The sequence below is a fragment of the Cervus canadensis genome, chromosome 33 (assembly GCF_019320065.1).
Source record: "Cervus canadensis isolate Bull #8, Minnesota chromosome 33, ASM1932006v1, whole genome shotgun sequence".
Lineage (NCBI taxonomy): Eukaryota > Metazoa > Chordata > Mammalia > Artiodactyla > Cervidae > Cervus > Cervus canadensis.
Window position 1 is genome coordinate 21519267 of NC_057418.1, and position 116208 is coordinate 21635474.

General features: G+C 39.5%; 3 protein-coding genes across 4 annotated transcripts; 1 reads left to right on the plus strand and 2 right to left on the minus strand.

Annotated features, from left to right (window-relative positions):
• Window positions 1–6898: 6898 nt before the first annotated feature.
• On the minus strand, window positions 6899–43126 carry PPIL4 (peptidylprolyl isomerase like 4). Its single transcript, XM_043457115.1, has 13 exons — window positions 42979–43126; window positions 38464–38531; window positions 38314–38378; window positions 37912–38029; window positions 37106–37248; window positions 36228–36324; window positions 35351–35467; window positions 30253–30377; window positions 28743–28809; window positions 27177–27288; window positions 21160–21256; window positions 15876–16023; window positions 6899–10567 (listed from the first exon to the last, which is right to left on the minus strand). Exons 1-13 carry the CDS (start codon window positions 43046–43048, stop codon window positions 10316–10318), a joined length of 1479 nt encoding a protein of 492 aa, XP_043313050.1. The 5' UTR covers window positions 43049–43126; the 3' UTR covers window positions 6899–10315.
• Window positions 43127–57388: 14262 nt separating this feature from the next.
• On the plus strand, window positions 57389–76042 carry GINM1 (glycoprotein integral membrane 1). Of its 2 annotated transcripts, XM_043457170.1 has the most exons (9): window positions 57401–57578; window positions 63219–63275; window positions 63435–63531; window positions 64717–64764; window positions 70997–71148; window positions 71681–71837; window positions 72336–72466; window positions 74161–74324; window positions 75331–76042. In XM_043457170.1, exons 1-9 carry the CDS (start codon window positions 57459–57461, stop codon window positions 75440–75442), a joined length of 1038 nt encoding a protein of 345 aa, XP_043313105.1. In that variant the 5' UTR covers window positions 57401–57458; the 3' UTR covers window positions 75443–76042. The 2 variants fall into 2 exon arrangements, with proteins under 2 accessions (XP_043313106.1, XP_043313105.1); XM_043457171.1 differs by lacking the exon at window positions 64717–64764 and having other exon boundaries at window positions 57389–57578.
• A 1661-nt stretch (window positions 76043–77703) lies between these two features.
• On the minus strand, window positions 77704–109763 carry KATNA1 (katanin catalytic subunit A1). Its single transcript, XM_043457245.1, has 11 exons — window positions 109474–109763; window positions 101666–101840; window positions 99588–99745; window positions 93353–93533; window positions 90215–90336; window positions 88753–88858; window positions 87386–87544; window positions 81297–81423; window positions 80665–80799; window positions 79797–79923; window positions 77704–78051 (listed from the first exon to the last, which is right to left on the minus strand). Exons 2-11 carry the CDS (start codon window positions 101825–101827, stop codon window positions 77853–77855), a joined length of 1476 nt encoding a protein of 491 aa, XP_043313180.1. The 5' UTR covers window positions 101828–101840; window positions 109474–109763; the 3' UTR covers window positions 77704–77852.
• Between the last annotated feature and the right edge of the window lie 6445 nt (window positions 109764–116208).

Genomic DNA, 116208 nt, shown 5'->3' on the forward strand with positions numbered 1-116208 from the left:
GTTGACTTTGGAGAACCCACTTTTTCTGGAGTCTGTAGTTCTCTCACAAAAAGCCTTGAGGGAATTATGAGATGGTCTAACACACTAGTCATTGTGAGGAAGAGAGACCATGAACCAACAGGTGTGAAGTTAATGGGAAACAGGTAGAGAAACCCAGGTTAAGGGCACAGGACTGATGATAGCTCTGTTCAGATCAGGTATTTCTCCAGGGCTAATGACAGCAGATTGTAAGTGGTCACATTTGAACACTTGCAACACATTCTACATCTAGAAACTTGCTCTCTAGGGCTCAGCTCCATATCCTCGCAACAGCATCTTTGTTGGCCTCTGGCCAAAGTGCTGCAGAGGCTTTTCTTGAATGTGCTAAATACCTCACCCCTTGTAGTGGGTTGAAACGATATGTTCCAAAAGATAATGTTCAAATGTCCTAACCTCCAGTATCTGTGAACGTGACTTTATTTGGACATAGGGTCTCTGCAGATGTAACCAAGCTGATTTACTATCAGACTGAATTAGGGTGGCCACGGCATCCTAGTGTCTTTATAAGAGAAAAGGTTAGCCTTGAGAGACCCAGAAGAGCCACAAGGAAGAAGGCCAGGTGAAGAGAAGCAGAGATAGGCGTGATGCAGCTGTGAGTCAAGGCCCACACCTGAAGCTAGGAATAGGCGAGCAAAGATTCTTCCCTACAGCCTTCAGAGGGAACACGGCCCTGCTGATCCTTTGCCTCTTGACTTCAGGCCTCCAGATCTGTAAGAATCAACACCAGTTGTTTTGTTTTGTTTTTTTTTTAATTTTTTGTAATTATTTTTAATTGAAGGAAAAATGACTGTTGTTTTAAGCCACTCAGCTGGTGATACCGTGTGATGGCAGCCCTAGGAAATGAATAACCCCCGCAACGCCTTCCCTCAGAGCCTTCAGCCGAGGTCACCATGGACTCCGCTAAGCTCCCCGCTCCTATGCAGCGGGAAGACAGGAAGGGGCCAGAGGGAGCCCCTGGGCCCAGGGGCTGGCGGCCGACTGAGGAGCTGCTGTCTGCACCTACTTCTGCCCAGCCTGCTCCTACACACGCCCGGGGTGTGCCGCGGGAGGACAGCTGAGAGAAGCCCGGAGATCAAGCAGGGAAGCCCGTCACATCCTTTCCCATAAGCATACACTTGGGGAAGAGGCCACGAGTGTGTGTCTCTGGTTTATTTTCAGAGAATGAGTAGTAGATAATTATCCACATAATAATGAAACACCACTTATGATAAAGTTACAAATACATACCGCCATCAGCTGAGATGGAGGAATCTGTGGGGCCCGTCTCCTTCTGAGGTGATGCACTCTCCTGTGTGTCAGACGTGCAAAGACGAATCTGGACAATTCCAGGCTAGCCCTCGGCACACATCCCACCAACACAGTACAAAGTGAGCACCCCAAAACCGGGCCGGTGCGGTGGGGAGGGGTTGGTCTCCATTCCAGCCCTCACCAGATCAAACTTCCATTCAAAGCATGTCGAGCTCCCACCATGCCAAAGATATCTGAAGTGTGTTCTGTAATGTCCAATGAGTGATTATGTCGCTAAGATGGTATGACTTTCACAATTGTTATTGTGTGGCCCATTCGACATCCTAGCACTGCACCAACCTGGATATCAAACACAGAAGGTGTCACGTTATACATCGTCTCCTCTGGGAAGCCCGCTTTGATGTAAATCTGGATTGGGGGCTGTGTGTCGATAGATGGCAAATGAGTCGCATGCAAGGCCATCTGAGGAATTTGGTGTCAACCCTTGGGTAACTATACACAACAGCCAGAGTGACTTTTTCAAAAGTCCAATTGACTTTTTCAACTACCTTTGTTAGACATATATTCTGCTTTTCCTCTGTCTGGAAAATCAAGTCCCAGTTTTGCATTCAGCTCACTCCTTCTCTCGCCTTTCCATGCTCTCTACTATGTGGTCCTCCTCTTCAGCCAGACCACCATATTACTCTCCCTCTTGCCTTTCTGTTTTATTTATTTTTTTGGCTGCAGCAGTTCTTAGTTGTGACAGGCGGAACCTTTAGCTATGGCACGTGGGATCTAGTTCCCCGGCCCGGGCCCCCTGCTTTGCCAGTGTGGAGTCTTAGCTACTGGACCACGGGGGAAGTCCCCCTTTCGCCTTTTGAGTCATTTTCTGACTTGGAATCCCAAAGTTCTCTTCTCTAGATCACACTGCCTGGAGGAAACAAAATTAAACAAAAAATTTTCTCTCTTTCAGGAACCAGAGGTCATTGTGGTCTTGTTCCAGATTCACAACAACAAAACAGCACTTTTCTAATTTCTCATTTTATCCAAGTCCTCTTGCTCATAAGTTACCATATTTTAGATCTTTTAGGTATTTTGAGCATCCCGGTGTCCTAGGTAAAAATAAATGATAGCAATACAACCTTGTAATTGCACATAAAACATCTCTCCAAAACTCTGCCCAGCCACCCCTTCAACGTGTAAGGAGAGGAAGCAAAGATAAAATTAAACCTAATTAGCAGTTCTGGGTAAGTAAGATAGGGTAAGAAGAAAGAGTGTCTGTCCCATTATAAAGAATAATTGAGGTTAGTTGCTTTTAAAAAAGGGCAATTTTGAAAATTAAGGGGATCTCCATATTCTATCATTTAACAACAGGAAGCACAAACTTCTCTAAAATTTCCCATCAAAACATGGTTTCATAGCAACAGCCACTGAAAGGTAAGTCTTCTGTGATTTCGATTTTACTATCTGTAATATATTCTTTGTGACTCAGTCTTGATGCAAGGAAGAAATGTCAAACTTGAGACTGAAAATTTTTTATGATGAGTGGAAAACATAGGTATGAAATATATCTTTCAGTAACTAAAAAGCAACTAACACATTAAGAGACATTTGTGAAAGTATGGACCTACTTAAAGTTTCTCTTCTGTTAGCCTTTGATAGTTCTATTCAAAATCTTTGAAAATTCAACTGGTAAGGGAGATCAAATCTGAAACTTTACAGCAAAGTTATAAGGAATGAGCAATTTTAGTCTCATAATGGCTATTTTTTCCCTCTGAAAGATAAAAATATATACCTATAGCTACTTTTTTTAAAGAAAAGTAAGATATTACTGGAGGCTGGCTTTAAGAGTTCACCTAAAACCTAGAGAAGCAAAACAGAAACAGGAAACAAAGTCACTTTATCCTAGATGTTAGTAGTAGTAACATAGCACAATGATAGCCTTGTATCTAGTCAAGGAGACTTGATGGACATTATATCTAGAGGTCACCACCATTAAAAACAGTTTCTGATTAATAGGACTTAGTGTTTCCAAACACACATCTTTGCTAAGACTAGAGTCTTTCATACCTAAAATGTCATCTATGGCAATTAAGGATAGCTTTTCCTTGAAACAATAGGTTCAGAAATTTTTACTACTTCTATTTTTCCCACTGAACCTACTGAATTCAAATTTCAGTTGTCAGTTATTTCTTCTCAAGACTCCTACCACAGTCAACCATCATTTCTTTCTTGCTCATTCATTCTTTCAGAACAAATTTAGAATCTTCTGCATTTAGAATCTTCTGTATTTATCTTCTGTAATTTAGAATCTTACCTTTCTATATTCAAAATGATAGTTTTTTTATGCAATATCTATACAGCTTTCTTCTATTGATGCCTAAGAATTACATATGCGACCAGAGAGACACCGGCTCTTAGCAGTATAGTTGTCTGGATATTCTGAACTGTAACACCTCCATTCCCTTCTCGCTACTCTCTATAAAACATCCACATGCCAGATAAATCAAGATAAGTTACAGCAATCATACTTTAAGTGCACTGGTGAGACTGTAAGACAGTTGGGGAATTTCCTCAAGACCAAAAATATATGAACAAGATGATAAGTAAACCACCAGCCATGAAAGTAGAGCTTTGGGGACTAAGGGCCTCAGGCCACAGTGTTGAAAGACGTTGATGAAGACTAATCTTTAGGATGGATGGAAAGTTGGAAAACGGAATCTAAGATTTTCACATGAAGCCAGGAGAACAGAAGGGCTCTCCATCAGAGAAGGACTAGGCCAGGGGGGAAAAAAAATCTGCAAACATCTTCCCAGCTCTGCAAGGATGGAAATGGGGATAGGTCATAATAACAGATTTATTTCCCGTGACATTCTGTATAATCTGTTTTATGGTTCAAAATTATACTATGTATGCACATGGAAATGGTAAGCCAAGAAATTAAAGTGGCCCTAGGTGACAGCATCACCTGAAGTCTAAAAAACAAATGTAAATCTTCTTTAGAGAAAAGCCTCCTCAGTTTAGATACCTTAAGAGTCACAAATTATGTTTAAAAAAAAAAAAAACAGAAACACATAAAAAAGAAGCCACTATACATGAGTTAGCAGAAGAAAACTAAAGATTCAAATTCTCAAAAAATTTAAATGGGAAGCTATATATCAGCAGCTAATTTGTTTTTATGGCCAGTTTCCCAGGTGGCACTGGTGGTAACCCGCCTGCCAATGCAGGAGATAAAAGAGAGGCAAGTTTTGATCTCTGGGTCAGGAAGTTCCCCTGAAGAAGGAAATGACAACCCACTCCAGTATTCTTGCCTGGGAAGTCCCATGGACAAAGGAGCCTGGTGGGCTACAGTCCATATGGCCGCAAAGAGTCAGACACGACTGAGGTGACTTAGCATGCACACACAAGGAAATATCAAAAGTTGTGCTTCAGAAAAATGAAAAATGATACTAGGTGGAAGATCTGAGATGCAAGAGGAATGGAGGGTAAAAGAAACGTTTAACACATGCGTAAATCTAACAGTTACCTGTATAAAAAAGGTAATAACAATACAGACTAATTTCTAAGGTTAAAAATCACAAGCTAAGACTAAAACACTGGAGGATTATGGCACAAAATTAGAAAAGCGGTAATTTAAACTTTAAAGATGTCTAATATCTTCAGTTAGAAAGGAAGGTGAAAATATCACCTTACATTTTAAGTATGGATGGGAAATTCAAAGGCAATTCCCCAGGACAAAGATGAGGGAGAAGAGGGCAAAATATTTTTTTTTGTTGTTGTTTTGTTTTTTTTTTTTGGCAGAATATTTTTTAATGTTTTAAATTAATCCAAAAGAAAATGAAAACAAAAACCCAAAAAAAGCACAAAATAAGGTGGTAGGAATAAATCCAAATACATTAGTAAATAATCAGGACTAAACTCATCAGTTATGATCAGATTAAACATAACCTATTTTGCTATATGTGCTGTTTCTGAGACACTAAAACATTACGACCAAGTAAGACAAAATTAAAAGGGCAGTAAAAAAAACCAACTAGGTGTACTGCAAATATCTTCACATAAATTGAAAACATCAATGAACAAAAAATTTACAGAAAGACAAAGTAACAAAAATGAATAAACTCTTTGAGAGTAACAGAAAAACTAAGAATTCTATAATCACTGAAATTTAATCATTAGTTAAATTTTCTCACTAAAGAAATGCTAAGGTCAGACGATTCTGTAGGCACCGCCTGTCCAACATTCAAGGAAGAGATATTTCAATCTTTCTCTTCTAATAGAAAAAAAAGAGAACAGTCACAAACTTACTCTATAATGTGGACATCAAATCCAGATTAAGAATAACACACAAAAGGAAGATTATAGGAAAGTTTTATCACAGTACTAGAAATTTTAGCCAGCAAGCACTATACGAATACCACCGTCACTTATTGTCCACATAAAAGACCCAAGAAAACCATACAAATTCTAAATATAAGACTTTTAGCAAAATGGCTAGATATTTCAGAGATATTTAATCAAAAATCTAACTTCTTTGGTCAAGAAACAGAAAAAAATCATTTGTAAGATATCATTTATAATAGAACATAAATGATAAACTAGCAGTAAATCTAACAAAAGATGTTCAAAAGCTTTCAAAAGAAAATTCTAAGAATTAAATGGAGGGTTTCGCTATCTTTGGGCCTCTCGGGTGGTGCAGGGGTAAAGAATCTGCTGCCAATGCAGGAGAAGCAGAGACTCAGGTTTGATCCTGGGATGGGGAAGATCCCCTGGAAAAGGAAATGGCAACCCACTCCAGGATTCTTGCCTGGGAAATCCCATGGACAGAGGAGCCTGGTGGGCTACAGTCCATGGGATCACAAAGTGTTGGACACGACTAAACACATGCATGCATACACACACACACATGCAGCCTGAATGAATAGGAAGATACATGAAGATATTGTTGCCACAAAGTGATCTACTATTTGAATATAAATACAGTTGAAGTCACAACAGAATCCTTTGGGAAACCTAACAAGTTGGTTCCAAATACACAGAAAAAATTGCCACAGCATTGCTAGTGAAACAGATGGTGGGGGGTGGGGGGCAGGTGTGGGCGGGGAGGAAGGTGTTGCTTAAATATCAAGACTTCTTTAGAGCCATAGAAATATAGATATTTGGTATTTGTGTTGGAACAAACAATAAACCAATGGAACAGACAGCCCATGAAACAAAACCCACACACAAATCTATAGAAACTTATATGACAGATCAATGGGAAATAGATGAACCATTCCTAACAGGTTTTTAAAAAGCACTATTTCCCTCGTGGCTCACTCAGCTGGTAAAGAATCTGCCAGCAATGTGGGAGACCCCGGTTCAAATCCTAGGTTGGGAAGATCCCCTGGAGAAGGGAAAGGCTACCCACTCCAGTATTCTGGCCTGGAGAATTCCATGGACTGTAGAGTCCATGGGGTCGCAAAGAGTCAGACACAACTGAGCAACTTTCACTTCATAATAGATTTTGGACAACTGATTAGAGCCATATGTGGGGGGGAGGGGGGGCAGTGAATTTAAATCCCTCTTACCACACCATACACATAACACACAAACAATTCAATATGGACTGAATGTAAAAAATAAAACTTTATACTTTTGGAATATAGCAGAATATCTTTATTAAGGATTTCTTCAACAAAATACAAAAAGCACAAAACATACAGGGAAATGTTAATAAATTTGACACTAAACTTAAAAATTTGTCTAAAATGCATAACCTCATTTTAATCAAATATCTAGACTTAACTCACAGCTTATAAAAAGTAGAAAGGATGGAGGACATCATGAAGATATCATCAAATCATTTCAGAATGTGGAATACTCTACAAAGCAACTGGCCTGAATTCTTCAATGTCATTTAAAAATTTAAAAAAAAAAGAAAGTGGTTGAGGTGGAAGGATGGCAGGAAACTCTTTTAGATCAAGAGAATAAAATGACAACGACAAGCACTACATGAAGCATGGTTGAGACTGGGTTTAAAAACAAATCAACATCAAAAAATGACATCCCTGGGACAATGGGAGAAATCTGAGTATGTGTTAAATAATATGAGATAGTTGTTTGTTTTCAGTGTGACAATACTATCGTGGTTATAGAGGACACTTTTTAGAAAATGCATGGTGAAATACTGAAAGGTGAAATATGTTTTCAATTTACTTTAAAATTATTCAACCACAAAATGTTACTGTTTAATCTGGATGGAATATATATATGGAGGTTTGTTATGTTTTTGTGTTTCTACACATGTATGAAACCTTTCATATTAAAAAGTTCAGGGGAGAAAGGTGGGGGGAGGTGGAATTTACAACTTGTGCTCTTCCAAAGGCATCAATAGGTGAAAATGTAACCATTAACGGTGAGAAATGTTTACAACATTTAGTAGTAAAAAAGGACTAGTATCCACAATCTGTTTAATTCCTTAAGGAAACATAAAATAAAAAGGCAATAACATAATATAAAATGCACAAAAGACATGAAATAAGCTTTTCACTGAGAGCATTCAGGAAATGAATATACGTGAAAAGAAGCTCAACCTTATTAGCATTTAGGAAATGCACATTCAAACAATAAGACTTCCACTCTGGCCAAAATGGAGTAACAGGGCCAGGATTTCCCTTCTTCATGTTAACCAATGCAACACCTGTACAAAATATATACAACAGGCTTTTTCGGACACTGGACAACTGTGCACGACAGTGACTCTTGAGAGGACAAACAGGAAAGTCCTACCATTGCCTGGACTAGCTGCAGGGAGAGCCCGGGCGTTCCCCTAGCGGAGCATTTGGGACACCAAGGTAAAATCTGTAGGGCAGAGTACTGGAAATGGCAACCCACTCCAGATTCTTGCCTGGGAAATCCCATGGACAGAGAAGCCTGGCAGGCCCCAGTCCATGGGGTCCCAGAGTCGGACACGACTTGAGCGACTCATACATACATACACAGAGCACGGGAGAGAGGAGCGGGCTACAAAGGGAGAATTCTGCAGAGTTCCCCTGAGGCTTCAGCTAAACAGTGTATACACTTGAGAAGACTACCCAAAGGTGGGGAAGAACCACCAGAAAGGAGTAAGTGGTAAAATTCAAGTTCATACAGGGCTCAGAATAGTTCTCATTCTCCATAGCCAGCGTGGAGAAAGCTCATTATAAACCAGGCAGAAGGATTATTCAGAAGGGTTATTACCTCAGCAGTGAGCCCAACTAGCTCTAGGTTAAAGGCTGTTCTGGTCCTAGATCATTAAGTCTAAAGGCAAGCTATGAAAGGATCAAGCTGTTTCTAAATAACTATCTCCCAGAACAAAGCTCAACATATTTAAAGGAATAAGCTCTAGCACCCAACAATGTAAAATCCAAAAATTATCAGGCATGCAAAGAAGGAAATTACAACCTAATAAAGAGAGGGGAAAAAATCAATAGAAACAGACAAGAAATGGTAGATGATAGAAAGGTCAAAATAGTAATTACAAATACATGTCAGATGTCCAAAACAAAAAACAAAAAAAGAGGAAAGCAGGAGTCTGGAAGGAGAGACATGGAAGATACCAGACAGACCCACATGTAACTTCTGAAGATTAAAAATATAATATATGAGGTGAAAAATACACTGGATGGGATTAACAAGAAATTAGATACTTCAGGAGAAAAGGCTAATGAACTTGAGGACATGCGACTGAAACCCATCTGGAAGACAGAGGGAAAAAAGGACAGAAAACAAAACGGAGCACAAGAGCGCTTGCTGCAACAGTTTCAAGTGGTCTAACACACAATGAAGAGGCCCAGAGGGAAGAAATGAAGGACAGAGACAAAGAAAATGTCATGAAAAAGCCCCCCAAATTCCAAATTTGATGAAAACCATAAACCTACAGATAAACAGTCCCAGCAGAAGAAACATGAAGGGGAAAACAAACAAACAAAAACTGTACCAAGCGCATCATAATCAAAGTGCTCAACAGCAGTGATCAAGAGAAACCTTTAAAGCAACCAGAGAAAAAGAATAAAAAAAATTTTATATAGAAGAACAAATGTAAGAAAAATAGTAGTGTTCTTGCTGGAAACTAATAATATACCACTCAACAGCCACTGGATTGACAAAATTATAAAGTCTGAAATTAGCAAGTACTAGATGTGAAATATGGTATGAAATATTATCAGGTGAAACAAAGGTAATTCAAATAGTGCCTAGGGGTATGAACTGGTACAGCCACTGCAGAATATAATTTGGCATTATCTTATACAGAGGAAAATATCCATATCACATAACCAAGTAAATTATTCCTAGATAAAGAATGTTTATAGCAGCACTGTGTACAACAGCAAAAAAAAAAAAACAAAAAAAAAACCAAAACCCCAAACATCCATCAACAGAAGAATGGATAAATTACAACTTGTCATATAATACAGTATAGCAATAAAAGTGGATGACTTTGAGAAGACACTAAGGTGAAAAAAGCCAGTCACAGAAGTAAACACACATTATACTATTTATATAAAATTCAAAAAAATACAAAACTTAGTACTTCATTTAGGGATACTTACATATGTTGTAAAACTGTAATAAGCAAGAGAATGACAAACACAACATTCAAAATAATAATTATTTGAGGAGAGGGCACTTTTAAAATGCCAGCAATATTCATTTCCTAAATTGGCTGATTGGTACACAGACATTTATTATTCTTTATACCTTATATATACATGATTGTGTATTTTTGCAGGTATGAAATACTTCATTAAAAATAAGGACTGAAAATATGAAAGACTTTAAAAATGAAAACTACTGATTTATGTATAACAATAAAATTAGTGTAAAAAAGTATACAAAGAAAATGTTCAATTCTTCATTGTCTTTCAGCGCCCTACACAATCAGTATTAATCTAAAAGGGCCATAATCCTACTGTGAAAAAAAATAACAAGCAGAGTCTTTAACTGCTCTGACACGAAATCTGAACATCTGGTACTCCAAGTTATACAAGAGTAAATATATTAGCACTCATGTCTGATTGATCCACTTTCATCTGTACTTGGATTTTTCTTTATCTTTGGATTTCCTGGGACTCCTGCTTCGGTCTCTCTTTTTACTCCTTTCTCTTTCATAGGGATCTGCCTGGTATTTGGATTTGTGACTGTTACTATAGTGGCCATCCCTTTCTCGAGATCGGCTACGACTTCGGTCCTGAGGTCGGTCCCTCTTTTCACTCTTCTGCTTCTCCCAACAACTTTCTTCTTCTTCATAGTGACCAAAGCCCATTTCCCTGTAGATATCCTATCAAAGGAAGAAAGAGAGAGGTATAAGTGAATCAGTAAAATAATCATTTTGTAGGACTATCAATTCACAAAACTTAAGACATATCCCCCATTAGCAAGCAGTTTTAACAGGTCAAATTTGAACACTACCACTAACGCCAAGAATCCTGCAAATTAAAAAGCAAAACTAATTCAGAAAAAGACTGAACCATTTTCTGACTGATCTCACTGCTTTGTACCTACTCTTTCAGCTGAACTGAAAGACCACATCTAAAAACAAGCAACTGAAATAGCCCAGTTGAAATAAGTCTTTGGGAGAAATTGCAATACCAAGAAATCTGGTTATGCACAGCCATTGTTCCACTCTCCCCTTCCCCACTCCCCCAAAATGTAGTTCCATCACCGATCCACAATGAAACTACTAAAATCCCCATTAAGAATGCTATAAAGACGACATCATTTAAATAACATATTCAAAGGAGATTTGAGACAGGTCAACCAGTCTAAAGAGGAGAGAAAATAGATTCTGAATACTTGGGTCTGAGCAATTCTTTTTTAAAGTACTTTTTTTTTATAACAGCTCCTCTCTAAATCTTTAAAGTTTCTTGTTTAGACTAAATGTTTTCTATTAGACTCATTAACATAGCCGATAAAGGTTTTACTACAACCATTACTGACTGACACAGTCCTTTAATAAAGAACTCACTGCCCCAAAGACCACAAAGCAGTGCATTCACTTCTGTTCTCAGTAACTGAGCAGCAGGGCCCATGGGATTCTCCAGGCAAGGACACTGGAGTGGGTGGCCATCCTCTTCTCCAGCAGATCTCCCTGACCCAGGCTCTGAACCCAGGTCTCCAGGACTGCAGGTGGCTGCTTTACCGTCTCTACCATCTGAGGCAACAGAGAAGCCCTTGAAGGAGCAGAAGTACCTCCCATACAGAAAAGGGCTGGTTACAGCACCCCTCTGCCTCTGCTCATGTCTTATCCCTGATCAAAACAAGTACCTCAGCAAGTGGCTGAAATCTAAAGATATCAGAGCCAATGCTCTTTCAAGAATAACTGATAAAATTCAACTTTCTTAAAAGATTTCTCAAAACAAAGGGGAAATTCTGAGGACTGAACTCCCAAGTGCCCAACTCTATTACCTTAGACATTATTACAGTAGATGTAAATGTCAAAGTTTAAAATCCAAGTGATGAATACCCACGGTTATGGCCTGGGTTTTAAGGAAATGATTCACAAGTATTCCATATAATGTCTAGATACCATACTATGCTTATTACAGGGATTGCAGTATGGGAAAACAGACCTAACAAGACTGTTACATGCCACAACATTTGTGGAAGACCTCCTATAAACTGATTCGTTATTTCCCACAATACCAATAGTTCCTATCATTCTGTAAGAGTCCCAGAGGTAGAAAATGAGTAGGTGTTTCAACTTAAACTTTTACCAACTATTTTTGAGCAAAATGTGACATCCCTAGGAAAAAGACTTTTTTTGTTCTTCCTGTAACATATACAAAATGTAAATATGTATGTACTATTCTGACTGTACAGCAAGTTCTGGTTGAGGCAATAAACTTCTCAAATGGAGACTGTTCTAACTGATGGATAATCCTATAAAGTCTTCAGCACATTATTATACCAACAAGCACTTAAATGCTTTGAGTGTTTAAAATAAGAAAGAGAAAAAAATAAAATAAAATAAGAAAGAGAGATTACATAGTACTTAATTCTTTGAAAAAAGTTGAGGAAGCTGAAAACCTGAAATGGACTGAAATCTTAAAGCCTCTCCTACTTGGCTTAGTTTTCAAAGCTACACAAGCTTTGAAGTCATGCAGTTCTACGTTGAAATGGTCTTTGCCATTTAGGAAAGGTGTCAAACAAATCCTCTTGAGGTTAGATTTATCAGTGAAGGTTCACAGAGGAGCTAAAAAGGACTGGAGCCTCAAAAGATGAGTGAGTTAGGGCTTGGACTGGCTGCAATAAGGCTAATGCAAGAAGTGTATGTGAAAACTGAAAGCAAGGAAGACAGTACTATATGCATGAAGGAGAAAAGTTCAGGTGAAGCCAGATTAGGACAGATCTAAGTATGTGTTTGCACAGTGTTCAGTGCTCGTGGAGTATGCTATCCTCATTCTAGATATAAGGAAACAGACTCTTATTTAACTGATCAGTAACTTTACAAATAAAACTTAAAAGGGGGCAGTAATGAAAAAATAATACCATATCTGACTGAATTTTTTTAAAACATTAAAGTTTCAGTCCTCCTACTAAACTATAAGGTCCATGTGGGGTCAGGATTTTCTTATCTAAGGTAAGGGAAACAACTTAGATAAGCTCTAAGTCATTTCCAGTATGAACTTTTAGAAATCCTACTCATTTTATAGATTTAAGAAATAAGACACGATGATTAAACAAGCATACAGCTAAAAAAAAACGAAAGAATACCATAAAATGGCCAGTTTAAGGCAATCAACTTAAATGAGCCAATGACTTCACGTTTAGCAGTCAAAAAATTAAAAAATCAACCTTTGATGAGGTCTCCAGCAGTAAACTGGAGATTCAGTCACATCTAAATCACTAAAATAATATTAAATGATTAAAATGACAAAAACAGAGCTCCAGAGTATAAGAATACTGAACACCCATGAAAGCCACAGAGGAGGACAGGCAAGCAGCCTGATATTTCTCAGACAGGCAGCCCACGGCGGAGTACTCATTTCCTGTAACCCCAGTAAAACTCAAACTTTAAGAACACAGTAACCATCTCTGGATTTAAGACACGAGGTGGAAAAATTATAAACAGATTTCGAATTGAACAGTAAGGCTGTTGGTCAATAAAAAACAAAGCACTTGAAGAAATAAAGCATTCTTAGGAAACTAAGCTCACCAAGCAAAAAGACCAAGAAATAGGAAAATTTGAGCTGTACCTGAAAATTACCTAGCACTGAAAATTTCCTTTAATGATTATGTAATACTTTTGAGATTAAAATCAAAAGGATAAAAAGCAGAATAATAGAAAAAAATTGGGCCCACTGAAATCTTAAATATGGATGCTATTTTATTAGAAGGAAAAGAAAATCAGTGCAGCTATATTATTAAATCAAAGTATATAACCAAAAACAACTGCTTTAATACACTTCAAGGGAAGGGATAAAGTTAGAATATTATTGCCAAAAGAGAAGGACATTTACTGCTGTTACTGTCAAGTCTTAAGTAATCAAACAGCAAGACAAATGAAGAGTCACAAAAAGGCAGGGGTGCAAAGATGGGAACCACAGACTTGAAATGCAGCCCATCTTCGGATTTTTTTAAGACTACTGATTATCTCAAACACATCACTGTGTATTTCAGGCCTAAATTCATCACGGATTCCGTGTACAAGTGTAAGAGGAGGAGCTGTGGCAACACATGGGAGTTGGCATGATTATAGAGTTTTAGTGGAAAACATGCTAAATATTCATAGAAATGTAACATAGCTACCATTAAAAAAGATGTTGAGATGATCGTTGGCTAAATTAATAAGAGTATAAAAATTAATAGGGAGATGTTCCTATTAGATGACACTGGAATATTATACTACGGGACAAGCTACATGAATCCCCAATTGGATTTAGGAAAGAAAACTGCTGACAGGAATATATCTCAGGGAAGGAGATTTGTGAAAGAATTTGACAGGAATACATTCCAGGTAAGAGGAACAGCAGTAGGGATACAGGTCCAGATTTACACTGTGGTTCTACTACTTACTAGCTGCATTAAGACCACTGGCAAGTAGCTTAACCTTTTTATCTTTTACTTTCTTGTGAATAGAGACAATAGCATCCACCTTGCATTACAAGGACGCAAGAGATGTTACTATTACTGATTCATGTGAGGATTACTGGAGGGATTGACAAGGGTGTAACTTAAAAACAGAGAGCAGGGTATGAATAAAGGGCAATTGAAAGAAGAGAGATTAGATCCTTGCTGGATGACAGCAAGGAGTAGGGAGATATACTGTCTAGAGAACAGGGTGCTAATACAGATAAAACATGCATTTGCTGTCATTTTTTAAAAAGAAGAAAAAACCATGAAACACATAAAATGGTTGCCTTTGGGGAAAGAGGAAAAAGGGGAGAGGACAGGGATAGCAGCTAGGTGCCCTATGTGTACCACTCTGTAGACTTTACTTTGGAACCACACAATTTTTCAAACTACAACAGAAAATATTTTAAGTGATTTGTAAACATCAAAAGGAAAAAACTGAAATGTGAATCCAGTTAATGGCCTTACCACAGAGAGAAATGATTCCAAGTGATTTAAAACATATTGACTGTAAAAATAATATTTACAGCCAATGTAGAAAATGTTTGCACACACACTTTTTGTTTCCACTTACAACGTGCCTGGGAGACAAGTATTATCTCAGTTTCACAGAGGAGGAAACCATGGCTCAAGAAAGCGAAGTCATGTGATGAAGTCACATCAACGACCAGCAATGTAGAAATCTGGGCTCCCCTGTGGCTCAGCTGGTAAAGAATCCAAACCTAGCTCCTCTGACAGACAAACCCTTTACTCTGCCAGTCACACTGCATCTCTATCTTTGTGTCTTTGCTTGACATTCCCACTGCCGTGAGCCCCCGCAACCTCCCTGCCAACTGAATGCCTCCTCATCTACCAGGCCCAGTTTAAAGGTCCTCATGTGGTAAAAACCAGAGCAAGGGGCCGTAATGTAATCTGCTTTTCAATTAACTCAGAGCCAAACTGCAGGTTGGAAATGATTTCTTCTCTTTAATTTACTTTCTTTGGGGAATTTTTATTATCATTGTCTTAGAAAATTTACTGTTCAGGAAAGCTTTGGGGATGTTCAAGATAACTATTTATTTAATGTGGCTTTTATTTCATATATACCATATGTGAGGGCATAAATGTTTTTTTCAGGTTCTAAAACCTCAAGAGCTATAAGTGCTGTACATAACACCTGGTAGTAAGTTAACATGATAAATTAGAAGGATTTCTTTTCTTTAAACATAACCACACTTGTTTTTGATAGGAATGAGTAAGTGTTCATAGAGATGAAAATCACTCCTGCTTCACAGTGTGGAACTATATGACATGTTAAGTTATTCTGAAAACAATCTTTTATAATCTGTTATATATATTCTTCAAAATTAAAGTTTCATTACCCAAGTAAAACCGTTCTACATCTTAAGAATTAAGAATGCATCCCTCCCTGTTCAGAAGCATACCTTTATTCCTAAATTACGTCATTATGATGTAATTGACAGATGGATGAAATATGTGTTTCTCTACAGCGGAGTCTGAACAGCAGTACGTACCTGGTTGGTACTTTTGATTGGCATGTAGTCCTCATCTTCTTTTTCTTCAGAGCAGTGGCGGGTCTTCTTCTTGTGTTTCTTACTTGTGTGTGAGTGACTCGCCTTCGCGTCTTCTGCCTGCTCATCCAGTACAAGTTCATATTTGGCGCTGGGGCAGCTCGTTAAGGACAAATGTGAGAAGTGACCCGGATAACACATCAAAACATGAGAGTCCGGTCAACAAGGAGGCCATCAGGCTGAAGACAACTTTTTAAAGCAAAAAGCATCTCAGAGCATAGAATATACTTCTAAAACATAACTAATTCATATTTTACTTCATTACACAGGCAGGAAAAATGGAAAGAACTCTTGTTTCAAATAAACAGTTTACAATGGGTAAGTGGGCAAAAAACACAGGGTAAAAATTGATTTCATAAATGAAAAATATAAGTAGCATTAAAAAAATAAGGAAACCTATTTGTCAATAATGAAAACATTTAAACTTAAAAAATGAGGCACATATTTAACTTGAAAATATTAAGATATTATAAACCCCAATGCCAGAGAAGCTATGTAAGATGAAAATACACTCACGTGACTCTTCTTTTGAGTCTAAGTTCAGTACTACAGGAGAAAATTTAGCAAGGCATATCAACAGTTATCATGTTGAAATTCAAATAAGAATTCATAAAAAATTGAAATGACAGTAAGTTAAATGAATAACGGCACAGCTGTCCCTCACTATCCACAGAGGTTGGTTCCAGGACCTCCTGGGGAGACCAAATGCCACAGATGTTCACGTCCCTTATATAAACAGCATAGTGTTTGCCTATAACCTACACACATGCTCCCTTACACTTCAAATCACCTCTAGATTACTTATAAAACCTACCGCAATATAAATGTGATATAAATAGTTGTAAATACAATGTAAATGCTACATAAATACATAGCTGCCTCCACAGCAAATTGAAGTTTTGCTTTTTGGGACTTTCTGGTATATTTTTCCAGAATATTTTCCATCTACAGTTAGAGATCCACGAATGCAGACCCTGAAGATGCAGAGGGCCAACTGCATACATAATAGGGTTTATCTTAAATAAGAGAAACAGAACAATAAGCAGCCTAGTAACAAAGATATACATAAACACATCAGAGTACTGCAACATGGAATTATAGAGGAAGTTATTAACAATGACAAATGAATGCTGTTAAATAACCTGGCATGGTGTTTACAAAAAATTGTAAGTTAAAACAGCTTGAAGCAAAAATTGTATATAACTTCATAAAACTTCATAAAAGATCAAGATCTGAAAGGAACAAGGAAAAATAAAACATATCCTTTGCCTAAATGGTAGACCTGTGAGTGAATATTTTTTAATCTCACATAAATATATTATCAAAATTATAATAATATATGCTTTAATTTAGAAATAACTGTTTCATAAACTTCAGTATCTGAGAATGAGAAAAAATGTAAAACTATTAGGACCTCTCTAACAATAATCTTAAACCCTAAACAGGCAAGACTAGAATAGTGGTTTTCAAAAAAAGGATTAGGAAGAAGCCCCAAACACAGAACCATTTTAGTGGTGTGCGGCACTAGAGGCAAAGCAGACACACTTCCCTCAGGACTGGAGTTTCAGGTCTGTTTTCACCAGGCCACAGCTCGATGCCCCTCAGGGATGTCTCGTGCAGTAAGCAAACACTGCACCCTCTGGCCTGTCACAAGATGGCTAATGCCAGCGAGTCAGCCTGTACCATCCTATCATTACCCCACTTTCTCCAGCTTCTTTCTTCCTTTAGTCCGTGTAACAAGAGTTTCCACGGTACCTTGGATACAAATCCAGTAGCCCTTGCCTATGATTTCACCTCAGTGTTTGCTCTACACATGCTGCTCTGTTCAAAGTGCGGCAGAGCTCCTGAGTATTTCTAATTGCTACTCAACAGGGTATAAAATCCATTTAGTGGGTCACTGAAAGCCAGCATTTAAAAATAACATAAGACTAGAAAACAGAGTACCTGGAATCTAATAAAAATATTATTTTACAAACTTGTCTTTCAATTCTGCGTGTATGTGTATGATTATACTTGGACTGTCCAAGGGGAAGATGTAAACTGTATTCCTTAAATAATGGACCAGAGTTAAAGAAAACAGTACCCCACCTCAGCCCTCATCTCCCCATATTCGTTGTAGCTTTAATGTCACTACTTACAGTATCATTTGAGGATCCATCCTCTGAACCCTCACCTCTACTATGAGTCCCATATCCCATGAGAAACGCTGGGCTAGAAGAAGCACAAGCTGGAATTAAGATTGCCAGGAGAAATATCAATAACCTTAGATATGCAGATGACACCACCCTTATGGCAGAAAGTGAAGAAGAACTAAAGAGCCTCTTGATGAAAGTGAAAAAGGAGAGTGAAAAACTTGGCTTAAAGCTCAACATTCAGAAAACTAAGATCACGGCATCCAGTCCCATCACTTCATGGCAAATAGATGTGGAAACAGTGGCTGACTATTTTTCTGGGCTCCAACATCACTGCAGATGGTGATTGCAGCCATGAAATTAAAAGATGCTTACTCCTTGGAAGGAAAGCTATGACCAACCTAGACAGCATATTAAAAAGCAGAGACATTACTTTGTCAACAAGTACTTCCTCCTAGTCAAGGCTACGGTTTTTCCAGTGTCATGTAAGGATGTGAGAGTTGGGCTACAAAGAAAGCTGATCGCTGAAGAATTGATGCTTTTGAACTGTGGTGTTGGAGAAGACTCTTGAGAATCCCTTGGACTGCAAGAAGATTCAATAAGTCCATCCTAAAGGAGATCAGTCCTGGGTATTCACTGGAAGGACTGACGTTCAAGCTGAAACTCCAGTATTTTGGCCACCTGACTTGAAGAGCTGACTCATTGGAAAAGACCCTGATGCTGGGAAAGATTGAGGGCAGGAGGAGAAGGGGATGACAGACAATGAGATGGTTGGATGGCATCACCAACTCAACGGACATGAGTTTGGGTAAACTCCAGGAGTCGGTGATGGACAGGGAGGCCTGGCATGCTGCGATTCATGGGATCGCAGAGTCAGACATGACTGAGTAACTGAACTGAACTGAACTATCCCACAGATGCACTTCTTTGCAACATTCTACACATATTTAATTAATGGTGATTATTTAATGTCTGTTCTTCCCCCAACTCCAAAATACAACACAAGGTCCATGTGGGCAGGGGCCATGTTTCATAGCTAAATTTCTCTGGGCATGTAACAGCCAAGTAAGTATTAGCTAATTACTAAGACACTCATTGTATCTCTTCCTTCCTAGCTCATCCACTATCTTCTACTCACTACTACTATCAAGACTTTTAGAAGATGTCAAATCTCTCCAAAGCCCTATTTCGTGATCCCCCTGACCTCTGCTCCAATTACTTACCAAGGTCTAGTCTAGCGAAGTTAAACTTCCATCTTCTACCTCCATTTTTGAATCTTATTAATAGTTCTATAGCAATTTCTCTCTCATGATCTATAAAGTACTTCCCATGTCTTTCTGACTTATCAGTACTTAGATAATCCTCATAATCCCCCTTGTTCACCACAGTAATAAAGTAATATATGTGAAAACATATATGAAAACATATGTCCTGTCCCTCTATTAATGTACCTAAAACAATAAATGTCTTGCTAAAACAAAACCTATCAATTACCAAAAACATAAAGATCATTCCACTAGGTCAGATTCATGAATTCCTTTCTCTTGTTCAATATTCTGTATCTGAACACGTGGTTTTCACCAGGACATGCCTGTCTTCTGTATCAACTTCAAAGGGTTAAAGCAACACTGTTCAATACTAGCTACCGGCAGTGGCTTAAATTTAGATTAATGAAAATCAAACAAGCTATAAAACCCTGTTCCTCATTCCACTTCAGACGCTCACGAACCACATGTGGTTAGTAGCCACACTGGACAGGGGAGGTACAGCACGCTTCCATCACTGCAGGAAGTCTCATTAGGCAGCACTGGGCTAGAGACTGCTTCTCAAATATGCCGAGTTTCTTTCTTAACTCATAGTAATCTACAACCTTGAATGTAAAACACTCTTATACCAGGTAGCCTTCCTTTTCAGCAGAAGATGCTCTTTCTACTTTATACTCCACGGTGACTTTCTTTTCATTTGTCCTATACACACCCCTCTTCCAGCTGCAGTTTCTAGTGATTTGCCTCAATTTAATTTCAAAGATTTGGTGAATAAACCTCAAGTGTATCTATCCATACCTTTTACGATTCTAAGATTTCAGTCAAACGCCCTCTAATGTTCATCTTCTCAGACCAATCTTAGTTTAGTGTTTGGTTTAGAGTCTGAATATGAAAGCTTCCCTCGTGTTGATTATGTCAGTACACTCCAGACATTATCCAGCTCTAACACCTTACAATGCTTTGTGCACTGCAGACAGCTAATACAATAAGAAACAAACACACAACAGGTCAACCTGATATTCATCTTTCCTTGATGAATTCTTTGGGAAAAAAATGTTTACACAGTATGGGGAAAGAGTATCCCTAAAACACCAATAGAAATTAGGAAACAAAGAAACCATTCACCAGAAAGAACTGCAAAAGAAATAACCACGTGCGGAGTGATAGGTTTATAATGAGAGTATCAATGAACAAATTAAAATGACATCATATGAAAAGTATGTTTCATTGCTTCTTTCTTGTCTCAACCTAAAACTTGGACAAACTTATAAAGCGTCAAGCCTTTGGATTTCTTTTTAATCCTACAGAAGTCAACTCTTGCACACAGTAGGAGTGCAATAAATGTGTGCTGCTAGACTGACAGTGTTTCCTGCAGAGAGAGGGGCCGGGAAGCCTGGCCACACTGCGGTCCACAGGGTCCCAGAGCCGGACACGACTCAGTGACTAACACCACCACCACAGAGGGTTTAGCTTAGCTGTAACAGAGAAATTTCTGACTGTGAGACATTTAAAACATTAAGATTATATATAGAAAATACAACTCTTACCTGCAGATCTTCTGAAAATAAGTGGTAACCTTAACCTAAGTGTAGGGAGGTAAAAGAATTAGTCTTAAAATTTCTCAACCCTAACTTTCTCCCCACAACAAAGAATATATTGAAAAAACAAAGTATACATATATAAAATGGTGAAAAGAGATAAACTGATTTCATCACAGAGCATCTGAATTCAGGTACCTTGTTTTCTATAGTCTTTTCATAAGATATGACATTGTACTCTCCAGAGTAGAAGGTCAACACATATGGGCCAACTAGTTCTTGTGAAGGATACTCCTGTTTGGGCTTTACTTTATCTTTCAAAACCAAATTAGATGGTTTATCCTGTTCTTTTTCATACTCCTTGAAATCACTCTTGGTGTATTTCCCACCTATTTAAAAAAGAAAAAGGAGCTTAGAAAAATCACCTGATTAAACAAGAATAACAATTGTAAGAGATATAATACATAAGAACTATTTTATAAGTGGCATATATATCGGGGGGGTGGGGGGCTTCCCTGGTATTCAGACGGTAAAGTATCTGCCTTCAATGCAGGAGACCCGGGGTTTGACCCCTGGGCTGGGAATATTCTCTGGAGAAGGGAATGGCTTCCCACTCCAGTACTCTTGCCTAGAGAATCCCATGAACAGAGGAGCCTGGTGGGCTACAGTCGATGGGGTTGCAGAGAGTCAGACACAACTGAGCAACTGAGCAATTTATCAGAGGATATAAAAGGCTGAGAAGAAAACAAAAGAATCATGGTAATTCATTCTTCACCACTATTTTAACTGAACTCAGAAATCCATTTAGTTAGGTAGTGATATGCTGCCCCCTAATGATATATGTGAATATTACAACACCAAATTTTCAAATCCTAAATTACACAAATACGACCACTGGAAAATAAGGCAGGGTTTAAGTAGAGCCGTTAAGTCTATGAGAACATTAGGCCCAAAGAAAATTGAGGGCTTAGGACTTGTTCCTGGGATCCGAGAGGCTTATACGTTTAGAAGAAATGAGAGTTTAAAGATCTCTGATTTGTCAAGACAGACTGCTCAAAATCTCAACAGAACACCAGGCAGATAGGGGATAGCAGGAAATGTACAGATTTTCACTAAAGAGATGTGAGAGGGAAAGGTTGAAGAGAGCACTAAAGATAAACTATCTCTGCTTTGAAATTCTTAAGAGCACCTTTACTGTTTCCAAGGGCCAAAAATGAAATCAACAATTCCTTCAGAAAAACAGGACTGTTAACTGGCCTACTGCAGCAGGGCATGAAAGGAGACAGCATCCCATGGAGCCTCTCTAATCTCAAACCTAGTCTCCATCAGATGAGGATCCCGCTCCTGTCTGTGTCCTAGACCTGCTGCCTAACCTGCCTGACCCACCCCCTCAACTACTGTGAGGAAAGGTTTCCAGAGGGGAAGGCCTGCTACACAAGAGTCCAAGATTGCATGTGCAAATAAAGCTGACTTGAGGTACTCAGGTGTTTTGATTGAAAAACCTATATACACCTTGACTGCCACCAGGGTATTTAAACAAAAGAGAAAAGTAAAAAGAGGGGTAAGCATCAAAGACAAGGTTAATCTATTTGGCAATTTCAGACACTCTGGAAACAAAAATAGCCAGTAGACAATGTTTCATATAAATGTGAAACAGCATAAAGAGTTAAAATAGTGGTAACTGTAGCAAATAGGCATGGTTTCATCACTGAAAAAGTGTCTGCCATGTGCTTGCCATTAGAAGTCTCACCATGGATGAAGTATAGAAGGAGCAACATATTACAGTGAGAAGTTCTGGATTCAAATTCTGACTCCAGTGAGAAGTCGTAGGTAAGAAACTTCAATTCTCTGAAACGCTCTTCATTTAGGAACTGAAAATAATATTAACATTTCAGAGAGCTGTTGGAATCACCTCATAAGGCTATAAGGAAAAGTACTCAGCACCATGAATGGTATAGAGGATGTGTGCTCAGTCGCTCAGTCATATCCAACTCTTTGTGACCCCATGGACTGTAGCCTGCCAGGCTCCTCTGTCCATGGGATTCTCCAGGCAAGAGTACTGGAGTGGGTTGCCATTTTCTCCTCCAGGGGATCTTTCCAACGCAGGGATCAAACCCAAGCCTCCTGCAGCTCCTGCAACGGCAGGCATTTTCTTTACCACTAAGCCACCTGGGAAGCCCAGGGCATAGGATACCACTCATTTTTTTAAATGTGAAAACATAATACATAAAATTATCACAACATGAACTGAGATTAACAACAAATTACATGTTTATGACAGCACACATGAAACTGAAGCATGTCTCTTATGACATTTTACTATAAATAAACTATACTGAAACTACTTAGGAAGGCAGTATTATTTCTAAAGTGGGTAGATGCGTTAGGAAGAAAAGAAAATTGAGAGAAAAAACTATTCAGATTCAGGAGTGGTTTAAATCTGGGTAAACCCAACCCTGGGTAAATCACTTCACAAGAAGCTGCCTCAAGTTCCCTCTCTGTAATGAGGAATTATAATAATATTTGTTTCATATGTATCCCAAATGACAAAATTAAATTAGCTTTCTAGGAAAAGAGCTCCACAGAAGAGCTACTTGGCAGTACCACGGGACCAGAACCATAATACATTAGGTCATTGTTTGTCTATATTTCCTGAATATACTTGATTCTTTTGACCATAAAGCTACAATTATATGTGGGGAGGGAAAAAATGTTCATAAGAACCATGAGAAATGGAGTGTTATATAGAAAAAGAAAATAATCCTAGAATTCCTAGTAAAATTTAGCATTACATGGTGAATAACTGCCAAAACACTGCATCAGTGATCAAAAAACCCGTATTATTTCAGTATACACAGATTCTACCTAAGTTTTGTATGCTACTACTAGCAGGAATTTATTTGACATATTTATGCATCTGTGGGGAATGTCAATATGTATAGGAATAGGACACAGTACACAGAAGAACAAAAGATTAGAAACTTGACTGTGCTTTAATAGGACTGGTTCAGTAAATTATACTACAGAATTCAATCAAACACTACACAGCCACTGAAAAGATAAACTGTTACTTCAGATACTGATACAACTATCTCTTAGATATATTGTTAAATGAAAAATGCAAAGTACAGAAACACTATGTATAGCCTGCAGTCATTTGCTTTCCTTTTCTAAAGGAGAAAACATACATATATGTGTGTTTCTTTTTTAAAGGAGAAAATTTTATGTACATATATATATATATATACATATACACACACACAGACACATACACACATATAATAATTATGTGGGAAAACATGAAATGAAATCCTAAACATCAAATAAGTGGCTCAGATGATAAAGAATCTGCCTGCAATGCGGGAGACCCAGATCAATCCCTGAGTCAGGAAAATCCCCTGGAGAAGGAAATGGCAACCCACTCCAGTATTCTTGCCTGGAGAATTCCATGGACAGAGAAGCCTGGTAGGCTATGGTCCACGGGGTGGCAAAGAGTCAGACAAGACTGAGTGACTAACAGTTATGCTTTCTTTTTTTACATATATATATTAATATGTATAATTAGATATATTCAAAGAATATATGTGGAAGGTTACAAAAGAAACAGGTAGCTGTGGTTAGTCAGTTCAGTTCAGTTCAGTTCAGTCACTCAGTCGTGTCCGACTCTTTGTGACCCCATGAATTGCAGCACGCCAGGCCTCCCTGTCCAACACCAACTCCTGGAATTTGCCCAAATTCATGTCCATCGAGTCGGTGATGCCATCCAGCCATCTCATCCTCTGTCGTCCCCTTCTCCTCCTGCCCTCAATCCCTCCCAGCATCAGGGTCTTTTCCAGTGAGTCAACTCTTCGCATGAAGTGGCCAAAGTATTGGAGTTTCAGCTTCAGCATCAGTCCTTCCAATGAACACCCAGGACCGAACTCCTTTAGGATGGACTGGTTGGATCTCCTTGCAGTCCAAGGGACTCTCAAGAGTCTTCTCCAACACCACAGTTCAAAAGCATCAATTCTTCGGCGCTCAGCTTTCTTCACAGTGCAACTCTCACATCCATACATGACTACTGGAAAAACCATAGTTTTGACTAGACGGACCTTTGTTGGCAAAGTAATGTCTCTGCTTTTTAATATGCTATCTAGGTTGGTCATAACTTTCCTTTCAAGGAGTAAGCATCTTTTAATTTCATGGCTGCAATCACCATCTGCAGTGATGTTGGAGCCCAAAAAAATAAAGTCTGACACTGTTTCCAACTGTTTCCCCATCTATTTCCCATGAAGTGATGGGACCAGATGCCATGATCTTAGTTTTCTGAATGTTGAGCTTTAAGCCAACTCTTTCACTCTCCTCTTTCACTTTCATCAAGAGGCTTTTCAGTTCCTCTTCACTTTCTGCCAGAAGGGTGGTGTCATCTGCATATCTGAGGTTATTGATATTTCTCCTGGCAATCTTGATTCCAGCTTGTGCTTCCTACAGCCCAGCGTTTCTCATGATGTACTCTGCATATAAGTTAAACAAGCAGGGTGACAATATAAAGCCTTGACGTACTCCTTTTCCTATTTGGAACCAGTCTCTTGTTCCATGTCCAGTTCTAACTGTTGCATACTGACCTGCATATAGGTTTCTCAAGAGGCAGGTCATGTGGTCTGGTATTCACATCTCTTCCAGAATTTTTCACAGTTTATTGGGATCCACACAGTTGAAGGCTTTGGCATAGTCAATAAAGCAGAAATAGATGTTTTTCTGGAACTCTCTTGCTTTTTCGATGATCCAACAGATGTTGGCAATTTGATCTCTGGTTCCTCTGCCTCTTCTAAAACCAGCTTGAGCATCTGGAAGTTCCCGGTTCACATATTGCTGAAGCCTGGCTTGGAGAATTTTGAGCGTTACTTTACTAGCGTGTGAGATGAGTGCAATTGTGCAGTAGTTTGAACATTCTTTGGCATTACCTTTCTTTGGGATTGGAATGAAAACTGACCTTCTCCAGTCCAGGGGCCACTGCTGAGTTTTCCAAATTTGCTGGCATATTAAGTGCAGCACTTTCACACCATCATCTTACAGGATTTGAAGTAGCTCAACTGGAATTCCATCACCTCCACTACGATTGTTCGTAGTGATGCTTCCTAAGGCCCACTTGACTTTGCATTCCAGGATGTCTGGCTTTAGGTGAGTGATCAAACCATCTTGATTATCTGGGTCGTGAAGATCTTTTTTGTACAGTTCTTCTGTGTATTCTTGTCACCTCTTCTTAGTATTTTCTGCTTCTGTTAGGTCCATACCATTTCTGTCCTTTATTGAGCCCATCTTTGCATGAAATGTTCCCTTGGTATCTCTAATTTTCTTGAAGAGATCTCTAGTCTTTCCCATTCTGTTGTTTTCCTATATTTCTTTGCATTGATAGCTGAGGAAGGCTTTATCTCTCCTGACTATTCTTTGTAACTCTGCATTCAAATGGGAATATGTTTCCTTTTCGCCTTTACTTTTCGCTTCTCTTCGTTTCACAGCTATTTGTAAGGCCTCCTCAGATAGCGGTTACCTCTGGTAAGGGAAATTGAATGGATGAGAGGCAGGAGTGGAAGAGACTTTGTTCTACCACCTTTTCATTGATCTTTTCAATTTTGCACCGTATGTGTGTGTTAGTCACTTAGTCCAACTTTCTGTGACCCCATGGACTATAGCCCACCAGGCTCCTCTGTCCATGGGATTATCCAGGCACGAATACTGGAGTGGATTGCCATTTCTTTCTCCAGGGGATCTTCCCAACCCACGGATCAAACCCAGGTTTCCTGCATTGTAGGCAGATTCTTTACCATCTGAGCTATATACATATAACAACTAAAACAAACAAACTTTAGAAGGAAGAATTAAGCGTTTGCATCATGGACTTCCCTGGCAGTACAGTGATTAAGACTCTGCTTCCACTGCAGAGGGCACAGGATCGATCCCTGGTCAGGGAACTAAGATCCTGCACACCGCACGGTGTGGCCAAAAGAAAGTTTTGCATCTAGAAGAGCCAAACCACCAAAGTCATAATAATTACTTTGGAAATATGTCATGTCTGCAATGGGTAATTATAAGTAATTTATAATACAGTCAAATGTAGAAAATATATTCATCATTAGTTTAAAATACACATCCCCACACCCACACCACACACCCACCCTACCCACCTTAGACGCTAGAAAGCAGCTACATAAAATCAAACAGCAGGAGTTACATCTCCGAACATTTCTAATTAACAGCACTGTCAAAGGAGAGACACACGCACACAAGAATGCAAAGCAGAACAGAAACAAATGAAGATGAACAACATACCTTTTCCTTTCCATTTAACCTTTGCAACAGACTGGCTAAAGTCCACATGTATTCTTCTGTCATCTATAAGCACATTGTCCATTTTGAAGAATGCTTTCTCACAATCTTCTTCCTGAGAGTAATCATAAAAACTCAAGCATAAATCTTTATGGAAAAGATTTCTGCAGCTAGAATAAATACTGAAAATATAAAAAGTTCCTTGTTACTAAAACTAAAACTTGAATACTTATGCACCAAATGCTTTGCATCTATTACCTCAATTAACTCTGATAACAACCCTATGAGAAAAACATTCATAGCAACAAAAGGTAGGCAAGATCTCCTTTCTGCTGACAGTGATGTGCCTTGTAAATATTATTTCTGGTACACTTGACACAGTGTCTAGGTATAATCTGTTATGTGTCTGTGTTCCTCAACCCTCCAGTATACATTTTGAACCGCTAGGGCCTATTGCAGTGCCTACTGCCTGAAACACAGAAGGTATATGACAAATACTTTGGAACAATTATAATTCAGAATGAGCTACTATTGGACATACATCAGTCCAAAGTTACAAAAAGAAATAACACAGCCTAGCTAAATGACCAAAAGTAGCAGGAACAGCACCAGACATATCTAAGTTCATATCCTAAGGGTAAGGAACAGCTTTTGTATTTATTTATCAGATGAAGAAAAGTGCAGAGAAGAACTAGAATACAAATATTTCTAGCCACTGTATAAGTCACATTTAAATTTGATGATTTTTTAAAAGAATTACACTAAATATATGAGTATTTACAATGCTTTGAATCTGAACAATTTTACAAATATGGGTGGTAGTTAATACTTGTAACAAAGAGTGTTAACTGAGTTATTAACTATTTCTTTGAAACTAAAACAGCAGAACAGAAGGCTATGACATTAACTAGGTGCACGATTTTAAACAAGTCATACTACCACTGTGTGTCCAAGTATACTTATTTAGAAAAGGAGGATAGTACCTATCTCAGAGTTATGAGACCTAAATGTGAGCATAACACTTGCTTAAAGAAAATTACTTGAGTAATATAAGCTATCATTCCTATTATAGATCTAGAAAGTACCATCTAATCCAAACCTCAAATTTTATTTATAAGAAAAATAATGCCTAGAAAAAAGAATTCTAAATAAACTGCCAAATATCAAAGAATAGTTGGTCAGTGACAGAGTTCAAATTAGTATCTAGATCATAATAACACTCAAACTGGTTTTCTTTCTACTACTCAATTGTTATATCTACCTAAATAGCACTGAAAACTTACTTATAGAATGTGAAGGACTTTACCTAAAACTTTAAAAAAGTTTTAGATACCTTCACACAGGTTGGTCTTGAACCCAATGTAAGTAAAAGTACATATACTAACGTTAACAGATATTAAACTTATCCTCTATTTGAATATAATTAAAGTTATTTTTCTTAGGTGCTAAAGAAAAGGCAAACTAACTTCCTAATCTTCCAGACTAGAAAAAGTTCTCTACATTTTCGCACTTTAACACCATAGAACAAAAAAAAAAATACAAATTTAAGATAGCTATACTATGACTTACTTTTTCAAATTCAATAAAAGCATAACACAGGGATTCTCCAGTCTTCCAATCCCGGATAACTTCACAACTTGAAAGTAAGTGTGGAAAAAGAAAGAAAGAAAGAGCATTCACTGTTACTTCTCAAAAGTAAAAAACAAAATAAGCCAATTATTAAAAGGCAAAGTTAAATTCACAGTTATATTCCTCCAAATATCTTCAATAATAATTATTTTTTTTAAAATAACTGACCTGTCTAGTAACTAAGTTTTTTAGATTCTACTATAAATGCCCTATACAGGCCTATAATCCTAAATTCCTAAAACACTGGAGAACAAAATAAAAACATTTAATTTTTCTTTAGCAAAGGGAAATTACTGCTAAAAATTCTTTTAAATCATAATTTATTTTTAGTCAAATATAATGAATTATAGATTATCTAATGTCACTACAGAATAATGCACACATATTCATATATATACACATGCTTATTAGTAAACTTATGATTGGATTTTTTTAAATTTTAATATAAACAAGGCTCAAATTTAATCCCGTCAGTACAGCTATTACATAGAACCAATCCATCTTAATAACCAAGTGAAATAGCCAGTAAGGTGGAATTTGACGCACTTGGTTTAACCCTTTTTGCTCATATATCTTAAGCCTCATTTTAAAAACATGATATGAAACAGGAATATAAAACATTGCGAGAGGAAAAAAAATTGTGAAAGGAAAAGCAATCACATTACAGCACATGGTTCAGCTGTTGCAATATTTAAGTACACATTAAAATGTAAATATTGAACAAAGACTTAACCAAAGTTATGATACAACCAAAGTAGCAGGCAGGGAGAACAAATGAGTATATAACGTCCAACTTAAAAATAAGATGTAACAGCATAAGAATTTTTTTTATAAAGATGATATACTATCAGTGAGTGGAAGAATAAAGTCAGGTAGTCTTTTAAAGAAAAATTTTTCTTTCAATAGGAATAATAAAGAATGGCTTCACAGAAGAAAAAACATGAAATAAAAGGAAATTCTAAACATAATACTTTTAATCAATTATAAAATACTTTCCTTTCTCAAAGAAATACTAGCTTCAAAACTTTTACATTAATAACACAGGCAAAATTAACCAAAAGAAAAATTTTAGAAAACTTAGATTAAAATTAATTTTGGAAGAGGTTGCTGGAAATTCTAGGGAAAATTTAAATGAGACAGACATTTAAAATATTAAAGAAGGTTTTTGAAAATACTACAGAACTACACTTAAACTGTTTCATTCACTTCCTGTTTTACAGTTGAAATGTATGTGTTGTAAGAAAATCACTCAATTTATAACACACACACACACACACACATATCTATACATAGGCATACATACGTGTTTTTCTTCCCTACTGTTCAACATATTCACCTGTAAAACTCACTAATATGAATTTCATCTATAGTTCAGAGACTCATCAAAAATGTCATTAGAAAACCACCAATACCTAGTTTCTCTAAATCTTTCACTAATTCTATAGACTACCTTCTTATTGGCCCAAATCTTGAGAATATTATCTCCAGATCTTCATCTGTGGTCACTGGATTCAATTTACAAACAAACAGCACATTTTCTGGAGGTTTAATATCTGCATCAGGTAGGTCTCCCACCTAAATGATAAACAAGAATATAAATTAACTCTTTTATTTAATTTCCATCATAAATACCATGAAGTTAGCTCCCATTGCTGATTCCCTAAAATATCTAAATTTACATTATTAACTGTGGGCTCTGGGAAAGAGATCTAAACAGATTTCAAAATTCAAAACTCCACTCTTCCTGGCAGTAACAGTAACAGGCATGGTATTCACACAAAGTGAACATTTACCAAGTCTACTGGCTTTAGACTCCCAGTTTCATCTCTATTTTTTCTTTTTTCAAGTACTTGATCTATTTTTTAAAGAATTTACAAAAAGTATATCTAAATTAAGTAGCATGAAAATAAAAAGACCCCATGGTGCCAACCAGCCTAAGAACTACCAGTAAAACGTTCCCTGATTCTTCCTCTCTCACCACAAATGAGCCTTCGATTTTCATTCCTAGCCATTCCCTTACAGATTTAGTTTTACCACATAGGTATATATCCCTAACATAGTGTTTAGTTTTGCTTCTTTTTAAACTTTTGAAATACTATTACATTGAATCTAGCCTTTTAAGTAAGTAATGCCCAATTAATTCTCTTCCACAGTATTGTGCAGTATGGAACACCAATTCCTGGATACAGTTTTGAGCTTTTTGACCTCACATTATCATCTTCTACTTCAGGCAAACCAAAGTCAACTTCATAGTCAATTACCACAATGAACCAAGCAAACCGCATTCTGCTGAAGAACTCGAGAGGGTGACAGTAAGATAAAACCATGATTTAATGATGGTGGTGTTTTCATTGTGAGAAAAATATATTTACCATGAGCCTTTAGATGGGGAAACAACATTCCTTCATACATATATTAAAAAATTCTCAGAGATGAGTTCAGACAACATTATCATGTGACGTTGTCTCCTCTTGGATAAACACATTTTTAAAAAGGTGGGGGGGGAGGGACTTCCCTCGTGGTCCAGTAGCTAAGACACCGTGCTCCCAACACAGTGGGTAAACGTTTGACCCTGGTCAGGGAAAATACTTGCCATGTTCAGTTCAGTCACTCAGTCGTGTCTGACTCTTAACAACCCCATGGACTATAGCACGCCAGGCTTCCCTGTCCTTCACCAACTCCTGCAGCTTGCTCAAACTCAAGTCCATTGAGCTATTGATGCCAGCCAACCAACTCATCCTGTCATCCCCTTCTCCTCGTGCCTTCAATCTTTCCCAGCATCAGGGTCTTTTCCAATGAGTCAGTTCTTCACATTAGGTGGCCAAACTATTGCAGCTTCAACATCAATCCTTCCAATTCAGAACTGATTTCCTTTAGGATTAACTGGTTTGATCTCCTTGCAACCCAAGGGATTCTTAAGAGTCTTCTCCAACACCACAACTCAAAAGCATCAATTCTCCAGCACTCAGCTTTCTTTATGGTTCAGCTCTCACATCCATACATGACTAATGAAAAAACCATAGCTTCAACTAGACAGACCTCTGTTGGCAAATTAATGTCTCTGCTTTTTTAATACGCTATCTAGGTTTGTCATAGATTTTCTTCCAAGGAGCAAGCATCTTTTAATTTCATTGCTACAGTCACCAACTGCAGTGATTTTGGAGCCCAAGAAAATTAAGTCTCTCACTGTTTCCATTGTTTCTCCATCTATTTGCCATGAAGTGATGCAGATGCCATAATCTTAATTTTTTGAATGCTGAGTTTTAAGCCAGCTTTTTCACTCTCCTCTTTCACTTTTATCAAGAGGCTCTTCAGTTCTTCACTTTCTCCCATAAGAGTGGTGTCATCTGCATATCTGAGTTTATTGATATTTCTCCCAGCAACCTTGATTGAAGCTTGTGCTTCACCCATTCTGGCATTTCACATGACATACTCTAAATATAAGTTAACTAAGCAAGGTGACAATATCCAGCCTTGACGAATTCCTTTCCCAATTTGGAACCAGTCCGTTGTTCCATGCCCAGTTCTAACTGTTGCTTCTTGACCTGCATACAGATTTCTCAGGAAATCCCATCTCTTGAAGAATTTTCCACAGTTTGTTGTGATCCACATAGTCAAAGGCTTTAGCATAGTCAATGAAGCAGATGTTTTTCTGGAACTCTCTTGCTTTTTTGATGATCCAACAGATGTTGGCAATTTGATCTCTGGTTCATCTGCCTTTTCTAAATCCAGCGTGAACATCTGGAAGTTCTCAGTTCACATGCTGTTGAAGCCTCACTTGGAGAATTTTGAGCATTACTCTGCTAGCATTGAGATGAGTGCAATTGTGTGGTAGTTTGAACATTCTTGGCATTGCCTTTCTTTGTGACTGGAATGAAAACTGACCTTTTCCAGTCCAGGGGCCACTGCCAAGTTTTCCAAATTTGCTGGCATATTGAGTGTAGCACTTTCACAGCATCATCTTTTAGGATTGGAAATAGCTCAACTGGAATTCCAGCACCTCCATTAGCTTTGTTCGCAGTGATGCTTCCTAAGGCCCACTTGACTTTGCATTCCAGGATGTCTGGCTCTAGGTGAGTGATCACACCATTGTGGTTATATGGGTCATGAAGATCTTTTTTGTATAGTTCTTCTGCGTATCCTTGCCACCTCTTCTTAATATCTTCTGCTTCTGTCAGGTCCATGCTATTTCTGTCCTTTCTTGTGCCCATCTTTGCATGAAATGTTCCCTTGTTATCTCTAATTTTCTTGAAGAGCTCTCTAGTCTTTCCCATTCTATTGTTTTCCTCTATCTCTTTGCATGGACCACTGAGGAAGGCTTTCTTATTTCTCCTTGCTATTCTTTGGAACTCTGCCTTCAAACAGATATATCTTTCCTTTTCACTTTGCCTTTCACTTCTCTTTTCTCAGTTATTTATAAGGCCTCCTCAGACAATTTAAGTCTGAATTTCGCAATAAGGAGTTTATGATCTGAGCCACAGTCGGTTCCCAGTCTTGTTTTCGCTGACTGTACATAGTTTCTCCATCTTTGGCTGCAAAGAAACAAACTGATTTCAGTATTGACCATCTAGTGATGTCCATGTGCAGAGTTGTCTCCTGTGTTGTTAGAAGAGGGTGTTTGCTCTGACCAGTGCGTTCTCTTGGCAAAACTGTGTTAGCCTTTGATCTCCTTCATGTTTTACTCCAAGGTCAAACTTGCCTGTTACTCCAGGTACCTCGAGTTCCTACTTTTGCATTCCAGTCCCCTATGATGAAAAGGACATCTTTTTTTGATGTTAGTTGTAGAAAGTCTTATAGGTCTTCATAGAACCGTTCAACTTCAGCTTCCTCGGCATTAGTGGTTGGGGCATAGACTTCGATTACTATGATAATGGTTTGCCTTGGAAATGAACAAGAGATCATTCTGTCGTTTTTGAGATTGCATCCAAGTACTGCATTTCGGACTCTTTTGTTGAATATGATGGCTACTCTATTTCTTCTAAGGGATTCTTGCCCACAGTAGTAGATACAATAGTCACCTGAATTAAATTTACCCATTCCCGTCCATTTCAGTTCACTGATTCCTAAAATATCAATGTTCATTCTTGCCATCCTGTTTGACCACTTTAAATTTACCTTGATTCACAGACCTAACATTCCAGGTTCCTAAGCAATATTGTTCTTTACAGCATCTGACTTGACTTCCTATCACCAGTCACATCCACCACTGGGCACTGTTTTTGCTTTGGCTCAGCCTCTTCATTCTTTCTAGAGCTATTTTTCCGCTCTTCTCCAGAAGCATACTGGGTACCTACTGACCTGAGAAGTTCATCTTTCAGTGTCGTATCTTTTTTCCTTTTCATACTGTTCATGGGATTCTCAAGGCAAGAATACTTAAGTGGTTTGCCATTCCCTTCTCCATTGGATGTTTTGTCAGAACTCTCCACCATGACCTGTCCATTTTGGCTGGCCCTACATGGCATGGCTCATAGCTTCACTTGCCATGTGGTGTGGCCAAAAAAAAGAAAAAAAGGATGAACCTGGGTAAAAGGTATATAGAAGTTCTCTGCATTATTTTTTTTCCCTGTAAATTTGAAATTCTCTGAAAATAAAAAAGTTTACGGAATATGTTAAACCCTTTAATTCTGGCATAAACTTTCTATTATTTGTTGCTGAACACTCTAATGATAATCTAATGTTCATTCCCTTTTAAGTCACTTACTCCTGCTGCCAGGTGTTCAAAAGATTTTTCTTTTAAGTCCATAATTTTCTTAGAGTTTGTCTTGGTGTTGACTGTTCTGGGTCAGAATTCTCAGGTAACACAGTATGTTCATTAAACTGTGCATTTTTAACTTTTTTAATTCAGTAAAGTTTTCTTGAATTATACTCTTTAATATTTGTTCCTTCAGACTAGTGATGCTAATAGAAATTTTAAAACAGATAATGAATCTGAAAGCTCTACTATATAAACTGACGTTAGTAATAAAAACTTAATTATTAGCTATCCATTCCAAAATTGATTATCTACTACATGAAAGGTATACCTATTCCACAAAAATAAGAAATGGGAAAAAAAAAGCCTAGTATGTGAAATAACCATGTACTGAATAACTGTTCCCCAAAAAATTTCATATTGCTAGTAAAAGAGAAAAGGAGTACATTTTAGAGTGTTCAATTTCTGCCCAGGTTTATTTTATCCTATAATTACTATCCTATTATTTCATCTCAATACTAGAGATATACAAAACATTATTCTCTATTATACTTAAAATTCAGTCCAAGAAACTCTTTAAAACTGAGATAAGTATAAGCAACTGAAATCCAATTAATATTTATAAACTAGATACCCATTTCCCATTTGCTTAAAATGCATTTGACACTACACTGACAGTAGAACCAAACTGCTTACTTTCATATGTGTTATTATGTCATATCAAATTTAACCCAGAAAAGAACTCTGAGCTAAATTTTTAATATTTTAATACTATCAATAAGTCAGGAATAAACTCACAATGAGTATGTACTGAACATACTGCTGAACAACTATTTGAACAAATTAATTACTTTACCATTTCTAGTAGAATAGCTTGAGTTTTGGCCTCTTTTTCAGCCTTTATTTCTTCTACTTCTTCAGCTGATCTCCCTTTGAAATCATCAATTTCTTCATCTGCTCCAATTCGACCACTCTGTAAGGCAGAAGTTACTCATATATATATACATATAAACGAAAAATCTAAGAAACATGAGACATTATGCTTTATTCTTAGTTTCATCAAATTTGTTAAAACATTTGTTTCACAAATGTGAAACAAACTTATAAACCTCTGAAAACTGATTTAAGCTAATTCATTAATATGGGCTAAACTAGGCTTCTAATTTATTTTTAAATCAAAATAAACATTTATATAAGAACTATCCGGTATCCAAGTAAGTGCTGAATACAGAAGATAAATGATCTTAGAAATTAAGGATTAAATCCTAACTATAGAGATAAACTCAGCTTTGAGGAAGTCTCATTAAGCAGAAATTTATACCTTAAAAGATCTGAGGGGAAGTCCCCACTAAGTCACAGAAATTTCTGCATTCCATCCTGGCTCAAAAGTGTCCCCAGTTGAAAAGTTCCCTCACAAGCTGACAACGTTAATTTAGTCTTAAAGCTATACTCTATCCAGAATTAAGAGGTAAGAGAAACATTTTATCAAGGTATTTGTATCCAGAGCTAAGACTGTTCTGGTAGAACAGAAACTGAAGAAAGAATACTAGGGAAAAGACAAGTAGAAAAATGAGTGTCTCCATGGAAGAGAAAAAGAACTGCACACTTTGCTTAGTATTACTGATCAAGCAAGATAATCATTCTGGAGAAATAAGTTTTAAAAAGGTTAAAAGCAAAATCTATGCAAAACATTAATATGTATGTACATTCAATCATAAGAAGACTCGACTCACATCTAGTTGTTCTCTTGTAGGTTCTGGTGATCGATCAGGAATTAATAAATCAGGAGGATCATCAAATGGATCATCTAAAATCACCGTATGATTTATCCTTATAAAATAAATCCAAGTCAAATGTTACATTCATATTATTTCAGAATCCATGTTTCATTTTTTATAAAAATTATAACAAATATCTTAAGTATCCCTAATGCCAAAAAAAAAAAAATCCGTAAGCTCTTAAATTTTATTGCACAGGGGTATTACTAGAATATACTTTGATAGTGTTATTGCTTTTGAGTGCTTGATATTATATATTAATTCTCTGCATTATGCTAAGATGTAATATGAATAGCTATATCTTAGTAATCTTGTCATCTCTCTCAATAATCTGAATTTTTAAAAAAAAACTAAAAAATTAGTAATTCCTCCCAACGTAAGCAATTATAATTAGTACAGTAATGGTCTTCTCTGTTATAAAGATTCTTGCTGCTAAGTCACCTTAGTTGTGTCCGTCTCTGTGCGACCCCATAGATGGCAGCCCACCAGGCTCCCCCGTCCCTGGGATTCTCCAGGCAAGAATACTGGAGTGGGTTGCCATTTCCTTCTCCAATGCATGAAAGTGAAACGTGAAAGTAAAGTCTCTCAGTCGTGTCCGACTCTTAGCGACCCCATGGACCGCAGCCTACCAGGCTCCTCCGTCCATGGAATTTTCCAGGCAAGAGTACTGGAGTGGGGTACCATTGCCTTCTCCAAAAGATTCTTATTGTCTCCAATTAATTCACATTTTAGAATTATCCAAAAACCAGTCCTATGTATGCCATCCCTATTATCTAGCAAACATCACATATGAAAACACTGTAGTCCATTCCAATAATAAATAGTAACCATACCTGATATCTTGATATGGTACAAAGTCCTTATCAACAAAGGTCTCATTAATTTTCTTAATTATGTCCATGCCTTCTGTCACTTCACCAAACACTGTATGAACGCCATCAAGGTAATCCAGATTCTCTCCTGTTGTAATAAGAAACTATATAAAAAGACATTTAATAAATACAAATATATACCTATATATATATATAATTCAAACTGGTATTAGTTACAAAAGACTCTACATTAACTGCATTTAGTACTCGCTACTAGTATTTCTCACCCACTTGGTACTAGTACTAAGTGAAAGGCACAAAGTTTAAATATAAAATATTAATAAATACACAGATGCTTGATTGTTTAAAAAATACTTGAACAAACCAAATCTCAAGTTTTTTCACAAGTAAACTCTGCGGAAAAAAAGCATCTACTCCAATGGGAACATTGTGACAGTGAATGAAACGTGCTCAACATGACCTGTTTTGAAATAAGTAATAAATACTGCAAGGACAGGCCTTTTTGTCTCTGAACAGTGATGATCTATGAATTGTGGGATTATAGGTAATGCTATTTTCTTCTTTGTACTTTCCGGTTTTTTTTTTTTTTTACAAGTTTCCAGTATTTTCTAAATTCCTCCCAAAGGATATGCCTTACATTCAAAAGAACAAAATAATAAGGATTTTTTTAAACATAGGAAAAAACAGTGTCATTTTTAAATTCTAACAAATATCTTTGGTTGAAATTCTCTCCTTACTAGATAGTTCAAAAAGATAATTTCATGGGTGCCCTCCAGCAAAACTCATGTCCTCACGCAGTTCCTAACCTGAGATCCATGCTGATCACTGCCATTGTTCACCATGGACACAGTGCCTTTCTTCTTGTGCTTAATTCTTGGCACTTTTTCAGCCTCGAAAAAGCTTGCTTGATCACCATACAGTTGACTAAAAATACATATAATAAGGTTATAAAATATAAGGACACTCAACATGAAATACAGACATACTAGGATTATAAATAAAGGGGACTAGAGTTAGCATATAAGGTTACCATTTCTTTATAGAAATGGCACCATTATTCAGAATATTCCTTTTTTTGCTATAGACATTTATGGAACTTGGGAAACATCTGTATTTGAACCATATTTAAAAATGCAGATTGAGATACACTACTTAACATTTTTAAGAGGAATTTCTATTTTTATCCATTTGAAAATAAAGAAACTTACCCAAAAACTGATTCTCCTCCACGTCCAGTCCCTGTAGGATCACCAGTCTGTATGATAAAATCCCTCTGTAATATATAGGAGACTTCGTTAATTCAGAGTTTGTTAGATGGTTCCAATAACAAAGAACATGACCAATATCTACCAACTCACCTGGACATTGTGAATAAGGCAATAATTGTAATATTTTATTTTGCACAACTTCAGGAAATTCAAGCAAGCTGAAAAAAAGTAAATACTAAATTTACCACAGCAGTTCACAAATACATTTTCAATCAAGTAAAGGCACAGTTAGTATAATTTAAGTTCTAAGCTACCATATAAAAACCTCCCCAAACGGTCAAACGTCCAAAGTCATTTTAAAAAGATAAGTAAGCTTCCCTCGTAGCTTAGTTGGTAAAGAATCAGCCTGCAATGCAGGAGATCGGGGTTCGATTCCTGGGTCAAGAAGATCCCCTGGCAAAGGAAATGGCAACCATTCCAGTATTCTCGCCTGGAGAATCCATGGACAAAGAAGCCTAGCAGACTACAGTCCATGACGTCATGAGTCAGACACGACTTAGCAACTAAACCACCACAGCAAGCCTAGAAAAATGCAATATATTTTAAGTTATCTTTTATTCTCATTTTCTTTGGGTTTTTTTGGCATCTGAGCTATACAGGAAACTAAAACTTATCTGGGATAAGCAATCATCTTTTTTTTTTCTATTTTGTAATTTATTTTTAATTGAAGGATAATTGCTTTACAATATTATGTTGGTTTCTGCCATATATCAGCATGAATCAGCCATAGGTGTACATATATCCCCTCCCTCTTGAAACTCCCTCCCACCGCCCAGCCCAACCCAGCCCTCTAGGTTGTCCCAGAGCACCAGCTCCCTGAGTTCATCTACTGATGAATCGATTTTGTTAAGAGAAAGAAGAAAAACTAAAGAGAGCACTGTAATGGGAAAGGATCTAGCAGAGTATCTGCAAATGGGTACAGCTTATGTACATTAGATAAAACAAAGTATCCGGGATCAACCTTTTTTTACAATGATTAAATACCCCTTCACTAAAATCCATACACTCACCATGTACCTCTGGAGAAGGGAATTGTTACCCTACTCCAGGGGATCTTCCCAACCCAGGATTGAATCCAGGTCTCCTGTACTGCATGCATATTCTTTACCGTCAGAGCCACGAGGGAAGCCCGAAGAATACCGGAGGGGGTAGCCATTCCCTTCACAAATATCCATACACTAATCATGTACCATCTTTTTAAAATAAGTTCACTCATTTATCCAATAAACACTGAGTATCTTCTAGGCACTTGGCACTCTGTAAGGTCAAATGCCAGTAAATCTCTGCTGTTAACAAGTTCATAGTCTAGGTGTAGAGTAACATTCTAGCAAGTTCTCAAGGCACTAAGCTAGAAACCAAACAGACAGAAAGATACATGAGGGATCCCTACCCCTCAAGGAGCTTACACTAAATGAGGGTCCTTACATCTGAACAGTTATAATACTGAGCATACCTGATAATACCATTGGTGCACTTAAATAGTATGGTTTTGTTAATAAATATGCCACAAGAGTTGAAAAAAGAGATTGTTTCTGCCTGGGGAAAAGAGAAGACTTCCTGGAGGCTGAAAATAAACACTAAAAGAACTGGACTGGCAGAGAGTAGAGAGGGGCCATTTCAAGGTGGGAAGACATTGTCAAACAGCCTGCCCTCCTCCAGGGGATCTTCCTGACCCAGGAATTGAACCTGTGTCTCTTGAGTCTCGTGCATTGAGGGCAGATTCTTTACCACTATGCCACCTGGGAAGCCCCATTTAAGAGCTGTACCAACCAATACAATACATGGTCTTTGTTTGGATCCCATTTCAAATGATGAAATATTCTTTTAAATGTTTATGAGACAACAGATAAACATGAACGATACTAAAGAATTATTGGGGCTCCCTGGTGGCTCAGTGGTAAAGAATCTGCCCGCAAATGTAGGAGACACGGGTTCAATATCTGAATTGGGAAGATCCCCTGGAGAAGGAAATGGCAACCCACTCCAGTATTCTTGCCTGGTAAATCCCATGGACAGAGGAGCCTGGCAGGCTTACAGCCCACTGGGTCACAAAAGAGTCGGACAGGACTGAGCAACTAAACAACAAAGAGGAATTATTGCTTATTTCTCTAGACGTGCCCATGGCTTATGGTTATGTTATCTTTTTTAAAAAATATCTTTTGTTGTTGTTCAGTTGCTTAGTCGCGTCCAACTCTTTGTGACCCCATGGACTGCAGTACGCCAGGCTTTCCTGTCCTTCACCATCTCCCAGAACTTGCTCAAACTCATGTCCATTGAGTCAGTGATGCCATCCAACCATCTCATCCTCTGTTGTTCCCTTCTCCTGCCTTCAATCTTTCCCAGCATCAGGGTCAGCTCTTCACATCAGCTGGCCAAGGTACTGGAGCTTCAGCTTCAGCATCAGTTTTTCCAATGAGTATACAGGGTTGACTTCCTTTAGGATGAAGTGGTTGGATGTCCTTGTAGTCCAGGGAACTCTAAAGAGTCTTTTCCAATACCACAGTTCAAAAGCATCAATTTTTCATTGCTCAACCTTCTTTATGGTCCAACTCTCACATCCATACATGACTACTGGAAAAACCATAGCTGTGACTATACAGACCTTTGTTGGCAAAGTAAAGAATTAAAAAGAGTTCTGCTTTTTAATACGCTGCTTAGGTTTGTGATAGCTTTTCTTCCAAGGAGCAAGCATCTTTTAATTAATTACAGATTAAATAAATGTCATGTGTTAGTCACTCAGTCATGTCCGACTCTTTGCCACCCCGTGGACTGTAGCCCGCCAGGTTCCTCTGTCCATGGAATTCTCCAGGCAAGAATACTGGAGTGGGTTGCCATTTCCTTCTGCAGGGGAATCTTCCCAACCCAGGGATGGAACCCAGGTCTCCCACATTGCAGGGAGATTCTTTACCAGCTGAGCCACAAGGGAAGCCCAAGAATACTGGAGTGGGTAGCCTATCCCTTCTCTAGCAGATCTTCTGGACCCAGGAATCGAACTGGGGTCTCCAGCACTGCATGCGGATTCTTTACCAACTGAGCTTTGAGGGAAGCCCAAAGCTTACACCAGTAACAAGACAATCCATTATTTTCTTTAAGGCAGTTTCAGCTGAGTTTCTATCACTTGAACAAAGAGTCTGAATACAACACATATTATCCATTACTTCCGTGTGCACCTTCAAAGTGTCAGGCACTGCACTAGGTGCTCAAGATACAGAGATAATTAAGGAATAGTCCCTGCTCTCTTAAAGTTTACATTCTTGAGAGGAGACCAAGACTTGAAAATAATTCCAGGCCAACAGGGAAATGTATAACAAAATATGTACTATGTGATTTATAAAAGACCTGAGGCAGAGCAAAAGAAACCAATCCTAACTCTGCTTAGGGACACAGGGAGCTTCACAGACGAGATCATGCTTGACCTGAGAACTGATTAACAAACAGGAAGTTTGCCAAAAGGACAATAGTGGGAGAAATGTGGGGCACAGGCATCAGTATAAGAAAGGAATAGATGTATGTTGAGAGTTGCTGGGATGGGGGTGATAACTCAGTGTGGGATAAAGCTTAGCACCTCTGCAGGCACTCATGGTACCATATTGTATAGCTTGTTTCATCTTTGACAAACTGCATTCCTTGGGGGCAGGACCCTGATTGTAACTAAACTCTCCTGTTTAGTTAGTTTCTCCAGTTTCTCCCCACTCTGAAACATTCTCCATATTGCTGCCTATTATCGTTCTAAAACAAGTTTGTTACGCCTCTCTCAATCCTGCTTTCAAACCCTTCAAAGATTATGGTTTTCAGTAGGGCACACAAGGCTATTCAGGACCAGACCTAACCCAAAAACCGTATATGACCAGACTCACGGTCTGCCATTTCACTGTCAAGCCACCCCGATCTACTTCCAGAAAATTCCAAGCAAACAAGAACACCCTCACTCCCACTCATTTTTAAAAGAGCGAGTTCAAGTGCTCAGCATTCTGCCTCTCCCCACCCCCAGCCAGGAAGAATTACTCCCTCCTCTGGTTTCCATGGCAACTTACACATTCTTCCACTACATCGCTTAAGAAATTAAATGGGTTGCGGCGCCTATTTCCCCCAATGGAAAATTAGACCTTGGAGGGCAAGACGCCCATCCCACGGCTTGGCACAAAGTCTCACGTAGTGTACGATCAACGAGTGTTTGCTAAGGCTGAGCGCACACCTCCGGACAGCCCTCCCTCTACCTAGAAGGGATGCCCACACTCACTGCTCCAAGCCCTTCGTCCTTGCTTTCATAAAGATTTACTGATTACACGCTATGTTCGTCTGACTAGTAAAAAGCAGTAAAGCCACAAGAGCTATAGGCACTGAATATGCAGCCTGCATTACACACACACAGGGATTTAATAATCACAAGCACCCGCCACCCGACTGGCCAGCACCAGAGGCGGAGAAGGGTTGCTCCTCAGAAACAAACTTTTCAACCAAGGCCCGCTGATAAAACTGCGCGGTCGCGGGCACCATCAGCCCAGAAGCTCCAGCCAGTCCACGCCGGGGACTGGGCAGAAAAGGCAAAGCGGGGGAAAAAAAAGAGCGCGGCCCGCCGAAAGGTGAGCAGGGCCGGGGCCTCACCGCGCGGCCGCTCCTCGGTGTACAGGTCGATGACGACGTCACCCAAAGTGGTCTCCAGCAGAACCGCCATGGCGCCCGCTCCTCCTCGCAACCAGCCCCTGGGGTGACAGGCGCAGCCTACGTCATCTACGCCACGCGTCACCCTCGACGCGACGCCTTTTACGTCATCCCTCCGGCGACACCGCCCTCTCTGGGGGAGGTTCCTTGGGCGGGTCTGATCGGTGGCAAGCCAAGCCGTCTGTGGGTTCCCTACCCTTGCGCGGCCGTTTTGAAAACTCTTCCAAAGCCCCTGGGGACTGGCGCGGAAGGCTGTCACTCAAAGTGGCTTCTGTGAAGGGTTTGTGTTCCATTTTGTGTTTATCTCAAAAATGACGCGGACCTTTCTTTAATGCTCCGTAGGCCCCCTGTTTCGTCGCTCGAAGGCGAATGTGGGGCGCCACCTTCCCCCGCCCTGTTGGGACAACTACGCCGAGTTACCTAGTCGGTCTCTTCTTATCGCCCCGAATCAGAAATTTTAGCCCTTAAAGGTAGGATTTGCTACTCGGAAAGACGGTTAACAGGTAGTTCTTTCCTGGCTAATTGTGTCAAGTGAAGCGAAGTAAAAGTCACTTAGTTGTGTCCGACTCTTTGCGACCCCATGGAATTCTCCAGGCCAGAATACTGGAATGGGTAGCCTTTCCGTTCTCCAGGGCATTTTCCCAAACCAGGGATCGAACCCAGGCCTCCCCCATTGCAGGAGGATTCTTTACCAGCTGAGCCACAAGGGAAGCTCAGTTGTGTCAAGGGCTGTACCTTTCACAGGTACAGCTGATGGTGGGTGCGTCCTTAGTGCAAGTAGCTAAAAATCGTAGGTTTCAGCTCATATCTCTACTGGTTTTATCAATACTCTTTTTTTTTTTTTTTTAATCAATACTCTTGATGAAATAAGAGAAAACTATTTTGAGGCAAGAGGACAATTTAAGCTGAAAAAGTTTTCTCTGCTCTTCGGCCTCCTCCCTTCCCTCTAATGTGCATTGTGCAGCTGTGTTGTGCATTACCCAGGCCTCCTCCCCAATGGGAGAAATACCTGCTCAAATCCTAAAGATCAGTTTTTCTCCTTCTGGTGACAACCATGTAACTCCTTAGAAGATAACATTGCTTTCTCAGTCCTGTAAGGGGTCCCCTTAAGGTTAAGGTGTGCAGACATCTGGTGAACTTTTATGTACAATGCAAGTGTATCATTTCCATCCGAGTTAATTTTAGGTACAGAACAGACTGGTAAGATGACCTGGGGAGATACTGGGTTGCATCTAAAGGAAGCTCTTAGCTTAAGTGCTTACTTAAGACCACATTAATGTGACTAGCTGTATTACTTGTGTTCTGCCTATTTTACAAGGTTATTGCACCTTGTATTACCAAATGTGTGACAGAGCCACCAATAAAAATTATGATGACTAGTCAACTTGAAGTGATTGACCAAATATATAGTGCTAGAAGATCAATGATTATAACGAGTAACTCTAGCTATGAGAAGCAGCAACAAGAGGGAACCATTTCCTGAACCATAATAGACTAGTAAGACAGGTGTTCTAGAGATTTAGGCTACTAGGCCAAATCTAGTAGATCTGGGCTTCTAGACCAAAAGTCACACTGGACTTTTGCTGTTCTTTAAACATTACTTGTGGAGGAAGGGTTCTGCCGCAGGGCCATCCCATCTTGTTGGAGCTCTTCTTTTCCAGTTATCACATGACTCTCTTTTTACCTCCTTTAGGTCTCTTCCTCATAGTCACCTCTCAGTGAGACCTTCCCTGACCATTACAGTTAAAGTTAACCCCACGAGCATACATGTCCATTTTTCTTCATAGTACTTTTTACAATCTAACATGCTATTTAGGAAATTTGTATGTTGTCACCAGAATGTCAGTTCTAGAGGGAAAGCCAGTTTGTCTGTTTTGTTTACTGCTGTATCCCTAGTGACTGACTGCCTGCCACATAATAAGTGAATATTTATTTGTTAAATGAATGAATATTGGCAATTAATTAAAGAAATGCAAATTAAAATAACAATGAAATTGTTAATGGGAAAGTAAAATAATACAGTCACTTTGGAAGACAGATTGGCAGTTTCTTCCTTGTACAAAGCTAAATATAATCTTACCTTGATATCAAGAAATCACACAGTTAGGTATTTACCCAAAGAAGCTGAGACAGGTCCATGTAAAAACCATCATACAAGGAACTTTTCTGGGGTCCAGTGGCTTAAGACGGTGCTCCCAATGCAGGGGGCCTGGGTTTGATCCCTGGTCAGGAAACTAAGGATCCCTGTGCAACTAAGATCTGGCACATCCAATAAATAAATAAATCTTTTAAAACAAAAACCTGTGCACAAATGTTTATAGCAGCTTAATTCACATTTGCCAAAATTTAGAAGCAACTGAGATGTTTTAAATAGGTTAATAAATATACAAACTGGTTTAACAAACTGGGATAAACATCCATGTAATAGAATATTATTTAAAGATCAAGAGAAATGAGTTAGCAGGCCATGAAAAGATATGGCAGACCTTAAATACATATAGGTAAGTGAAAGAAGCCAGACTGAAAAGGCTACATACTGTGTAATTTCAATCATATAACTTTTTGATAAAGGGAAATTATGTAGATAGTAGAAACATTGGTGGTTGCCAATTTTCTGGCAAATTGAGGGAGAAATGAATAGTTGAAGCACAGGGATTTTTAGGGCAGAGAAACTGCTTGTATGAGTGAAAGTGAAAGTAGCTCAGTCGTGTCTGCCTCTGTGACCGCATGGACTATATACAGTCCATGGAATTCTCCAGCCTGAATACTGGAGTGAGTAGCCGTTCCCTTTTCCAGCGGATCTTCCCAACCCAGGGATGGAACCAGGGCCTCCTGCATTGCAGGCCAACTCTTCACCAGCTGAACCCTCAGGGAAGCCCCCGTGGTTCTGTTTATTACCATGTGTGGGGCTTCTGCTCTCACTGTGTCTGCTCTAAACTACCACCATCCACAAGTCCCCGTAGGGGCAGGGCTGAGGTTTGAACCTGTGAGAGCTGACCATGGAGCCCATACAATTACCCACTGCACTACAGCTGGTGGGGCAAGCGAAAGTGAAAGTCGCTCAGTCATGTCCGACTCTTTGCAGCCCCATGGACTATGCAGTCCATGGACTTCTCCAGACCAGAATACTGAAGTGGGTAGCTTTTCCCTTCTCCAGGGGATCTTCCTGACCCAGGGATCAAACCCATGTCCCTTATGCGTCATCATATTTTGTATGAGGCTGTCCGTATTGGTGGGTTCCCAGGTGGCACTAGTGGTAAAGAACCCGCCTGCCAATGCAGGAGAGTTAAGAGATGCAGGTTTGACTCCTGGATCAGGAAGATCCCCTGAAGGAAGAATTGGCAACCCACTCCAGTATTCTTGCCTGGAGGAGCCTGGTGGGCTGTGGTCCCTAGGGTCCCAAAGACTCTGAAGGACTGAATCAACTTGACAGCAGTGTATTTGTGAATACATGACATTATGTATCAATATTTGCAGAACTTTGTAAAACTAGGACACAAAAAGTGAACCCTAACATAAACCTATGAGCTTTAGTTAATAATAGTGTACCAGTATTGGTTCATCAGTTGTAACAAATGCACCAGACTAATTCAATATGTTAATAATAGGGGAAACTGGGAGAGGGTGGAGAGATCCCAACCTCTGGGATCTAGTGTCTGATGACCTGAGGTGCAGCTGATATAATAATAAAAGAAATAAAATGCACAGAAAAGGTAATGTGTTTGAATCATACTGAAACCATCCCCCACCCCTCCAATCCGTGGAAAAATTTTCTTCCACAAAACCTGTCCCTAGTGCCAAAAAGGTTGGGGGGCCCTGGTATATAGGAACTCCTTGTACTTTACATTCAACTTAACTTTAAACCTTAAATTGCTCTAAAAAGCATGTATACAGAAAAAAGATTTACCAGTTTTCATCTTTTACCTTAAGTGATTCAGAAGATAAACAGTCCTAAATATTAAATTTAAATATATAACACTTAACATATTCTATGGCCTTATGGTTATATTTTCCATAATATAACCATAAACCTCTAAATATGGAGTCCCCAGAGATAGTAACCTTCCACTCCTCTCCAACCTCACTCATATAAAAATCTTAACCTTAGTGTAGCAGAATCTTTAAAATAAAAGAGATTTTATTTATTTTTTCTTTCCAAAATTTAGTGCTTTGCTACATTATACCAAATGATATTTTGCCAAAGATACCTGTGATGGTTAAATTTATGTCCACTTGACTGGGCTAATGGATACCCAGATAGTTAGTAAGGCATTGTTTTTGGTGTATCTGTGAAGCTATTTTTGGAAGAGACTGGCATTTTAATCAGCATACTGAGTAAAGAAGATTACAATCACCATTTTATTTGGGCATCATTCAATTCCTTGAGGACTAGACTAGAACAGGCAGAAAAGGCACACATTTGATCTCTCTGCTTGACCCAGGATATTCATCTTCTGCCCACGGACCATCAGCATAGCTGGTTCTTTGGCTTTCAGACTCAGACCAAGACTTAAGACATCATTGGCCTTCCAGTTCTCAGGGCTTCGGATTTGGACTAAATTACCTAAAAGGGGTAGTTCTTTGGACTTCCCTGGTGGCTCAGATGGTAAAGCGTCTGCCTACAATGTGGGAGACCCGGGTTCAATCCCTGGGTTGGGAAGATCTCCTGGAGAAGGAAATGGCAACCCACTACAGTATTCTTGCCTGGAAAATCCCATGGACGGAGAAGCCTGGTAGGCTACAGTCCATGGGGTAGCAAAGAGTCGGACACGACTGAGCGACTTCACTTTCACTTTCACTCCAGAGGCTTTCTTGGGTCCCACAGACAGAAGATCACAAGACTTCTTAGCTTCTATAAGCACACAAGCCAACTCCTATAATATCTATACCTATGCATGCATGCTAAGTCACTTCAGTCATGTCCAGTTCTTTGCAACGCTACGGACTGTAGCCCACCAGTCTCCTCTGTCCATGGGATTCTCCAGGCAAGAATACTGGAGTAGGTTGCCATGCCCTCCTCCAGAGGATCTTCCCAACCCAAGGATTGAACTTGTATCTCCTATGTCTCCTGTATTGACAGACAGGTTCTTTACCACTAGCACCACTTGGGAAGCCCATCTGTACCTATAAATACCTAATTGGTTGCATCCGATCTTAGTTGTGGCACACAGGGTCACAGGGTCATATGGGATCTTTCTTTGCTGTGCAGAGACTCTAATTGTGGCACAGTCTTATGTTAGTGGCTCCACAGCATGCAGGATCTTAGTTCTCCCACCAAGAATTGAACCCAAGTCCCCTTCATTGCAAGATAGATTCTTTTTTTTTTTTTTTGCAAGATAGATTTTTAATCACTGGACCCCTAGGGAAGTCCTCAGGAAGAAGTCTTTACTATGGTTTAGGGAGATGGGCGAGACACAAGTAGGTCTAGCATTGGCTGCTTTGAATAATTTCAGCGGGCTCTGGGGTACGGACGCTATCTCTAGTTGTCTGGTGCCTGCCCTAGGATGATTAGGGCAGAGAAATACTGCCTCTTGGAGTTTAGTAAAAGCCTGATGTTGTTTAGTCACTAAGTCATGTCCAACCATTTTGTAACACCATGGACTGTAGCCCACCAGGCTCCTCTGTCTATGGGACTTCCCAGGCAAGAATACTGGAGTGGGTTGCCATTTCCTCCTTCAGGGGATCTTCCCGACCCAGGGGTCAAACCCATGTCCTGTGCATTGCAGGCGGATTCTTTACTACTGAGCCACCAGGACCTAAAGGCGTGATAGTGGAGGTGATTTGGAGTACAGACACTGGATTGATTGGTTTACATATGAAAGGCAGGCTCACAGAGGAGAAGTTTACTCACTCTAGAAATTATCTCGAAGCTTCCCTGGTGGCTCAGTGGTAAAGAGTCAGACTTAGCAACTAAACAACAGCAACACAAATTAGCTCAGCCCTGGGAGTCTCTCTAGGGTCAGCCAGGCCCCAGACAACAAACATACAGAGAATGAGAAAATATAGTTAATACATAAAGATTATGAAGTTGCCCATCATTTTGGCATCAAATGAGGCAGAGGATGAGAAAGTGAGGCTCCTGTTTTCTAATGAATCGAATAAAGTGAAGCTTGACTCAAAAGAAGAAAACCCACTGCCAAATACTGGAAGCCCAATGAAGGCAGAGCAAAGAAATCTTGCAATCTGGCTTCTGCTTCCACATGGAGGCCCCTTCATTTCCTAAAAAATAGTCTTAAAAGGTCGAAAAAGACAAATAAAAATGGGGACTTACAGCAAAATAATACCTACTTATCTGTGTTACTAAATGTGAAATCATCCCTAAATAGACTCAAAAAGATTACTACCTCCACCATTGAATTTTTCTTGCAATATTTGTCACAGATGTCCTAATTTCAAAATTGGATAGTATTTTTAAATGTTTTGGATGTTTTTATGATCTTTAATCTCCAAAATTTTTGTCAGAGTACCAATCAAACACTCATTTACATCTCATTTAGCATCCTTGGATACAGATGTCTCTGCATGTGTTCACGTTGCTGGCATCAGTTAGCTCGGGGAGCAGACAGAAGAGCCGGTCTCTTGACTCTGGGGCCCCTCTGACTATAGTTGTGGTGGAGAAGGAGGCAAAGATCTCCCACACTTTCCTGTTTCTTTACTTCTCTCAACCCAGCTTATGTCCTTAGAAGGTCAGCTGAACAGAACATTTTGTAATCATCTCTATAAACATACAAAAACAAGTTAAAGTATGATTTTGTTTAAAATATTTTATGACCCAATAGAATGTATTCTATTCTTTTTCCCCTGGAGAAGGGAATGGCAACCCCCTTCAGTATTCTGGCCTGGATCCATGGGGTTGCAAAGAGTTGGACACGACTGAGCAACTTATGCTTCACTTCACTTCAGAATGTACTAATTCAGTACATCAAGGTTAAAAACCATAGCTCCATCACTTACTATCCTGTGCATGCATGCTAAGTCACTTCAGTCTGACTCTTTGCAATCCTATGGACTGTGTAGCCTACCAGGCTTCTCTGTCAATGGGATTCTTCAGGCAAAAATACTGGAGTGGGTTGCCATGCCTTACACCAGAGGATCTTCCAGACCCAGGGATCAAACCTAGGTTGCTTGCATTTTCTGCATTGGCAGGCAGATTCTTTACCACTATGCCACCTGGGAAGCCCTTATTATCCCATAACTCATGGCAAAAGTCTTCATCTCTATACACAGAAAAGGATGATACTGTAAAAGCAGTTTTAAAACATCTTAGGGGAAAAATAAGGTAAAATGTGTGAATGGTTTTGGAGATGTAAAAGGAAGATCTTCCTCTATTTCTTTTTTATCATCTCCTGGGGGTCGTCAAGAAGTTTGAAAATGTGTGGTTGTGTAACTCTGGAAAATAATGGAGTGGAACTGTGTTGCAATAGAAATGTAGTGACTCACTCTCTCCCAGAAATTGGAAACAGACATAGATTATGTCCCAGACTTCCCTTTGGTGCCAAGACTGCTTTTGGATTACAGAAAAAGCGGAATTCACGTTCTGATTGGGAGAAAAATAAAAATAATGGAATCAGTCATTGGAAAAGAAAACTTATTAAAGTTTGGAGTCAAAGAGTACTATCTTGCATGAGAATAAAGATGTATTTTTTTATACCTCATATGTAATTTGTTTTCTATGTATTAAATTTTTTATTTACTTGGCTGCTTGGGTCTTAGTGGGATCTTTGTGCCATGTGGGATCTTTAGTTGTGACATGCGGGATCTTTAGGTGCAACATGTGAACTCTTAGTTGAGTTGAGACATGGAAACTCTTATTTGCCATTTGCGAACTCTGGTTAGTTGCGACATGTGGGGTCTAGTTCCTTGACCAGAGATCGAACCCCATCCCCTTACATTGGGAGGGCAGAGACGTAGCCACTGGGTCACCAGGGAAGTCCCTGTATTAAATTTTTTCAAGGCTATCTTCTGCTATATGAAGGATTATCTTCAAGGAACATAAAGTGTCTAACATGCACAGAAATAGAATGGGTTTCTATCGGCAAATTTAACCCCTTTGGAGACAAATAAGTGAAAGAATAATGTCTGGTCAGGAAATGGGGTGGGCTCTGTTGGGAAATACAGACTATGTTGCTCACCTTCCCCAACTACTTTTTCTTTCAAATGTATTTTGGAAACTCATTATTTATTCAAATTACAGAAATCTACATACATCCTACGTCCTGATCATTAGGTTTGATTTGTTTTTAATCTCAGTGGTCTGAAACAGAGTGAAAAGGCCAGTGGTTGCCGTTGGACCCCTCCGGTGGGTGAGATATCACTGCAGAAACCATGTGCCAGGTAATATTGTTGTTGGGTATCTCACAGTCGGCAAGGAATTAGTTGAATGACTAGTTTACTCTACAACAATTTTGGCCAAAGATTTTGTTGTTTACCCTAGCTAAAAACATAGGCATGGGGGGAAGCGTTGATAAAAGAGGAAGAGGACTAAGAGAGAAACCTATTTCTTTTTTGTGTCAAAAGTTTTATTTTTAAAAAAAAGACTTTTTTTTACTCTGTCTGAATGACAACATCTCCAACTTCTTCTTAATCAATATACAATCTTGTTAACCTGAAAGACCTAAATTTCTTAGCATTTCTGTGTCAACCTTAAAAAATAAAACAGCCAGTTATTTTACCAGCAGAATGAGTTTATTCAGGAATAACAGAGGAACTGCAATAAGGGACATGCAAACAGAGTTTTGCCAAGAGAACACGCTAGTCATAGCAAACACCCTCTTCCAACAACACAAGAGAAGACTTTACACATGGACATCACCAGATGGTCAATACTGAAATCAGGTTGATTATATTCTTTGCAGCCAAAGATGTAGAAGCTCTATACAGTCAGCAAAAACAAGACTGGGAGCTGATGGTGGCTCAGATCATGAACTCCTTATTGCTACATTCAGACTTAAGTTGAAGAAAGTAGGGAAAACCACTAGATCATTCAGGTATGACCTAAATCAAATTCCTTATGATAATACAGTGAAAGTGACAAATAGATTCAAGGGATTAGATCTGATAGACAAGAGTGCCTGAAGAACTATGGATGGAGATTCGTGACATTGTACAGGAGGCAGGGATCAAGAACATCCCCAAGAAAAAGAAATGCAAAAAGGCAAAATGGTTGTCTGAAGAGGGCTTACAAATAGCTGAGAAAAGAAGAGAAGCAAAAAGCAAAGGAGAAAAGGAAAGATATATCTATTTGAAGGCAGAGTTCCAAAGAATAGCAAGGAGAGATAAGAAAGCCTTCCTCAGTGATCAGTGCAAAGACATAGAAGAAAACAATAGAATGGGAAAGACTAGAAATCTCCAGAAAATCAGAGATACCAAGGGAACATTTCATGCAAAGGCGAGCACAATAAAGGACAGAAATGGTCCTAAGAGAAGCAGAAGATATTAAGAGGTGGGAAGAATACACAGAAGAACTATACAAGAAAGATCTTCATGACCCAGATAACCATGATGGTGTGGTCATTCACCTAGAGCCAGACATCCTGGCAAAGTTGAGTGGGCCTTAGGAAACATCACTATGAGCAAAGTTAGTGGAGGTGATGGAATTCCAGTTGAGCTATTTCAAATCCTAAAAGATGATGTTGTGAAAGTGCTACACTCAATATGCCAGCAAATCTGGAAAACTCAGCAGTGGCCACAGGACTGGAAAAGGTCAGTTTTCATTCCAGTCCCAAAGAAAGGCAATGCCAAGAATGTTCAAACTACTGCACAGTTGCACTCATATCACATGCTAGCAAAGTAATGCTCAAAATTCTCCAAGTCAGACGTCAACAGTACGTGAACTGTGAATTTCCAGATCTTCAAGCTGGATTTAGAAAATGCTTTGGAGGAACCAGAGATCAAATTGCCAACATCTACTGGATCATCGAAAAAGCAAGAGAGTTCCAGAAAAACATCTACTTTTGCTTTATACGCCAAAGCCTTTGACTGTGTGGATCACAATAAACTGTGGAAAATTCTTAAAGAGATAGGAATACCAGACCACCTGACCTCCCTCCTGAGAAATCTGTATGTGGGTCAAGAAGCAACAGTTAGAACTGGACATGGAACAACAGACTGGTTCCAAATCAGGAAAGGAGTACATCAAAGCTGTATATTGTCACCCTGGTTATTTAACTTATATGCAGAGTACATCATGAGAAATGCTGGGCTCAGTGAAGCACAGGCTGGAATCATACTGCCAGGAGAAATATCAATAACCTCAGCCATGCACATGACACCACCCTTATGGCAGAAAGCAAAGAACTAAAGAGCCTCTTGATGAAAGTGAAAGAGGAGAGTGAAAAACTAGGCTTAAAACTCAACATTCAGAAAACAAAGATCATGGCATCCGGTCCCATCATTTCATGGCTAATAGATGGGGAAACAATAGAAACAGTGACAGACTTTATTTTTGGGGGCTCCAAAGTCACTGCAGATGGTGACTGCCACCATGAAATTAAAAGACACTTGCTCCTTGAAAGAAAAGCTATGACAAACCTAGATAGCATATTAAAAAGCAGAGATATTACTTTGCTGACAAAGGTCCATCTAGTCAAAGCTATGATTTTCCCAGTAGTCATGTATGAATGTGAGAGTAGGACCATAAAGAAAGCTGAGCACCGAAGAATTGATGGTTTTAAACTGTGGTGTTGGAGAAGACTCTTGAGAGCCCCTTGGACAGCAAGGAGATCCAACCAGGCCATCCTAAAGGAAATCAGTCCTGAATATTCATTGGAAGGACTGATGCTGAAGCTGCAATAGTTTGGCCACCTAATGTGAAGAACTGACTCCTTGGGAAAGACCCTGATGCTGGGAAAGATTGAAGGCAGGAGGAGAAGGGGATGAGATGGTTGGATGGCATCACCGATGAGATGGACATGAGTTTGAGTAAGCTCTGGGAGTTGACGATGGACAGGGAAGCCTGGCGTGCTGCAGTCCAGGGGGTCACAAAGAGTTAGACACGACTGAGCGACTGAACTGAACTGAACTGAAACTAGGTTAAGCTGAAGACCAAAGGAGAGGGACATAGTTTTATAGAGAAAAGGGGGTTATTGGGAGGGATGGTTTTGAGTAGAAATCCATTCGAAGAGAAGTGTGAAAGTGTTAGTCGCTCAGTCATGTCCAACTCTTTGCAACTCCATGAACTGTAGCCTGTTAGGCTCTGCTGTCCATGAAATTCTCCAGGCAAGAATACTGCAGTGGGTTGCCATTCCCTTCTCCAGGGGATTCAGGGACTGAACCCGAATCTCCTGCATTGCAGGCAGACTCTACCATCTGATTCACCAGGAACCTCTGGGGAGAGAGCAGGAGTTCAAACTTCTCATTGACCGAATGTGGTGGTTTCTCATTGGCAGGCTATTGCTGGGTAAGGAGAAAACTTTCCTTATGCTGGAGCAGTACAGTAAGCCTCTTCCTTTTGGAAATGCATGGTGCCTCTCTCTTCTTGTTTTGGGGTTCTGCAGCACAGGGAATGATAAGGCATGAGAGCTCCCCCGTTGGGGCTTCCGGATATCCGTCATTTTATTTTTTTTTTTAAGTTGTTTTTTCTGTTATGTTTTTGGTTGTTTTGGGTGGCAGGCGGAATCATAGTTCCCAACCAGGATGAACTCCGAGCCCCCTGCAATGGAAGTTTGGAGTCTTAACCACTGGGCCACCGGAGGAGTCCCTATTTTGTTTTTTAACTTATTTGCTTTTTAAAAGCTTTTATTTTATCAATTTTTCTTCCAGTTTTATTGAGATATAATTGACATATAAGTTTATGTATATGTTTAAGGTATGCAGGGCTTCCCTTGTGGCTCAGCTGGTAAAGAATCCACCTGCAATGCCGGAGACCTGGGTTTGATCCCTGGGTTGAGACGATCCCTGGAGAAGGGAAAGGCTACCCACTCCAGTATTCTGGCCTGAAGAGTTCCATGGACTGTATAGTCCATGGGGTCTCAAAGAGTTGGACATGACTGAGCAACTTTCACTTCAGATCACTTTAAGGTATACAACATAATGAAGTTATTATCACAATAAGTTTAGTGAGTATCCATCATCTCATATGTACATAAAATTAAGAAAACAGAAAAAAAATTTTCTTGTAATGAGAACTTTTAGGATTTACTTTCTTAACAACTTTCATATATTGCATAATATTGTTATAGCCACGCTTTTGCGGGAAACAGACTCACTCAGAAGGACAATGCAGATAGTGGAGTGCAGTTTATTACGCCGGCGGGCCCAAGGCAGAGTCTCCTCTTAGCCAAGGACCCCGTCCAGCATTTGTGAAAATCTTTTATACCCCATGCGTACGTGTCTAAATCCACCTCCTGCCCCATGTGTACGTGTCTTAACCCACCACCTGCCCCATGTGTACGTGTCTTAACCCACCACCTGCCCCATGTGTACGTGTCTTAAACAGTCAATAGTCAATAAGCCCGCAGTTACATTCCAACCAGTTAATAATCGATAAGCCTGTGATTACATCTTGACAGATACGAAAAAAAGTTTATGACCTGTCTGGAGACAGGTGTGATCACGGTATGCCTCCTCTTAGGCAATGAGTAGCCTGGATGTGATCTTCAGGATTCCTCTGTCTGGAGGGGGTCTTATCCTTCCATTGTCGTCCTCACAGGCACTAAGCAGAGAGTTCAGAGTCCACTGGAGAGGCAGTCGAGCACAGCCAGCACGGACAGGCCTGAGATGGAGTTCAGGCCCTATGAATTCCTTCTTCAATATAACATACATCAGTGCTGCTTATATTTATCGTGTTTTACATTACATCCTAGTATTTATCTTATAACTAGATGTTTGTACCTTTTAACTGCCTTCATCCACTTCCCCCCTCCCACTGCCTCCCGGACTTTCTTTTAAATGGGGTTTCTTTATTTTCACATTTGCTTTAGAGGGTTTCACCAATAGTTTTTTTTTTTTTTAACCAAAAGTTTTTTTTAACCTGAAGTGGGGAAGAAAAATCTGTCATTGTCAATTTATAGGTTAAGATACTGGCTAGAAAAGCCCTGAGAGCCAAGGTGACCTGGCTTCCAGCAGAGTGCTGCTCCCTCGCCTCTCCAGTGATCCGATGAATGTTGAACTTAATGCGCGGTTGGTCCTTGGCCTTGGCACAATAAATCCCTGGGGAACTTTAAAAACTATCAATACCCAAGCTGCTGCCCAGACTTATTAAACAGAAACTCAGGTTCCCCGGAAGACCCCAGAAACAGCAATTTTTAAAAGTGCTCAGACAATTCCCAAGTGCAAACCAAGGTGAGAAGTAACGATTTAATAAACTCCTCCTCCAAACGTGAGGGCTTCCCTAGGTGGCGCATGTGATAAAGAACTCGACTACCAGTGCCGGAGACAGAAGACAGCGGTTGGATCCCTCAGCTGAGAAGATCCCCTGGAGGAGGGCATGGCAACCCACTCCAGTATTCTTGCCTGGAGAACCCTCATGGAGGAAGGATCCCGGGGGGCTACATACAGGCCATAGGGTCGCAAAGAGTCAGAAAGGAGTGAAGCGACCTAGCAGGGCACGCTAGGTGATATACCCCAAATGTGATACTCAGTTCAGTCGCTCAGTCGTGTCCGACTCTTTGCGACCGCATGGACTGCAGCACGCCAGCCAGCCCCCTCCCCCACCGACTCCCAGAGCTTACTCAAACTCATATTCATCCAGTCGGTGATGTCATCCAACCATCTCATCCTCTGTCGTCCCCTTGTCCTCCCGCCTTCAATCTTTCCCAGCATCAGGGTCTTTTCCAATGAGTCAGTTCTTCGCATCAGGTGGTCAAAGTATTGGGAGTTTTAGCTTCAACATCAGTCTTTCCAATGAATATTCAGGATTGATTTCCTTTAGAGTTGATTATCCAAACGTGATAGGTACAACAGTGTTCTGATACATTACCATTATTTTCACTTTGTCAGTTCAGTTCAGTCGCTCAGTCGTGTCCGACTCTTTGCGACCCCATGAATCGCAGCACGCCAGGCCTCCCTGTCCATCACCAACTCCCGGAGTTTACTCAAACACATGTTCACTTTGTAGATATATGTAAATATATACACATAGAGACATACTGATGTACACATACAGTATATACTAAATCAAAAACAACGGCAATGAGAATGTTTACACTCATTCAGGTGAGGAAATTCTCCTCAAATCAGAAAGCCGGTCTAATGACGAAATCGGACCTTCTGTGACTTGACCCCGCCCCCGAACGTTGTGCGGCGGCCTAGAGCTGATCTCGGAGACTTCCGGGTCCCGCCCCGCCCTCGCCCCGCCCCGCCCCGCCCCCACAAAGGCTCCCCACCCCACCCCGCCCCACGAAAAGCCCCGCCCCTCAGGCCCGCTAGGCCCTGGCCTCCCGCCCGTAGGCCCACGCCCGCCGCCCGCCCCCGGCCTGTCCAAGATGGAGGGCGCTCCGAGGGCGCCCCTCGCTCTCCGGCTTTTCGTCTTCGCGGCCTTGCCAGCCACCGGGTGGCTGACGACCGGCACCCTGGAGCCGCCGCTCCTGCCGCCAGCCCCGAAGGTAGGGCTAGGCGGACGCGACTCTGCCGGGATCCTCGGGGAGAAGCCCGGGCCGGGGACTTGGGACGGCAGCGTCCGCATCGACGCCTCCCACCTCCCCGCCGGCAGGCCGGGGACTGGGGGCCGGGCTCCCAGAGGGCGGGGAGTGGTGGGGAGAAGCACCCAAGGAAACGGGGGCGGCAGGGGACGGGGGAGGCGAGAGAGTGAAAGGGAATCTTTAACGTGTGGTTAAGCCCGGCGCAGCGAAACTGCTTGTTTGGGTAGTCTCGTGTGTTGTCGTCTTGACGGGCGTTTGCCGTCGAAAGTCGCCGATCACCGCCTTTTGTAATGGCGCCTTCTTGGGGTAGAGCCGGGCTCTGGGGCGAGGCAGTGTTTATGTGCTAGGGAAACGTGGAAGTTGCTCAACGAGAGAGAGCGAGGGCGTTTCCAGGCCACCTGTCTGCTGCAGCGGGTGGCGGGAAGGAATGCCTGCCCCCGGCGCGCGGGGCTCCGGGTGCGCGCAAGCCGGGTGCCCGGGGTCCGCAGAGGCAGAGAGACGGAAGACCCCGCGCAGACCCTGCCGGCCTGCCTTTAGCGGGCGGTGTTAGAGGAGCCGGTCTCTAAACCCGGTGGGGCCAGGCGCGCCAGCATCCGCTGGGAACCTGGTAGAAACGCTCCAATCAAAAGCTCGAGGGTGAGGACCCAGCAGAGCGTTGCAGCAGGCTCTCCATCCAGGTGATCCCGAGGTGGGCTGAAGTTTGCGCATCACCGCGTGCTTCTACTGAAGGGTGACTGGTTCTTACCGCTTTTGCCCTTAACTCTCGGGGGGACTCTCGCTGCTCTTAACCAGTATTTGCTTCTCAGCCGTTGAATGTGTGATGGGGGAAAAGTCTGAAGACTTCACAATGCGATTTTCCCAGAATGAGAAGAAACGACATAGGTGCACCTTTTCTTACTAATCAAGACCTGAATACCCAGCATTTAGGGGTGACTGACACCATAAATGTCACTGTTTCAAGAGTTATGGCGTTACCCTTCCTGGCTACAAAATTAATAGCGTACCTCGGTTTCAGTTCTCTTGGGATTTTCCAAGAAGCCACACCATGCCAAGCTCTAAGAACCACTTATATCCAAAGTGGACCACAGTTGCAGCTGTTCGAAAATATGAATATGAGATCGAGACCAAATTAAAATGAAGTAATTCCTAGTGTCCTGGAAATAGAGTCATTGGTTACCCCTTTTCCAGACTTTAGAGACTTATCATAGTTATTTATCAACCCCAAAGACCTTTGAGTCTATTCCTATTATATGCTTGCCTTTAGACTGCAGGCTGATAATACACCTTACTGTGGGTTCTTAGTGAGTTGTTCATTTCAGTTCTTATGATTTCTGTCTGCTTTTGGGAAATCCAGATCCACACTCATTTCATTGGTTAAATGAATGCTCTGCAACTAGGAGGAGAATCTCATTCCTTGGAAGGTTCATGTGGGAAGCTGAGGCCTCTGAATCGAAACATTTTTCAAAGTTTTATTGTGAAAAATTTCAAAGGTACAGAACATTTGAAAGAGTTTTAGAGTGGTCATGCATATTTGATAGGAGTTGTTCTGTTGACTGTTGTGCAGCAATGGTGTGTTTGAACTCTGCATCATGGTAACCACTGGACTACTATGGTTATTGAGTATTTGAAATGTGGCCAGTGTGACTGAGGAACTGAGTTTTTAATATGTTGTTTAGTTTTAATTAAATGTAAATAGTCACATGTGATTAGTGGATACCATGTTGAATAATACCAATTCAGCCTACCATTTGTATTTTAATCTACTTCCCTGGTGGCTCAGACGTTAAAGTGTCTGCCTACAATGCGGGAGACCCGGGTTCAATCCCTGGGTTGCGAAGATCTCCTGGAGAAGGAAATGGCAACCCACTCCAGTATTCTTGCCTGGAAAATCCCGTGGACGAAGGAGCCTGGTAGGCTACTGTCCATGGGGTCAAAAAGAATCAGACATGACTGAGCGACTTCACTTTACACTTTATACTTGCTTTATTACACACGTTTTCATCTGTTTATCTTCGTATCCCGCCTGACCTAAATGTAAGAAAATTGGTTGAAGTTAGGAAAATTCTCTGTGTATCTCTTCAGTCACTCATTTATTGGATTATAAGCATTTTTCTGTTTTGTTTACATACGTAAGTTGTCAGCTGTTGAGGTTACACAGATTGTGAAGTAATAAAATTTTTTTTTACAGTTTATTTTTCTAATATTAAAATGACTTAGTGACCAAAGAGAGGGGGCAGCCAGAGGACGCTTATTTTCTTATATGTGTAAATATTTTTTTCTTATATGTGTAAATATTTATTTCATTTATTTCCCTCAGACTTACTTTAAACCAGGTATCTATCACTTTTGTTCTTAGGAAGTCATTTTGTTCCAGGTAGGCATTTGTGAGTGATGGAATCAGAGGAGAATTGAAAATGAGTGGGGAGAGACTTCAGTTCTGCCACCCATTTCTAAGTGTACACTGCCCTGGCTGACAAGCCTGTACTTCCAGTTCCGTCAGAGGCTCTTGGAAAGAGCAAGAAATATGACCTGGCTCTGAACTTTGGTTTAGGAGGCAGGAAGGGATGAGAGTTTCTCCTGATGTGAAGTCATTCAAGAGGATCCAAAAGAATGTAATTGAAGTTGGCCCTCTGGAAAATATAGTGTGCTCATGTCTATTCATTGTCTTTTCCAAAGACAACGGGTCCAGTTCTACTGGGCAAGTGATGTATGTAAGTGCAGTAAATCACTCACAATATAGGGTATGTTCTCTACTGAAAGGCAGAATCTATAAAAAGGTTTCTCAGAAGAGCATCACTGGAGACTTATCTCCAGACTGTTAGAAGAACAGTGCTCTGAAGTTTTCAAATAGATTGTCTAGTTTGGAAAGAATGAATTCTTGACTGAAATTTGGGCATAAAACAGTACAGCCAGCAACTTGATGGTTTATTGAATGTTAGTTTGTTCTAAGAGATGAGTTCACTTGTTCTAACCCACACTTAATTCTAGATAAGGATGAGCCAGAAGAAAACTGGGCTGGAGCTGAGGAATCACTAGTCCTAAAGCTTCCTGGGCTCCTTTGGGAGTTGGGAAGTGGACCAAAGTCATCCTGAATAGATGGTACGAACTTACATGTTTGTATCCTCTTTATCAAGTTGTCCCAGGAATCAATAAACTCAGCCCATAAAATTACTGTCTTAGTCTCTCATTTTTTAGAAATCTATAAAGTATTGGGGTTGCTCATGGTGCCAAGAAATACACTGGTATGTTAGTTTGATGTTTATGAATAATTTTTCTTGGGGAGGAGCCAAGATGGCAGAGGATTAGGACGGGGAGACCACTTTCTCCCTTACAAATTCGTCGAAAGAACATTTGAACGCTGAGCAAACTTCACAAAACAACTTCTGATCGCTAGCAGAAGACATCAGGCGCCCAGAAAAGCAGACCATCGTCTTCGAAAGGAGGTAGGACAAAATATAAAAGATAAAAAGAGAGACAAAAGAGCTAGGGACGGAGACCCATCCCGGGAAGGGAGTCATAATAGAGGACGTTTCCAAACACCAGGAAACCCTCTCACGGGCGGGTCTGGGGGAAGTTTTCGAACCTCGAAGGGCAACCTAACTGGGAGTAAAAATAAATAAAACTCACAGATTACATGCCTAAAAGCAACTCCCAGCAGAAAAGTACCTCAGACGCCCGCATCCGCCACCAGCAAGTGGGGGCGGAACGGAGAGGAGCGGGTGGCATTGCTTAGGGTAAGGACCGGGCCCGAATGCCCTGAGGGCAATCGGAGGGACCTAACGTGAGATAGAAACTTAAACTGTGGGATAGCAAGAGAGAGAGAGAGAATATTAATCTGCTGGCCGTTCGCAGAACAAAGGGACTGAGCAATTCCGGAGAAGAGCTAGCCGGTGGCGGACCGGCCTATTCCCGCCATCCCCGCCAGAGGCAGGAGGCAGGGGGGAGGGGAAAGGGGCAAACTCGGCCCCAGAGACGGCACCCCCTACCACACTGCAGAAGGCCTCCAGTTTCTAACCAAAGACTTCCTGAGATTCTGGATGGTCGACATCCGCCGGGAGGGTCGCGGCTAGAGCCCAGCTCCCGAGAATAGACACAAGCCACACGCACCGACTGGCGCGGAAACTGAGGCTGGGGCCGCGGAAGGGAGAAGGCGCACCGCACCCGGGGAGAGTGCGCCCGTCAAGCTCCTGGCTGCCGGAGCTGCTCGGGCGGGGAAGGCACAAAACGCAGGCGCGACCGAGTCCATGCTTTTGTGGAATACCCGAAAACTGGAACCGCACGCAACGCAGGGCCCGCTCCATATAGAGCAGCCGGGAGCCTGAGCAGTGTAGATGGGGAAAGCACACACTCGTGAGCCGGGGCAAACCCAGTGTGGCCGGGACGCGGCGCGTGCTACCCACACACAGTGGTATCTGTCTGCAGCGCCCCTCCCTCCCCGCAGCACGACTGAACAAGTGAATAATTTTTCTCTTTGAAAATTAAGAATACCCCCCCCCCAAAGGTATTTAAGAGGAGTCTTCTTTTTGTTCTAGGATAACAGCGTCTGTGAATACGCTTAGGAAATAATTTCATTTACAGATAATAAATTATAGTTCCTGTGACCCTGAATACTTAAAATAGTGCTTTCTTTTGTGTAGTGAGCATCTCATGAATAAACTTAAATATTTGAGTAGACTGTCTTTGAGCATCCCGTGAGAGGCACTGAAACTCTGCACCCCAATGCCCATGGGCATTAGAAGACACCTCTAAGAAGGATAAGAGCAAGTTTGTATGTGAAAACAATAAAGTTGGAAACATTTGATGTCTGCTCTCATGGATGTCTGCTCTCATGGAACAAATAAATAAATTGATGGTATATTACACAATGCTGTTAAAAAGTGTCTACATCTACCCACATAACTGTTTTAAATGAAAGAAGTTCCAGAAGAATACATGCAATATTATTCCACTTAGAAAGTTCAGGCACAGATGAAACTAAACAATAGGTTGTTAGAGAGCACATGGGGAGTTAAACTGTAGAGGAAAGCAAGAAATGTGAACATGGAAGACAGTATAGGGATTCCTTCTGAGGGGCAGTGGGAAATGTGACAGAAAGGATCATGCAGGGGACTTAGAAGATCTGAATGACATTTTAGTTTTGCTCCTGGGTAGGAATACATGAGTGTTTATCCTTTCTTTTAAACTTTGTATTTGCATATTACATGCTCAGATACATGATATATTTCATATTAAATGGATAAGTGTATAGATTATGAAAAACTGAAATTGTGAATAATGGCATTTAAAAGGCTATAAAGGGAATTCCCTGGTGGTCTAGCAGTTAAGATTCAGTGTTTTCACTGCTGGGACCCTGGGTTCCATCCCTGGTTGGGGAACTAAGATCCTGAAAGCCACCCCCCCCCCCCAACACACACAAAAGAGCTGTAAAAATGAAACTGATGAGTCGTGTTTTCTTTTTTTTTCTTGATGAGTTTTTTAACAGTGTTCTTTTAATGTAGTCATAAGCGATCATACAGTAAGTATAACTGAGGGAGAAGAGAATGAACTGAGTTATTCTCAGTTCAGCAAATGCATACCTACCTGATTTGTGTATTTATTTTGCAGGACAGCATCAGAATTAATGTAACCACCCTGGAGGATGGGAAGGTGTCTAAAGAACAGGTGTGTCTTTGTTATGCTTTCATTATATCACTTAGCTAAGTATCATGCAGACTATTTTATTTTTTATCTATACACCCCATTTAGATAAAGTATTTTTGACATGAGTTTGTCATCATTTGTAAACCATTGGAATTAATGTATATGCTGCTTTATTTTAAGGTTGTTCTTAACATAACCTATGAGAGTGGACAGGTATATGTAAATGACTTCCCTGTAAATAGTGGTGTAACCCGAATAAGCTGTCAGACTTTGATAGGTGAGTACTGCTAAATTATTTCCATTATTCTGTGTTTAATAGCACTAAGTGAAACACAATTCTTTGATATTATTTATTTCCATTTTAAATTAATAATATACATCATTACTAAAGTATATGATAACATTAATGGATTTAAAACTCTTTTCCTACTTAATATTGGTTATTTCTGGCATTTTCCTCTATCATGGCATTGATATTACTCAGAACTGTACGTCTGGGAAAAAAAAAAAAAGAACTGCATGTCTGGTAGGTTAATAACAATGTAAGAATGTTCCTCGAGGTAGTAAATAGGGATTTACAAGCAAGGCAAAATCTCTTCACATTTGTAAAAAGCAAAGAGAAGTGAATTGTCTTTCTGATTCTTCTACCTTTATGTCTAAATTACATTTTCCTTTTTAACCTTTTAAAATCTTAAGTTGTTTAAAGACAAGCAAACATGTTACATTAGAATATACCCATTGTTTGAATGAGATAAAGAATATGAGAAATTTGTATAATATTCCTGTTACCTATTTTAATATACAGATTTAAGGCAGTAAGTATTTCTCTGACCACTTGTGTCCTTTACTTAATTCATTATGTGTCTTTATTATCATTCCATTCAGAGTGTTTTCCAGTTATTTATTGTGATATTTCCTTGTCCTAGGAGTCATTTTGAAGTATATTGCTTAATTTTCAAACACTGAGGGATTTTTTTTTCTTTTTTTACTGATTCCATCTCTATCATCAGAGATGTAGCTGTATAATTTTAACCCTTTGAATTTAGAGACTTGCTGTATAGCTTAACATATGGTCAGTTTTAATAAATGTTGCTTTCCATTTGTATTTGAAAAGAAAGTTAACCATTTAATTAGTTGGATATGATGTTCTATATCTGTTAAGTCAAATTTGTTAACCACGTTCAGTCTTTTATGGATTTACTGATTTTTGTTTGTTTGTTTGCTTGCCCTGTGAATTACTGAGAATGGTATGTTAAAATCTGCGCTAAGAACATTTGTTCTTTCAGTTTTGTCAGTTTTTGCTTTGTATATTTTGACATACAGTATTACTAAATCCATGCAGATTTAGAGCTGTTATGTCTTCTGGTGAATCCACTCTTTTGTCATTATAATATGTCCTTATTTATCTCTAGTGATGTTCTTGCCTTAAAATCAGCTTTATCTAAATATATTATTTTACCAGTAACTGCTTTTTGGCTGGACATGGAGGAGGATGGTGGATGGTTTTGTGGTATGTTTCCATTTTTTTTCAGTCTTCCTGGGTCCTTATAATTAAGGTGAATGTCTTACAAGCAGCATATACTTGTGGTTTCTTTTTTCTTTCTTTTTTTAAATTCAGGCTATCATTCTGTCTTTAATTGGAATTTCAATTTACTTATATTAATGTAATAAATGATATATTTAGATTTAGATAGTCTATCTTGATTATTTGTTTCCTGTGTCTTATCTGTTCTGTTTCTTTTTTTTCTTTTTTGTCCTCTTCTGGGTTATTTACTTTTTGTTTCATTGTCCCATTCTATCTTGTTGGTTTTTATATTATTTTACGTTCTTTATATTATTTTATGTTCTTTTAATGGTTACCCTTGAGATCAGTAAACTCATACTTTTATCATTTCCAAACCACTGCAGGAATCTTAGAACACTTAAACTCTGTTTATTCTCTTTCTGCTTTTAAATTTTTTAATTTAATTTTTATTTTTTTAGCCTTATGCCTTGAGGGGTCTTAGCTCCCTGACCAGGGATTGAATCTGGGCCATGGCAGTGAAAGCCCGGGGTCCTAACCATCAGACCACCAGGGAATTCACCCCCCGCCCCCCTTGCTGCTTTTGTGTTGCTATTTTCATGAATTTTAACTCTTTGGATTCTTAAACCCTGAGCACCATAAGCTGTTCTTGGTGTTTTCCTGTAGTCCAGTGTTCTTTTGTGCTTACCCTCACAGTTACTCTTTCTATTGCTTTTCATTCCTTCCTGAACATCTGTATTCCCCTCTGGAGTTATTTTCCCTCTACCTAAAGAATTTGGCTTAGTATTTATTCAGTGCAGATTTCAGTGTTTGTGTTTGTGTTCATGTTTTTACATGTTTCCTATGGTTCTCAGTGAGAGAGTTGGTGTACTGCAAGTTAATCCATCATAGTGGGGAAAAGAAGTGCCGTTACTGGTTTGAATAACATTCCACTGATGTTATATGTATTAGGAATTTGACGTGGGGCACAGTCTGCCTGCTTTATTTACTATAGTCATCTTTCTAGTCATCCCAGTTGCATTGAGTTTATTTTCTTGAAAGCTGAAGTAAAAGCCTGTCTTACCATTTCACAGGAATCTTTAAAACATTAAATGTAACTACAACAAGAGTCTCCTATCCTTAATTCTTTAAAAAAATTCTTCTTTGTAGATGTATTAGTTATATTGCTGTTTAACAGTTGAACCCAAATGTTGTAGCCTGTGACACTATTATCTCCTAGTTCCTGTAGGTCATAAATTTGAGCTTGGCTTAGCTGGGTGTTCTGACTGGCTCAGCTGGGAAAGGTCTGCTTCCTAGCACTCGTGGTTCTTGACAGGATTCATTTCCTTGTGAATTGTTCCTCACAGGATGTTAGCTGGAGTCCCTCCTTCATGTTCTTGCCACGTGGGCCTCTCTGTAGAGCACCTCACAACATGGCAGCTAGCTTTATCACAGAACAAGAGAGACTGTCGGGGAGAGAGCGTACCAGCAAGGCACAGGTCACAGTCTTTATAATCTAATCACACAGGTGACATTCCAGCACTTTCGCTGTATTCTGTCTGTTCGAAACAAGTGTCTAGGTCCAGCTTGTCCTCTATAGAAGGCAGTTACAAAGGGGCATGAAGGCTGGAGGGGCAAGAGTCATTGAGAGCCATTTTGGAAAGTGGTCTCCCTCAGTAGAGAAAGTCAGAATATAGAGGGCTCTTGTTACTAGTTTTATTCTATAGCAGCCATTACAGATTTGGAGGAAGAGTCATATACATCAGTACACTTTGATGTATTGATGTGACTGCATTTTCTCATCTATTGAATCTCTGTTCTGGTGACTGGCCTTTGGGCAAACGAGTAGGTTGACAAGGAGCCTGCCTTTCGCTGAGGGAGTTCAGTTCAGTTCAGTTCAGTCGCTCAGTCGTGTCCAACTCTTTGCGACCCCATGAATCGCAGCACGCCAGGCCTCCCTGTCCATCACCAACTCCTGGAGTTTACTCAAACTCATGTCCATCGATCGGTGATGCCATCCAGCCATCTCATCCTCTGTTGTCCCCTTCTCCTCCTGACCCCAATCTCTCCCAGCATCAAGGTCTTTTCCAATGAGTCAACTCTTCGTGTGAGGTGGCCAAAGTATTGGAGTTTCAGCTTCAGCATCAGTCCTTCCAATGAACACCCAGGACTGATCTCCTTTAGGATGGACTGGTTGGATCTCTTTGCAGTCCAAGGGACTCTCAAGAGTCTTCTCCAACACCACAGTTCAAAAGTGTCAATTTTTCAGCGCTCAGCTCTCTTCACAGTCCAACTCTCACATCCATACATGACCACTGGAAAAACCATAGCCTTGACCAGACGGACCTTTGTTGGCAAAGTAATGTCTCTGCTTTTTAATATGCTATCTAGGTTGGTCATGACTTTCCTTCCAAGGAGTAAGCGTCTTTTAATTTCATGGCTGCAGTCACCATCTGCAGTGATTTTGGAGCCCCAAAAAATAAAGTCTGAAACTGTTTCTACTGTCTCCCCATCTATTTCCCATGAGGTGATGGGACCAGATGCCATGTTCTTAGTTTTCTGAATGTTAAGCTTTAAGCCAACTTTTTCACTCTCCTCTTTGACTTTCATCAAGAGGCTTTTCAGTTCCTCTTCACTGTCTGCCGTAAGGGTGGTGTCATCTGCATATCTGAGGTTATTGATATTTCTCCCAGCAATCTTGATTCCAGCTTGTGCTTCTTCCAACTCAGCGTTTCTCATGATGTACTCTGCATATAAGTTAAACAAGCAGGGTGACAATATAAAGCCTTGACGTACTCCTTTTCCTATTTGGAACCAGTCTGTTGTCCCATGTCCAGTTCTAACTGTTGCTTCCTGACCTGCATACAGGTTTCTCAAGAGGCAGGTCAGGTGGTCTGGTATTCCCATCTCTTTCAGAATTTTTCACAGTTTATTGTGATCCACATAGTCGAAGGCTTTGGCGTAGTCTATAAAGCAGAAATAGATGTTTTTCTGGAACTCTCTTGCTTTTTCGATGATCCAGGGGATATTGGCAATTTGATCTCTGGTTCCTCTGCCTTTTCTAAAACCAGCTTGAGCATCTGAAAGTTCTCGGTTCACGTATTGCTGAAGCCTGGCCTGGAGAATTTTGAGCATGACTTTACTAGCGTCTGAGATGAGTGCAATTGTGCGGTAGGTTGAGCATTCTTTGAGATTGCCTTTCTTAGGGATTGGAATGAAAACTGACCTTTTCCAGTCCTGTGGCCACTGCTGAGTTTTCCAAATTTGCTGGCATATTGAGTGCAGCACTTTCACAGTATCATCTTTCAGGATTTGAAATAGTTCAACTGTAATTCCATCACCTCCACTACCATTGTTCGTAGTGATGCTTTCTAAGGCCCACTTGACTTCACATTCCAGGATATCTGGCTCTAGGTGAGTGATCACACCATCGTGATTATCTGGATCATGAAGATCTTTTTTGTACAGTTCTTCTGTGTATTCTTGCCACCTCTTCTTAATATCTTCTGCTCCTGTTAGGTCCCTACCATTTTCTGTCCTTTATTGAGCCCATCTTTGCCTGAAATGTTCCCTTGATATCTCTAATTTTCTTGAAGAGATCTCTAGTCTTTCCCATTCTGTTGTTTTCCTCTATTTCTTTGCATTGATCACTGAGGAAGGCTTTCTTATCTCTCCTGGCTATTCTTTGGAACTCTGCATTCAGATGGGAGTATCTTTCCTTTTCTCCTTTGCTTTTTGCTTCTCTTGTTTTCACAGCTGTTTGTAAGGCCTCCTCAGACAACCATTTTGCCTTTTTGCATTTCTTTTCCATGGGGATGGTCTTGATCCCTGTCTCCTGTACAATGTCACGAACCTCTGAACCTCTGTCCATAGTTCATCAGGCTCTCTGTCTATCAGATCTAGTCCCTTAAATCTACTTCTCACTTCCACTGTATAGTCATAAGGGATTTGATTTAGGTCATACCTGAATGGTCTAGTGGTTTTCCCTACTTTCTTTAGTTTAAGTCTGAATTTGGCAATAAGGAGTTCATGATCTGAGCCATAGTCAGCTCCTGGTCTTGTTTTTGCTGACTGTATAGAGCTTCTCCATCTTTGGCTGCAAAGAATATAATCAATCTGATTTTGGTATTGACTATCTGGTGATGTCCACGTGTAGAGTCTTCTCTTGTGTTGTTGGAACAGGGTGTTTGCTATGACCAGTGCATTCTCTTGGCAAAACTCTATTAGCCAAGGAGACTACTGGATAAACAGTGAAAACACTGAAATGGACCACGAGAGAAGGGAAGTTTTCCAGTTAGAAGTCTCGAGGATGTGAGGGAGGTTAGGCAGACGAGAGAGCGGGTACCGTAATGAGCCTGAAGAAGGAGGACCCGGCAGAGAACCACCAGAGAGGTCATAGGGTGCCGCTGAAGGCGTCTAACAAGGACACTGTGTTCTCAAAACCATGTGATGGTGAGATTAATCTGGCACCATGTGCATGGTGGAAGAGGGAGGGATTACAGAAGGGGAGAACAGTTAGGTAAATATGTTGAGTAAGTAGCTAATGAACTAGGTGTTGGGTGGGGAGGTAGGTGGAGCTGGAAAGGACACATGGAAGAGATACTTTGGATCTGGAATGGTCCAAAGGGAACAACTGACTGGATACAGAGGATGAGAGTGAAGAAGTCAAAGGTAACCTAGTCATTCTTGTCCTTGGTAGTTTGGAGAACGGGAGGGGTTTCTTAACAGAAACAGAGAGGTCAAGGAGGAACAGGTTTGTGAACTTAGATTGAGACCAGGGGTTAGGCCACTTGTTTCTCAATAAAAATGTATGTACCTGTTTAAAAATTACAAATGTTAGTCTGTACCCCTTGAGATTTTAAGACTAGAGTGAGGCTTTAGCATCTGTACTGTTCCCAGTTGGTTCTGATACATAGTTAGGGTTTAGAACCACCAGACCAGGTATTTGTTTTAAATTATGTATTTATAATTCTGGGTGGAATCACTACTTCGCATAGGCTATAGAATAAGAACTTAATGCATCCTCTCAAGGAACTCGGCCCAGTTGAGACAGATTTATAAACTAAGAACTACACTGTTAGTGCTTTAAATTTTTTTTAAAAAGGCATGAACTCAGCATTGTAAGGATATGGTATCTAGAACTATTAAGTAGGAGTTTATTAAAAATGTATGGAAGGGGACTTCTCTGGAGATCCAGTGGTTGACTTTGCCTTCCAATAAAGGGGGTACTGGTTCAATCTCTAGTGGGGGTCTAAGATCCCACATACCTCAGGGCCAAAAAACCAAAACACAAAACAGAAGCAATATTGTAACAAATTGAATAAAGACTTTGAAAATGGTCCACATCAAAAAATAATAAAATTTAAGAACCTAAGGGAGGAGAGTGAGTAACGGAGAGCATGCTCGATCAAGAGAAGAGCTCGGTAAAGGCACAGTGTCGGCTTAAACAGCTGGGCCTGCATGCAGGATATCCATCTGGGTTCCTTTTTGGCGGATGATTCTCAGCCAATAACATTTGAGGAACAGAAATGAAATGCTGCTTTTGCAGCAGTTTCATTGGTTTCTATTATCTTTTTCTATAGCACTGCTCAGCTTTATAAATCAGTTGCGACTGCCACCCTCCATCACTGCTGGGGTGGGGGTAGGGTTTCTCAGCCAGAAAGAACAGGGCCAATAGCCGATCCCACTCCATCGTTTGTTAGTGGGGAGTAATTACAGGGCTTTCCCTCCCTCATCCCCATTCCCACCCTCCCCAGCGATTAACAAGTTGCCTACTGGGAAAAGAATTGACAAAAAACCCTCAAGTGTTCTTATTGCTAGAGTCCTTTCTATCACAGATTTTGTGAATGAATGAATGGATGAATGGATGTGCTCACCTCTCTAACACATGGGATTGTCTGTGTCTTCCACCCTGTTTTGTAAACAGTTGCACCTACTGGTTCCTCATAGCCAGTCTATGTAGAAGAATAGGAAAGATGTGGCAAGTGTGAAGTTCCATACAAAAGCTGAAAGTCATCAGGCATTTTTCCCTTTAAATGACTATAAGAATTGTAGGGATTTGTCAAGTTGTCTTTGTTTTCATCGATCTGAAACATCAATGAGGTCAGAAATAAAGGTAAAGATAATGGTATACAACTGTCTTGTTCCATGTAAATGTCAACAGAATGATCAAATTCAGTAACTGATTTGGTGGCATTTTTTGTTCAAAGCTATCACTACTTTTTTTTTTTTCTTTAAACAGTGAAGAATGAAAATCTGGGAAACTTGAAGGAAAAAGAATATTTTGGAATTGTCAGTGTAAGGATTTTAGTTCATGAGTGGCCTATGACATCTGGTTCCAGTTTACAACTGATTGTCATTCAAGAAGAGGTAGTAGAGATAGATGGGAAACAGGTAAGATAGTACGCTTACTATCTGGGAATTAATTGTAAAGATTTGTGTTCAGTGTTATGCACATGTTCAGTTATTTATTTCTGACTTGATAAGGAAAGAAGCTACACTAATATTGCCTGTATCCAATCATTTAGAATTGTCTATTTGTTTTAGCATTTACTTGTTTAGAATTTGAAGTCTTAATTTGAAAAAAGATCATATTTATACATGTTTATATCCCTTAAAATTATGATCATTATTAAGCAGAGCAAGGAAGTGAAGAGACTGAATTTGGTTCGTAACTCTGCTGCCGTTTCTTCTGGCCAAGTCTCTCTTAAGTCAATGAAACGAAACTGAGAGCAAACCTCTAATAGTGAGTGCTGAAGCACACTGTGTGTGATTAAAGTTGCAAATTAATTGTCTTAAAGAGGAATTCTGTGAATAGGACAAGTTTTTTAGTTTCAGAAATCAGGGAAGAAAATTCAGTTTTAGATTCTTAACCAGGTTGTGTCATTATTCAAAATAAAGAGTAATTGCATCTATTTTTTCATAGGCTCAACAAAAGGATGTTACTGAAATTGATATTTTAGTTAAGAATCAGGGAATAGTCAGACGTTCAAACTACACCCTGCCTTTAGAAGAAAGCATGCTCTACTCGATTTCCCGAGACAGTGACATTCTATTCACCCTTCCCAACCTCTCCAAAAAAGGTACTTTCAAAGACCGTTATTTAAAGTATTAAGGAAATGATTTCTTTAATCGGTAACTTTTTCATCATAGTTTGGAAGTAAGCTTCTTTTAAAAATGCTTTATAACATGTATTGCTTTATGTATCCATTTTGTAAAATGTGGTCTGTGCTGATGACAGAGGGACATTTTGCTGAAATCATCTAAAAATACATAATAAGAATTTCATTCACTTAAGTTCATTTAGAAGAGGAAATATCATTTTTTCCACTAAAACACAGAACTTAAAAAAATTTGACTTTCTATGTGACAGAATTGTAACTGCTGTCGCTCCCTTCTTACTGTCTTATTTTGAGGTTCCTTTCTGGCATTTAAATCTAAAGAATCAAATGTTTGTTTTTCTCCCACGAAAAAAATGGATGTTCTCAGCATCCTAAATGTTACTGGTGTAGAGCCCTAGAACTGGTGGGAGAGTCACCAGCACGGGCTTGGCATTGTGGTGACCTGGCTCTTCTTCCCAGGAGACAGTGTTAGTTCATTGCAGACCACCAGCCAGTATCTTATCAGGAATGTGGAAACCACTGTAAATGAAGCTCTCCCTGGCAAATTACCTGAAACTCCTCTCAGAGCTGAGCCTCCATCTTCATATAAGGTAAATCGGGTATCTGGGATTATCTTTATATGTGTTACAAGCATTTATGGTTATGGCAAAGAAAATAAGTGCTAGCGTTTTAAATGAGGTGGAAACCATGAGAATTTCATCCATGGGACGTTGTTAATAATGAACTCATCACTGTTTTAATGTGACATTTTTAGGTATTCCTGTTTTCCTTCTTAGTAATGTAGTCAGATGATGATGGTTGAGGTATAGATTTCAGTTTATTTGGGGGTCTTTCTCATATCCCCATTGGTCTGTTTATTCTGTGACTTCATGCATGCACACATGTACACATACACACAGTCCGCTCGAGACCTTGTACAGTGACTTGGCACACTTGGTTGAGTGTACTTTCTGAAATCAGACTGCCTAGGTTTGAATCCTGGTTCTGCTGCTGACTAGCTGTGTCAGCTGGGACAAGTTCCTAGCCTCTCTAACCTTTTTCTTTATGTGTACAGCAAAGGTCCATAAAGTGATGCCTTTTCTATGAGGTTGTTGTAAGCATTTAAATAAGATGGGTGCAAATATAAGTATACATTGGCACCTGTTAAATACTCACATGTGATTAATAATAGTATACTGCTGACTGGGAAGACAGGGTTCAGAGAGTATGGTGAAATCTCTATGTTAGCTCGGCCCCTTACTCAAAATAATTTACATTTAAATGAGCAGGATATGTGCTTAGTAACAAAAGATTCCAGAGATGATTCTTTGAAGAGGTTCTCACTGAAGGTTAGGATTGCTTGCTTTGGGTTACTGGAGAAACTTTGGTCATTTTTTGAATGCCTGAACTCTGGTGCCCTTACTAATCTTGCTCCATCTCTCTCAGAGCAAGGAAGAACAGACTCTTCAAAGTCCTTGCCATCAAAGCATGCCCAAGTTTCATCTATCACTGTTGAAGTACGCAGTGAACTCCCCATCACCAACGGGCATCACCGACTTGATGGACATGAGTTTGAGCAAGCTCCGCGAGTTGCTGATGGACAGGGAAGCCTGGCATGCTGCAGTCCATGGGGTCGTAAAGAGTCGGACATGACTGAGCACCTGAGCTGAACTCCCCATGGGGTTCCAAAATGTCTGTCACTCTTTCCTTCTGTTGTTTTCCAAATACTGGAAACATATAGCTGACAGGTCCATTCTGTATAAGTGGACTAGCCTTCTTGTCATGCATGCTTAGATACTCAGTCATGTCTGACTCTTTGGGATCCCAGGGACTGTAGCCTGCCAGGCTCCACTGTCCATGGGATTTTCTAGGCAAGAATAGTGGAGTGGGTTTCCATTTCCTCTTCAGGGCTCTTCCTGACCTAGGGATCAAACCAATGTCTCTTACATCTCCTGCATTGGCAGGCGGATCGTTTACCACTGGTGCCACTTGGGAAGCCCTTTATATTAGACAACACATATGAATAACTGTAAAGGATAGTAACAGGTAACAAACATTTATGCCTCTTTTGCTAGAAAATAATTTTTAAATTGTAAATAACTTTGAGGTACATTTAAAAAATAAAATGCACCCATTTAAAATGTACAGTTCGGTAAGTTTTGACAAGTGTAGATACCCATGTTACCACCATTACAGTCAAGATGTATAAATGTTACCATCACCTAAAACTAGAACATAATTTTTAAAGTTTCTTAGAGCTCAAATGAAACTTGCATATCTAACAAAAACTTTTTTTTTTTTTTAGGTGATGTGTCAGTGGATGGAAAAGTTCAGAAAAGATCTGTGCAGGTTCTGGAGCAGTATTTTCCCAATATTCTTTATGTTTTTGAATGTCATGGTGGTTGGAATTATAGGAGCAATTATAGTAATAACCATCTTAAAGGTGCTTTTCCCAGTTTGTGAATACAAGTAAGTATTTCTCATTTTTTATCAACTTTAGTATTTTTAATGATTGAAAAGTAATTGTATTTACTATAGAGTAGAAAATTTAAAAATTAGGAAGAATAAGACAAGTGGGGGGAAAAATAATATATCTTTTTTTCTAGTCCATCTTTTAGCTTTAGCAAAATTAGAAGACATTTATTGGATACCTATATGGTCAAGACACCTGTCTTGGGAATTCACATGTGGATAGGACAAACTCCGCTCTGTAAGAACTTAGTGTATTGGAGAGAAAGGGAAGTGTCTATAACGGAAAATGCATTGTGTATAATAAGAAATAAATGAAACGAGGGCTTCACTATGTATTTTCAACCACAAAGTATCAATTTAAAATGCAGTAAATTTTTGGAGACTAGCAAGGTATTTTAGTAACACGAGAAAGTAAAAGAAGTAAAAATTAAAGTTGCTTGGTTGTGTCCAACTCTTTGGGATCCCATGGACTATATAGAATTCTCCAGGCCACAATACTGAGTGGGTAGCCTTTCCCTTCTCTAGGGGATCTTCCCAACCCAGGGATTGAACCCAGGTCTCCTGCATTAGCAGGCGAACTCTTTACCAGCTGAGCCACAAGGGAAGCCCAAGAATACTGGAGTGGGTAGCCTATCCCCCCTCCAGTGAATCTTGCAGGTGGATTCGTTACCAACTGAGCTATGAGTAACAGGAGAAATGCTGTCTAAAGATCTATGGTTGCATGCCAGTGGAGTACTGATTAGAAAGCTGCTCGGGCCTAGTCTTCTTGCCCACTTTGTGCAAATCTAGGACTGTGTTTGCCATGGGGATCTGTAATTTACCTTGTCATCTCCTACAGTACCAGCTAAGGAACTTCCTCTTACTCCTCCAAACCAATTAGTTTGGTTAAAGTGAACTAACCATCATAAATAAAATGAAGCAAAAATACCTAATCCCAGGTATACATTTAATTACAACCTCAAAGTAGCCCTGTCTTACTTTAGTTTTAATTTTTGCATTTCAGAGGAATTCTTCAGTTGGATAAAGTGAATGTTATCCCTGTGACAGCTGTCAGCTTATATCCAGATGGACCTGAGAAAACAGCAGAAAACCCTGGAGATAAAACATGTGTTTAGAACACCATCTCAAATCATGGACTCTGAGTTAGCTTAATGGTTCAAATTTGCCACTCAAAATATAATTTTCTTTAAGCCATTAAGAATCAGTTTGTACACTAGAGAAATTGCTAAACTCCTAAAGCTGTCTAAAACTTGATCTTTAAAGTGACAGTTAAAGTTCACCTTATTCTATAATAGGGCTGCCTGTTCTGGTGGTGAATTATTAAAGAAAATTTAAATGCAATGGAAGAGAAGACATGTGAAGAAACTGAAACTACCAAAAGAAAAAAAAAGGGCAAGACAAAATGCCATGTGCCAATCCTTTTCAAGGTGCCTTTAAGGAAATTATATACATTTAATTACTATAATATATAAGACTTTATGAAAAGCACTTTATGAAATTCTAATTTAAAAGCTCAAGAACTTAACACTTATTTTTTTATTCAGTAAAATGTGCCTTAATATTAAGTATGTGACTCAGTATAAAAATCACTGAAGTGTGTATCATGATTTGATTGTATCCTGTACCAAGACTACTTACCTTGGATGAACCAGGATTTTAAAATAGTGACATGTTCTCACTCTAAAAATAAACTTTTTTTTTTTTTGAAGATAAAAGTACAGTGTTTTTGGAATAAAATCTTTGCCCATGTGAGTTACTTTTAATAGCTCCTTTCACATAGCACTGGCTGAAACCAAGGGTCATATCAGTTAGTAAGTCCATCAATGTTGTCTAATTAGATGTGCCTTTGCTCTCACGGTTGTCAGTATAATCCTGTTTACCCCACAATAATGTTTGGTCTTTTTTAACCATCACCCATACTGACGTATATTTTACAGTATGATCTAGGACATATAATTCTTACCTTTACCCCATGTGATACTTTCTGTTCTATTAAAATTCTTTAAGTTTAATTGTAACCCATCATTTAAACAGCTTCTTTGGTGGCTCAGTGGTATAGGATCCACCTGCAATGCAGGAACCACAGGAAACACGGGTTCGATCCCTGGGCCGGGAAGATCCCCTGGAGAAGGGAATGGCAACCCACTCCAGTATTCCTGCTTGGAGAATTCCATGGACAGAGGAGCCTGGCAGGCTACAGTCCATAGGGTTGTGAAGAGTTGGACACGACTGAAGTGATTTAGCAAGCATCATTTACAATACTTTAGAGGAAAAAAAAATAAAAATAAAAAATAAAATACTTTAGAGGGAAATGACTGGATTTTAAAACCACCTTCAATTTTGACTCAATAGGTACGTGTAGTGGAAGGATGACAGGTAGTAAAGGAGTCATTCATTCTGCTTGTTTTTAATAAGGAATAACAGCCCTGTGTAATTAATGTACTGTGTCCATCTTCTAGACAAATAATAATTTGATCCCAAAGTCACTCAGCAATTAACACTTTTTTTTTAATGTCCTTCACTAAGTTGCTAGAAATCACCAGTTCTAACTTCAAACAAGGACAGGGTCTTATTTCATCCTTTAAGCATAAGCTTGTAGCCTCTTGTGAGAACACCGCAGGAGGCTTTCACTGGCGGTGCAGGCCCGGCAGTCAGCAGCTCCTAGCCTGCCCCCTCTCCTCACCTGTGATACTTGAGACCTCAGCAAGTCATGTGGTCTTCCTGAGGCTCTGTTTTCTATGGTTGGGGTGATCCAGTAAGTATTACTTTACAAGGAATTACAAGTAGAAATCTTACCTGAAGTTTTATACCATTACTGTTTATTTCATTAATGTATATTTGTACTGTTAATTATTTTAATTACACAGTGCATCCATGAGTGATGGGTTAGTGACTTTCATTAGAGAACAGTGAGCAGCTCGAACGTAAAGGCAGCTTCTTGCCTGCAGGGCAGCCTTTTCCATGTGGGCAGAATAAAGTCAGGCAGGCAGGACTGTACAGATGTGTATATACATATACTTTTCCTTTTAAACTGCACAGTAAAATGAAGGGGCCTTTAAAGCTCTCTCAGAACCAGGAGGGAAACCGGCCATAACACCAGGCAGGAAGGAAAGCACAGTGGGTGTGGTTCGGGCGTCACTCAATTGGCTACTTGTGTAAAAATGTTCAGGAATTTTCAGTTATCCTCTGGCACCTACAGAGCTAGAGCCAGTCTTATTCTTCAGAAGCAACAGCAGCCACAGGCAGTGGAAGACAAAAGGATACACTCAGAAGTGCACATAAAGACAGTTTTCCAAGCCAAGTAATAGTACTTGTGCTATAACATTTGTCAGTGAAAGAGAAATACAGTAATGCTAAAGTAAAACAAGTTTGCTTGTAACTTGAAAAAATTGCCTTTATTCAGAATCATACTTTTTTTCACTCTTACCATAACGAAAGTTTAAAAAAATATAGCGCTTGGTGCAATACTACATTTAATTATTCAAACACTTAATGCAAGGTTGCTCACAGTTTACATGTGAGAATTTAGCATGATCCAAACTCAAATATCCATTTCTCATATCTTTCAATGTCTGCAGCAGACACTGACTTTGAAACCTTTTTTAAAGCCATTTCAAAATCCTCCATAGTTGTAGGCATGTGCATTTCTTCTCTTGAAAGATTTCTGATTTCTTCCGGGGTCAAACCTTCAATACGCCTTCTCATTGCCATCAAGGATGCATCCCTAGGTTTTAAATTAAAAAGACAAAAACCACAAAGTGATGTGCTGGTCAAATAAAAAACTGTGAACAGAAGGTTTTTTTCATTTCATGTGTTATTCTGCAATTATTTTATTATGTATACATAAGTAGTACTGCACAGAATCTAGTGTTGAACTGCAAGGCCTGTTTTGGAGCTGTTTTGTTAGCAGTTAAATCTGAGCAAAAAGCCCAAGAAGAAGTAGAAGGATGTAACATGAGGGCAACTGAGTTTTTTTTAAAGTGTACCATAAAATAAAGAATAAGCATCACAGGGACAGGAGAGAACTTGTTAGCTGGAAAATTAAATATTTTCTACTGCATGTGTAAGAAAAGCTAAACAATCAAGTGGTCTCTCCTTTCCCCTCCTCTGTATTAGTGCTGTATTTTTCAAGGAGAAACTTAAGATTCAACTACCTCCTTGCTTTCACCCACTTTGATCCTTACCAGCAGCCACCACATGTGCAAAGCGACAGCCACAAAGCTGTTTCATACACACATTACTGCTAATCCTCACGTCAGCCCTGCATGGAATGCTTACTTTGGAGGTGAGTAAACCAGTGCAGTCAAGTACCTTCCTAATCAATGTCCAAACTAATACCAAGATTAGGACAAAACCTACTTCAATCACGTGAAGTAGAGACCATCTTTTCTTGTTACTGATATTCCTATCACATTTATGACACTTCACTGAAAATGAGACTGTATTTCCTTCTGATGTGCCGAATCAATCTACGTTAGATTATGTCTCCTATGGAACCACACACTGAATGAGTGCGCCGCCATTACTTTTTCTCCCCCGGGCACTTGGCAGCAGTCACAGTGCAGACGACTCCGCTCAGTCTTGCCAGCTGGGCTTCCTCTGCAACCAGGTCTGACACACCCAAAGTGGCTGGGATTATCAAATTTGGTAAGTCAAAATTGAAGACAGAAACAAATGGAAGAGACAAATCCACTGCTTTCAAAACAAATGACTGAACAGAAGCAGGCAAGTTTTAATAAGGTAAGTGACGCCAATAAGCATTCCACAAGCTCTGCCTTCTTATTTTACTTCTTTTAGCTGTTTAACTTTGTAAGATGCAAAGAGTGTGGATCAAATTTAAATGACTGTGCTGCCCTTTTCACATCAGAGGAGAACTACTGACAGGAGGGCTGAAGGCCATTCCTGCCTCTCCCATCTATCTGCCTGTCTGGGGAAGAAGAAGAATTTACATGGTGGTGAAGGAAGAAGCTAAGTGGGGTGACAGTGAAATCTAAAGTAAAAAAGCAAACTGGTCCAAGGTGTCCTATGGGCTGTTAAAATACAGTGTAAGCAGAGTGACTTTGCTGCTGTTCAAATGATTTTAATTACTGGAATGCACACTTTTTAAAGTATGCAAATAAAAAGTTTTAAAACCTAAAACTTTTTTTTCTAAAACCAAGACAATTACTGGTTTTCTATTTTATATCAGTTGTTTTAACACTACCTTCTTGAACGTGTAGCTTTTAAATGAACCACAGTCTTCAATGACATACAAGATAACCACATGACTTTACTAGCACCAGCTAACACTAGCTTAATGCCAAAACTTGTGTCTCTGACTAGGTTATATTATGTGGGTCTTTATTCTTCATCTATCTTCATTTAGCATAAAAACTTCATAACAGAAGTTTACACTGACAAAATTCTATGCTTCCTAAAAACAAAACCAGAACCAGAAACAAAAACCCATACTTCCAAAATAATTCATACCTGCACACGTTGGTAATGTCCGCACCTGAATAACCCTCCATGTTTTCTGCTATACTTGCAAGGTCAACATCATCAGCCAATTCCAGCTCACGGAGACTTATTCGTAATAGCTCCTCCCTGCCTTTTGCTATTAGGAGAAACAAAATATAAATGAATATATATAAATATAAATATATATAAAAAATAAACATATAAATATAAACAAATATAAACATACATATAAATACCAACATACACAATGTTTTATTTTTCTCCAGTCTACTTTAAGAAGTTGTTTTTCAATTCTTAGAGCTCATTTGCTTAAAAAATTTAAGAGCTATTCCTCATTGAATTTTTATTTTTAAATTTTAATTTTTTAATTGAAAAATAATTTTTTAATTGAAATTTTTTTAGTTTTTACATTTTTAATTGAACTTGTTTGTCTTTTTTTTTTCCCATTTACTTTTATTAGTTGGAGGCTAATTACTTTACAATATTGTAGTGGTTTTTGCCATCCATTGACATGAATCAGCCATGGATTTACATGTGTTCCCCATCCTGATTCCCCCTCCCGCCTCCCTCTCCATCCCATCCCTCTGGGTCTCTGGTTTGTCTTTTAAAGTAAAGTTAATTAATACCAAACTTCAAAATTTAGCAAAACTACTTAAGAGTTAACATGAGGGACTTTACTGGTGGTCCAGCCAGGCTAAGACTGGCTCCCAATTCAAGCAGCCTGGGTTCAATCCCTGGTCAGGAAACTAGATCCCACATGACTGCAACTAACAGTTCACATGCTGCAACTAAGACCTGGTTCAGCCAAATAAATAAATAAAATAAAAAATATTTTTAAAAAAAGTTAACATGAGCTTCCTGATTCAAATGAAGATACCTGATGGTAATGGAATATAGATTCTTTTCTCAAGACGTCGTCTTAAAGCCTCATCGATATCCCAGGGAAAATTAGTAGCTGCCAGAACCATAACCATTTTGGAAGGGTCATCATTTTCAGAAGCACCTCCAACACCTTGAGGAAGGGTAAGAACATAGTGAAAAAAAAAGAAAAGCAAAGCTCAAATACTTATCCTCAAATATTTAGCACAACATTAAAAGCAATGTAATTATCAAGCCTCCTTAAGACTTACAAAGCAAACTGGTACATGTGTGAGTTTGCAGCTCAAGAAAAATGAGTTTTTGTAGCATGCAGAAAATATGACTCAAAAACAGATTTAATAAAAAGACTAGTTCAGCAAAACTGTAACAATTTTAAAAATTCTTCAAAACCATACATATCCCCCTCTAAGGCCAATTGATCTGCATTTGTTTCAGTTTCATGGCTAAGAATGAGATCAGCGTGTATGACAAAAGGTGTCCAGTGAAGGAAGAGCCATTATTTCCGATGTGTCACCACTGTCAGCATCCCCCATTTACTGCTGTCGATCCAGGACCTACTCGCCAGCCCTGGTCACTGGAGCTGGGGTGAGCCCTGAGTGGAGCTTCGCTCACGCTTAGACTCGTGCATACCGTCCATCTGAACCAGCAGCTCGGCCTTCACCCTTCTGCTTGCCTCGTGCTCTTCAGAAGTCCCTCTGCGGCTGCAGATGGAGTCTATCTCATCAATAAATATAGTAGCTGGAGAGTAAAATCGAGCCTGCAGGAAGAAACCAGGCAACACCAGGTTTTTAATTCCATTTAAAAGTAATCTACAGGTAAGCAATTAGAAAAGAGTGGAGGAGCCTGTCCACACTGTGCATCGCTCCCTCTTGTTCTGAGGAGAGAATTGGAAGAGCTAAAATACAGCTTTTAATACAGACTTATTGTATACTTAAATATTACATGGCAATTTCTATATTATTCAACACTCTAATGGGCTATACATAAGTCATATAAATACAGGATTATCCTGTACATTACAATGGTATGGATAACAATAAGGGGAAGACATTTATAGATTCTGATAAGCGTTCTAAAGTTTCAGAAAAAATTTTGTTAAAGAGAACCATTACCTTATATATTAATATCACATAGATTTATATAAATATTTAAAGTATGTTTAAATTTTAATATTTCATTTATATGTAATTTATTTTAATATATATACTATATAATGTATAAATATATTTAAATTTATATTTTATAAATATAAATTCTCTCTAAGGAATTCTAATTAAATTGCCATTTTTCATTTGACTAATACAAGAACAGCTGACCCCTGAATAATTCGGGTATGAACTGCATGGGTCTACTTACATGTAGATATTTTTCAGTAATAAATACTATACTACTACCTAAGTTGGTTGAATCTGAGGGTGTAGAGGAATTATGGATACAGAGGGCTAACTATAAGTTACATGCAGATTAATCTTCACATTGTTCAAGGGTCAATTAGAAGAATCAATTAAAACGGACTTTTTTTAAAGATAAAATTCATATAACAAAAAAATTCACCATTTAAACCATTTTAAAGTATATACAATTCAGCATTCAGCATATTAATACTATTATGCAACCATCATCACTGTCAATTCCAGAACATTTCAGTGCCTCCCCCCGCCCAATAACCCACACTTCTCTTCCCCCAGCCTCTGGTGATCACTGATCTATTTTCTGTCCTTAAGCATCTGCCTGTTCTGAACATTTCAAATTAATGGCATCATACAATACATGGCCTTTGTGTCTGCTTCTTTCCACTCAGCATGTTTTCAATGTTTATCTATATTATAGCATGTACAGTACTTCATTCTCTTTTATGGCTGAATAATATCCCCCAAGTTTATTTTTGTACCTCAAATGCATTTCTTCTTCCTCAAATCAAAGGACAGGGAAGATTGATCCACCAGTCAAGTATTAACCTAATAAACAGCTGTGTAAGACTCAGTAGTATCACCGTTTTCTTAAGGAGACAGAAGCAGCTTTTATTTTATCTATTTATTTTTGTGTTTTTTTTGTTTGTTTTTAGTATACTTTATTTTTTTATTGGAGTATGGTTAATAAGAACCATATTATTATAGTAATTAATATTTACTGTTAATCATTTTTTAAATGAAATATCCAAACTTACAGAATCACCACACAAGAAAGCTTGAAACTAAATGATGGCAAAGATTTCTCAAAACAGAGCTTAAGTGAACAAACAGCATTTTAAAGGTTCTGCTAAAAATAGAAGTCCACAATGGCAAATGAACACACAGACTTGAACATGCAATTGTACTAGGTCCACCAATTCTTCTGACCATGAGGTTACAATTCATTCCCCTCTAAAACGCGATTAACTGTGCTGAAAGACTGTGCCTCCAAAGTACAGATTTACTTTTAGTCTGTTCACTTGGAAAATCCTAATATTAAATCTCACTTTCCTTTCTAGTTAAAAACTTGAATTCTAAGTTATCTATTCCCTCCTAAAGGATAATACCATTTTTAATTAAGGTATCCTTTTACTTGGGTTTTAGGCACTATGTACAAACATTTTTCTGCTTTCTTTTCAAGAAACAGAGGGGGAAAATAAACTGGATGGAGGGAAAGAAAGAAAAAAGCAGACATAAAAGAAAATTTGTAATTGAAATTCTAGCTAGCAACCATCAGAACCAATGACAAAAAGCAACTTTCAAGCAAAAACTACTAGATTTGAGTTTCCCCCCATACTAGGGGTACATAGAAAGGTCTAAATTAAAGCAGAGGCTATGTGGCACATTTAAAATTTGGTTTGGATGACCTGGGAAGGTATCATAGAGAGATGTGGAAGAGGACACCAACTGTTTCTGCCTGCACAGCACCCCTTCTTCTGATAAGAGAAGCTCTCCTTTTCATTTGTACATAAATTATCTTTCTCATTCTTACTCCACTACTTCAAATGAGGCCAACCTCTGCTGGAGTCCCAGGAGAGTCCAGGCACAAGCATGTGACTCAAGTAAGGCCAAACATTAATCTCTGGAGTTTTGCTGGAACAACTGAGAAATGAGGACTAATTCTTAGGGATTACCATAAGGACAACAAAAATAAGATTTAAACTTCTAACAGCTATCTTAGTCACCATATGGATCTGCCAACATCAAAGTCAACCCAGAGGTAAAAAGAGCCAAATGTTTAGACAGAAACAATTCCCAAGGACATCTGAACTGCTGGATCCTGCTAGACCTAAAAATATAAAATGTAACCTGATAATTCTGTTATGTCACCCAACATATTATTCTTGTTGTTTAAACTGATTTGATTAGACTTTTATTTTCCTTTATTGGCTGCACCTATGGCATGTGGGCTGATAGTCCCAGACCAGGGATGGAACCCACGACCCCTGCATTATGAGTGCAGAGTCTTAACCACTGGATCACCAGGGAAGTCCCATGATTAGATTTCTGACACCTGAAAATGAAAGTTCTTGACAATATAACAAAAAAATATACAGTTAAATTTTTAAATGTCTGTACCAACTCGTGTGAAAACCTCTGGACAGATTTTTAATAATATTTAAGTGGGACTACCCTGGTGCTACAGTGGGTAAGAATCTGCCTGCCAATGTAGGGGACACTGGTTTGATCCCTGGTCTGGGAAGATTTCACATGCTCATGGAGCAACTGAGCCTGCGAGTCACAACTACTGAGCCTCAGAGCCAGTGCTCCACAGCAAGAGAAGCCAGTGAAACCAGAAGCCTGCACAATGTAACTAGAAAGTAGCCCCCTCACAGAACCCAGAGAAAGCCAGGAACAGCAAAAAGGACCCAGTGCAGCTGAAAATAAATAATTTAAAAACAATATTTGTCGATGTATGGCAGAAATCAACATAATACTGTAACGCAATCATCCTTCAATTAAAAATAAATTAATTAAAAATAGTAATGGTAATATTTAAGTGGCTTTATTCATAATATAGGCCTTAAGCCATGCTCACTTTGAAAGATTCTGGTGGGGCCGGGCACATAAGAGGCAGTCATCTGCAGAGCAGTCAAAGCCATGACATAAGAGGCAGTAGTACAATTTTACTCCTTGAGAGAGGCCACATGATGAAAAGCAGAAAAATCAAGCTGGTTTCAAAGGAGCCATAAACAAAATTCAGAGAGGCAGGAGCTCCAAAACTACAGGCACTGGTTTGCGATTGAGCCTGTGCTCAAGTAAGCAGCTCAAGGGAGCACCCTCTGGATAAGATTTAAAGATGGTTAAGATTTTCCTAGGCAACACCAGGGAAGCCAGTAAAAAATAAGTTGTTTGATATGTCTTTATAAACTGCACTATAAAAAAAAATTACATATAAGCACTTTGTAAGAGGCTTTCCCTCATAGAAGAAAACAGTCCTTTTTCCTCAATACAAAACCCTACCTTATATACCTATGGCTGATTCATGCTGATGTATGGCAGAAGTCAACACAGTGTTATAAAGTAATTATCCTCCAATTTAAAGAAATAAAAAAACTCCCTATATTAAAAAATAATCAAATAATTCTTAAAAAGTAATAGTAAATATTTATGTCAGGCTCTATATTAAGCAGCTGAAGTGTACTGGCTGATTTCACCCTCCAAACATTAGGTCAGTTCAGTTCAGTCGCTCAGTCGTGTCTGACTCTTTGCGACCCCATGGATTGCAGCACGCCAGGCTTCCCTGTCCATCTCAAACTCCCAGAGCATGCGCAAACTCATGTCCGTCGAGTCAGTGATGCCATCCAGCCATCTCATCTGCTGTCCCCTTCTCTTCCTGCCTTCAATCTTTCCCAGCATCAGGGTCTTTTCCAGTGAGTCAGTTCTTCACATCAGGTGGCCAAAGTACTGGAGCTTCAGCTTTAGCATCAGTCCTTCCAATGAATATTCAGGGTTGATTTCCTTTAGGACTGATTGGTTTGATCTCCTTGCTGTCCAAGGGACTCTCTTCAAGAGTCTTCTCCAACACCAACCACAGTTCAAAAGCATCAATGCTTCAGCACTCAGCTTTGTTTATGGTCCTACTCTCACATCCATACATGACTATTGGAAAAACCATAGCTTTGACTAGACAGACCTTTGTAGGCAAAGTAACGTCTCTGCTTTTTAATATGCTGTCTCAGTTGGTCATAGCTTTTCTTCCAAGGAGCAAGTGTTTTTTAATTTCATGGCGGCAGTCACCACATGCTGTGAATCTGCAGCCCAAGAAAATAAAGTCTGTCACTGTTTTCATTGTTTCCCATCTATTTGACATTAAGTGATGGGACCAGATGCCATGATCTTAGTTTTTTTAATGTTGACTTTTAAGCCAGCTTTTTCACTCTCCTCTTTCAATTTCATCAAGAAGCTCTTTAGTTCCTCTTCACTTTCTGCCATAAGGGTGGTGTCATGTGCATATCTGAGGTTACTGATATTTCTCCCTGCAATCTTGATTTCAGCTTGTACTTAAACATTAGAGGTAGGTCCTAAATTACTGTCTTCCTCTTATAGATAAAGCAACTGAGCAACAGGAGAGGAATTCTCCCATGGGGAGCTAGCTGGGAAAGTGACAGAAGTGGGATCTAAGTCAGGCCATCTGACTCTAATGACCCCATACTTAGCCATTCATTCTACTCAGCTTACATTTTTAAAACACCAAGTTATTCTGGAATACTGGTAATTTTTACCCCTGAAGCAAATGGCAAAAAATTTTTTCAAGATGATCTAAGAGGTTCTCCATTAGACACCTACTGTGGAATGGACTATTAATAGTCCATAAGAACCTGTCAGAACTTACATTCTGCCTTATGAATTATCGCAGTTGAAGGGAAAAAAAAGGGAACTGAAACAGGAAGAAACCTTTACAGAAATGGATAACATGAAATTGTGAGGGTTTTTGTTTTGTCTTATCCTGAGCCTAGGAAGAAAGATGTGGTATAATGTTAGCATGATCATCTAAGATTTTGGCCACCATGACTAAGAATATAAATCTTTGTTACTACTTACATAATAAACGCACCTCTGTCTTCATGCATATAACTACACAATTTCTTAAATGAGTTAAGATAGAAACAGTTAAGTGAAACTTAAAAGTCTAAAAGCTATTGAATTCAACCCACTCAGTCAGAACTTGTTGAATTATATTTCTTCTACTGATACTCAGAATTGTGGCAGTGGATGAAGGAAAAAGAAACTCAAAGAAAGAAGCAAAGAACTGGGTTCAAAGATTATGATATTAAACTCCAGGTATTTGATACAGTGAATAGATCGGAGGTAATCTCAGTTCCATATTTACTTGTGATTTTCACCTTTCCCTATTATTTACCAATACTGAATTTACTATAAGAAAGCCTGGCTTAAAAAACATAATAATTCCACATTCCTGTAACAGCAGATCAGTGACGCGGATCCCATAGCATGAGCATGTCCATAAGCTAACAGACAGTCAGTCCTCCAGAGAAAAGGAGTTAAAGAGAAACACAAGTAATTCATTAGTAAAAAGTTTCTATGGATGAAGGAGCCTGGTAGGCTACAGTCCATGGGGTTGCAAAGAGTCGGACATGACTGAGCGACTTCACTTTTTCTTTTTCACTTTCTTTCAAGGGCACAGGAACCACACCCTGGGCACAAGAGCATCCTGCCTGGCGATTCTACACCATGGAGTTAGTTACAACTCATTTTCTTCCCTTCTAGAAGTAAAGAATCATTAGAGTTGTCTCAAACATTCACCATTTCGAACAGAAGACGAACAAGCTTCTCAGACTCTCCTCTGTATTTGGAAGTCAGAGTTGATGAAGAGACATTGAAGAATGTTGTCTTACATTCCGTTGCTACTGCTTTAGCAAGGAGGGTCTTTCCTGTGCCAGGGGGGCCCACCATTAACACTCCCTGTTGGGAATATAACAATGTCAGTAAAGGGTTTATCTACTGTTGTTGTAATTCACAAGAATTCCATTACTAAGAATCAATCTTCAACAAACTTATACATAATATTGAGATATGTAAAAGACAAACAGAAGGATATTTTATCACAAATTTACTTTTTGCATTACAAAAGTAAGGTAATTACACACTATTAAAAATTTGGAACTAAGATGAGAAAAAATATAATCAATATTATAGTACTGATATCATATCCTAACACAGGTACCGTTAGGATCTAGATATATTTCCTGCTAATCCTTTTGCTCAAACAAATTATTTTTTTTTTTTTAAATGGTTGTACTCAAGGTATGTCTAGAAGTTTGTATCTTGCTTATCACTTTACATTTCAAGAATTCCAAAAAACAAGTACAGAGTGAGCCATTAGCACATTTCCCAAATCCAAGAGTTTTTTGGATACTTTTCAGATCAGCACGTGACTTTTACGAAGTACTCATTAGGAATCCCTGGTGGTGCAGTTGTAAAGAACCCACCTCCCAATGCAGGGGACACGCGTTCAATTCCTGCTCTGGAAAGATCCCACATGCTGCAGGACAGCTAAGCCCACGTACCACAACTACCAAGCGTGTGCTCCAGAGCCGGGGAGTCGCAACAACTGAGCCTGAGGGCTGCCACTACTGAAGCCTCAGCACCTACCTAGAGCCCGTGCTCTGCAACGAGGGAAACCACTGCAACGAGAAGCCCGTGCACCGCAACCCGAGAGCAGCCCCCCGCCTGCCTCATCTAGGGAAAGCCCACGTGCAGAAATGAAGACCCAGTGAAGCCACATATAAACACATTTTTTAAAAAAAGGAGTACTCATTAGATGCAGATATGCCTTGTTAATTTCTTAAGAACAATTCCAAGAAATACACAAGTTTTGCAACACAACATGTAACACGGAGTATTTTAGTATTTAGGCAACTTGTTCATATTTTCAAATCTAAGTTCACTATAAATCTACCATGGGTATACCTTTTCAAAGATCACACTGCATCTGTTTCCTATTCTGGAAACCTTGCAGTAGGTTTTGGTCTGCATAACACAACATATTTAAATTTTTCTGTACCTGCTCTATGTTCTATTCCCCCTTCCCTCAACACAGGTAAATACTGGCTCTCTACACAATGCATTTGCCCTTTGCTTTGACAACGCTGTTACAGTAAGAAACTTACTTTCCATGGCCTCCTAATGCCTTTAAAGAATTCTGGCATCCACATTGGTAATACCACAGCTTCCTTAAGCAACTTTTTAGCTTCTACTAAATCAGCAATATCATCCCTGAAAGAGAAGATATTTTATTAAAACCTTAGATCACATATTTAATTCAGTGTAGTCATTCTTGAGTCCCTGAAAGCACATGATTTTATGCTGCTGACAGAATGTGAAGCTTCTTCCCAGGCACCAGTGAACTAACACACTGTGAGGAGGCTCCTGCCACACCAGCCAGTATACAGAAAGGGCACGATCTGAGTTCAAGTCTTGGCAGTAATGGTTTTCAGCTTGGCGGATGAGAACACAGGTCTACAGGCCTATTCTTTAAGTGTTACTATGCCATCTTATTTTAAATTTCTGTTCTTAAAATGCTCATTCCATAAATTCCACAGTTTAGAAATAATGAGCCCACTGAAACAAACAAACAAACATAAGAATAAACACAGCATAAAGCAGACACAGGTTGTAATTCAGCTGCTTTGCCCCCACTCTACCAGGAGGTGGACAAGGTTAAAAAGTATCATAGAGATTGCCACGAAATCATCATCAACCACGAGACCACCACCACTCCTACAACTACTAGTACACATGGCACAATAATAATTATGATATATAACATGATAATATATTTTAAAATATATTAAAATATATATACCAATTAAAAAATATATATATACCAAAACTATACCTAAAGTTTTAACAAAAAATACATAACTGAATGTGCCTAAATTTGTGGGAAATGGAGCTTTAGAACTTGTGATACATTATAGTTCTTTGATTAGATATAATGACTATTTTTTAATAATTTATTGAAGTATAGTTGATTTACAATGTTATGTTAGTTTCACGTGTGCAGCAGGGTGATCCAGTTAAACATACACAGAGTATCCTTTTTTTTTTAGATTCTTTCCCCTTATAGATTAGTACAAAATATTAAGCATGGTTCCCTGTGCTATATAGTAGGTCCTTGTTGGTTATGTATTTTATATATATCAGTGTGTAATAAGTTAATCCCAAACTTCTAATTTCATAATATTAATAAAGTTGAGAACCAATGCTTTAAGTACTAGGATATAGGAGCAATATGTATTGTATAAACCTAACCAGCAATACATATGCATAAGAATGACTGCTATTTTACCTTTAAAGAATGTCCCAAAAAGAAGATGAAATTTTTGTGATCTTGTTCACATTCTGTACATAGGATTTTTTTATTTAATAAAAATTTTATTATTATTATTTCATTAAATTTAAAAATTTTAAACAAAAACTGGTACAGCCTGAATCAAAGTGAAGTTTTTCATTATGTGTCTTGCTCAGATTTCATGTCTTCCAGTTCTGTCCTCAAAGACTGATCTTCAGCACATGCCCATTTCTGTTCCAAAAAGCAACATCCAATGGTTCTGTTGTGCTATAACTTACCATCGAACATTGGGATTCTGAGAAATTATATCCCTTTCCAAAGCTTCTACTAAGTCCTTATCATACCCGGTACTATCAAATTTATTTGTCTCTGGTTCTGTAGCTGCAGCAGGTGATTTGTTCTACACAAACAGAGGGGAAAAAAACATGAGCTTATGATTAACTCAAACATTGTATTTCATTTCTATGAGTCAGAAACAAAGATTGGACTCAAGTGACATTTTTATAAAAGCTAATGTAATAGTACAAGTAATAAGGACAGAATAAAGACTCTAAGTCATCATTCTACATCAACATCAGAGTTTCCTACTGAATTTTTATTTTTACATAAAAAGTATGACAATGGTGTTAAACAAAAATATTATGCATGTGAACTGACAACAGAAAAAATTAATATTGAGATAAATTGTGGTCACTAGTGAATATTAGATATGTATATTTATCTCAAAGCTTTAGAAGAGATAAGGTTAAAGACAGATGGTTTCTTTAGGTAAAATAACAGGTCAATCCTCAACACCTACTCAGTTCCTACTGATGCTCCAAAAACACCTTTTGATTATTCCCCTACTCCCCCAAGAGACACCTCAGCCCTTAGAAGAGATTTCCTCCCATCCTCTGTGATGTCAGTCATTAGGGCCACAAAGCTGCATGCTAAAGCACTCCAAGGCACAATGACAAACTCACAGCACACTGCAGGATATTTCAAACTTTTGAGAGAAACACAAAAACATCTGTTTGAACATTGGGTGAACTGCCAACTCAATGAAACCTAACAGAGAGCCCATAAACAGACCCACACGATTATTCCCCCCAAATTTTTGAGAATGGTATAAAAATTTTATTGACGTATATATTATTTATAACGTGTTAATTTCTGCTGCACAGCCTAGTGACTCAGTTATACATATATATATTATTTTTCATTTTCTTTTCCATTATAGTTTATCACAGGATACTGAATATAGTTCCCTGAGCTATAATAAATCCTTTTCAACAAACGGTATTGGAACAACTGAATATGTATGGGCAAAAACTGAACCTTGACCTAAGCCTCACACTTTACATAAAAATCAACTCAAAGCAGATCATGGACTTACATGTCAAACATAAAATTATAAAACTTTTAAGAAAAAAATGTTTAAAAATTGGGATCTAGGGATAGGCAAAGAGTTAAGAACTTGACAACAAGAATATACAAGGAAATACTGGACTTTACCCAAAACTAAAATCGTTCTCCTTGTGAAAGATCCTGCTAAAACAATGACAAGACAAACTACATACTTAAACAAAAAATTTGCAGAACACATATCTGACAAAGAACTAATCTCTAGAATATATAAAGAACTCTCAAAACTTAACAGTAAAAGAAAAACGTCATTTGTATAATGGGCAACAGACCTGCCCATTATAGAACAGACGTTTCTCTGAAGAGACTTGGTTCTGTGCTATTATTTCCTTTTAAGTCAGCTTGTACAGTTACTATTTAGAAGAATAGACTAAGTCAGCATAGATTGTTAGACTGTTGAGAAGAACAGCACTGGGGACTTTACATTTGCTATAACCCAGTTTTTACTTTGTCCAGGTGGTGTGGAGGGGCCTTTTGGTACAATGAGCCAAACAAATGATCCAGTGCTTTACCATTTCATAGACTATTTATGTTTCTTAGACTAATAATGTTCATGTGCCTCAGTCAAGGGAGTGGGGAGGTGGAACAAAGAGGACTGAACCTAAACTCCTAGAGTCCTATATGCTCCTGCAAGGGAGCATAAGCACTCAAATAATATTAACTAGCACCGAAATCTTGGTTTATAAAGCTCATTCCTCACTAACAGGAACCAGGGTTTCCTGGAGAAACAAGAGTAAATACAGGAGGAGCCTAGAACACTCTATTTTGTCAGAGGTTGGTGAGTATATGTTAAAAAGACTTAAGATTCAGCTTCAAGGGTCTCCCACTCCTCAAATCCTGGACAATTTAAGCATCAGAAAGATAGTAACACATTTTAATTCATTGAATAAAATAATCCATGAGTCCATACAGATAAAATTAAATAAAGGGGAAGAGATATACCTTTTTCTTACAATTCAAAGTCAGTTTATTAAAGAAGAGATAATAGCATTAGAAAATGATTTTTCAATTGTCAGAGGAGTAACTGATTCAGGCAAGAACTCCTGGACGCTGAAACAAATAAAATTTTGATGAGAAACAGGATATTTATGTAATCTCAAAAGTATCTCCCCACAAACGACTATAAAGGGAAAAAGAGTAACTTTATAGTGGAGAGACTTGGCAGAAGCCACCCTAACCAAGTGATCCAATGTATCATGAGTAACAGAGCAATAAACATCCTGTGTGCCTTATATGATACGCTGAGCAGAACAAAACTTCACTTCAGTGGCACTCCTGCCAAGAATGTACAACCTTAATCTAATCACAAGGAAATACGAGATGAACCCAAACCGAGGAATATTCTACAATAATCTAATCACAAGGAAATACGAGATGAACCCAAACCGAGGAATATTCTACAAAATAACTCTTTAAAAAGGCCAAAAAAGGTAAAGGCTGAGGAAATGTTCACATTAAAAGAGACTAAAGAAACGGGACAACCAAATACAACGAATGCTTCTATATTGGGTCCTGGCATGGAACGGGTGGGGGAGAAAGCTATAACTGACATTATTAGTGAGACTGGCAAAATTTTATAAAAGTCTGTGCATTAGATAACAGTACTGTATCAATGCAAAATTAATGATTTTTGATTACTGCTTTGTGTTTGTGTGAAAGAATGTCCCAGTATTTAGGAAACTGACACTAAAATATTTAAGGTAAAAGGGCATGATTTCTACAACTTACCCTCAACACTTCAGGAAAAATCAAGTATACACAGAGATTAAATGATAAAGCAAAAAGGGTAAAATATTAATAACTGGTAAAAACAGGTAAAGAATATACGTAAGTTCTTTATTACCAAGATAGAAAGTTACAAAAAGCAACCAAAAATATTTGTTGAATACTGAGTAGGAAAAATCCTAGCCTAGGTGCAGTGTGACTATGGTTTTATTATAGTAGCAGATTTAATTCTTCACTTTTAGGGTTAATAAATAACTTTTAAATTTATAAAAATCAGTAACATTTACCTTTTCCTCTCTTCCTTTATTCTGTTCTTTCTTTTCCCGACTACGAACAGCTTTCCCTCTGTCATTGTGAAGATTGTGTGTGGATGGACGGTGAACTCTGACAGCTGTACTTGGGCGGTTACCCTGTGGTTTAGGGTCGCTGTACTGAGAAGACTGGCGTTTCCTAGGTCCTGGTGATGGTCTAATCAAAGACAAGATCAAGAAAACCATAATCAACTCTTGTAGTTGGTACAAACATAGATGAACACACACTGTGTAAATCAATCTATGACTTGAAGCGATGGCAATGACTGAACATAAGACAGAACTGCAGGTCACTGAAAGCTAAGATCTAGTGTTGAAACTGGACATAACCTTCTGCGGTGCAGTACGGTTATATGGCAGAAACACAGAAGACAAGTGATCATCACCTCTCTTTTGAAATGAAATACCTGCTGTATATCAAGGATAAATGAAAAAGTAGGCTGATTCTTGAAAACTGAAAAGAGAGCAAAATAATCAGAGAAGGGAATTTTATCAAAAGATAACACAGGCATGAATCACATTTATGTACAAAGATACACACAGTTTGGTACCATTTTATTTAGAATGTATCATAGTTCTCACGTTTTAATTAATAAAATTTAATCATTTTCCCATTAAAAAAAAAACTGATACAAGCACTGGCTACGGATAGTTACAAGAAATCACGTATAGTGCTTTGCCTTTATGTAGATCACTTCATCTTTATTTCTGTGGCAGAATTTAGAGCTCTCAAATATTTATTAGGATCTACTGTTATGCTTCTAGACTTGGTTGGGGTAAGATGAGCAATAAAAATGGTACTTGAGTCCTGTACTCAAATACCTCAGGTAGAGTTAAGAAAGAAAATACACAAGATTAGGCAAATATACTAGAAAGTATGAAAGAGACCTAGTGCTGTGACAATGGGAATGGCCTCTTGAAGACAGAAAGCAAACTGGATCTGGAAATAGCCTCCTAATTTAGGAGTCGACCTAAGTAAGATGGTACAACTTCAGATAAGAAAATGAGTGGGTAAAAGCAAAGAAAGCAAGATGAGCTTAATCTACATAAAGGTCATAAAGACACAAATTGTAAAGATACAATGATAAACACTAAAGGATGATACTGGAGCTTCCCTGGTGGTCCAGTGGTTAAGAATCCGCCTGCCAATGCAAGGACACAGGCTCAATTCCTGGTCCAGGAAGATTCCACATGACACAGGGCAATTAAGCCCATGCTCTGCAACAAGAGAAGCCACCGCGAAGAGAAGCCCGCACTCCACAGCGAAGAGCAGCCCCCACCGCCGCAGCCGGAGAAAGCCCTCACGCAGCAACGAGGACTCAGCACGGCCAGAAAATAAATCTTTTTTGAAAAGTGAAAAATGAACTAAAAACAACAACAAAAAAAGATGATACTGAGCAGATAAGCTGGTTCAGTAAGTAGATCTAAAAATCACCAGTTCAAGAGGCTTGGTTGTTAGCTGACTGTCACTGAAAAGGTTTTACAAAGACCAGTCTCACAATGAATAAGATATACTGATGAAAGAATTACAAAAAGCAGGGAGGCACTATCAAGGCATAAGATGAGAGCCTAGCTTACGGAGTGATGATAAAAGTCTAAAAGACACACTGTGAAAACAGACACCCCTAGATATCTTTCATATTGAAAAATGAGAATTTGGGAGGATGATAAAGCCAAACCAATGTACTGATTTTTGTGAAAGGAATGATGGGGGTTCAACTTTGAATTTAGAAACTTGGGTAGCCAAGTAGGGATACTGTTTTAAAATATATATTTTTCCCCTTAAAAAAAAACAACACACTGAAATATATTTCAGTAATAAAGAATATGAAAACGTCACCTCTGTGTGTGTGTGTGTTAGTTGCTTAGTCGTGTCCGACTCTGCAATCCCATGGACTAGAGCCCGCCAGGATCCTCTGTCCATGGGGATTCTCCAGGCAAGAATACTGGAGTGGATTGTCATTCCCTTCTCCAGAGGAACTTCCCAACCCAGAGTTAGAACCCTGGTCTCCTGCCTCGCAGGCAGATTCTTTACCACTTGAGTAGCTCAAACGGTAAAAGTCACCTGTATCCCCACTATCCAGAGTTAACCACTTAACATGCTATTTTCTTATGGTTGCCTTTCATTTAAACAAAACTGAAACCATTATACATACATATTCCCTGGAGGAGGAAATGGCAACCCACTCCAGTATTCTTGCCTGAGAATCCCATGGAGAGAGGAGCCTGCCGGGCTATAACCCATGGGGTCACAAAGAGTGGGACACAACTAAGTGACTGATACACACATACATACATACACTCATATTTTTCTCTCCTCATTATATCATGAAGCATTTTCAATATCCTTTCCTCTATCATTACCCCATACATGACTTTTAATGGCTAGATGGCAGTCAGTCACATAAAATGTGCCACACTTAATCTACTTTTTTGTGGGGGCCAAACCACGTGGCTTGCAGAAACTTAATTTCCTGACCAGGGATGGAACCTGTGCCACCTACAGTGGAAGCAGAGTCCAAATCACTGGACCACCAGTAAAGTCCCTCTACCCACTTCTTACTGCTATTCATTCATCCGAGAAATAATTTACTGAACTATTACTACTGAAGGCACTACTCTGAATTCAAGATAAAAATTAAGAGAAAGTAACTTTAATAAAAGCCTTTACTCTCACAAGTTTACACACCAGTGTGTGTGGGGGGCAGACGGGGTTTCAATGAAGAAACAAACAGTACATCAGACGATGCTAAGTGCCACCTAAGAAAATATAATAAAGAAGGGTAGGGGTTAAGGAATAATACAGGTAGGCTGATCAGAGCAGGCCTTTCTGAGGCAACATTTAAGTTGAGACTTGAAAGAAATGAGAGAACAAGCCATCACACACCTGAGCTAAAGGAAAGGTGAGTGCAGAGAACTGAAGCATTTGCATCTGACTTGTTCAAGAAGGCTGAGGGGTAGAACCGTGAGCACTGAGGTCACAGAGGTAGTGGGGGACCGGATCTCACTGCATGGCACTGAGAGGCATGGGTTTTATTCAGCGAGATGAGATGTTTGAGGGACTCCAGCTGACTTTTAAAAGACATTTTAAAAGAATTACACCTAATGGCTTTATGCTATTTTTAATCGTTCCTCTGAAAGCCTTCAACGAACCTCGTTGTACCAACATGTTTGTGCACAGCACTAGAAGAGAATGCAGGATATAAACACTCCGTTCTTTAAATGGGATTAAAATTTAGGCGATGTCACGGTTACAATCCCCAACAGAGGTGAAAGAATAAGCTTTCTTAAGTATGAGTACAGATTAAGACTAACAGAAAAATAAAGAGTTTTGAGGGATATTCAGTTGAGGAAGTTAAGTTAAATAAATTACAGGAAGAAATAGAAAGATGTAGCAAATAAAGTCAAAGAGGAGGACTTCATAGCTAAGAGCTGTCCAGGGCATTTAAAATCAGAGACAGAACAAAATATGGAAGAAAGCCAGAAGCAATAAGGAGGGACCCTACAGCTCATCATTATAGACTTTTCAAGATGAAAAGCTCATTTAACAACTTTCTATTTCCCCAAAGAGAGAAACCTCCTCTCTCCTCTTGTTAAGATTATGTCAATCAAACAGTTGATTAAATCTGAAATCACCTGAATAATCACTGGGCACATCTATTCACTGGAAAGTTCTTATCAGTAACTGAGAAAGGAGTTATGGTGCTGTTACAGACAATTTTTGTATTCCTCCAAAACTCATTATGCTTAATTCCTAAACCCCAGTGTGATCATTTGGAGTAAGGAAGTAACTCAAGTTAAATAAGGTCCTAAGGGTGGAGTCCTGATCTAAGAAATAATGTCCTTATTAAGAGACACCAGAGAGCTTGCTGTTTCCTCTGCCATGTGAGGACACAGAGAAGAGGTCAGCTGCTCAGAAAGACTCCTCTTGAGACCAGAAACCAAACTGGCTCGCACCTTAAGCTTGGACTTTCTAGCTTTAGAACTGTGAGAAATAAGTTTCTGTTGTTTAAGTCACCCAGTCTGTCGGATTTTGTTACAGCAGCCAGAGATTTTGTTACAGAGCAGACCAATACAAGGGCCAAATGATGATTCTGAAGAAGGAGGGATTAAAAGAAAGTTAAGCAGGAGTAAAACATATTTACAGGCAAGATAAAATAAAAACACAACTTCACTCCTCTTTTATTAGCTCTACTTTGTAAATTAAGAAAAAGTAAACAGAGATGTGGAAAAATTTTCAATTTATTTATAATAAGAAAAAAGGGGTTAACTATTGTAGGTTATATCCCTTAAAAGTGCAGCAAACAATCCTTTAAAAGCAGCAAAGAAGAGGATCTAAGATGGCTTATAAATTACCAATGTTTACACTATAAAGAGCAAGTTACTTTACCTATCTAAGCTTAAGTTTCCTCATCAGAAATTGGGGCTAACAGTTTAGTACCTATCTTCTAAGTCTGTTTTGAGGATTAAATAATATGTGTAAAGCAACTGACATGGTACTCAGCAACACAGTAAATGTATAGCAATTGTCTACTATTAGGATTTTTTTTAAAAAATATGATACAAAGTTATATCTTATGGGTATAGCACAACTAGAACTATGAAAATAATGTATAAAGGACTAGAAGTTGTACTCGGATGACTGTATGATTTCTCCTCTACTTTTATGCATTTTCCTGTTTTTCTTTAATGAGCCTATTGCTGTAGTTTCGAGCGTTTTTTTTTTCTTTTTAGTGAATTCTAAAATAAAACAGAATACACACACACACACATATATATAAAAGTACTTAAGAGTAAGGGTAAAATGTAGTAAATATTCAGAAAGTATCACAGTCAATAACAGAATATTAGTACTTTTATCTGAAGCTGAAGAAAATGAAAGTGGCTAAGAAACAATCAATGCCCATTAGTCAATCCTAAACTGGAAGAAAAACACTTTGGTACAGTACTTCTTAAAGTGTGATCTACCAACCACCTGGATTAGAATCGCCTGCAGATTCCTGGGCTCCCCTACTACTATACCAGACTCTCTGGGAGTGAAACCCCAGAATCCACATTCTGAATGAGTACCCCAAGAGATCTTTATGTATGCTCGAGTTTGAGAATGACCAATATGGCAGAGTGTGCCAGCTTTGTAACCAAACACATCTGGGTTCAAATCTTAACTCCACCAGCTACTAGTTTTGTGATAATGGGGAAAAGTTACCTAACTTCACTGTATCTCAACTATCTTACCTGAAACACAGAGGAAATATAACTAATTATTTGGAAGGCTTATTGTGAAAAATAAATAGCATGTGTATTCTGTATCAGTGCTCAGAACCACATGAGTACTCAATATCTAGCACCTGTCATAAAATATAGTCAAGGAGTAACAGTCTCATCGATAGAATCTTAAACACCTAAAAAGCACCTGAGCAATGTTTTAATGCAAGGCTCTCAAACTGGTTAAGGGGCAAAGAAACTGGAAGTCACTGTTCTTTATAGAATGCTATTATACACTAATATATCTAAACACACAATACAAACTAGGAAATCTATTGTGTGAGTAAAACAGATAAATGACATCTACTTGCACTCCTGTCAGTTAAAAAAACATGCAATGGAACTAAGCATAATTGGCTGTTTTGAGCATTTCAGTAAATATAAACTTTCACTAATCGTTCACTTGCTGGCACCAGGTAATAGGAATCTGGAAATAAAAATGTCAGAATAAAACCTATAATTGAGAACATTTTATCTTTTTTCCCTGTTAACTAAAAAGCCCACTTTTTCAATTTTAGCAGCAGTGTAACTTGATAAACAGCAGTGTTCTGTGATAGCTTTTTGAGAACTACTGTTTTAGTCTAATTCCCTCACTTTATATAACAAAATCTGAAGTCTAGAATGGTTATATGCTTTTCCCAAAGCTACAGACTGTGGCAAAGATAGACTTACAGTCCAGATATTTCAGTCTCCATTCCCATGTTCCTTCCATAAGGTGTATCTCTACTGCTTTGAGCTCATTCACAAAACAATATGTCTACCTAAATTTAATTTAATGAAATGAGTCACAGAATCACAGGATACACAATTTAATTTATAAATGGTACTAAAAAAAAAAAAACAAACCCTCTCCCATTTCTGTCTCTCAGCCCCTCAGTTCTCCTCCTAGACAGGACCAATGCTATCAGTTCTGTGTCGGTTTGTTTCTTAAAGGGTCTCCACTTACCTTCGTTCGGCAGGTACGGGCAAGGACCAGACTTCTCCCTCAGATGCTGGAAGCTCGTGTTGTGCAGCTTTTAATGGAGTGCTGTCTAGTTTAAAGCTCTCTAATGTTTTCATGATATCCTTAACGTGTTTCGCTTCCACGTTTATTTCCTGCCAAACCTGATTTCAAAGAAGAATATGGTTCTTTAAATTTCTATAACTAATAAATCACTGCCAAATTAAGTTGGGCCATTTATTAAGAATGCTAGAAGCCTCTATTTTGACATCAGATATCCAGGAAACCATACCAAAATATTTTGTTGAAATTTTAATAACAGATCATAAATTCTTTATTGTTAAGTACAAAATTAATTCTGATAAAATGAATTATGTGTTCTGGCTAATTAGGTCATCGTTACTTATAGTTCTTATTCAACGTGCATAACAAGTTTAAAAGTTACCTGTATCTTTAAAGTTTGGTAAAAAATATTACTTTTGCAAGTTGTGCTTTGATGGTTCTTATGTTACTTAATTGACTTTAAAAATGCTCATCAGAATTGACTAATTTCACAATTCACTAATGGAATGCATCCCACAGTTGGAAAAATAAAGCTTCAGAAGATAAATGGCTCAATTCACATACCACCTATATATTTTTTTTAAAAAGCTGCCTTGACTCAACTTCAAAGTGATATATGTTTCATATATATATATATATGAAAGAAATGAAGCTAACAATGTTTGGTTTTAAAACTAAATGATTTAAATATCCTTTTTTTTTCTCTACTTTTTTTTAAAAAACACATTTAATCTTGGCATTTCCCTGGTGGTCCAGTGGTTAAGACTTTACTTTCTAAAGCAGGGGGTGCAGGGGTGCAGGTTCAGCCTCTGGTTGGGGAGCTAAGATCCAACATGCTTTGGGGCCAAAAGTCAAAACATAAAACGGAAGCAATGTTGTAACAAATTCAATAAAGATTTTTAAAAATACAGTCAATCTTTTATTTTTATTTATTTTTGGCCACAGCACGTACCCTGCAGATTCCCACAACAGGGATTGAACTTGTGTCCCCTTCAGTGGAAATGTGGAATATTAACTACTGGACAGCTAGGGAATTTCCAATTTAAATATTCTTATAAAAAAGTTTAGACTTCTTAAGTAAAAGTTGCTGGCCTAAGAACAAAAGATCTTAAAGGTCTTCCAGTGGCAAATTTAAGACACTTTATGAAATATTTTCCCCTTCTAATGTAAAATATGAAGAGGCAGATTTAAGGAAAGAGGTTAAGTTCACAGAGGTAGACCATTTCTCTGATAAAGAAATTAAGGACAAATATGGAATATTATTGAAAAAGCAGTTTAGTAAAACTCGAGGGTAATAGTCTATCTAGAAGATCAGCTCAAAAAGACTATTAATTTCTACAACACTTCTCTCCTGGGACATTGTTGAACCTTATTATAAGTGGCACATCCAACTGGACGTGTAAGTTCTAGTTTCTACCTATAAATTTCTTCCCTCATGGCTCAGTGGTAAGGAATCGGCCTGCAGTGTAGGAGCCGCAGAAGACCTGGGTTCCATCCCTAGGTCGGGAAGATCCCCTGGAGGAGGGCATGGCAATCCGCTCCAGTATTCCTGCCTGGAGAATTCCGTGGACAGAGAAGCCTGGTGGGCTACAGTCCGTGAGGTCGCAAAGAGTCGGACACGACTAAAGCATTTAGCAAGCACATAAATTTCTACTGCTCCTCAGTGGCTAAGATTCCTCACATGGGATTCAAGTGTGGTCTGACTTATGACGTCCTATAGGGAATACAGTACACGTGAGATTCAGGTGTCATCAGCTTAATAAAGTCAATTCTAATTTTACCAGGTCAAAATGTGATCTAGAAAAAAATTTCAAAACCATTCCTATTAGATTCCAAAAATTAGAATAACTGAGTAGAACTCATCATACTGATGATGGTGAATATGCCACATCATTTTAAGTAACTTTATATACAAATCCATATAGTAAATTATACAGTCTTGATGCATAGCTGCAAAAGCACTATCTAGTTAAATCTGAGTGTTTTAAACCACTGAAACAAACAACAGCCATGAATCTTACCTGTTGCCATTTCTGCTGGAGGTATGTATCTTTGACTGAGTACAGATACTTGTTCATTTGGTCAAGAACTCCCTGGTAATAGACCATTGCAGAGTCGTAATTTCCCAGCAATGCATATTCACGGGCCAACTTTACATTCTCACTAATCATAAGAAGACTCATGCTCAATTACAAGCTAAAAAAGAAAAATTTCATATTAAGTCTTTTAAAAATAAGTACAAAGAGTTTTTTTTAAAAAGCATCCCTGAAGAAGCTCGCTTTTACACACACTGCATTTTCCATCTCCGTACATTTGCTTATGATAATTTCCACTCCTTCAGAGAAATATCTTAGTCCCCACAGTCAAACCCTACCTATGTGTCAAAGTCCCACTCAGATAAGTAGCAATTATCCCAGTATGTCTACCTTCCAAACTTGCAGTTCAGAAAAAGCCCTCCCCCTTCTAAAGACCCCTGGTACTTGACTGGGGGCCTTCATCTCAAGGCACTTGTCTATCTGGAATCTCTGAGAGCAGGAAAAGATCTGAGTTAGTAACTTCAGTGCATGAAATACAAGTCTTATGGAATATCTGCAGAACAAATGTAGAATGTTAGATGCTTTTCTTGGAAGGCAGTGTGAAATAGAGAAAACACACGTTTTGATGTTAGAAGAATCTTGGTAGAATTCTAATTTTGCCACCTTTGTCAAGTCCTTTATCTTTTCTGAGCCTTAGCTTTTAAATCTGTAAATTGGGTAGTTACTACTTCTTTTTTGTTTTTAACCACATCACACAACTTGTGGGAGGGATCTTAGTTCCTCCAACAGGGATTGAACTCCTAGGCTCTCAGCAGTGAAAATGCAGAGTCCACTCTGCATAACCACTGGACCGCCAGGGACTGCCCAAGTAACCATACTTCCAAGAGTTGCACTATAAGGAATAAATGACTATTTAAAATAGTCAGCACACTACTTGGCAAAGAGTAGGTCTTCAATAAATGCTAACTGCACCTTCCCTGAAACTTTCCATATGCAAAACCAAGCGTAGTCTTTGTACTTAGTAGCATGTGGATATATGGATATGGGGTTTTCATAGGTGGGTTTTTACCTACCCTCCAGACAGCAGATAATTTCAATGACATAAAAATTGGTCCAGAAAATAAGGGAAAACTGATCAACTTTTTATAAGGTAGGAAGTGAAAGTGTTAGTCGCTCAGTCGTGACCGCCTCTTTGCGACCTCATGGACTGTAGCCTGCCAGGCTCCTCTGTTCATGGAATTCTCCAGGCAAGAATACTGGAGTGGGTTGCCTTTACCTTCTCCAGGGGATCCTCTTGACCTAGGGATCGAACCCACATCTCCTGTGTCTCCTGCACTGCGGGTGGATTCTTTACCTGCTGAGCCTCCAGGAAGCCACCATCTCAATTTTCAGAACTCATTAAGAACAACACAAAGCCTACTTCATTGAGGACCACGATGTGGTAATCTTAAATAAAAGATTAGCTAATTAACAATGTATCAGCAAGGAGACGCATGCACGTGCGTGTGCGCGCACACACACACACACACACTCCACGGTCAAGAAGGTTTATCTCAGGAATGTAAGGATAACCTAAGATCAGAAAATCCACCTTATAATTCCTCACACTAACAGACAAGAGAACTTCATACAAAAACGAGTAGCACATGAATGACAATTTATGATGGGGAAACCCAAATGGTTAACAAGTACAGATACTAGTAACAGAAGAATGCAAATAAAGTGTGAGACCTCTTTTACATCAACTAGATTAAAAAAAAAATTATTACTGGCAAGAATTTTGGGAAAAAACATCCCCTCACATAAATCTGTGGGCATAAACTCCTACTTTGGAGAGCGATCTGGTAGTACTTAGAGAAATTATGTACACAGTTATCCTATGATGCTGCCACCCTACTTTTCTATAAATACTCCAGACAAAGTTTCACACAGATCCACAAAAGAACTTGTTTTCAGATGTTAATGACAAAACTGTTAGGTTGCCCCCAACTACTGGATATCTCTATCTATTTCCTGCTAGGGAAAAGATAAGGAAGTATGGTGCTTGCACTAACAAATACTATGTAGCAGATGGAAGCAATGAAGAAGACGTACAAATAGCAACATGGACACATTGTCAAAATACAGGGTTAAGGGGATTTCCTGGCAGTCCAGTGGTTAGGACTTGGCACTTACTGGCAAGGGTCTAGGGATTCAGTCCCTCCTTAGGGAGCTAGGATCCCACAAGCTGCTCTCAATGACCTCTGCCTCCTGGTGTCCATTCTCCCCCTGAATGTGAGCTTGTAACAAACAATGCACGAAAATAACGGAACGTCACTTCCGAGATTACACTGTGACTTCCGCCTTGCTCACCATCTTCTGCTCTCTGGTGGGACCACTCCAAAGGAAGCCCAGCTACCATGCTGCGAGTTGGCCATGCACAGGCTCAAGTGGCAAAGATCTGACGGAAGCCCAAGGGCAACAGTGAGGAACTGAGGGCCTCAGTCCAATGGTCCAGAGACACTGAATCCTGCCAACGATGCCGTGAGGGAGCGGGGAAGTGGATCTCCCCTCAGCCGACCCTTGAGATAACTGCAGCCTTGACTGGTACCTTGACTACAGCCCGTGAAAGACTCTGAATCAGAAGCGCCCAGCTAAGCTATGCCCAGAGCCTAACCGAAGAAACTGTGAGATAATAAATGCTTGCCGTTTTAAGCCATTTAGTTTTCGGTTAATTTGTTTTGAAGCAGTACAGCTATGAACTGGGTCTATAAGTAATTCAAGACTGATCATCTGAGGTCCAAAAGAAAAGGGGAAAAAAAAAAATCCCATGACTTTCTGGAGTCATGACCATGGATAATATTCCACCTGAATGAAAGCTCTGGGTCAGGGACATGGCTCTCTGTTATTTTATGGATATATCCCCAGCACCATGCAGCCTCTCACTCAGCAAATCTTCGGATGAATGAGTGCTGCCAGGTTTTGTCTAACTACTAAGTTTTCTTACCTTTGTCCAGGTTCTTACCCACAGCCGCTCACATTCCCTGATCCTCAACTCATCCCTACTACAAACTGTGTGACTGCTCGGCTCTGAAGCTACATGTGCCCTAGAGTGACCCCAGTCTGGGGAACAACGTAACCACAGCTGGGGCCTGATAGAAGCTGTTGGAAGCCGTACTGCTTGCAGCAGTACATCCCTGATCTGGACAAGCAAGGACAGCGAACCTCGCATGTCTTTTCCTTCCTTTAACACACTTCTTTCAGCTCTTTGATCGCCCCCACCCCACCCCACCCCCCACTTAAAAAAAAATCTAAATTGCTGCCCTTTTGTTTTTATGAGGGCCAGGGTTCACTGTCCCAAAACTCACAGACGTCACTCCGGGCCTTCTTTGAAGGTTCTGTGTTATGGATACTTCTTTCTACTCAGATAAAATTCCTAAGGAGTCAATGAATGGGCATTTCCTAACAAACAAATGTAAAGTCAACCCAAGGCCACATTAAAAATGACCTAAAAATTCTTGGTTATCAAAGAAAAGATGGATTTACTGAAAATGTATCAAAATACCACTCAAAATCTAAATGTCAGACAAAAAATAAATTTTCCAATTCTTTCACCATCTCTTAAGTCTAAGAGACTCTTCTCAAATGAATGTCAACATTGTAAGTTTACAAGAATCTTCAATTCCCAAGAATATATCCTTAGTTAGTGCCCGCATTCTCAGTCATGTCCGACCCCGCACTGGCAGGCAGATTCTTTACTGCTGAGCCCCTGGGAAGCCCTGGTGGCTCAATGGTAAAGAATCCTATCCATCCGTCAATGCAGGAGATGCAAGTTCAATCCCTGGGTCAGAAAGATCCCCTGGAGGAGGAAATGGCAACCCACGCCAGCATTCTTGCCTGGGAAATCCCATGGACAGAGGAGCCTGGCGGGCTACAGTTCATGGGGTCACAGAGAGTGGAATATGACTTAGCAAAGAAACAACAACAATATATCCTTACCATTGCCAAAATTACACTTCAGGAAGACAGAATTTGGGTCTACCTGACAAAGTGTTTGGCAATACTTGAAGAAATGAATATATATGAAGAAAAGCCCTTAGACCAAATTTTAACCACCATTAACTGAAAACACTACCTATTGATTCAATTAATACCAAATGAGATTGTAAAATTATAAAAATGAGACTGTCCAAAAACACACTGCTGGTTTTTAAAGAGAGATTATTAAAAAGAAAAATAACCATAAGTATAGGTTATGCATGCCTTATCTGGATAAAAAATATAAGTTTTTCCTTTATGTGATCCTTCCTGTCAGAACCACCCTTTTGCTTAAATGTCCTGAGTATTTATTTTAGTTTATGATGAAATTCATTCATTTAACCTAAGTAAGATGCAACATGAAATTTTAATTCAAGTAACAGAGCCTCCTGATGTGGGTGAAAGAGGAGAGTTAAAAAGCTGGCTTTAACTCAACATTCAGAAAACTAAGATCACGGCATCTGGTCCCATTCACTTCATGGCAAATAGATGGGAAAAGTAGAAACAGTGACAGATTTTATTTTCTTAGGCTCCAATATCACTACAGACTGTGACTGAAGCCATGAAATTAAAAGACACTTGCTCCTTGGAAGAAAAGCCATGACAAACCTAGACAGCATATTAAAAAGCAGTCATTAGCTTGCCGTGTAGTCTGTGTAGTCAAAGCTATGATTTTTCCAGTCTTCCTGTATGGATGTGAGAGTTATATCATAAAGAAGGCTAAGTCCTGAAGAATTGAGGCTTTTGAACTGCGGTGCTGGAGAAGACTCTTGACAGGCCCTAGGACAGCACGGAGATCAAATCAGCCCATCCTAAAGCAGATCAACCCTGAGTATTCATTGGAAGGACTGAAGCTGAAGCTGAAACTCCAATACTTTGGCCACCTGATGCCAAGAACTGACTCACTGGAAAAGATCCTGATACTGGGGAAGAGTGAAGGTGGGAGACGGGGACGACAGAGGATGAGATGGCTGGATGGCATCACCGATGCAAAGGACATGAGTTTGGGTAAGATCCCAGAACTGGTGATGGACAGGAAAGCCTGGCATGCTGCAGTTCATGAGACCGCAAAGAGTCAGACACGGCTGAGCAACTGAACTGAACTGAACTGAGGAGAAGGGGACGACAGAGGATTAGACGATTGGATGGCATCATCAACTTAAAAGATACGAGTCTGAGCAAACTCCGGGAGATAGTGAAGGACAGAGAAGCCTGACGTGCTGTAGTCCATGGGGTCACAAAGAGTCAGATACAACTTAGCAACTGAACAACAGAGTCAAATTATTTTAAACACTAAAAACTCAGTATTACAACAAAATTTCTAGCAAACTTGATGCGATGCTGTGTAGTATTTTTGCTGCTGCTGCTGCTAAGCTGCTTCAGTCAAGCCCGACTCTGTGCGACCCCATAGACGGCAGCCCACCAGGCTCCTCTGTCCACAGGATTCTCCAGGCAAGAATACTGGAGTGGGTTATCATTTCCTTCTCCATAGTATCTCTATAAAGAGACAAAGTATCTTTACTCCTCCAGGATTAGGGAAAGAAGCATTCAAAGAGACTGAAAAAGGTTACAGACCCAAATATCTGCGTTCTAAGATTTCTGTTCTCTGCCCAGAACAAATAGCGGGCCTTCCCAATTCCACACCTAAACAGGATACCATGCCCACTTAATTTTTAAAGGAATCTCAGACAGGGTTCCACTCTCACTACAGTTTTTACTGTAATGTGCAAAGGTCATTCATTCAAGAAATATTACGGAACACACACAGAGGTGCAAGGAAAATAAGACAGACTTTGAAATCCTTGAAGTTTAGTGGGATATCATTTTATTTATCCTCAGTGTTTTTTTTCTTTGCTAAGTAGGAGGAAACAAGCACAGAACATTATTAAGCACACGCTAAAAAATCAGTATCGATGTTAAAAATATTTACCTGCAAAACTAATATCCTAAATTAAAAACAAATGAGGCTCAATTACGCATTTTCCTGCGGGCATTTCAGTTAGCTGAGGGTGTGTAACTTCAGCAATGACAATACACTGTGAAGCAATTTTCAGAATGTTCATCTCTGGAATATGAAAGCAACCATAATGCTAATTTATAATTAGTCACTGATGATTACAAATACGTACAATAAATAGTGACCAGTGACCAATTATAGCATGGCATACATTCATACCTTTATAATCATCATATGATAAATACTCAAGAAGCAAAAAAATGTTATCACTACAAAAAAAGCACCGAGATACCCGGTCAAGAAAACAAAAACATATATATGTATTTGGTAAACTTTCAGTTTACCTCGAACAAAACAAATCAGTGAATATAACAATGAAAATGTAACTTAAAAGGCATATTCAAGCCATATCAATAAACACCACAGGCAGAACCTATTTAGCATGTTATCAATATTGACCATACTGATTTGACACACTATCTTTTAAACCAGTCAAGCACTAAGAAGCAAACAAGCCCAGACCATTGTTGTAAACCAAAATTCAATATTATTGTTAACACAGTAAATTCTACAAGATTCTCTAATCCTTAGTATTTGTCAGAACCGTGATACCAGTTCCAAAATAAGATGCAGCATCCATTGCAGACTATGGGCCTAGCACTGAATCTTTAAAATGTAAAAGCTACTTGAGTAACTAATGCCATAAAGGACCTTTATGTAGCTTTTCATAGTCTAAGAATGTTGGAAAGTTGACTGGCATTGAAAGAAAAATAAGTAAAAGGAAAACATGAATAAAAAAGCACGTTGATTGGCACTACCTCTTTATTTTTTTTTTTAAGGCATGAAACAAGTCACAAGTTAATACTTGTATTAATAATGCAAGACAAAGAGTTTTGCCACTGTTTCTTTATGTGTGAACTCACTGATTACAAAAACCATTGCCTTTGGAAAAGAAAACAGGACTGCACACTGAGATATTTTGGCCTGTATGAACATCACAAGAATCTTTCTTGATACCTTGGTGTTCTAGCATTGTGACTATGTGGCAAAGATATATCGCACACATTCTAAAACATTAAGAATGTCCTCAGCAGTACCTAAGGGTCTGATTTCAAAGAGGAAAACACACATGAGTGCTTTCAAAAGAGAGAGGTACAGCAGTGTGTTGTCAGAAGTTGGTAACTGATATAAAAACGGCACTTGGCACTTAAAAGAGAAAATTATTTTTGAGTAAACGAGGGCTTGAGTCTATCCCCCACAAGGCATTAAGGATCCACTTCCATCTCTAACTTTTATCACCACATAATATACAATATGAAAGAAAGTTTCGAGGGATACTTTTTCTAAAAGGTAACAACTTGAAACAAACAAAAAGAGTCGTTAGCCTCCTGTAGGATGCCCAGCTCCAAAATAAGTAATAACATCCTCAACAATACCACAGCTACCTAACAAAATGTAATCCCCAAAGTCAAGGCTTTTGCTTTCCCCCCTCCCCCCAACCCAGGGGAGAGGGTTTCGGGCGGAGAACGTGTCAAAAAAGCGAAGAAATAAAAACAAGTTCGTCGACCGGAGACGTCTCTAACGACACAGGCCTAGAATGGGATTGGCAGGGGCCCCCAAAAGTCTCCGGCAAGACAGGCTTCCTCAGGTAGGAGGACCGCCACCCGAGCCACAGGTGTCAGCGACAACAGCGAGGACCTAGAACCTCGGCGCAGGCACCGGCAGGCTCACAAGCAGAATGCGCAGCGGGATCGCATCACAGGCTCCCGAGTCCCTCCGAGCCCCGATCACGGGGGTCCGGGATCCCCGCGACACTCACCTGTGGCGCAGAGGCTCTCGGGAAACCGCCCACTGCCGGGCGAAGGGGGAGGGCCGAGCGGGGCTCCGGGCAGCGAGGAAGGAGGGCCCTGTCCTGTCCTGCCCCAACCACCCTGCTCTGTGCTCACGGACCCAGCACTGCCCGGTCCAACCGTCACGAGCCCCAGATGCTGTTTCAAGTAGCCCACAATTTGAAGGCAGACCCGCCAGGGTCACTTCCGGTGCCAAGGGTGGCCTCGGTGACTCCAGCGCACGCGGGGCGACGCCCCGGGAGCGAGGACGCCAGGCGGCGTGCGCGCGCCGGGCGCCAACTGGGCGGGGCCGACGGAGGCGGGCGGGGCCGACGGAGGCGGGCGGGGCCGACGGAGGCGGGCGGGGCCGACGGAGGCGGGCGGGGCCGACGGAGGCGGGCGGGGCCGACGGAGGCGGGCGGGGCCGACGGAGGCGGGCGGGGCCGACGGAGGCGGGCGGGGCCGACGGGCGCGCCTGCGCAGTCCCGGGGCAGCCGCCTTCCCTGCGGACAGGTCAGGCCGAGAGGTGGTAATGAGTAAAATAAGCACGACGGCTTCGAGTTCCTCGATGTTTTCCGAAGTGCTTTGCTCGCTTTTCCTCACACTTGATTTTCATCACGCTGCTCAGAGGTTAGGAGAATTATAGTTTCTATTTTACAGGTGACTGTCAAGGGTCATAGAGTTCCTTTATGACAGATCCGGTTTTAGAACCAAACACTCAGAATTTGGCTGCGGCGCTTCTAGCGATATAACATGAATACTGTAAAATAGAGAATGAGTGACCAAAGATATTCGGACACAATGCTGGTGAAATTTTATTTTCTTTTTTTGGTCAACGTTTTAATGCAACCAAACTACAAATACAGTTATGATGTTCCACGATCTTTAGAAATACACGTAATGGACAGTTAGTACTTGTGGACAGGCTTCCTCCAGTCTAAATCTCCAGCCTTTTCCTTCACCTGAGGTGAAATAGACGCACTTAAGACGCGATTTCCTCTAGAAGGGCTTGGTAATTAAAATTCTGATTTTTAAAGCATCCCTGCTTTAAAAATATTTAACATACTGATTTTAAATCCCCTAATTTACCAGACTTACATAAAGGCAATTCAAGGGAAATACATCCATTCAGTCCACAGATGTTTATTAATCGAGTACTTATGTGCCAGGTGGCATTGTAGGCATTGAGTATATACATGGTCAACAAAATAGGATGTTTCATGAAGCTTAAAGTCTTGTAAAATTCTCAACTAAGTAGAAAATAATAGTTTTGCTATGATGCATGTAAACTCTATTATAATGTTAAAGTAAAATTAGTATAAGAAAATAGAGTGTATCTTTTTGAAATGAAAAAATATTCAAGAAGGTACAGATTAATTACCTTAGTTAGACTGAATTAAACTTTAATTTTTCTTTTTTTTTTTTTTTAAACTTTAATTTTTCTAAGAGTGAAAAGATGTTGAATTATACAGGCAATTTCTAATTTAGTTTTAAAACTTCTCAGAGGGCACAAAATGAATACATATTACATGATTTCATTTATATGAAATTCTAAAACAGGCAAAACTAGCCTACATTAATAGAAAGAGGCTGAAAAAAAAAATAGAAAGAGGCTGGACTGGGGGCTGGGAGAAATGAGGGAAAAGATTATATTACCAGAAAGCATGAGGAAATGTTTTTGAGGTGATGGAAATGTTCTGTATCTCAATTAGTATAGTGGTTAAGTAGGTGTGTATGTTCATTAAAACTCATTGAACAGTACACATAAAATGGATACATTTTACTGTACATAATTTATCCCTCAATGAAGTTAATAAAAAAATCCAAATAGTGGCTTACACTACTGTTTCTTATTGGTTGTACTATTCTAGGGAGACTAGGGTATTCTGTTGTTGTCTTAGTCACTAAGGGTATTCTGTAGTAACCTCTACATTGAAGAGGTTTCAAACACTAGGAATTTTTTCTTCTTATTTCCTCTATATGTTCAAGTAGAGTGGAGGCAGGCACTTGGGAACGGTTGAAAAAAGAAAATGAGTGATTTGTCCAACTTCTGCCTGGGTATGAAAGGTACCACCTCTGCCCACATTTCATTGGCCAGAGCAGGTCATGTGGCCAAACCTGTCTTCAAAGTGATGGGACATTGAGAAACATATTTGCGTACCACTTTCATGAGTACTACACTAGTCATTTCTTCTTTTACAGTGTGGTTTCTACAACCACCACCCCTCTAAAATGATTATATCCAAACTGGGACTCAGAGAAACTGGAGATGAGTTTTTCCCTGGTGTATGGTGACATAGATTTGGTAGGATCATAAGATACATACAGGGAAGTTAACAAAAATTAGGTTAAAAAGTAGGTGCCAGTGAAGAGTTTAAATTTTATTCAGTAGGTATCAAGGAACCATTGAAAGTTCAGATGAAGGCATACTTTATAAAGGAATAGGAAGATTAATTTGATAACTGTGAGTAGAAAGGTTTGGAGGGGAGAGAGAATTATACAGAAGGGGACAACATGAAGACTACTTCTCAACATTATGTATTTGCTGTCTCTTTGCCCTCTTTTGGGCTTCCCTGATGGCTCAGCTGGTAAAGAATCCACCTCCAATATAGGAGATCCTGGTTCAATTCCTGGGTTGGGAAGATCCCCTGGAGAAGGGATAGGCTACTCACTCCAGTATTCTGGCCTGGAGAATTCCATGAACTGTATAGTTCATGGGGTCGCAAAGAGTTGGACACTACTGAGCAACTTTCACTTTCATTTTGCCCCAGTAGGTAAATGATATAAAGTTACATACTTCCTCCATTTGGCTAGGGCAATGTCTGGCTTATGGTAGGCATTACTTAGATACTTGCAGGATAAATACATTGTCATTAAAAAAAAAAAGAATTTGGAGACACTTTTTACATTTTATCAGAGAAATCTAAAGGGCTGTCAGGACTAGTTTCACTCATCTGGTCTATTGAATCTGGCTGTTCTCCTTCAAAAATTTGAGCCATCTCTTCAGGTACATAATATGTATAAGACTAGAAAAGAGTAACCATGATTAAGAATCTCCAAAAAGAAGAAAAAAAAAAAAAAAGAGTTCCTTGATAGCCTACTGGTTAGGATTCTGGATTCAGTCCCTGGTCAGGAAACAGATCCCACATGCCACACAGTGCAGCCACACACACACAAAGAATCTGCTGAATTTTTATTACTAGATTATGTCACAGTATTTGAAGGAACAAACTGAGATAGATCCTCAGTGCTATCTGAGGATAGTGAGATATCACTCTCTCACTAGTGATAAGAATGTTCTTCCTAAATAATAGCTTCCATTCTTCCTAAGTAATATTCTTCCTAAATAATAGCTTCTTCCTTCCTAAATAATAGCTTCCATCACAGACTGGCTACCCCCAGATTGCTGAATGCCATAGGAAAAACAAATCACCTTGAAGGCTGATGCACAATTGCCTGTCTCCCCCACCTGACACACATTTTTCTGCATGTGCTCAGTTCTCTCTCTTACTCTTCACTTTAGTTATTTCAGATTTGCACCACTGTCCTCAAGCCAGCCACATACCCCTTTCTGACCTTTCAGCAAATCACTTTATCTCCACCTTCAGAGAAAAGTCCTGTCCGATTCTTTGTGACCCTATGGACTGCATGCAGCACACCAGTCTACTCTCTCCTTCACTATCTCCCAGAGTTTGCTCAAACTTATATCCACTGAGTCAGTGATGCTATTCTGCCATCTCATCCTCTGTCGTCCCCTTCTGCTGTTGCCCTCAATCTTTCCCAGAATCAGGGTCTTTTCTAGTGAGTCGGCTCTTTGCATCACGTGGCCAAAGTATTGGAGCTTCAACTTCAGCAACAGTCCTAATGAATATTCAGGATTGATTTCCCTTAGGATTGGCAGTTCAAGGGACTCTCAAGAGTCTTCTCCAGCACAGAATTCGAAAACATCAATTCTTCGGTGCTCAGCCTTCATGGTCCAGATTTCACATCTGTATATGACTACTGGAAAAACCACAGGTTTGACTATATGGATTTTTGTTGGCAAAGTGATGTCCACGTTTATTAGAGAAAATGGAAGCTATCAGATTGAAATTCCCTCAACTTGCTCACTGAGACAGAGACTACCATCTGTCCACCAAGTCCTCATTTTCCTAAGTAACAAAGTCTTCCTTGATTAAGTTGGGCTGCTTGGAATAAGGACTACATTTTCCAAGATTCTCATGCAGCTAGGTGTGGCCATGGATCTAACTTCTGGCCAGTGGAAGTGTCACGTAGAACTTTTAGGAAGGTACCTTACACGGAGAGGCCCTGAAAATCCCCCTTCCAGTCACACCATCCCCTCTTTTCAGAAGGTTAGAACATGGAAAAAACTGGATAGACTATGAGCAGTCAACTCTGACCATAAATGACCTTTAGGGTGTAAGCCATGTGAAGATAGCAGAACTGTACGGAGGAAGTATGGACTGGCGCTGTAGAGCTGCTTTTACCAGGTGTTGACTGCCAGCTCTAGTCAGTCTAAGCGATTGTTGTTTGGGATTTTGTGTGTGTGTGTGTGTGCACGCTTGGTTGTGTTCGAGTCTTTGTGACCCCATGGACTGTAGCCCGCCAGGCCCCTCTGTCCATGGAATTTAGAAGGCAAGAACACTGGAGTGGGTTGCCGTTTCCTACTCCAGGGGATCTTCCTGGGAATTGAACTGATACTGTGTGTCTACACAGTCCTTGTTTTGGGTTTCTTATGCCACATAACCTAATCCTAATACTCTGACCAACATACAAACGTCTCTATTTCGCACTTGCTCTTTCATTTGGCCTGTCTCATGGAAAGTATATCTTGCTTAGTCTAAGCTCAGTTCCTCCACTTGGACTTAAAGATCCTATTTGTTTAATTGCTTTTGACTGTGCTGGGTCTTTGTTGCTGTGCAGGCTCTTCTCAAGCTGCAGCAGGCGGGGGCTCCTCTCTAGTTGCAGTGTGCAGGCTTCTCGTTGTGGTGGCTTCTCTTATTGCAGAGCACGGGCTCTAGGGTATGTGGCCTTCAGCAGGTACAGCTCGAAGGCTCTAGACGACAGGCTCAATAGTTGCGGTGCACGGGTTCAGTTGATCCCTGGCATGTGGGATCTTCCTGGATCAGGAATTGAACCCATGTCTTCTGCATTGGCAGGCAGATTCTTTACCACTGAGTCACCAGGGAATCCCCAAGATTTTATTTTTTATTTCCATTTTATGTATTTATATTCGGATAGGCAATGCATTCACATGGTTCAAATGCAAATGTATAAAAGATTATATAGTGGGAAGCCACTTGATGTGAAGAGCCGACTCATTGGAAAAGACCTTGATGCTGGGAAAGATTGAAGGCAAAAGAGGGTGGCAGAGGATGAGATGGTTAGATAGCATCACTGGCTCAATGGACATGAATCTGAGCAAACTCCGTGAGATAGTGAAAGACAGGGAAGCCTGGCACACTGCCTGGGGTCGCAAGGAGTCAGACATGACTTAGCGACTGAACAAGTGCCAGGCCGTTAACTTAGTTTGATTCTCTGTCGGGCAGCATCTCAGATTAGTTTAGTTGTGAGACAGGATGCCTTCCACCCAGAATCTGCCAGTTCTCTGTTCCACCTCAGTATCTTTAGGTAGATTTTTATTCTGCCCCCAAGTTTGTAGTTGTGTGATAGTCAAGCCATCAGGAGCTTACTTGGTCATACTAGCAGAATCTAGAACTATCTTTCAAGTATGTCATTTGGTTGACAGTTGGCTAATAAACTTGAAGGACCTGAATGAAGTTAAAGACTCAAGTTAGAAAGTTCTTACAATAATTCAGGCGAGTTGATGGGGGTCTCAACCAAATTAGTTTAGCCAAACAACGAGAGGTTAAGATGATGAATCAGAAAATGTACTAGTTAAGTAACTGAATTTCATGAGTCATTACATGGGAAATAGTCAAAGTATAAAATGACCTGCTTAAATTATTTTGGAAATCAGATTATATACTAACATGAAGTGTACATTATATTAGTTAGGCTATGAGTTCAGCAACAGGAAGGAGTGAGCGGCAGGCTAGCAATATTAATTTTAAGGGTATGAAGTAGAATTGCATATATCACTTCTGCTCATACCCCACTGGTCAAAACCTAGTCACGTGGCACAACTAATTACAAGGGAATGAGAAACACGTGCGTTAGTGACACAGTTGAAACATGAACAGGGGCTGGGGGGTGCTGTGTTAGTAAAAGGAAAGCTGAGAATGGAAGTTGAAGAACAAGAGCAGCCTGCGTCCGCCCCTCTGGAAGCTAGGTACCCTCGAGAATCCCCCTTTCCTCAACAGAACAAATTTAACCCTTCTCCAACGAATGCAACTCAAAGTCCCACCCAGATTCTGAATCCACCAAGATTTCAGGATCTCTGGGTGACTTTACAGAAGGGAGAAGACTGGCTACTTGTGAGAACAATAACTGCCTGTGTTCCAAACATAAATTTGATATCCTCCCTTCAGCCTTCATACACATAAGCGGATACACTGTCTGTGTATTTGCATTTGGCATAACAAGGTATGGTCACAATTTAAGCATGCCAAACATGGATCCAAAATGTATTAAAATGACGAAGCTAATGAACTAGCTAGGAGGGTTCCACAATGGCCCCGGCCAGCTCCACGGTTCATGTGGTAGAAGGAGCTCCCAAGAAGGGCTGCCACAGTGTCGATGGCTGTAGCTGCCCCCCACCTCAA

Excerpts from the sequence above, each read along its gene's own strand:
- KATNA1 (XM_043457245.1), bottom strand. The coding sequence starts at position 101,827 with ATGAGTCTTCTTATGATTAGTGAGAATGTAAAGTTGGCCCGTGAATAT. Across the intron at positions 93,534-99,587 it reads CCCGTACCTGCCGAACGAAG|ACCATCACCAGGACCTAGGA; the intron begins GTAAGTGGAGAC and ends GTCTTTGATTAG. Across the intron at positions 81,424-87,385 it reads TTCGTCTTCTGTTCGAAATG|GCTCGATTTTACTCTCCAGC; the intron begins GTGAATGTTTGA and ends TTCTTCCTGCAG.
- PPIL4 (XM_043457115.1), bottom strand. The coding sequence starts at position 43,048 with ATGGCGGTTCTGCTGGAGACCACTTTGGGTGACGTCGTCATCGACCTG. Across the intron at positions 38,532-42,978 it reads CACCGAGGAGCGGCCGCGCG|CTTGCTTGAATTTCCTGAAG; the intron begins GTGAGGCCCCGG and ends ACTTTTTTTCAG. Across the intron at positions 36,325-37,105 it reads GTACCATATCAAGATATCAG|GATAAATCATACGGTGATTT; the intron begins GTATGGTTACTA and ends TTATTTTATAAG.
- GINM1 (XM_043457170.1), top strand. The coding sequence starts at position 57,459 with ATGGAGGGCGCTCCGAGGGCGCCCCTCGCTCTCCGGCTTTTCGTCTTC. Across the intron at positions 57,579-63,218 it reads TCCTGCCGCCAGCCCCGAAG|GACAGCATCAGAATTAATGT; the intron begins GTAGGGCTAGGC and ends TTTATTTTGCAG. Across the intron at positions 72,467-74,160 it reads AGCCTCCATCTTCATATAAG|GTGATGTGTCAGTGGATGGA; the intron begins GTAAATCGGGTA and ends TTTTTTTTTTAG.